General features: G+C 36.5%; 1 protein-coding gene across 1 annotated transcript; it reads left to right on the forward strand.

The window, feature by feature from the left end:
• Positions 1–1,489: 1,489 nt before the first annotated feature.
• Positions 1,490–68,430, forward strand: efna5a (ephrin-A5a). Its single transcript, XM_083565287.1, has 5 exons — positions 1,490–2,484; positions 52,652–52,944; positions 63,530–63,595; positions 63,735–63,809; positions 63,910–68,430. The coding sequence occupies exons 1-5, from the start codon at positions 2,360–2,362 to the stop codon at positions 64,032–64,034; spliced, it is 684 nt and encodes a 227-aa protein (XP_083421413.1). The 5' UTR covers positions 1,490–2,359; the 3' UTR covers positions 64,035–68,430.
• Positions 68,431–144,179: the final 75,749 nt, after the last annotated feature.

Genomic DNA, 144,179 nt, shown 5'->3' on the forward strand with positions numbered 1-144,179 from the left:
TTTTCCCACATTATGACATTTTTTGCTACCCTCAACTGAAGCTGAAGATTTAGATTTTGTATTATGCTGCTCCCGCATTATTGTCTGATTAGTTAACTGTATAATTGTGCAGTGGACCGGTAATACAGGTTTATCTAACAAAGCAGACAATGAGAGACTATTCCTCAGTTGCCTGGGTGGAGGTTAAATTTATTAACTTGAACATGATTCAACAGCGGTTTACTCTGTTTGATTTTCTGTACTTTATAAGGCTTTTTTGAGGGTTTATTGGATCGTTACTGGGTGTTACATAGGGAAAGATTTAGTAGGGCTTCTCAAAAAAGTAGGGCTTTTCAAACTTATTATAGTCACCTCTCCTACTGTATATATAAATAAGTGACCATAAGATTAATAGGTGGCTTTGGAACATCCCTTTCCATATTTTAACAATTTACTCTTATAATAACCACCACTCTCTGGAAGGATGCTAGACTAAATTTTGGAGTGTGCGTGTGTAGATTTGAGCTCATTCAGCCACAAGCGCATTAGTAATGTCAGGCACTGATGTAGGGTGATGAGACCTGGGATGCATTCAGTGTTCCAATTCATCCCAGAAGTTGAGGTCAGAGCTCTTTAGCAGGTCAGTCAAGATCTTCCCCTTCAAAACTTGTAAACTATGTCTTCATGGATCTGGCTTTGTGCAAAGAAGCATTGTCATGCTGTAACAGGTTTGAGTTTTCCAGGTCAGGTGAAGGGAAAGTTTCATGCACCCACCTCCGAAGACACCCTATACATATGATTTCATGCCAATGTATTAAAAGTTAGTATTTCTGGACTTTAAAACAAATTAACCAATGCTTTTTGGGATCCATCAGAGGAATATTATCATGACAGAAATTCACAAGTTGTTTCATATGAATATTCTCTTTCTGTTCATCTTTACGTGTGTCATCCTACTGTCTTTTATTTTTTATTTTTTTAAATGGTTAATTTAGTTCATTATGTATGTAATTGCTTGCATGATTTAAGTAACTAAACTTTTTGTAACTGAGATCTACTTCTTGGGTACCGATTAATGTGAAGGGCTACCAGTTTGATACACACAGTTTTCAGTTTGATCTGAAATAACACATTTGTTTAATCTACCTTTACCTTTTAATAATAATTAATTATATTCATCTATGTGAAGACACTGATCATGTTAATAATTTCTCATAATAATTATCAACAATGATTTAACAAAGTAGGAAACAGCTATTTTTAGAAAAGGCCTGCAGGATACTCATGTGGTCCTTGCGGGCTACCTGGTGCCCACGGGCACTACGTTGGTGACCCCTGATTTAGGGTCTGTGCAGCTCAGTGGACACAGTCCTTCCTTCTTTAGTGGCTTTTGGAAAGCAAGAACATTCCGCCATACAGACCAATAAGGCCTAAAGGGCGCCCCCTCCCTTCTGCTCTCTGCTCTCTGCTCTCTGCGCTCTCTCTCTCTCTCTCTCTCTCTCTCTCTCTCTCTCTCTCTCTCTCTCTCTCTCTCTCTCTCTCTCTCTCTCTCTCTCTCTCTCTCTCTGTGTGTGTCTCTCTCTGTCTCTACACGCGCTCGGTGCTTCACTCCGACCAGCTACAGTGCTGTGCGCCATGCACTTTCTCTGTACCGCCGCTCCGACTGACTTACTTTACGCGTTTCAGGATCCGTAAATCCAGTCTGCTGAGAGCGACTCGGAGGTGCTTTTCAAGCCGCAGATCAGCGTTTTTTTGCCTGTTGTCCGTTTCCTCTCGTTCTCTTTCATTTTGGAGGCGACACGGAGAGCACCGGGAGCAGCTCACGCTCATTCTGCCCTGGTGATTTCTCAGGCATGTGTGTGTTGCTCGTGCGTGCTTACATGCGACATGTTTTAATGGACAAGTTTGCTTCTCTCCCGGTGTGACCAGGTACAGAATAAATCAGTTTGGAACGAGGAAGTAGAAGGGATTGTAAAAAAAAAAAAGTGACTGGGAACAGCTTAAATCGATTGGGGTTGGGTTGGATTTTTGTGTTTCTTGTCTCTCTTGTTGACTGCACCTGGAAGGGATGCGCTTCCACTCTGATCGGACTACACACTGAAAGCCGGCAGGGACACGCAGTCACTGCAGCGGTGCTTTAATCACGCAGTCACATTCACGCAATTCTGCTTTGGGACTGGAGCAGTTCTTGGATCTCATCGGACTGGGAACAGTTTATACGCAGACCTGTGGAAGTGTTCATTGAGGGGGGAAAGGTTGATCACATGTGAGTTGGCTCACCGGTGTGAGGTTTTACTTTCTGCTTCTGGCGCTCGTGCCCTGGACAGACCCCGGTGCGTGTCCGTGTCAGGACTGAGTTGCGCGCTCCTGGTTGTTGGAGATGGCTCCGGTGGGGATGCTGCTGATCGCGGCTGTGCTAATGTGGGTGTCGGTGCTGGCTGAAGAACCCGCCGCTAAAGTCGTAGCCGACCGATACGCCGTCTACTGGAACCGCACGAATCCCCGGTAAGTGCGCGCGGACACGACACACACACACACACACACACACACACACACACACACACACACACACACACACACACACACACACACACACAAACGGGTTAACCCCGATCTCCTGCAACTAGTCCTGTACACATGAAAATCAAATTCACTATGCTCTCAGAAACTAAGCTTCCAAAAAGAACTGGAACATCTGGGACCATGCATGGGTTTTTACCTTGTAAGTGGTCCTTATGCAATTACATACTACATTAAAATAGTTCTAAATAGTGTATACACACAGGATGGCAGCACCACGGCGAAAGGCAGAAGTACAGTTTGGTGGTTTTCTTTGAAAATCTTTAGCAGTTTCATTTTCTTTTGTACACATTCATGATTATGGACTTGTGCAACAAGATTCACAAAAAAAAAAAAAAAAAAAACCAAAAAATAATAAAACTTTCAGAATAATTTTTCTCGATCCCTTGTAATGTCTTTGCTTTATTTTGTCTATCAAACCCTCAGCGAAGGGGTGTAAAGAACACCTAAAACACAATATTCACTGCAGTATTTTGAAGCTTCCAGGCTTTGCGAAAACTATTCATTCAACAACAGGATTTTTTTCTGTTCAGATGCTATTCACCTTGTTTTTGCTGTGTATAGCTTACACATGTTCTTACCTGGGTTTCAAGGTACAAACCCAAATATGCATCTTCTGTAACTTTATTAAGAGGAACATAATTACAGAGTAATGTTGTTGAGGTTGTACAGATGTCTCTTACCATTGAAGGAACATTGTCTGTACTTGGTTGAACCGAATGCTGACAGTGTAGGAACCTCAATGCAAGGTCCCTTTAGGCATTGAAAACTGTATATACACATGATTAAAATTCACAAGTTTCTTATGACAGAGTTGCGCTTTAAGAGAACTCAGCAAAACGCTTTGCGAAGATGTTCCCATAGGGTAGAAATTTCCTCAATGTATCTGATTCTTACAGTCCATGACGTGCTACAACATTGATGCTTGATAACAGAATGCAGTAGAGCTTTCTAACCAGTTGTCTGCAATAAATACATAAATGCTTAATTACCTAAGAAAAGAAGACTTTGAAGTCACTCTGTATAAAAATATATATATTTTAGTTATCTTACTGTTTCTGTAATTAATGCTGGAGTCAATTTTATATGTATCAAAATAATAATGCAATATTGCCCAAACATAGCAGCAGAATATGAAACATTTTCAATTAAATTGCATAGGATTGATTTTATTTTTTGCCGGCACAAATGCACACGCACGCACACACACACACACACACACACACACACACACACACACACACACACACACACACACACACACACATGCACACATCTAAATTCCTCATTAACAGTTTTGTTGTTCTAATGATGGTCAGTTAATCAGGTATACAATTTAAATGTTGCTCTCAAAGATGCACATCAGAATGAACATCAGAATGTTAAGGACTATAAGTCTAACAGTGTTACATAGAATAAACATAGAATGCACTCTTGAGCTCAAAAGCACTGTTTAAAAATGATCTACCTTACCAGTGCAGCACTTGAAAAACTTAATGGTACTTATTATTAATGTAATAATAATAAAAATAAAATTGCAATTTTATTGCAATTGTTGTAATAAAACAAGATTTTGATTATGTATTGATCTTTAAAATGATAGGTCATTGTGACGATTTGAAACTCCAGTACATATTTCGATGACTTTTATTCACTCTAGATTTTTTTATTTTATTTATTTTTATTCATAAAAAGCATTGCTGTTTTTGCAGATTGACCAATTAGGGTCAATCAGGTACAATTAGGGTTTGTTTATAGATAATTTTTAACTGGAAAGCCTTCCTGGTGTTTTGTTGTATTAGTGTGCCTGGGTAACTGAATGTAGACATTTATAACAAGGATCTCTTTCTGTGATATACTCCTTAATGGTAAACTCTGTATATTATTAAATTGAATTTTGACATATTTATGGATCAGATGATGTCATGTGTGATGTCAGATAACAATGTTTTTCCATATGCAAAATCAAGTAGCTCAGTCAGGATTATTTCCATTTTAGGCTCGTTAGCTGGAAAGAAAAATAATGACAAACAGGGCGTCTACGCAGCAACAGCTTTTTTACCGATTCGGCACTAATGAAAGGGAAAAAGATATTATTCAGTATTGAGTCAGTACTGAATCTAGCATCAGCTATAACTCTTAAGTTTTTTGTGCTTTTGTAACTGTCATTTAAAATGCTGCTGTTATTGATTTAAAGTAGATATGTAATGATGATGAGTTGTATAATATATCGCGATATTTGAAGTAACTAATATTGTTATTGTACTCAGTTAAACATCAGGAAGAGACTGCAGAGACAAGCTTGATTTAAGACGGTGTCTGTGCTGCTAGGATATAGAGTCCAGGTAGCATCAAAACTTTAAAATTGTTATATACAAGTACTTTCTTGGGACAAATATCAAGCATCATTGCTCATGTATTAGAGCAGGCATTTACACGTTCAAAAGCAAATAAAACATAAACAGAACGAGTATGCTTACTAAACTGCAGAATCTAGATGTATTGATTGATTTATTTTCATTGTATACATTTAAACAGATGAGTATAATGAAATTAAAATGCGTAAAATAAAATGTTTAACGAAGAGACCAGCTAAGAATTAAATTATTGTTTCAAAATTAACAGTTTATTTTTAGGGATGGAATAAGGGACACACAACATAATTTTCTAATATTAAATATATTTAGAACAACTTTTCTTGTTTTTTTTTAACGTATAAAAATGTAGAGTTTGGTGACATTTTCTTAAAAATTAACAGTTTATTTTTAGGGATGGAATAAGGGACACACAACATAATTTTCTAATATTAAATATATTTAGAACAACTTTTCTTGTTTTTTTTTAACGTATAAAAATGTAGAGTTTGGTGACATTTTCTTCAAATGGAGGTTTATTTGGTATTTATGAAAGGAGTTTCCATTTACAGCATTTGGCAGACACCCTTATCCAGAGTGACTTACAATTATCTCATTCATACAATTGAGCAGATGAGGGTTAAGGGCATCGTTTAAAGGCCCAGCAGTAGCAGTTCGGTGGTGGTGGGATTAGAACTCATAACCTTCTGATCAGAAGGCCAACATCTTAACCACTGCGCTACCACATCTAGTAACAGCGGTAAAGCTGTAACTGAAAGCTTTCCAATAAAGGAAATCTTTGTTTTAGAATAGTTAACACTTTGTGGGTTCTCTATCGTTTGTCTAACATGACACATGGAATTTTTTTGATTGTTTTGTTTTGTTAACTTAAGAGATAAAAGTATATTCCTTCCTCCTTAACTCCTCCATCAATGATGTTTTATTTTTAAAAAGATGTTAAAAAAACTAAAAAGTAAGGACGAAATCTCCTAAAACTAAGTGAAACTTATCTGAAACTTAAAAAAAAAAAATTCAAATAAATAACCTTTTAGTGAAAAAAATATATTAAAATTAAATGTACATATACAATGTGACTGAGTTTCCTTTGACTGTGTATAGAACCATTACACTTGCCTTGTAGTTTGTTGTAGTAATGTCGTTTTTCATACTAATCAATGTCAATTTAATATAATGCCTTATTTATTTATGACAATGTTCTCAATCTTAATAAAATGTTTTAAAATGATATGTAAAAAACCCCCAGCACATTACTAGTTCAACAATGTGACACTGCATAAATGCATACTTTTAAGTCTATATAAGGCATCAAAATATTGTCTTGAGGCAAAGCAGAGCCACAGGGTATGTTTTTTTTTTTTTTTTCAGTTGTAGCGATGAAAATCACAACCAATTAGTCATTGATTTTTTCAAAATATTTATTAGTCTGTTTGACTGGTCTGTTGAACTTAATGAATTTAATCCACACCTCAATAACTGAAAAACAAGGTGCCAATAAATAAAGTTGGATTGGTAGAATGTTCATGAAAAACTGCATGGCTCTTGTAAATAAAGGAAATATTTGTTATTGTACCCATTCGAATTATAAGGCTGATCCTTGAAAGTTTGTAAAAATCTGTGAAGTTTGTTTTGCAGTTAACGGGTCCCTGACTGCAAAAGGTTTGCAAACCCTTGCTTGTAGGAGGATTATATAACTCTTAAGTATCCCATCCTTTTAGAAAAGTTTGGCCCTGAGAACACATTTAAACTGGCAGCCGTAGTGTTCACAGCTCTTTGCAGGAGTCCATAGTTTGTTTCTGAAACGAGCTCTTCCCCATTCCCAGGTTTCTTGCTCAGTTGCCATGGGGCTTCCTCAGCTCCCTGTTCCCTGTGCCCCATGCTGAGCAAACACAAAGGCTGAGGCCCGGAGTGGCCCTGAGCAGTGGTGCGGCCCAGCCGGGGGTTTGCTCATGAGAGGGGCGCATGCCGAGCTCGCGCATTTAGCACTAACAGCACCAGGGTCTGTGTTAACCATCAACTAAGCAGCCCTGGGCTCTGGGTAGGGTGCAACCTCAGGGCAAACCTTGTCTTAGAGGCTGTGCACGCACAGGGGTGCTGGCTCTGTGAGTGTGTGTTAGTGGCACCCTGCCTGCATTTTATCTTGGCACAATGAGGCCCCTCTGGTAAATAAATGAGCTACTCTAAATGAGTGTCTCTCATTCGCATTCATGCGCTCACCCAGTGGCCTAATCCAAATCTGACTGAGCTGAATAATGTAGCAGTGCTGTCTGTCATGACCTTGGGGCCCCGAATCTGGCCATCCGTCAGTCATAACCCCACCCGAAATGAGTCACGATCGCTCCTCATTAACAGACACTGACATGAAAGCTACATGCTATCAGCAGACCATTAAACTTAAAAAAATAAATAAAAAATTACAATTTGTGGATGCCGTGATGTTTTAATCTCTAATTATTTAGTATTTTGGATTCAAAGTCATGTTTCGTGACTTTTTCTGCCTTCCATCCAACCCCTTCAGCAGATCTGTAGCAGCTACATCTTAAAGCATAGCTCATCAATGTGCACAAATTACAGGCATTAGAAAGACTGTTACAAAAGATCAAATCCAAGATTTAGCCCGGCATGCTGAGAAATATTAATGTATCTGTTTGGTGGCTGAATTTGATGATGTACATTAAAATAGTTTTTAATTAGATTTTTAATATGTTTAATGATGTTTTAAAGAAACACATGCACTAAATTGTACAGTCATTGTGAGAAATAGTAGTGTGGTTAAATTTGATTTCATACAAATGGTCTTTTTTTTAACTAGCATTTATGGAAGGAATCTGGTCCCCTGGTGGTCTAGTGGTTAAGATGCAGCGCTCTCACCGCTGCGACCCGGGTTCGATCCCCGGTTAGGGAACCATCCCCAGCCACTCTTAGTGCCGGTCCCAAACCCGGAAAAATTGGGGAGGGTTGCGTTAGGAAGGGCATCCAGCGTAAAACGTGCCAAATCAAACGTGCGGAGGATCCGCTGTGGCGACCCTTAACGGGAGAAGCCGAAAGAAAGTTTTTTATTTATGGAAGGAATCTCCTGTGCTTGGTAACAGAGAGAAGTGAAGCTGTCTTTTTTTCTGACATGAAAATTTTTTCAAGACTGAGGAATTGAAGCTATTTAGTATTACAGTATTATGCTTGTGAGAGAACTACTGGTTATAGCTGCTATAATGTAAGTGAAAACAGGAATTATCTTGTTTGTAGATGTTAATTTATTATAATACAAGTATGATTTGTTGTTTTTTAGTAAACAAAATTAGGAATCCTTTATATATTGCAGTGTTACAAGATAAAAAAAAAAACCCCAAAAAAAAAAACACTCGGGCATATACTGATATTGGAAAGTTATCTACACCAGGGTTGGTAACAGTAACTATTCTCCATTATGCCATTCCATCATTGATATCCTAAACCAACAAGACAGAGTATTTTTTCTTAACTTGATACTGTAAAACTTGTCTTTAGATTTTTTTCTAAACCTCGTCAAGCCTACTCTACCCCCCAACCCTACCGATATGCAGTACCACCATATTGTAATATTGTGTATTGTTTTATATATATATATATATATATATATATATATATATATATATATATATATATATATATATATATATATATATAGTTATTCATAATATTTTATAATAGTATGTCTTTTTCTAGCATGTGACCAAGTGTGTGTTTGTTTGAACTCATAAAATACTTAAAAAAAAAAAGATTGATCTACCTCTCATTTTAATCACACTGTGATTTGCATTTTATGTTTGACATTAAAAAGGAGCCTTGTTCTATTGCCTAGTGTTGAAATTCTTCAGGGGCTTTAGAAAAGAGCTGCTGCTTTAGTTTTAATGCTAAAGTGTGTGGAAGCTTTAAGCAGCCATTCACATGCGAGTCCCCCCTTCCTCCGTCTTTACATTATGCTCTCACAGGGTTTCGGTGCCGTTCGAAAAGCGGTCAGGGCCACTTGCAATTACAAAAATTGGGCCAATTCAAGTTTGCATGTTTTTTTAACTAAAAACTTCTTGAGAAAGCTTATTATTTTTTTCTGATTCAGTTCTTCCACCATGCTTTGCAAAAAATGTCTGGATACTTTGTTAGTTAGATGTGTCCTTAAAGAAAGATTTCTGTTTGATTTATTATGTTAGGCAAATTGCTATAAGGATTTTTTCTTTTTGTGAGGAAATCACCCAGTATTGACAATGTGTGTTGTTTATTTATTGCTTCAGAGACGGATCAGTGGAGAATCAGTATTAAATTCCAGTCTTAATCTTCAGGGTGTTTGTGTATGTGGTGCCATGGAAGCCGATACCTTCAGCCATCAAAGAGATCTATCAGATAGATCTAAGCACTCAACAGCTGGAGAGAAGAATCTCGGAGAAGAGCGGAACCGCTCCACAGTGCTGTTTTAATCCTGGATAATTCCTTCCGAAAGCACTGAGTGACAGATGTGAAACACTTTTTCTTATAAAGCTTGCAAGATTTCTGGCCTGTAAGTGAGCCACACCTTGTTTCAATGCACGTGTAGTGGGCTATTAGTACAGTGTGAAATCTTGAGTCCTCTCAAAAGTCCTCAAATGTTTCTCTTTATGTCTCATCTTAATTTTAATCCCCAATTAAAACACAAAGCCTTTCTCCATTTCTGCGGTCTGTGAAAAGCTCATGTTGTGATAGCTGCTCTGTGGTGTTGGTTGGTGCTATGTGGGCATTGTTTACTACGTTTACCTGCCATACCCCCCAATCCACCAACACCCCCACCAACCACACACACACACACACACACACACATATATATATATATATATATATATATATATATATATATATATATATATATATATATATATACACAAACAGTCTTTTCCATTCTTCACTTTACTGTCGATTCGTGGATTTCTTAGATTTTTGAAAATGCGTTTAAATACCAAATATTGACTGGGTTTTAGGAGCTTGGCTGTGTCCCAGCTAGTGCCCAACCTGTGTGAAAGGCTGCCATTGTTCGTGGCTTAGTGGAGCTTTGCCAGGGTCTGAAGTATGTACGCTTGTACACATGGGAAGGGCACAGCAGGGCTTGTAGGCATACGGAGGGGCATAAAAAAGAATCTGGAAGTGGCTCAGCCCCTATAGACCAGAGGAAAAGGGAAGTGAGGGGCCCGGGTAGTATTGCCAGTGCTGGAACTTTCTCAAGGGACACAGGGTCAGTGTTGCCAGATTAGCTGGGATTCCTTTCGATTATTTTCTGTGATTACCTTGAATTAAAGAAAATGACCGTGCTACACAGGATGATACAACATAACAATATTCATATTGTGTTCATTTGGATCCCAGTGCACTTTTTTTGTGATTATTAGTATAGGTAGTTTTATTGGTACCTGTACATTATATTAGAAATAACACTCAGAAGCTCTGCAACTCTCAAGTATCTGCTACTCAGTGCAGACACCAGTGATGTTGAAGTAAAATTATCTGCTTCTTCTTCTTCTAGTTTTACTACATTTCTGATGTTTAAATAACGATAGAACTTGCTTTTAAATAATTTTCTGTAGTTGTTCTATGCGGAACTGTTTTTGATACTGTGATCTCAGAATTGTAATACTACAGCTCTTGAATCTGATTAGTCAAAAGGTGTTGATTAAGTTTCTCTAACAGCAGATCTGACAGCAGTGCTGACAGTAAGGAAAAACAGCTAGGTGCTAAAAGCGTTATTGTTTCTATAGCAACAACGTACATGGGGATAGTCCATGTAGATGGATATTTTATAAGGAAGAAACACTTGTAGCTGATGTTACGATGATTTATTTTTGTACTAAAAAGTGTATTTTTGGTGGGAGTCTTCGTATCTGTCAACTGTGCTTTATCAGAAACAAGGCAAGCTAATGAGGGAACGACGGTTTATAGCTTTTATACTGGAAATGGTTACAAGGACACATATTTTTGGACGCTCTACAGTATTAGGTGTATTAGGTGAACCCATAATAATACCTAATTGCCTTGTTATAAGAGGAATCAAATCTTTTGTTGGTAATCTTTGGTGTAATAAAAGTAAATCCGTTTGCTAAATATTATTTATACATTGCCCACTTCAGCACTCTTTCTGCTTCATCAAGGCTTATTTATTTGTTTTTAAAATAATGAGACCATTTCTAAAAGGGAAGCCTTTCAAACATTTTTTATGAAGAATATATAGGATTGATTTGCCAAATTTTACATGTGAGCATTAGTTTAGAAAAAAAACTAAAATGGCTATAATTTGGACCGGAAAACAGTGGATTTCAACCCTGCATCTCTGCACGGTGTGTCAAAAAGAGGCAGGTCCTCCTGCAGGGGAACCAGCACATCCTGCTGTTCAGTGACCCCCTCACATGGAGAGACTGCCCGACCTCTTACCTCGGTTTTATTTTATCATGGCTGAATAGGATTGTAAAATGCAGACATGTTCCAGTTCACAGTTATATGATATACAACAAAGTTTTCCCCCAATATTGCTATTGTGGATGCTTCAAAATCTCATCTCCACCACTGAGTTTGATTAAATAGAATAAAACACAGCTGTCTATTAGAGGTTTGCATGAGCACTGCATGTGTGCTTTGCTGTGATGGAAATCCTATAATTCAGTTCACCAGATGGGAATTTAATAGATGTTTTAAAAATGTGGCAAGCAGCTCTGTTGCCCCTGATTGAAAAATAATTGTTATTAGAAATGTGTCAGTTGTAAAATGAGCTGATCTGAAAAAAATAAAAATAAAAAATCAGATTCTTATTTTCATGATATTGGTACACACTTAGTAAGAATAATTTGTCCCAAGACTATTTGTTGCAATGCAGTTATTCCCTTAAAGAGAAAAAAACAAAACAAGATTTGTTTTGTTGCCTTAGTGATCCATCTCTCTCCTGGGACTCTTCTGTTTTTCATCCCTTCATGTTTACTCATAGTAAACTGCTCATACTTTCTGTTCCTTTTTTTTTTAAATGTGAGTGTTGAAATGGCTTCTTTGCTTCCTTTGAAGGTCTGGAAGGTATTAACAGAAAGACTCTAAAAGGCTTAAGAGGTCATCGGCCCATTGTGCAGAGACACAAAACACTTCCTCTGAACCCCTTCACCCTTCTGTCTCTCCTCCACTGAGCCACAACCTCACTGGCCATTCATATTCATCAACCCTGGGCCCTAAAAAAATCCGATAAAGTTCTTGAAAGGATCCTAAAGTTGGATAAACCTGCTTAATGTGCATTGTAGGGAAACATGGCGTGCGCTGCTCGGCACATTTAGCTAAGGGGAATGCTCAGAGAGAGAGTTCTTTGTTGCTTTTCATTACGGCATATTTAATCGCAATAGGAAATAATGATGGAGGCATTTGTCCAACAGACAAAGCTAATAAAAATTAAGCTATTTGGCAAAAGGAACGAACAAAAGGAACAATGTCTCTGATCACTGCTTGTTTGTGTTTGTCATAGGAAACAGGAAATGGTCAAGACTGAATGTTTTGTAAATACTGAAAATACTAAACACTTCTAAAAGGTTCATTTGGGTGAGAAGATCTTTTTTTTTGTCTTTGAACCAAGCAATGCAGAAATTATAATAATAATCTGGTATTTAGATCGTTTTAGTTTTTGCATATATATATATATATATATATATATATATATATATATATATATATATATATATATATATATATATATATATATATATATATATTGTGACCTTGCAAAACATATATATGGTGAAATATTTTACCTTTATATATTCTATTTTTACAATAATCACAAATATACACTTCACTGGTTCTTTAATCACATTCTTGGTGTAATATCTGCAAAAAATATATAATTACAGGTCTAAATCAGTATGTAACAGTGTCAAAAAACATGATATTCAGATAAGTGTTGTGTTTATGCTTTTAAGTTGCTTCTGTTACTTAACAACAATTAAAATACTTTGGCATGTTTTAAATAGTAGCGTGTAAATAAATTATAACGTGTTAATTAAAACACTTGGCTTTGAAAACCCATTAATTTATTTTTATTTGGGTATTAGCGTGAATCTTCAAATTACTAGTGTGTGATGGCATGTCACAAACAAACATTGTTTAAACGTGGAAGTTAATATAATAACAATATTATGACATGTATGCTCGAGCACTGAAAGATCATGAACTAGTGACAACCCAGCTAGTTCACATTAGTGATCACTTAACATTAAATTATTCTTTTTTTAAACAAAAGAGTGAAATGTACGATTAGTGTTAGAGATTTAACCAGCTAATGTGTGGATGGAGCTAAAGCTAACACTTCATGCTCATTTATAAGTGAAGGACTTTATTTATTGATTAAGGTGTCATGCTGATCTATGATATCTTGTGTTTAACTTCTAATTTATGGAGTAGGAATTACTAGTTGATGGGGTGTTTTCTATGTTTTCGTCCTTTTCAGAAACATTTTAGATTGAGCTTAGGTTGAATGTAGAATTAGGTCAAGAGTTAATTCTCTATACATCTATCAAGCATTCTGCATCACTGCAGACCTGGAAAACCTATCTGTCTGTCTGTCTGTCTGTCTGTCTGTCTGTCTGTCTGTCTGTCTGTCTGTCTGTCTGTCTGTCTGTCTGTCTGTCTGTCCATCCTTAAGCTTTCTTTTTTTGTCGCTGTTTCCATAGACATAACCTTCTGAGTGTGAGTTGATGAATCCCCATGGTTTTAAGGGCAGAACAAGATAAACCAACCTTCTAATATGTAACTCTAGCAACAGCTATCTAATCGTGTACTGCTTATATATAAATGAAATGAAAGTTAGCTAAATAAAATGATGCATGTCCATCAGCAGCGTTAAAGCAAAACATATAGAAAGCCTCCGTCTAAGCATAGTATACTGTATTCATGATAACACCTTTTAAACAGTTGTTTCATTTATTTTTCAAAATCTGGACACATGGATTAATGTTCCATGTAACAATGTCTGAAGAGATATTAGGAGATATGTAAAAAGAATTGGTCCTTGTTCTGACAGCCCCATCATATTTCTGCTGACTCAGCAAAAATCGGTCTCTGACAACTAACATCATGGTGACATTGTTTCTAAAAAGTTTTTTAACAACTGAGACTTTTATTATGATTAAAACATCTCAGGGGAGCCTTGGTGTCATTTTTAGCCAGCCGTTCATTAAAATGTAATTAAAAAACGAATTGCTGCCCTCGACTGCCGTGCTGGTATTGTCTTGTATTCAGAGCTTAAAGAGAAGTACTGCACTCTACACTCTTGTTGTCTCTGCTGGTTTTTATTGTAATTTTCCAGGAGTTGCTAAATGAACAAAGTAGCTGTACCTAAAAGAAAATAACAATTAAAAATTAGCAGAATTTAGGAATTGTTTTGTGAATTATTATCCTTTAAGGAAAAACTTGTCATATTTGAGTGCAGCTTTGGGATGGATAAAGTATTAAAATCTGTTTGCGATCGCAAAATTAAGTTGTGGCAACAAGCCTATCAAAAAAAAACCATGTCAGGACATTTATGACTGGAGATTCGTGGTGGACATTTTGTCTCTGTGCTGTGTTACGCTTGGCATGGGTTTCTGTCCACGTTTTGCTCCATTACGGGGCTTGTTTTACATCAAATGACTAACATGTGTGGGGTTAATACTAGCCGATATTAGATACAGTATTTATTATATTCTGAGTCAAATGGTTGTGTTTTATGAGAACAGAGAGCGGAGATGAGGCTATGAACGCGAGCAGCCATTTCCTAAGTCGTCTCCATTTTGTGTCCTGTGCGGAGCTTTTTTTTTTTTTTAAGGCCCATCAGGAAACCCGAGTTTGACATTTTTGCTGGCAAGACTCAAACAATATCATCCAAAATTTTAAATATTTCTCATGTCGCACTTTGGACGCTGGAGTGAAATTTTTCCAAATAAAATAACATAAGAATTGCGAAACTTTTGCACTGACATGTGCCATGGAAGTGCCAGAGTGCTGCTCAGTTCTGGCATCCTGGCACTAGTATTGCTGGTAGATGGAGCATGCATGCTTATCCTCCTCCTCCTCCTTTATGCCTGTGTGCCGACCTGGCCTCAGTTATTCTTGTGCATAATTGATGGAAAAGTTAGAATAGCAGAAGTAATGCGATGAGAGGGTGCAGCGAAGCAGCAAGGCGGCCGAGCACAGAGCTGAGAGGAGATCGCGTGCGTCGGGCAGCAAACACTCACAGCCATGGAGAGGGCATTTGGAGTAACAGGTCCTGACACTGAGCCGGAGGAACGTGTCAGCATGCAGTCATTTGAACTTGCCGTTTTTCATAGAGCAATACAGCATGTCACATGCTTCACTCCAGCCTGGCTGAAAATAAGCTGGAGTGTCGCTGTCACACTGAGAGGGAAATAGTACCTGTTTTGTGATGGTAAACATGGAGTGGGTTTTGTAAAAGGGGCTTTGTACAGGTGAGTCAGCAGTGTCACATTACAAAGAGGAGCTAATAAGCGAACACCTCGGCTTTGTCTCATTAACAATGGGGGCGAGAAAGACGCTAGTCAGGATTGGCCTGATTCAAAGCAGCCTGGAGAACACTGTGACTTTCGCAAAAACTTCTGATTCAGTCAGGCCAGAAACTGAAACTTGTGAGCAGTTATGCCAACTCATTGTGTAGAATGAAATGGTACTACTTTGAAGTACTTGCTAATTAGGGTTTGGTGTATACATGCTCGTAATATCATTGTCAATCGATTTTAGTCAGACATTAAATATTCTTCTGATACAAAGAATTTACCAGTTGGACCAATTTTAAAAGGTGGAAAATTGCTCACATGTAAGGCTTTTTTTTCTCCTTTTTTTTAATGATCTTTTTTAGAAATGTTCATATCGATCAATGTTAATATCAATTAGTTATAGTACTTATAGTATATATGAAATACTTCATTTGTATTTATATTTATATTTTTTATTATTGTATTAATTTATGTAAAAGATGTACTTTAAGATAGCTATATTAATAATAATAATAATAATAATAATAATAATAATAATAATATGCAAATAACATATATACTCAAATCTATTATTATGAATGTAAAAATAATGAACAAAATAGTAAAGTTTTTGTATAATATTTTTTTTCAAAGTTTTTTTAGAAACCGTTCTGCAGCTTCATGGCATGAAAGGCATTTAGTTGGCCTTTTTCTGTTAGCACAAAATAAGCAAGAACTATTTTTTAACAAATTTGTCTGGATAGATAGTTATGGTGAGAAATAGGTATCTACACCGTAAAAAGTTATTCTTTAGCATTACACAATGCCCTTGGGATACTTTTAAAGCTTATTTGTAGAATGCAGAAACAAAAGATAGAACTTTTTAGGAAAGCTAGAAACCTTTAGGAACCCTGCTTTGCTAACAGTGTAGAGCAGTCATTTATGCTAAACACAATGCTAATTAGTTGAACAGTTTCAAGTTAAGTCAAGTTTATTTCTATAGCGCTTTTCACAACAGACATTGTCTCAAAGCAGCTTTACAGAATTTAAGAGTTAAGTTGAACAATGTGTATTTATCCAAAATGAGCAAGCCATGGCGACTGTGGCAAGGAAAAACTTCCTTAGATGTATGAGGAAGAAACCTTGAGAGGTTCACTTTATATAGATAGTTAAATATAGCAGTTGAATATATAATATACAATATGTGAAGTGAAATTGATACACAGTAAAGTAGCCTGTAAGTTTAAGTGCAAATTTGCAGAGAGATCAAAAAAATTATTGTGGTATAAAGTAAAGGAAGCCATCTGTCCTGTGCATAAATATTGCAGAGACTTTGTAAAGGGAACATAAGCAGCAAATCTGCTCAGGAAGCAAATAAAGTAATTTTATGCTATGCTGCAAACACAAATAATTTCTCTTTCTTTCTTTCTTTCTTTCTTTCTTTCTTTCTTTCTTTCTTTCTTTCTTTCTTTCTTTCTTTCTTTCTTTCTTTCTTTCTTTCTTTCTTTCTTTCTTTCTTTCTCTCTCTCTCTCTCTCTCTCTCTCTCTCTCTCTCTCTCTCTTTCTCTCTCTCTATCTCTCTCTCTCTCTCTAAAATATCTAAAAATAAACCTTTTTTTGTCAGGACCAGGTGATTTCTGTGACATTTGATATTATCCTCTTATATAGATAGATAGATAGATAGATAGATAGATAGATAGATAGATAGATAGATAGATAGATAGATAGATAGATAGATAGATAGATAGATAGATAGATAGATAGATAGATAGATAGATAGATAGATAGATAGATAGATAGATAGATAGAGATACAACTTTATTGTCATTGCATTGTATAGATACAACTTTATTGTCATTGCATTGTACAGGTACACAGCAACGAAATGCAGTTTGGCATCTACCAGAAGTGCAGAATGTAGCTATCGTGCAAATAGTGCGGATAAATATGTGGCATATTTACAGCAAGTGATAAAGTGATAAATATGTAAACATATGTATAGTGAATAATATATATATATATATATATATATATATATATATATATATATATATATATATATATATATATATATATATATATATGCACACACACAAACACACACATTTAGAAAAAAAGGTCACTTTTGCTTTTGTGCTTTTGTTTCAGGGCATATGGTTTTTGTAATATATAAAGGATTAGCAAAATATTTAATATAATAATAAAACAATATTGTCTATGTGCTTGGAATTTTTTTGCGGGTTTTGAAGTGCTTGATTTAATCGGAAAAACAACACAGTAAAGAGAACCTTTTAACCTTTTATTTATATTGTAAATACAATTGCTTGCGATGCAAATGTGTGCAAAAACCATATATTATAATAACATAAATTTTTTTTAAATTTAATAAATGTGTAAAACAATACAAATTCTAACCAGTAATATAATTTATACTGACCTCAAAAGCTGTAATATCCTTGTAATACCAGAGGACATAATTATAAAAAAAAAACCTGTATCTGGCACAAACACATGTTTGAGCAAGTTAGTTTCTATTCTCAGTATTTCACAAAGTGAATTTGGGTTTTTAAAGTTTAATGCACGGTTCCTTCCAATGTTACACGTACATTTACATGTATTATTGTTTTCATTTATAAGAAGTTAAATAGTGCATAGTTACAGTTACTGTAGTTAACTTTTGAGAAATTGAATAATACATGTTTTAAAAATAAACAAAAAATAAAAGGAAAATCAGCACATGATATCAGCTACATTTCTATCCTGTCTCTGATTGAGTGAGTTCTAAAAAACAGAAAAGAATTTATAGATTGCAAAGTTTATGGGTAGATGATAGATGTATTTGAGCCATACGTTTGTTTATATTAACCTTATTTTGGACATGTTTTTTTTTCATCAGAAATAGCTTTTTAAGGAAGCCCTAAATGAAACAATTAAAACTGCAGGTTTCTAAGTAAAAAATAAGGTTAATTCGACATTAGAATATACGCGTTGGCACTGAGGGGTTTAATGCAACCTTTTCGTGACTGCCGTTTGCTCACTTGTCCTCTGTTCTGCCCTTTTGAGCATTAGTAATGATTCAAGGCCCAAAGAGAGAAGGGGAATAGTGCTCTGTATGCGTGTGCATCGCTTCAGTCATATGGCTGTGAGAGCTTGTGTGGTGAGGTGTAGACACGCAATGCACATGGGGGCATGCAATACGCATTGACTGTACAGCCTGCATTCACTGACCTCCACAAAAAAGGAAAAAGCTTACAGCATTGTTCCTCTTTGCCTGAGTGACACTGATGGAAAATGAACAGCGGTATTTATTAAAGTATTATATCATTTTCTCAAGCACTCACTCTATATTTATTTTTCATTTATATCATCCTTCAGAAATTCTCCCAAACACTAAAATAGCAGCTTCGTTACAATCTTATAACAAGTGCACGCCTTTCTTGAACTAGGTCACACAAATGGAGAAATCAGTGGGAGTGGTTTAAAATGTCGACCAGTAGGCACACAGATATAGTCTCTGCAGATGCTGGGTGACCAATCAGATTCAGAGGAAATAAATATAGAGCATGTGATTGCTTTGCTCTGCGTTTTTATATAAAAGTTCACAAACTGGCAGCTGCTACTGATTTCACATTTAATCGTCGAGATGGGCCGAAAGTAAGATGGAGTGCGCGTTCTCGCAACACACACTCGCTACTCAAGACCTTTTGCTCTCTGTGTCTCTTTTGCCATAACTTTTCTACCAACACAAGAGCATGCGTGGGTTTAAGGTACTGATAAACCTCTTAAAAAAAAAAAAACCTACATTTCCAGTCATGTAAGAGTTGTAGGTTTATGTAATAAGGTGTGGGAGTTTGTAAATCACACCATATAGATAATAATCACACACAAGATTGGACTTACATGTTAATATTTCATTATTTGTATGAAGTAACTTAAAGAAAATATTGTTAAAATGATCAGAAACGTTGTTACAGTAATATTTTGCTCTTACTGTTGATACACAGCCACAATGTAGATGCAGTGTTTTGCTTTTCCCAAAAATTATTTATAAAAACCCTTTTGTGCTTTTTAATCCCAGCAATGTAAATAACTTGCTTGACTCATTGTCTTGGCAAAGAAATTTTGCCACCTCCAAGCCACTAACCTCAGCAGATTTCGTCCATGGTTACTGGAACTAAAACTATTCTTTAAGGTACTTTCCATCCCGTTAGTTCATTTGCTGAGGTAAAATCAGAGTAAAATTATTATTTATTTGCTATTTGTTTTTTGTTTTTTTATTACACTGCACATAAAATGCACAAAATATTGAATAGGACATGTGTATGTGTGAAAAACTTGCTCATATAATGATAAGAATAATTATTATTATTTTATATTTTACCAAATGCACATAGAAATCCAAAATAATTTAAGGCAGTAAAGTAATCACTAATTTAGTATTGATCACAAGTTCTCTTCAAAACACATGCTAATTTCAGTGTTTCAGCTCTGTTCATTGTCTCAGTATCTCATTTTCGGTTCATATTTAGAGAAAAATATCACAGAGGGAATGTACACACCAGGACTCCATTCTCAAAACATTGCATCTGTGAAAATATCCTCAGATTAGTAGCAAGTAGTGCTACTAATTTTCAATTTGTGGAAATTAGCTATCAGTCTCCTTTTAGAACGCTCTATTTCAATGCTGCTTATTTAATGATGGCCACTGAGTGTTTTATAAGCTATTGAATATCTGAAGGATAAAATAGCTCATATTTCAACTGAATCCAGCGTTCTCCTTTTCTTTTACCTGCTCAGATGTTACTTTCAGTTTAGCGTTGTTCTTGGACCTACCTTTTCTATCTTGTTGAAGGTAGTTATTCTAAGATAGATAAGATGTTGAATTGTGGAATAGTTTTTTTGTTATTCTGTACTTTCATCTGTTATTTAGCATTAATAATGTGTGTGTGTGTGTGTGTGTGTGTGTGTGTGTGTGTGTGTGTGTGTGTGTGTGTGTGTGTGTGTGTGTGTGATTTTTTTTACAATCATGCTTCAAATGCTTCAAAATATTTATAAGCCTACATTGTTTAAGTATAAATGTCTTTCTAGTATTTATTTTTATTTGTAAAAAATTTGTATAAGAAAAATTTAATTCCAATTCATAAAAAAATACATTACATTTTCTGGTCCTGCTCTCTTACACAGGTTTAAAAAGAGGAAAATTTAAATGTAGAATAAATACTTTTACATAAACAGTACTGTCTGATATTTGGCAATTGTTTAAAATATATATTATGACATAAATTGTTGGCTTCGTCCCGCACTCTTACTGAGGCATGCCACACTTACCGAGGCTTACAATAAAATAAAGTGCTTTTTGGTCTGAATCTGGTTTCGATCAACAGCGTGTGATGTATGTAGACAGTGCGGCTTTACCAGCAGGGCAGAGGACTAACATTGAGCACAAACATTATTAAGTACAAGATATGAACTACAATAGACATGGCAATAAATACAGCGTGGCAGTGAGCAACATGATCTACAGTCGACTCCACTGCGTACGGATATAAAGTGGCAGTGCGATTTATTTAAGATGAAATCAGATATCGAATTTCCGTCCTCGGGTGACCCTGCTGAACTGATAATAATCTATCGTCTATGCTTGTGCTATTTTTCCCAGCAACCTATGCATGCACACCATCATCCTCCCTGTTCCCTGTACAGAACATGACTCATATTTTTTAATTATGCCCTTTTCCAAGTCCTGTTCTTCTCATTACTGCTGTCTAGTTTTTTTGACATCACTTCCTGTGTGAGGCTGATACGGCATAGAGATCATCAGTTACTCCAGATGCTCTTCAGATGATTGCGAAGGCACTGCATGATTTTAATTTGGGTCCCCAATCTCATACGTTCGACACTCACTTATTTTTAATTTGCGGTAGAAATCTAGGAGCAGACTGGGTGGAGATGCTACAGCTAACATCACTAACGGTGCACGTTGCTCTGCTTTTACACTTATCAGATGTGGCATGTCCTGCCCTGTTTGTTAGCTTTTAACCCTTTCGGACCTACAGCCTTGTCTTTTGTATGATTACAGATCTACAGATTCAATGTATGTTATTGTGTATATTATTCCTGAAATATCAAAAATGGCACAAGCCTCATTTCTTTTTTTCATATTTCTTTTGTTTTTTTTTGTCCAAATAAAGGCTACTTTTGGTCAGAAAATTAATTAATGAAAAAAGTTTACAAAGACCTTAGGTGCAGCAAGTTTCTCAAGACAATTTCTTTTCTCATTGCAATTCTACCATTCATTTTGTATTTATGCGATATCTTGGCCCTGTGTGATAAATTGGCATTTTAATTCACATGTATTTCCACCTCGCTCGCTGTATTCTTAGGATAGACTTCAGATCTTCTGTAACCCTGACCAGGATAAAGCAGTTATTGAAGCTGCATAAATGAATACTTAAATATTGGATTCATCTTATCGGTATTGCACAGTTTTCTGGTAGATTTACACATAGTTTGCTTGCTAAAGTCCATACCTGGATATGTGTTCTATTTATTTTTCTTCTTCTCTAAAACAAAAATCTGAGAAATAGATCGGCAATATGCCGCTAAATCCGATGAATATATCTAGCTAGAATGTAAAAAATCAGACAAATACATTCAGATTGTCTATGAACTACATTTAGGCAAATCATATGAATAGACATTGAAGTGGATATTAGATGTATATTGCTAGTATATTGCTATTTAAATTTATTATTGCTACTATGCTAAAATTATTGCTATTTAAACAATATTTACAAAAATCTGAGATGCAGCTTGTGTAAAAGTGAACTATGTGGGAGTTACCATGACTGATATAACCTCTATTTTTAATTATTATTAAAGTAACGGTTGAAGAAGTATGGTTACTTGTAATTGTAGTTGAAGAATTGTCACTTGTCTTTAAGGACTGCTTCTGGGTCACAAGTATTTACTACTTTCATTATAAACAGGTCCATTGTGGCGACTTCAACCCTGAAAGGGCCGAGTGGCGAAAGCAGCTTCAGACCTCATTAAACAGCCTACATGCAAATTAATGTGTGTGTGTGTGTGTGTGTGTGTGTGTGTGTGTGTGTGTGTGTGTGTGTGTGTGTGTGTGTGTGTGTGTGTGTGTGTATGTGTGTGATGGGAAAAAGCAAGAAACAGAGAAAAAGATAATGCAATGTTATTTACCACCTACGTAAACAGACTAAGACAAACAAAAGCATTATTTCGTTTGCATTCATTTCACAGAAAGTAGAAAATTCTAATGAATAGTTCAGGTTTTCCTTTTTATTTGGTCTCAGGACAGTGTTGGAAGGACCAGAACACAACTTCAAGAAATGAAAATATACTTCACATAAAAAATATTACTCATTAGATTACCAGTATACATAAGGTAATCTTAGAAGGGGAAATGAGGTGCATGGCATTTTGTTATAGGTAAAAAATATATATATATTATAATTTGTATTATTATTGAATTAGTAATTAGTCAAGTTTAACTTTAGAATTTATTAATAAACTGCACATTGTTTTATTTTTGCTTACATATAGTATGACACATTTGTAAAAGAGCATCTCTCTTCTCATAAGAAATGCTCCATATTATATAAAATTCTCATATGTCAACATGCTAGAAATTAGATGTATCTCCTGTTTTTTTTTTTTTTTTACCTCTTTATTAGTCTTGGATTATATGGAGCCACTGCTATACAATTGTTACTATAGAAATGTTAAACATATCCGAAGAAGCACATCAATATATACCTGTGATTGAACCAGATTAAACCAACCAGATTAAACACCTTACTGAGTACAGAAATAAAACACTACCTTAGTTTCTTGTAACTGAACTTTATTATTTCTGGCTTTTCCTGCAACAAGATGATAAAACATCTGGTTTGGGAGACAGACGAAAGAAGCAGAAGCTGACCCCATGACAGTGGTGCAATGTTAGATCCAGAGTTTTATGGTCCTGGGTCACACTCACATTGCTTTTTGTTCCTGCCCCATACCGTGCAACAGTGCATTAACCCCCACGGGCAAAGAGGCTCCAGCCTAAGCTAATCGCCGCTTCACTCTGAGATGTTTATGAAGCATTTAGAATGTTTTATGCCTCTTGTAGCATGTGCACAAAATCTGATTATCTGTCTGATTATCCTAAAGTAATAATTCATGCTGATTTGTTCTGCTTTGAGTTCGGGTTTAGCAAGGGCACACTGAACCTGTAAAGTCAATCTGTTTTTCTTTGCTTTACTTCCTTATGTGAAAATAAAAAAGTACAATGCCTATCATATTTCTGGGAATTCTGTGTTGTTTTTACACAGTTTATTCACTAATATAAAACTAGAGATATTTGCAAACATCAAGTTAAGGTGAATAGTTTATTTCAGTCGAATTGGCAGATTAAGCAGACAGGCTGTTGCACTGCTCAGTGTGCTTCTCACAAAGATCAGTTGTCATCCACCATCTTTGTTGGTGGACAGAGCAGTTATTTATAGTGTGCTCACATCATGCTGAGGTTACAGTAATTACGCGATGACAGATCAGCTTCTATTTTAATCCATTCGTCTCCTTATTCTTAGCAATGTAGTCACTATAACTGTAATGATGTCAAGGAATTAATAAAATCCTATTTTGTTGTCTTTCACTTTTTAAGGTTGGTTGATTTGTTTCAACTAAAAAAAATCTGATTTCTCAGATCCTTGCACATTCTTGATAAGAAGCTGCAGGTTCTTTTTTTGGTTTTCACACATTTTTTTTCATGGCATTAACTGTTTCATTACATTATGAAGTGTTTTGTATGTGTTATATTGCTATTTTAAACTGCTCTGAATTAAGAGTTAGTTCTTCATAAACTGATAAAACTAAGCCTTTTGTCAATGTCCTTTTTTGAGGTTTATGATCGCAATCCTTCATAGTGAAGCACTTAGAACTGTAGCACACAAAAAACATACTGCAGGTCTGAAGGGGTTAAATGCAATTTAGATTTATCTGGGCAAAGAATCCCTTATTTACTGCCCAGTGTTGGCTTTTAGTCTGAGGTCATTTTTGGATGTATTTTTGGAGTCTAAGTAAGTTGTGTGTTTGTGTGTGTGTGGTAACCCGGGTCACTCTTTAGAGCACTGTTAGCTGCTGGCGCTCCTCGAATAACCATGCATAGCGGAGAGATTTGCAGTGTCAGGAAGAAGTCAATTCAGTCTTAAGCAGTCAATGAGCTCTGAACAAATCTTCCCCCACTGGCCTTCAGGCTGTGGCCAATTTACATCCTTAATAATACTGCTCTTCTTTCTGCTTTTATAATGAGAGGCTGGTTTTTACTCATTACATCCCTCATTGTCTGTAACTGTAAGCGGCCACCGAACTCCATTCAAGTTAGCGGATTAATGGTGGTTGCGGCATGTTAATGAAAGTGCAGACACCTGATAGCTGAAGCAACTCGAGTGCTGTTTGTTAACACTCGCTTTCCTCTCGGTGATTAATGAGAGGCAGGCACATCCAGCCGAGTCGTAATCTGCACCTTCTTCAATTCCAAACCCGCTGCACGCAATCACCCGCCAAGGAAGCCTAGAAACAAACATAGTGAGAATATCGGACAGCGATCAGCCTGGTGCTGATGAAGGCCACACTTGACTCTCAGCTCATCCCAAGACCTTCCAATTAGAGAGTGCAAAAACATGACACAATTACCCCTGAGGAATCTACTATCTTTCAGGTGCTAATTGAATTGCTGTGTTTGGTAAAAAAGCTCCGGTCTGTGCAAGAGACCGAGACAAAGAAAAAAATTAATGAGAGGAGCGTGCTTATATCCATGATGTGTAAAAGACACAGGCCTTTTTACAAGTCATGCTTGTGGTGTTTTGAGTGAAAAAGTGCTAACTGTGATATCCGATATCCTGATAGTGAATCATGTGCTTTGCTCTCCTGAGGCTCTTCAAATTAAATGTGTGTGTCTTGTTAAACTGTTTGTGTGGAAACACCACTTAGCCACTTACCTCAAATGAGTTTTGATGAAAAGCTACCTTTGACCTGTCGTCCATGATAGATTGCAGATTGGTATTTACTGTCAAGTTCTCGGTTCATAGTCTTGGTTTCGTTTTGTAGGTAAAGGTAAAAATACATGCAGGGCTATTTTGGAATGTTGCTTGGTTGTTAAAGTAGATCTGTGCAATGTGATGAGGGGAAACAAGATGCTCTAGGGGTGCACTGATCCAATTTTTCATTTTAATGAATTAATTTAATTGATGATTCAAATATGTTCAACTCGGCATGGCAGCTATTACCCGCAATATCAACACAGATACACATGCAGCGAAGCCCCAAAATCTTCCATTGTAGTCTTTTTTAACATGAAAGCAAAAGACGCATTGCAGCGAATATAATTAGGCAAAATTGTGTGGATTAGGTGTGAGAGCAAATATAAAATTCAATATCATTATTTTAAGTAATGTTGAAAGTTTTTTTTTAATCAATGGGGAGATAAATATAATATCAAATGTTTTGAATTTTTAACTAGCTTCTAAGTGAAATAGAATTTTTAAATGGAAATTTGAGTGCGTCTCTGACAAAGTTGAATAAAAATTTGGGTTCATGACTTGAATCTTTTGCACTTCATTATATTCTTCTTATGAGATACTGAATATTCTTATTGTGACATATTGGAAGAGCAGAATAATGCTTTTTGAAACGTATTTACTTTTTTTCATGCAAAAATAGATTTTTAAATCTCAGATATACAATCAAATAGTGCAGTAAAATACAAAACAATTAGCTGGCCACTCAAAACAGGTTAGGAACACCTTCAAAGCAAAACAATCTATAATTATTTAGACAAGAGCAAGCATGCTAATAATACCTGACAAGTCTCTCTGGCCCATGCAGAAGCTTTCAACACATCTGCTCAAACTTAATGCAGATGGAGAAAGCTCGGCTCATTTCTCACCATGTAGCTCGACAGTTGACTTTTATTTTCTATCGGAACAATTTGCACACTGGTAAAGACCAAATACTTTTTAGTCTGTATCTTCACGTTGGATCGAGTAACTCGGGTCTCTGGTATGTTAGGGGCTATTAGCTGCTTAAATAAACGGCGTTTGCATTGTGCGAGCAAATAAATAAACAAACTCTTCTAGTGATTACAGATCTGGGGCTGTCTCTGCTCTCCACCCTCTGTATATGTATGTGTTTGTGTGTGACCAAATCTTTCAACAAACATGAGCGTTTTGAGCTTGTGAGGACATTATCAGGGCACACAAAATGAAATCACTTTATTATAAAAAAAAAAAAAAAGAATAAAAAACCTAATGATTTTTTTATTAAAAGGTTTCTTTTTCATTATATCAATGAAGGGTTCACACAAACAAAATTAGGCAAATGTGTGTATGTGTTTCCTCCTCACTTAACTGTATGGAAACTATACGTCAAGAGTGTGACTATAAACACAATCACTGCTTTTCTCACCCGTGTGTTCTCTTTTTCACCCCAGCTGCTGAGGCCACCTAAAGCCACACTAGAGCTTATCTGATAGGCTAGACGCACCGTCTCTTCTCATATTAGCCGCCGCTGTATTCTCATGTGTTCTGCCAGCTAGATTAGCGGCTAATCCCATTTTGCTTTGGCTCACATGGATTTTTCACTTGAAAACCTTGAGAAGTCCTTAAGCATGCATCGGTGCATGCATCCATGAGTGTGTGTGTGTGTGTGTGTGTGTGTGTGTGTGTGTGTGTGTGTGTGTGTGTGTGTGTGTGTGTGTATGTGTGTGCGCCCATGCCCCTTGAGTGTCCAACTAATTGTGTGTGCCTAAAAAGGCCTTTGTTGGCAATTTCCTGTGCAGAAAATCAGTAGGCAGGGTCGCTTGGTCGGTTGGCCCTGCATGACCGGTACAAGCACTGCTTTTGTTGCTCCCCATGACCTCTATGACACCTCCATCACCATATCAAAGTAGACCACATTGACCCTAGTGTAGAAGGTCCAGATAGCAGATCCAACACCAACATCAGAACTCTTCTCTTACATAAGTCCCAAACTAACATTCAGCACATTCAAAATATTTCCAGTATTTTTTTCCAGTCTGTTGTGTGGCAGCCAGACAGAAGCATGCCACGTGGTGCACTTTTGTAGGTCTCAGATCGAGTTTTTAAAGTATATACAAGTTTTAAGGTGTATGATTAGTTACCTCATTGTTGACTTTTCCCAAATATTAAATAAAAAGCATTTATTTTACTTTTTTTTACCTGATCAAGTTCCTTACTTTAGTGCTTGTCATTCCTTTTGTGTCTAACTGTGGACCCCCCCAATAATATTAATATTCATACCCCCTCCCTCAGGACTTGCCCTAAATCACACTACAGCACCTCAATTTTTCTGCACGGGGATGCAAATGCACTGAAAACCTTTCGGCTTTGTAATCTGCCTCTGATATCATGCTCTGAACTTTATCATATACAGCAACTATCAAACATCAACCAACCAAGGACTAAACAAACACTGTCCTATTTTTGTCTAAACAGTGCTGCACACTTCCTCACATACAATCTCTTTTTTATTTTATTACAGTGACATAAAAACAATAAAAAAAACAAACTTTTTAGATTATTTTTTAGATTTTAGAAAAAAGTAATTCTCAGAAATATCTTTCTAATAAAGAGGAACATTTTGGGGATTAGATCCCTAAATCTCTTTTTTTGTTTCTTTTTGCTTTAGATAACATATACAACGATGCACAGAAAGATTTTGGTACATAGAATAATATTTAGTTTAAATACCACTGCGTTGTGTGTTTTTAAATGGTTGATAATACTATGATACGCTGATATTTTCAGACTTGGGTATCATACTGTAAATATTTCAAACGCTGCTAGCCTCAGACCATTCTAATAGCTAGAGAAATGTGCAAATAATCTTGTGATTAACTCGGCCTGTCATGGTGCTGTCATGTGGCGTGGTCTGAGAGCTGCTTTTATGAGCCTGAATACAGTCTGGTGAATCTGGCTATAAAAGACCCAGAACAGGCATTAAGCCAGTACAGCTGTATACCAACTAAAATATATAAACACATGAATTTACACTGCCAGTCACCATCTGTGTGCTTCAAATAAACACTTTTAGACGTATCTTTTCGTAAGTTTTAACAATAAATTATCTAAAGTGTTCATTGTTAATATTGTGAAGGTTTTAAAAGTCGACATTTATTAAAAAATTTATGAAAGGAATCTTCAGTGTCAAAACTTTGTAACAGTCCGAGGTAAAGTTGTTAATTTAAGTTTTCTTACACAAGTAAATATTTTGGGATCAAGATTTAAAAACTGCCAAAATTAAAGTTAATACTGGAACTAAATCGAAAAGACTATAAATGGATGAAATATATAATTTTTTTTATAACTGAAAACTTGCAAACATTGCCAAATTATTGTGGTATAGAGGAATAAAACCCATTTGCGCTTCCTACTTAAAGCAGCACAAAAGATATTAATAATGAACATGAAGCAGCTGAATGCCAAGGCTCGATATCACAGTGATGGATTATGAAATGATTATTAATTTGAAACTCGCTACTGACAGGTTAATTATATTTGCTAATTGAAGACTTGTTTACTCGAGTGCTTCAATAAATAAAGGCTACATTTCTGGGTTTTACTTGCCGGTTACTCGTTTGTTGAGTTTTGGTGAGACTGTGTTTGGACAGGTTTGTTTCTTAACATGCTGTTCCTTTGCCAAGTTGATGCCAACTGTTAACTTTCACGATTCATTGTCCTCTGAAACCAAACTCACCTATATAAGCTGGATCACAAAAACTTGTCCATGGAAAAAAATTTTAACACACAACATCTAAATAAAGTATGGCTGAAACGACTTCTCTAGTAACCTGAGTAATTCAAATACAAAAAATCATCAAGGCAAAGTATTTTTTAACTATACACGGATCATTGTGTTTTCCCACAGATCATTATTACCATTATTACTGATTATTATTATCATTATACTGAATATTATTGACACTCCACTCGCTGAACTCTGGAGCGCTCTGGACAGGTAAATACAGAAGATGCTGCAAAATGAAAAATAGAGGAACAGGGAGAAAAAGAGGGGTGGAGGAGAAGATTCAGGCCAAAGAAAACGAGTTTCAGATCATTTCAAACTAAAACATAAAGAAAGCACTGTACAGTGCGTTTAACATTTTTGTAGTAATTTGAAATAGATTTTTATGTATATTTATGCATTTTGATGTAATATGGCAATTAAATGCACTAAATTAGCTTACTTTTTACAGATTGCATTTAAACAATACATTTTTTACCTTTTTTTTTAAAAGGACACTATATACTTCTTCATTTTACAAGACCTGTCTTATTTTCTCTTATATTTTTAGTGTTGTCCTTTAATAAAGAAAAAAATACTTCTTATTCGATCACTCCATTAATCGATGGATTAATTGGTAGATACTCAATCACTGAAATAATCGATAGCTTCATCCCTAAAATTAAGCATTCAATACCAGATTTCCTGTGGGAATTACCCTAACACCGATTTTTTTTTTAAAAAAGGGAGAATTCCTCCTGAGCTCTAAAAGACCTGATGTATATGTATTAATACATCTTGAATGAGCATTGTGAGCTAACCGCTTCTCCCGTTTTTTGATTTGTGCTGAATACAAATACGAATGTGCCTGTTCAGCCGCGAGGGCCCACAACATGAAAGACTTCATTGTGACACCGAAGAAACTCGGGTGACACCTAATCACAAAATAATGGGGCTGAAAATCCCAGGATCTCATGGCAATCTCTCCCGGTTATCGTGAGGCAGCGTGACCTTTGTGACATTGATAGGATTTTGCACACGAAAGAAGCACAAACACACAAACACATGGCTAAGAGCACATTCACACACTGACTAGTTTGCAGTGTGTTGGTGTGTGTGTGTGTGTGTGTGTGTGTGTGTGTGTGTGTAGTACTGGGTGGTGTGTGGTTTTCTTTGAAGCTGTTGGGATTTTTAAACAGACAGTTTCATGATGTTTGTTTCTGCTAAAGCACAGAACTGACCTTGAGGCTGTGGCTGAATAAACCATGTTAATAGTCTAAAACTTATTTCTAGAATATTTTATGCAAAGCCAATTTACTGTTGCCATGGACAGCCACTGGGCTCTTCACCAAAAAATGCTGTGGCATGTTAAAAAACATTGCCTGCGTGTTAACATTAAAGTGTCTGTATCATGTCTGCGTTAACGGCTGGATTGCGGATCAGTGAAACCATCCCAGACGAATCCAGGCGTCTCCCAGCCTCTCAGTTTCCCTGACACTCTCCTCTCATGTGAGGCCAAACATGTGCTTTCTTTTAATGCGGGTCTTATGATAACCCATATTGTCTTTGTCTCGGACGCTGTATATAAAATAAACATCTCGGTTTCATTTGCAGCCAGATGGATGAGGTGTTCCTGTCTCTTGTTTTAAATCTTACCGGGATCTGCGTGGGCTGGCTTGAGTAACGATGTTCCCATCACCAGCACTAGACTCCAGACTTCAGCTTGTCAATGGCAGCGTTTTCTGCCAATCCCAATGAATTTGTTTTGACTGTAGATCCTAAATGAACTGAAAATCTGTTTATCTGCGCATTGCATGTAATATGATCCAAAATTATGCCGTTACATACAGCAATGTTTAATGTCAATATTACCAATACAGCGAGAAACCTGTGCGTCCTATCATGGAATACATGTTTGTTATCATGCTGCTTGATTGGAGATTTTGGTTTCATCAGAATGGCATACACATTTGATAATATATTAATATATACTTGATATACTGCATAACCTGTTCATTTTTACCCATAGCTTTTCTTCATGTGTAATTAGATCAAATTTATCAGATTATTAAATGGACATTCAGTCACCATGTTTGAGCAGATGGGAACGTTTTTAAGATTTTAAACAGACCTTGTTCCAATTGAGCTGCTTATCCAAAATATTCTCTGATTCATTGATGTCAGTCAGATTATTGACAATTTTTAGTCTGCCTGTAGAAATTGACAATGAACTGTAATTTTCATGTGAGGGTCATTTGAGCAAGATTTATTGCCACAACAATGCATGTAACACTCAATGAACCTTCTTTAAAGACCCTGATTAAAAGTTTTACATAACTTGCACTATATAGAACACACGTATTGAGGCTTTACAATTAAAGTCTGAAATCATGGCCCTTAAAAGGCAGTCATGTTCACATTACGCACAGATATATACATCATGTAAATGTTCATGAATTTCTTTTTAGTGTCTCAAAGAATTCTAGACTTTGCAGAAGAATCTGGCAAAGATTTCGTTTTCATGTCTTTCAAAACGTCTTTGTGCTATAGGGGAGCTGCCTTTCAAAAGGGTCTTTTTTTATTTTTTATCTTAGCTGTTAAAATGTGTTGGTATGTTGAAGCATTCATGATAATAATGATGAACAGATGACTGTCCCATTCAGTACACACCTGTCCTTTGAGCATAGGCACCCTATATGTGGGTTCTCTGAAGCTCGAGCATCTCTCTGAAAGAGTCCTATATTTAGGACTTGTTTAAAAGATTTACAACAAATGCTACGCTTCGGTAAGGATGAGACCTGTTGCATTAGCGCTGATTAGCTACACAAATAGAAAGGGTTTGGTGCTTTAGAGTGCAGTGCATGCAATTGTGGGCTCATTCTGGTGCTAGCAGACAGTATTGCTTTTCACATCTGCTGTTTAAAGAGTAAGTAATTTCCAAAATCTGATGTATATGTGGGAAAATATTAAATTTGTAGTCAAAGGCATTTTATGTTCAGTTGGCAGACATCTCATTGATCTTAAAGTTTCTGCAGCTTATGAACTTTTGAAAACAATTTTGTTTGTTGTTTAATTATTATCTCTCATTTTATTTTAATTATGACTTTCATTTGACTTTACCATGTAACTTAAATATAAATATATTTTGCATGTCTTTTCCATGGGATGTCCAATTTTTCTATTGACTGGATAATAGTTTCACAAGTATTTCAACAAGAAAGATTTGCAGAAGTTACATGTTCAACACATACAGTGCAAGTAAACATTATTCAGTAAATTTATATTTATATAGGGATTATTTTTTTGTGAATTGCTAGAAATATTTTTGTGGTTAACTATTAGACTACCGATATCTTATGCTGAGATTTTGCTAGCTACTGCATACCTTTGTTTACTAGATAATCATTTACTTATTTGGCAAGAACAGTTGACTTGTTTTTGCCATCATTAATTTGGAATTTATTATCAGGTAATCAATTATATGATGACAGTGATTTTTTTTTGCCTAAAACCCTACACAATAAGACCTTCAAAGCATATTGTTTGGGCAAATTAGTGTCATAATTTTTTCTGGACAAGTATAGATTTTATACTCAGTGGAATTGATACAGAATGCCTTTCTGTCATGTCACCTGATCCACTCGCTGTCCACCTGATCCACTAACTGTCACTCTGGATCCCTAGCACTGGTTAGAGCCTAATGCAATGCTACCCCTCACGCATCACTCGCAAATGAGTGGCTCAGGCCTAATCAGCAGAGGGATTTGTAGGTTTATAGTAGCGTCCCGAGAGACTGTGCCAACTACCACACTGACCTTTCCTCTGCTGGAGTCTGCCAGGTCTCAAATGCCACTCATTGCAGCGCAACAGCCGCGAGTCCCATCTTGCACCACATAGTGTGAATGTCAGTCCACCTCCCCCTGTCAAACCCCTCCCCCTCTTTCACATACAAAAGCAATTATGTTGGTACTTCCTGCATGTTTCCTCTAGGACTGGCAAAGTGAGCTCTTGGAGGAAAGGGAATCCATGCTACACAGCACATAGCACTGGCCCTTCCCGCTCATTCTCTTCTAGAGCTGCTCTGAAAAGCCAATTGTTCTCCTGCCAGCTTCTGACTGAGATAATTACCATGTACAACACAATGTCGTCCCCGTACGAGCGGCCTGTTTTTTTTTTTTTTTTTATGTGCAACCGCTATTGTTAATAGTGTGAGAACTAGGGTCATACGGTGGTATCGCAGTATCTGTTTGTTTTTGTTTCCCTTGATCTTACCCCAGCAAAGCTCTACCCTCTCCGATCTGATGTCACTGATATCACATACCTTGAGTCAGTGACAGCACTATGGTAGGTGTAAGTCCAGAAAAACAGCAGACGGGTATTCTGAGTCATGTACCACCAGTTACAGACAGGGTATACTGAGTCAGTAACCACCAGTTGTTATTAGTAAACAATTACTAATATAATGTGTGTTGCGCTTTTTCTTGGGCAATATTTACATGGAGGCGTTCACACATACATATTAACGTGTCTGAATCCACACAATAACAGACTAAAAGAGTTCAGGCAAACACGTTGCACCTTTGCAGGCCAAGATAAATCCTGAGACAGCACCTCGGGCGATTGAAAGCTAACGCACTACGTCCATTATATCTGCAGAGAAAAAGGCAGGCTGTGAGAAAGAAAGACGAATTAGGTCAGTAATGTACCATGTGCTTTTGATGAAACGCAGCATGCACATTTTTATCTGTACATTAAGGGCACAGAGGTATGAGCTCATCAGGGCATGACTTTACCCCCTCTGGTATTCTCTGTCAGCCTTGCAAGAACCTGAGAGCAGCTCGATTGACTCCTTGTTATTCGAGATCTGTGAACCACTGGCAAAAAGATCAATATTTCATAAGGATATGCTTTTAATCTCGATCGCCTGCCAGCACAATGGTGAGGGGCCAGCATGTCTTTTCCAGGGATCACTTGTATCTACTCCTGTCAGCTGTCCTTCTGACGGTGACAGGCAGTGGCATGATAATAATGACAGAGTATGGAAACAAACTCAGTAGAAATAAAAGCAGCTTCAGACAGTGAGTTGTTAGCACTTCTGTAGTGAAAAGCTAGACTTTAAGGCAACCCGCTGTGCACAAAGACCTCTTTGCCAGACGTTTATGGGACGTCTAGATTTTGGTCACAGTAAAAGATTTTAATACATCTCCCGAGGATGTAGAAAAGACGACGACTGTGGTTGTGAACAAGATGTCAAACTAAATATAGAGCCAAAAAGGCTGTATATTAAGGGAGACCAGTAATTGCTTACATAGTTTAATATTAAAAGGTTTTCTCATGGGCCTGTTTAAATGGAATAATTTAGCCAGCAATTTCTGCCTTTAGCAAAAAAAAAATAGTGCCATACTGGTCTACTAATGGACATCTTTGCTCAGAGGATTCTCACTGGGATTAAATTTTAATTCTCTATTTTGGAAAAGTGGAAGGCTAAACTAACCGATCCTGCTTTGGCAAAAGCGATTAAGAATGTGGTATAACGTGAAGTGTAAATACATTTCCTCTCACTCGAGCATCGCTACATGAATCCAGACCAAGCACAGCCATAGACGATGACCTTTTCCAATATTACTTACTCTGTCTTCTTGAGTCATATTCATCTGTCCTTCTTTATACTGCATATTCGAGTGGAAAAAATTAATGGATAATATTGGAAAACCCTAGTGGGCTGCATGAATCACTGACCACTCTGGAACTGAGCTACACATTTGGTTACCACAAGGTTGCGGCGGTGCTTTGTGGCAATATCAAAAGCAGCCTGGCACACATTAATCCCTGACTCGTAGAAGATGGAGCAGGCGGGAGACGAGCCCAGTGTCTGTCACTCCCTATTAGAGATTCTGTTTTTGCTTTTCATTTCTAATGCAAATGTATTATCCTTTGCCCCGTTAGGTTAGTGCCTGCAAAATGGCAGGAAACAAAGCCAAGTGGACAGAGGTCCTGATCAATTCTGCTGAAGCACTCTCCATTTGGCTAATCTTTATTTCACCCTTCCTGTCAATAATAGCTGTCGATAGACAAAAATCACAAGGAATCAGAATAAAACTTCTGAAGAACCTTAACATAGATATGTGTTATTCTGACTGATTTTTTATTGAAATATAAGTGAGTGCTACATGTATTAGGATAATACTTTTGTTCTTTAATTCAATTGATCATCTAACAACACCTTTACCACAGGGCTATTTCATTCTGGATTCCGAAAGGCCAGAGAGAATCAAGTGTTGTTTAATTTTCTATAAAAGACCTATCTTAAAAAAAGATGGCGACAATCTCTTTTTTGTAAATTGACTTAAGGATGTTCAACGACTATGTAATGTACAATGTACAAAGAAAGAAAATTCCTCTCATCATCCATCATTTATACATTTAAATAAGTATTTCAGATAGCAAATTGTGGTGGCACTGACCAGGAATGCAACTTTATCTCAACCAAAATATTTTATGATTGTCTGCCCACACACAAATAATTGCCTTACAAGTAAGATTTAATGAAAAATACTTTAGATATAATAAAATTCCATGAGTTTTAGATTACATTCCTTTTTAGCTGCAGTTCAGCAGTAAATATTTTTTTTCACTGAACATTTATTTTAATTTTCATCCATTTGAAAGAAAATTGCTCATATGCAAAAACCTTTTAAAGAGGGGGGGGGGGGGGTACTGAAATGGCCTTGTCCTTATTCTGCCAATTCAGTAAAATAACAGCTGTTTAAATGTTCGGCCACCCAAACCGCTCTGGTTTAATAATGGGATGGAAATGTAATGAAATACAAGAACCACATTGAAGCCTATGCAGTCTCTCTTCTTTCTTCTTTCACTCTCTTTTTCTTTCTTTCTATCTTTTCATTGTCTACCCTCTTTCTATCTTTCTCTTAATCATGTAGGAATGCCTTGGGCTCAGGTAGGAGATTGAGCCACTGCTAATCTACTCTGTTTATATAATTGGTTGGGAATGTTGCGGGACCATAACAGACCGTCTTCTGGAGCCTAAGGAAGAATTTGTGTCTGATGTCTGAGCTATCGAGTTCTGAAATCTATCATGTGCCAGCACTGCATGTACTCGCACGTTTCATGCAACCTGGATTCACCAAAAAAACACGAGTGCTCATGGCGACCATCTGCGGCACGTTACATCCATTCACGAGAAACATGTGGGAGTGATGTAATAAATAAGCGGTTCATCGGTGCACGCTAACAAGGCCCGTTGAATTAGCAGTGCCACTTTTACTGTATGTGAATGTGTGGGTGTGTGCGCTGAAGGAGACCAGCAGCAGAGCATGGATGCTTAAGCAGATGTGGGCCTGCCGGAGGCTCATCCGTTCCCCTCCTCTATAACTGCCAGATGGAGGGATATTGATGGCCAGCCACCGTGCGCCGGCAAGCGGCACACTCATTAGCGGAGCACCGGGGGTAGAGACAGAGAGATAGAACACGAGACACAAAACAAATCTCTCATGGCTCATTCATCAAACAGATCCACTGCTTGCCCTCCCTGAACTGAGTTTGAAAAAGTGGAAGGGAGTGAGAGTGAGAATTAAGTGAGGTGTACAGCATGAGATACAGTTTACAGTGCAGAGCTGATGAACCACTCGACTCTCCCTCACCTCTGGACTTTATTTAAACATGCAATTGAGGACCAGACGGTGCACGGACAGTGTATGTCAGTAATTCCTGATCTGTGTTTTGTTAGTGGATTAGAGAGGTTTGGGAGGTTGAAAGAAGCACCTGCATTACACTGTAGTCTTTGTCCTTGGACAGCTTTGCCCCATCTGTTAGAATCAGTCTCTTTTTGAGTCCTTTTAAATAAGGTGTTTCCTTTCACCCTCGAAATCTGTATTTGATTGTAAATTGATTGTTCTGTGTAGTTTACAGAAGTCTGAGCTTTAGCTGATACACCACACTGATGCAATACTGACATAAGTTTGTTTGCATGGACACAACAAGCTCTGTTAAATAATCCAGCATGTTTACACAAGTCACTAAAGTGATGAAAGGTAATATTTCGAACTACACAAACCATGTGATAATTGTTTTTATTCCAAAATACATGATGTATGTGTCTCTACAGCTACATTACAATTTCATAATAAATCCACTCTCGAAGAAATGCATAATGTTAAATTAAAACAAGCCAAGTTCTTCAAACAACACAATTGGTCATGTTATTTATGGCAGATATTATTTTAAAATAAGATTAGGAAAGGTAGTGTTTCTTTGTCACTACTTAGAAGGCGTGGTGTTAGATCTGGTCTTATTTGTGCATATAAACAGTTTAAACAATATTAGACTCAGATCAAATCAGATAAAGGCTATCATTTTATATAATACATTGTAACAAGCTTTTTATATTCTATTTGGATTAAATTATTTTTCTAGAGTAGATATCTGATAAATAATGTTGCTAGTGGGTGTCTGTAGTGATTATGTTTGATATTACAGAGATTTTAATCATGATGTTAACATGTCAATCACATGGCATGGCTGTGTACTCGATCCCTTGTAAGTTATTTGACCATAACATGAGATCCCATACTGAAATTCAAGATATGTTGGTGGTAAATACCTTATCTCATCTACCCATGTAAGACTTATCTTAACTGAAAAGGGGTTAAGCCAATTGAAATGAATGAAACCAGAAACCAAGAAAATCAGTGAATGGGTATTAACCAGGCATACATGATGACATGCCTGTAAATTCTTGTCATGTCACTTTGCAGTGCCTTTATCTATTGTTCTCAAACTATGTTTAACTGTTCCGTTTTGTTTGTAATGTAGAGCTGTGAGGTAAGATGTAGACTGAGTGAGCCCAAAAGCATGGTTTGGACTGTTTTCCTTCCTGAGACCTGATCAGGACCGAGAGAGCAGTGCTTAGGGTTCATTTGGGGGTGGGGAGACAAGCGCACAGAGATGAGGCTTTGAGCCCAATGCTAATCGGGCTCTGGAATTCCTGACCAGCCCAAGGTGTCTGTCTGAAGAGGCCGACTGTCAACGCGGAGGGTCTTCTCCCAGGCTTAAAGTGTTCCGCAGATTAGATTCCCACATTCCAAAGATAGAGCGGGAGCCGTTCATCTTCTACTGTTCAGTAGCACCAGAGCTGGAGGAGTGCAGGAAAAGGAGGAGGTATGCTCTATGAGACCCAGATAAGGGTATCTCAACCTCATGTGCCATGGACAGTATCCATTTGTGTAACATCTGAGGTATGGCTCTGAGTCTGACAACTTGACGGCATCTCCATGTGGAGTGGGTGTCTGGTTCCACCTTGCAGGAAAAGCAACTACACCTTACTGGGTGGAGATCGTGAAGTAAGCATGTTGGTGAAACTGGCAGCATTGTGATACACAATAAAGAAATGAATGCCTTTCTGTTTAGGCATATTTTCACTTTCTCGTTTATGACAAGCCGAGCGTTTGCAACACCCACTAATGTGTTGTTTCGGTGCATTACGGGGAATTCCGAAGGACTATTTCAAATGTGTGCTCTGAAACCTCACCCCAGCAACAAAATCTACATTTTTTTAACATTGGCCTGTCACCACACAGCAACCTCACTCTGTTATTCAGCCTGCAGCAAAACACGCTAAAGCTGGGGTTGGTTTAAAAGATATTCCGAAATATTTACACCTGGATTGGTTACAGTACGCTATTGTTCTGTTAATGCATTAAAAGAGTTTCCTTCTTTCTTGCTCTTTCTCTTTTGCTCTCTTTTTCTCTTTTTCTCTCTTTATCTTGTATTCTGTCTCGGTCTTATCCCTTAGAGGATATAGCCCAACCCATTGATAAAACAAACATGCTTTGTGATTTTCCTGTTAACTATTTCCACATCCTCTTAACGCACACTGTCCTTATTGCACCCATCCCTGAGGGATGATTTACCACTGTGACTATAATAAACCTCATGTAAGAACAGGTTTATACTTACAGATATCTGGACCTAAGAGTTTTCTCTGTGATAGGTAAGCTTATGACTCATTAGATGTAAAACAGTGCCTGAGTTTGAATTTGGAAACTTGTCCGGCTCTTATTGGGGGGAGAGAGCTCAGCGCATCTCATATTTCAAATCCTCTTAGATGAGGAAGATGATATTGCTGTGAAATGGAGATGATCATGTTTACTCCAAACAGCAGCACACATAAACGGCCTCAGGGTGGCAGGGAATTCCTTGAGGAGGATAAAGCTTGACGAGATGATGAAAGCCAGCAATGGACTTTTAATTGGCTTAGACCAAGATTTTCTGATGTAATGTACACGGTATTGTTTAACAGCTCTTCTTGTTGAACAAAGGCACTTCTTTAACTCCAGTCATTGATACTTTTTCACCGACTTTAGAAAAAAGACAAACTTATATAGGAGTGCATGAACTTAACTAGAAGTTTATTTCTAAATAGCCTAAAATGAAAACAATAACCATCCAAAGGAAAATACTTCTGTGGTCACTCTACACATGCAATGTTAGATTGAATTATTAGATGTTTTACTCTGGGGGTTAAATGGTTTGCCAATATATTCACGGTCATTTTTTTTCAAGATTGTAAGAAACTTGAGAACAGAGGAAGCTCAGGTGGACAAAAGGGAAGAAACTCCAAACAGACAATAACCCAAGACCATAATTAAAATTGTGAGGCGGCAATGCTCCTTGTTGTTCCACCTTGCTGTCCAAGACTTATTTGTGTTGTTGCAAGTGGCAGTAAATAAAGCTTGAGTGAATTTAGCAGTTAAATATGCCCCCCCCAACCCATCAGTTTGGCTACTAGCTTTTTGTGGCTGAAATAGTATTACCAAATAAGAACTGGCTGATGGAACCCCCCCAATACCTGGGGATGGGAAATACCACTGTAGTGACAGCTGTATGGATGGATGTGACACAAGGTTCTGCATGGAATGGGACATTTTTTTGTAGAATGGAAGAAGCAACGTTTTGTCTTTCATGCTGCCATCCTCTCATTCTTCAGTAAACATGTGCAGCTGCTTTCATCCCCTTTTGTAAAGCAATCTGGAATCCACTAAGCCCCTCTCCCTTTCTGCCCTATTTGCACTTGGATTTGTAGAGAGAATAACCAAATCTTCCAGTGCTTTATGCAGTGTTTGTGTGCAAGGAGCTCACTCTAAAAAACATGTTAAATGCCTCAGCATGACCTGTCGATGGAAGAAAGACTTGGCAACCTTCACAGTTTCCAATGCAGCAGTGTGAAAGACCTGCTGTTAATGCTGCAGCTCTGTGAAAGACTCATTAGGGACTACTGTTCTCTTCTGCTGAGGCAACAGCTTTCTTGCTGAAAGATCCAGAGCAAAGCGATGAGGGATTGAAGGAGACAATGATGTTGCATTGAAACGCAAGTTGCAGCCACCTGCGTGTGTATTGGATCTTGAACACGGAATTTACTGTACCATAGAAAAAAAATATTTTTCTCTGAATCCTTTAAGAGAAACCTGGTGCACATCTGTTTAGCGTTTATAAGCCACAATCAATCTTTGCTCAAAAAAAAACAAAAATTTATAAAAAAAATAGTGACTTCACTGTTTCACAGCATACACACTTTTCTCTTATCGTCCGTCTCCATTTTGTGGCAGGGTTTGACAGTCCCCAGCTTTAGCAGGAAGTCTTGAATAAATAGAGGCAGAAGGAGGCTAGCAGCCTACATCCAGATGGTGCTAAATACTGATTAAACCTTGGATTTTTCAAACCCCATAGTTTTTTTCCAATTAGCCGTTGTGTAGACAACAAGCTGAAGTGCCTGGGGATTGGAGAGGCCCCCCCACGAGGCTTTGTCACCTGACACTTCCCCCACGCTAACAACCCCGTAAGAGGCTCTTCAGATGACTCGAAAACATTTGAGTGGCTGAATTTCAGAGTGACAAGTGTGAAAGGACAAGAGCCAGCAGGCACAGATGAATGCTATGCATGGCAGCACTGAATGCTGGCCCAGCTTTTTTTCTGTGTATGTTATTTATTGTTGCATTTGTGTATGTAGGTTTGAGTTCCATGCTTTTTTGTGCTGATACTGATCCCTTAGAGCCTTTAGCTATAGTTATGCGGTCAGTTCGAGTTTCCCACCATTCAAAAGACCCACCAAATGGTTTCCTGAGCAGTTTTGTTTGCATTATTTTTTTGTGTTTTATCGCTCCCAGTATGCTCTCTTGTACAGCTCACAACAAGAATTTTACGTCTTGCCTTTTGGGTGTGTGTGGGACCATTTTTTTTTTTTGCTGAATCAATGCTCACCTGCTTTTCTTTACCACTGAAAGAGAATTTGAAAAAGTGCAAAATCATCAGCGGACCTTAGACTGCATTGCAGAACTCCTAAACCTCGACCTTGTATGAATTCTCAGTTATTTCCCACAGCATTCTGCTTGTCAAAGGTTACTAGAAAAAGCACATCTGTCAAAGCACTTTTATTATGAAATAATTAAAGCACATTACTGTTGGAGTAAACCAACAAAAAAAAGTAAAGAAATGACCGAAATTCACTTTAAAAAATTTAATTGCCCTTCAGAGGCAGCTGTTAACATGTTTATTTGCTGGATATCTAAGGCATCAAAAGATATCAAACTACTAAGCATGCCTGTTTGTTTATATATATATATATATATATATATATATATATATATATATATATATATATATACATATACACAATTCACAGTTTGGTACGTTCCTCAGTTTTTAAGTCATGGTTCATTTCACTTTTGGTACAGTTGGGGAAAGAAATGCAAAACATAAAATGGCTTGTTGTTTTGTTTTTTTATCAACGCAGTTTATTATATCAAAATTTTTTAACATCATCAGTTTAAATTTTTAAAACAATGTTAAATAAAATGCATGGGTAAATAGTATATAAAAAAATGTTTATAATATTTTATAAAAATAAAATAGAATAAATTAGGGCTGCTGCTATCGATTATTTTAGTAATCAAGTATTCTAATGATTATTCCATCAATTAATAAAGTAATCGGATAAGAAGTACTTTTTCTTTATTAAAGAGCATTACCAAATAAGAGAGGAAATAAGACAGGTCTCATAAAATGAACAAGTCATTTGTTTTTCATTTTACAAAAAAATAAAAATTTTATTGCTGAAATTGAATAAAAATGATCTGTGAAAACTAAAACCATATAGTGCATTTAATTGCCATAATTACATAAAAATAAAAATACAGTGCGTTCAAAGTCTCTCTGCAGTGGCCATGTAGAGTAGGTTATTTTTCACTCATGTATTTATTTATTAAATCTCGCACAGTATTGTGATGTGGTATTCTTGTGTCCTGCAAGCTGCTTAAAATTTTCCATTCACTTAATCTGCGTATTTATCACCAGCTTTACAAACGTGCTTCACTACCTGCTCTACATGGCACTGGCCAGGGACGTTTTGAATGCACTGTATATAAATAATTCTTTTTAAATACATTTCAAATTACCTCAAATTTCAAATTTTGTAAACTTTCCGCCATTTTCTTTAGCTTCTTTCCAGCATCTTCTCCTCGCCCCTCGCTGTTTTTTCTCTTTTCCTCCATTTTTTATCCTGCAGCGTCGGCTATGTCTACCTGTCCAGAACACGCCAGAGTTTAGCGGGTTAATTATTTGAGTTGAGTTTGAATCGAATTATTCGAGTTACTCAAGGAATTGTTTCAACCCTGGAATAAATCAAATTAATGCAATACATTTTATTATACTAAGTTGATTAAATACAATGAAATAAATGTAAAAATTGAGTTTACATTTGTTAGACCCCCTTTGGGTAATACAGATGTATATGTGTGTGTGTGTGTGTGTGTGTGTGTATGTGTGAGTGTGTGTGTGTGTGTGTGTGTGTGTGTGTGTGTGTGTGTGTGTGTGTGTGTGTGTGTGTGTTTATATTTAAAATAACATTTTCTAAATATGTTCTACATAACTGTTTTACTTATTTCAGCACACTGTAACAAATGTCTTCATTTCTTAATAATAATAATAATAAAATGCATCCAAAGTGCAAGGCAGTGACTAAACAAACTTGCAGTCTAAAACTTAATACGTTCCTTAGAAAACTCAGATTTTAACTATGTTCCGCATGTAAAAAGGAATGCATTCAGTACACATGTATACCGAAAGCCCTGCACCGAAAAATGTAGGTACGAATAAGTCTAGCGTTAAAACCTAATCCAACAAACCAGGCATAACATTATGTCTACCTGCCTACTATTCTGTTAGTCTTAATATATATATTATTTTTGTTGCCAGAACAGTACTGATCCTTCGTGCATTAACAGCATTAACTTCCTCAGCAAATTGAGTTACAGAAGCTTGTTTGTTGGATCAGACCTCACCGGCCAGCCTTCGCTCCCCACAGGCATCAAGGAGCCTTGGCTGCCCATGACCCTGTTGCCAGTTCACCACTGTTTCTACCTTGAACCACTTATGATAGATACTGACCACTGCAGACTGGGAAAAGCTCACAAGAGCTGCAGTTTTGGAGATGTTCTGACCCAATTGTCTAGCCATCACAATTTGGCAATTGTCAAACTCGCTCAAATCCTTACGCTTGCCCATGTTTCCTGCTTCTAACACGTCAACTATTTTATATATTGTTTACAAAGTATAGAAATGAAAATACTATTTTTTTATTCAGATTTGAACAGAAAATAACCGAAAAGCTATTTTAAGACAAGGATGGATATTTGCCTAAAATATCCAAGATCCAACATATGGAGTATTAATCATAATATACCAAATTTATAAAGTTGTTTCAAAAGAGTCCTATGACTTTTGACTTACCATCAGCATATAAATCACCTCTAAGGCATACTCACATATTGGCAAATAAAACTTAAAATTGAGAGAGTAAGGAACAAAATTCTGCAACATGCTGCATGAATAAGCGCCTTTGCATGTTTGATTATTTCAAAAAGGAAACTTAACTTGAACATATGCGGGTACCCACTCTGCCTCTAAACTCAGGCCAGAACTGAGGGTGGATGAGCATCTCTCTCTCTCTCTCTCTCTCTCTCTCTCTCTCTCTCTCTCTCTCTCTCTCTCTCTCTCTCTCTCTCTCTCTCTCTCTCTCTCTCTCTCTCTCTCTCTCTCTCTCTCTCTCTCTCTCTCTCCTCTCTCTCTCTCTCTCTCTCTCCAGGCCTGGAAACTGTTCTGCTGAGAAATGAATAAGCACAGATTCTTTGTGTTAGGTCAAGGTTTGTCAGTCAGGCGTAGGCTGGGACTTTTCAACAGCACAAACCTCAAGATATGCTGGATTGCTTCATTTTCCCACTTAACAGTTTATTGATTTTATGATTTGGTTATAAGCTCTCTCCAAGCACTTATGAGCTGCTGAAGTATTCAATTCAGTAAAGCGATATAATTTATACTTTATTAGGGTTTTATTCGAGGCTTCCAAAAAGCACTTCATTTTGCCTTGGGACCAAAACAGAGCTACAATTATGTCAATAAGAGCCAGATGCATTGGGCAGCAGTGACAGCTGAGCTGCTTCGGGTTCCTATAATGTTCAACTTGGCTAATGAAGCTTTGGTAAGACAGACAGACTGGATACGTTTTCGTTTTGCATTAGTTATTTGTCAAAGGATTTTACCTTCGAATGGTGATCCTAATTAATATTTCTTTCCTTTTCCATTCCTTTCCTTTCCTTTTTCTATTTATTTCTTTTCTTTTTTTTACTCTACCATTTCTATTTCCCCTTTTTCTTTCTTTCACATCACTTCCTCATACTGTACGTGATCCAGCTAAAAGGTTTTTTGTAATTTTTCCCAGACGCATAAATAAACTGGTCGCTGCCAGACATCTACAGAGTAGACATGTGCCTGTTTGTGATTAGACAGGCCGGGAACAACATTAATGTTACAGTGGAAAGAGTTAGGGATGCACTATAAGTGCTATAATAAGTATGGAGGGCTGATGCTCAGAAACTGTAAAACAACTGTCATATCTCCATTTCTCACTGTGCGTGGGCTGGATGAGGCCCTGCCATGCCTGTCACTCGACTGGACGGTGTATTAATACATAGTTTCATGTGTGTTAGCCTTGCAATCTCATCATTCTGCTCTGTTGCTCTTCTGCCTGCAGGGCAAGGCCACTCTGTAAGTCCCTTAAAGTGAGAACAGCCAAAGAATTTTTAGGCTAACAATAGAGTGGCAACTATTGCATAGCACTAACACTTTTCTGAGGCAACGGGTAAATGTGGTGGCATGCAGTTTACTGAGTAACACTAATCGCTTTATTCTGGATGCTAAACAAATAACTGTGCACATCTGATTCATTGCAGCCCCATATTAATGTGCAGCTGAACTCATGTCTAACAAGCTAATCAAGCACAGCCATGACGATTATTTGTTTGCTAAACGTCCTTCATCCTCATCAAACAAAAATAGTCTAAATGTCGATTTAATATGTTTCTATTACAGGCTGCAATTTAAAACTTCAAAACGAATACCATAGCAATTGCAGTGTTTTGAGCTGGGATATTATCTTACCATGTCAATCACGCAACCGCTGCCCATACAAAATATTTTCTCAAAAGAGCTTGTTGAACTTGGAGCCCTCAGGTCAGGATGTAGATATGAGAGAAGGGTTTTGTGGGATTGCACTAGAAATGACCACCTCCTTTAGAGAACACACTGTGCTCAGATCCGGAATGCACTTTGAATCAGAATGAGATTACAAAAACAACAGTAAAAAAACAGATTGAACTGAACAGGTACTACTGTGAAATATACGTTTAAACAGATTTAAAAAATACATTTTAAAAGTTTAATAAAAACAAATGTTTAAATTTTATTTATTAAAATGTTTATATAAAATATTCTACACCTTTACACAGAGTTGTCTCTTAGAATACTTTCTTAGCCAGCTAAATAATTGTCCATAAAATGATTAGCTGCCTGTTGTAATACCATGATAGCCTAATAAAATAATCAAATAAAAAATACACAGGTATCAAGTTTGGTATTTTTAAATCATCATTCAATAAAAAAAATTACTTAAACAACCTAAAACACAATATAGTGTTCAGATGAAGTGAAATTATTATCACCCCAAGTTTTTTCAATAATAGCACTCCAAGAAGTGCTTTTTGTCTTTCCTTTACCACAGCAGTTTGCCACCAATTAAATTTTGTAAATGGTTCAACAAAATAAACATAAAACAAAAAAACCCCACAAAAGTACAGCTTGTCATTTAACTAAGAAACTTAAACGTATATAATCTTTCTTATAGACTTTGCCATGTGTGAAAACATGAAGTTATCGCTTTATCTCTGACTTTTACAAGGTGCTTACGGACAGACAACTGGAGTCTCTGTCCATAAATGTTAAGTAAATGTCAATCAAAAAACTGCACCATACTAACAATTTAATATTTTTTATCTGTTTATGTATGAGTGACTGCCATCCATGAGAGTGAGATGATACTATAGAATCTGGGATTTGCAGCTGCACATAGTATTAATAATAAAAAATAATAAAAGAAATAATAATAATAATAATATATTTGCAATAATAATAATAATAATAATAATAATAATAATAATAATAATAATAATAATAATAATTAACACCTAATCAGAGAATTCACCAGCACTTTTATAACATTAATTACTATGACTAATTAATAATGTTATTTAATTAACATTAAATCACAATTGTTTTAAGGGATTTGGCAGCACTAAAAACCAGTACTGTAACTGGTTACCAGTCTTATAATCAGTCCACTAATAACCATTTACAGTTCATCTCTGTCCATTAGGCAGTGCTTTGTTTGGTAGAAAGTGGGGCAGAACAAGAGGAAGTTGATTTATGGGCAGGTGCTCTGTTCTGCTTTATCACCTATCATCAGATGGAGATGGTAAATCCTGGTGTTTATGAGAGGAGTATGAGGGACCTGGCCAAGCTAGAGAAGAAGTGGACTTGGCTCAGAGATGAAATGTCAGCTTGCAGACTGCAATTTGGCTGTGTTGTCCACCCTGATCTGTCTGAAGAAAGTCAGTTGGAGGGACATGTTGTTCCTCAATAAACAGTGAAAGTTGTTCATTTCAGGCAACATCTGTCTGAAACCATGTTTTTCAGGTTACTGAAATGTTTGCAAATGCAGGAAAATTACAGATCAGTTTTTAGTCAGTGCCTGGCGTACTTAGGTTACAGGAATTGTCATCATCTGTGATGTAAAAATCTGGATTTTACTTATATATATATATATATATATATATATATATATATATATATATATATATATATATATATATATATATATATATATATATACTAGAATCTTCCAAAACTATTATGCAGAATTGCTGAATGTAATATGCAAGTACATGAATACCTTCCATCAAACCCAATATATGCAGTTCAAATAAAGAATAATTGCCAACTAGCCAATGAACTTTGTCTGAATTTCTCTTTATTTGGGTTAAAGTTCATGCACCCTAATGCACCATTATTTAGTCTGTGTCAGAGCAACCTACAGTGAAAGTAAGACTAAATACACTAGATGTCAAAGAAATATTCTCATTAAAATATGCCTGATAGGACAGTACTCCAATCTGTCTGATATCTTACATTACTTTCAATAAAAGCCTTAGAGCACTAAAATAGGGTGTGCATGATTGCAAGCATGTGTGTGTGTGTGTGTGTGTGTGTGTGTGTGTGTGTGTGTGTGTGTGTGTGTGTGTGTGTGTGTGTGTGTGCTGGCAGAGTGCTCTGTAGGCCAGCCGGCTGGCTGACGGAGATGGTTTTGACAGTCTCTGAGGGGAAAGCCTGGGTAGGCCAGCGGAGATTGAGGGCACCAGGTGTCTGAGGCCTGGGCATGTTTGGCACTCTGAGTGTGCTCTAAGTTTAGCTGTTACATTACGTTACATGCAATGTTTTTCTGTAGCTGCTGCATTTGTTGAAGATAGAATGGTCTGCCAGCCAGCATGTAGACCACCCGCTCACTCTCTTGCTCATTTTGGCTGTGTCAAAATAGACAGCATCTATCCACCTCAGCGGGTAGACTGTACTTTTTATCACCTCTGCATGGCAGTTTTGATACATAGTATGTTGCACTGTGGTTAATTTTTCAAACCCATTAAAAGCGGTCTGGACACCAAAGGAAATTAGTATGGTTTGTTGATGTGAAGCCAGAGCTTGTGGCTTGCTAACTGCTTCTTTTTCTTTAATTGATTTGCCATTGACCCGACAGTGTGAGCTTTCCCGAGGCTGAGACGAAGCCTTTGGTGTAAGGAACCTTTGCCATTAAGATAGATTTGGACTCCTATTTTAGCCCAGTTATTTGTTTTGCTGAAAGGATAGTCTGTTCATGTTTGCCAGGCCAGAAGATTTAGCTTTTCACTGAGTTAATCACATTTCCTGTATCTTAGTGAAATGCATAACGTTTTTAGACACCCCAAAGATGAATGACCTAAGGGTTTAACTGTTTAGCCTCCACAGAATAATAGGGCCTCCATTAAAATAATAAGCATTCTATGACCTCCTGACCTTTGTTTCTGACCTCACAGGAGACTTTGTTCATCAGTGTCAGTGGAGTGTATTTTGTGACAGGCACTCTTTCTCATCAATCTAGTTATGGGAGATTGATAGAGCACTGAGATGCTTCTTACTCAGATTGTGCCACTCTAAGTAATAAGTATTTTTTTTGTGCAGTGCATCATTTGAAAAGGGTATGTCGCTATGGAAAAATTATGTTATGCTGACTGTGGAGGAGATTTTATGAGCTTAACATTGTAAGATGGCACCATGGAAACTGTGCCTGAAGGTCAGCCAGTAGTGGCGTGGGTTGGCGTGTGTTGGTTGTCAGTCCATAGGTTTAACCAGACAGAGTCCTGCTGGGTGGGAAGGCGATAAGTGACACTCACCATGCTGTGGCACACACTTATCGCTAATCAGGGTGACACGAGAATGGTCAGCTTTAGCCACACCATATATCATGTGGTATCCATATATCATGCGTGTAAAACATACAGAAATCTCACACAGACTGATAAAGCCATTCACACTCACTCACAATATGTGTCTCTTCATCGAGATAAGAGATTGGGGGATACCTCAAGGTTCTCTGCTTGTAAACAGAAAGCTGTGAGGTTAAAGGTGATTCTGGGCAGCTAATGATCTATTTGCTCTTGAGATTGTGAATCTAAATCACAGAACTCCCACAGAGTCATTGGCCCCTTGAGGTCATGAGTTTAAACCCAAGGGCTGCCACTGTTCTTGGGGTTGTTAGTTTTAATCTCAGAATTGCCAGACAAGATTGTGCTGGACCCTTAACCGTTCATGCTATATGTTTGCAGTCTGTCTAAGCACAACGTCACTCTCAATAAAAGCATATGAATGAATGTTAATGTCATACTTCTTTCTTCTTCCTATCTCTGTCAGACAGCCACAAAAGATTTATCCAATCTCTGATGTAGTCCTTTTTTCCATAATTCAAATAGAGACACATCAATGTGTTTTTCATGTAAAGAGCAATATTTCTTGTCTCTGCACATAAAATTCCAAGAATGAGTCTTTGTTCCATGGGAAATACACAGAACAAGGGAGCTGTCTTATTTATTCATTTTTTTCCCCCTCCACCTTCATCTGCCTTTTGAGGCTTTTGCCAAGTACGCCCAGCACGGAGCTCTGGCAGTCTATTGTGTGGGTGTAACGTTAATGCTTCTGGACAGACATTTGTTTGGAAGTAGAGGATGAGTGATATGTGAAGCGCTGGAAGATGTGCCGTTGTGTCCGCTGGGTGAATGATGGGCCAACTGTGCAGGATCGCTCTAGGCCTGCTCAGGGAGCTGTAATATGAGATGGAGGCCCTCCATCTGTGGCTCTGAAAGGGCTACCAGGCCAAAAGCTTAGCTGACCTGTGCCCAAGGGAGCCCTGTCAGTAATCATCTAAAGAGCTCCCTCTAGAGGCCTAGGAGATTAAGCAGTTATTGAGTGAGAGCAGGTGGGCTGAAGGTCTGAACATTCAGCTCTCATCGCAGCTGTATCACAGATTGCTGAGTGATGATCAGCCTTTCTGAGGCTTGCTTATTAAGGCTGGGTCTGAAATGTCATAGTGTGCACATTACTCGTAGTACTTTTGTTCTATTATTAAGCATTTCCTTTCTTTTTTTTTCAGTTTTTTTCCCTACTTTCTTTACCTGTCTTTTTCAGTCAATTATTGAATTTTTTTTTGGCTTTAAATTAACAAACAACTTGAGTAAAGCTAATGTCATTTTGAATGTTTTTAGATAGCATTATAATATATTTTATCTGTTTTTTAGATACATTAGTTCTCTGGAACAGTCTCAAATACAACTGCCATTCTTCAATCCACTGTTGAATGTCAGGAATCTGACCTTGTGGTGACCTACTCACAATCATGAAAATGCCAGGGGAGATTTCACAACCAGTCCTCTGCCTTTCTTTATATAGTAGCTTGCCCCAGTCATCTCTAGGTCACAGAGTGAAATGTGTAAGAATAAAGGGGATTAGCATCATCAAAATTCTTTGCAACATTTCTGTATTTGTGTTAAATAGCTGTTATAGATGGCCACTTTTTTTCTATCTTAGTGACAAATTGCGATTGCATTGTGTCTTATTGACCAGCTGGCATCATCACTCTTTAGTAAATGAATAGAGAAATGAATTAGTGTCACGTTGATGAGTTGTTTGTTTTCTTCCTGTAGTTTAATGGGGTTGGTTCTCTTCAGAAATCACCAGAGCACATCTTATGGTCACTGAAGGCAAATAACACAAGTGATGTATGCTTCAGTGTGATGATGAAAATGTTGCAGTGTGACAACCTTAATCCTCTGGTTTATTGATTTTTCTGATATATGACAGGTCTATCTTCTTTTCTTTGGGCTGCATGGCCAAAAGAACAAAATAATCCTTTACGTTTTGTTTTCTGAGATTTTTTGACACAAACCCTTGCCTCAGTAACCCAGGAAAGACAACCACTCAATATCCTCAAGCAAAAAAGGCCTTTTTGGCCTTGCTTGCTATAATCCTGTGTGACAGCCTCAAAGAAGCGCTGATGGACAAGTGGATGGCTGGGTGCTTTGGCTGGGATCATGTGCTGCTCTAATTTGAACCGATTGAGGTATTGAATGGTTAAAGCTGAGTTTCCCAGGATGCAAATCGCTGCATAGGCGTAACATACACCGGTTCAGTCAGCAGAGCTGTCTGAGGGCTCTGAGACATATGTTGATGATGTCTCGTCAGCGCCTGCCTTGAGCAAAATCACCCTTGCAGGAAATGTAAGACGTTAATGATTTGGCCGAGGAAATGGCTGACTTTTCACCATCATTGACCCATGATGGATGGAATGACAATGAAGAACCTAAAAATCTATACATACCTGCTGGCCTGTTTTAGTAAATTTAGTGCATCTGCATGGTGTGGAAAGAAATCAGAAGTATGGCCAATAAAAAGCACTGAAGTTGAAAGAGATAATATTTTTTCTTAGCCTAGTTTTTGCTTTTAGTTAGAATGAAGTAGCACCCTGGTGAATAATGGTTCTTGAATATCTCTCCACAAGTTTTATGCATAATGAGTTTGAGAAACACAGTCATACACACACACACTCACAAGCAGCATACACAATCAGTATTCCACTGGTGAAATCCACGTAATGATAATCCAAGTGCTCTCAAGCTCCATCTGGGCTCAGTGGTCCTTTATAGTATCTATTGTGTGGAAATCTATGTGTTGATGCACCAGCAGAGCCGCTGTCCACAGCTGGATTTCAGTGTTAACCTCACATTAGTTGTTAGCTTCAGGGTCCCTGCTGGGGGTCTGCTTACTCGTAGTTCTTTTACCAGGTTTAAAGTTAACCAATGCTCTGATGCATCCCTCCAAGCTACAAAACACATCCATTCCACAATGTGTTCTCATTCATGTCTAGGCACTAACAGATGATTTCAATGCTGCAAGGGAGCAGAGCTTAGCTGTGAGCCCTGACCCAGTTCAACTCCGCCGCAACCTTATATGGTGCCTTGGGGAGTACAAGTTTTTAAAATGCTTCCTTGTTCTTCATTCACATGTCTCACATCACCGCTCCACCCCCACCCCTTAAAAGTCTTGCATGGTTCTTTTATTTCCACCATAAACAAGATGTAAATCTTAGATTAGCAGGCTGCTTCGGCATATGGAATGCACATCATTCCCGACTCTGAAATTCCTCTGAGTGTCATTATTCAATTTGTCATATTTTGCCCTTAAAAGCCTCATAATTTTTAGACTTGTTAAAGCTCCAATGTCAAGGATAAGATTATTCATTTCACCACTCATCATCACCACACATGTTTTAGATTTCTTCATGATATATAGAAATCTTTATATAGGATTTATCTTTTTATGTCTTCCTTCTAGTAAAGGGATTAAAATTTATGTCCCCATACACTTTTTTTGTAGATTTTACAGAGGAGACTACCACCTTGATGTGTGCATCAATGACTACCTGGACGTCTACTGCCCCCACTACATGGACTCAGTGCCGGAGGAGAGGACGGAGCGCTACATGCTGTACATGGTCAACTACGATGGCTACAGCTCCTGTGACCACACATCGACAGGTTTCAAACGCTGGGAGTGCAATCGGCCCTACTCTCCCAACGGTCCTCTTAAGTTCTCAGAGAAGTTTCAGCTCTTCACACCGTTCTCTCTGGGCTTCGAGTTCAGACCAGGCAGAGAATACTACTATATATGTGAGTATAGTCAAAAACTAAACCAACATATAACACATAATATAGATACATACCAGGAGCAATTTTTAATGTTGAAAAGGAAAATAATAAGAAACATTTTGGTAACTAAAAACATGGTAGCTCTGCTGTTTCACAGCTCTAGGATCTCAGGTTCATTCCTGAGCTTAGGTTACAGTTTGGATGGAGTTTTACAAGTTATCCCCATGTCCATGTGAGTGTGTGTGTGAATGAGTGCCTGCACCACGCCCTGGTGTGACTGGTGAAAAATCCAAGGTTGTAATCCAACTTCGGATCTGTGATAGAAAAAGTTGACTGAAAAACTGGAAAAAAAACTATGCAAAGGTTACCATCAAGCGTTCAACTAAAAAGTGCAACTAAGTTTAAAGTAGCCTATAAAAATTAACATTAAGTGTAACTATAACATACATTCATGTATCCCAAATGTATTTCTAAAAATTGTTTATTATCAGATTACAATAAACAAAATGTTTATTGATTTAAGATTCTTAAACCTATTTCACAACATAAATAATTCTAAGCTTGAAATTGTTGTCACATTATATTTTAGAAATAAATGCTCAAAAATAGCATGTGCCATTGAAAGTATGTGCCAAAGAAAACAAATATATTTTAAGATAGACTTAACTAAAATGTCTAGAAATAATAAATAAATTGATATTTGGTTGAGTTGTTTGGTTTTGTAATCTCATAATAGGAATTTATAGATTAATCAGACTATCTTAAGGATATCTTTGCTAAGACGAAAAAAAAGAAATTCCAATGAGGAATATTGACATATTTTTGGTGACAAAATGTTTTTTATATTTTAACTTTTCATTAAAAAAGATTAGGTTTATTTATTTATTTTTGATGATTCATTTGTGACTTCATATTACGTAGGTAAATTTGCCGATAAGCAGTTGATTCCAGGCAGGGAGAAGGAAAGCTGTTGCTCAGAAAAGGGTTTTGCTTCAGTGATCCTGACAAAACAGACTGAAACGAAAACATGTACCCTGATGGAAAACCGTCTTTCCTGTAAAGGCTCTTTGTTACGGCCTCATAGTTTCAGCTTTCGCTTACTCGCAAGAGGCCTTTTAAAAACAAGCATCTAAACCCTTGTTTTTACAACTGGAGTCAGATCCCTGTAGAGCGAGAGGCGGAAGACAAAATAAGATGCAGGAATGGTCTGACTGCCTGGACAGCGCTGGCTCTAGAGATAGCTTCATTTATGCAGGCACACGCACGAGATTTGGAATTAGCATGATTTATCTTGATGAACTGACAGATCATGTGGGTATGTCAAAACAACGCGGTTGCTTTTGTGACACATAAAGAGAGAACACAAAGGAGAGAAATACACGGTAAACAGTGATTAGGCGTGAGATCATAGCAGAATAGAGTGGTTTTTTTTTAACATGGCCACATACAAAAGGAATTGCAACAATTTAAAACGGAGCTCATTATCCTATGACTTTGAGTCAGAACAGTAAAACGTGTAACCAGATAAAATGTTGGAGCTGTCAGGTAATCGGAAGGTTTTACAGGAATAGGCATTGAGAGAATATGAGCCTGTGCACAGCCTGCAGCTCCTTCCTGTGTGACTCAGGTTTATGATTCAACAGTTGTGGACTCGCTTTAACAAATAGCCAGTTACTCTGACCTACGGATGCAACCAAAAGGGAGGATGAAATAACAAACAATCTGTCAGCAGGCTCACATTTTTTGGCTCATATTGGAATGTACAGTGGAGTGTTAAGGTAATCATACACCCACATAGCAGAGAATTTAATTTTAAGCAGAAAACAACTGCTTAGATTGCAGTCAAGCAGATCATATCAAAGTCAAACACTTCATAATTGTTAGTATAACCAAACTATGTTGGTAAATCAAACATTTTTCATAATAAATCATTGGTATCAGAAATAAGGGGTGATGCTGATATCTAATAATCGTCACATATATATTAATCTTCTGAAGCCAGTACACAGCTGAGCCCCTTTAGCATTACATGTGTATATTTGTATAACATTTAGTATTAAAGTGTTGTAATTTTGATTATTGAGACTTTTCTTTAACCTCAGCCTTGGATAAAATGCAATTCAATTAATTTTTATTTGTATAGTGCTTTTAACAATGTACATTGTTTTAAAGCAGCTTTACACAGATAATGTGTCAAGAAAGAATGAATAAGATTATTCTGTATAAGTTTAAGTTTGTCCCTAATGAGCTAGCCGGTGGTGACTGTGGCATGGAAAAACTCCCTGAAATGGAATAAAAAAGAAACCTTGAGAGGAACCAGACTGAAGAGGGAACCCACCCTCATCTGCATGGCACCAAATGTCCATTTATTACAGCTAAACGATATTGAGGTGTGCAGTGGTGTTGATCAAATGCAAACCGTAGTCATGAGTCAGTGTAGCAGACTGTTGACATTAAGTACAGTCTAAATCCATCTTCAAAGCTCCTGTCTTACTCTGTAATTTCATGGATCCCCAATTGCACAGACTGGCCTCTAGTCGAAAAGAACACCATCCACAGGCAGGTCCAAGGAGAGGAGAGGAGAGGAAAGAAAAGGGGCAGGAACACTGGTCACTGGTACCTCAGAAGCATAATTAATTTGAGAAAAGATATGGATTATTAAATATCCTTATTGTTGTAAAAAACTTATGGACACTGTGCAGTTGGGGATTTTGTCAAAACTCGCTATGGCAGCGTAACTAGAAGGAAGAGCCAGAAGGTATCACAGACTTGAGGAATCTCAGAGACAGCCTGACACACGACCATCAACAAACTCAAGTAAACGCGTGAGAGTGAGGGGACGACAGCATACAAATATGGGTACTAATAAATATCCCTACTGATGAAAGTAAAAACATTTTAGCCCTGATTTAAACACAGACTGTGTTTGAGTCACAAACACTAATTGAAAGGTTTCTCTATAACTGTGGGGCTTTATAGGAGAAAGATCTACTCCTTGCTGTAGTCTTCATTATTTGAGGTACCAACAAATAACCTGCACCTTTTGATCTATGTAGGCGCCAGGGATCATAAAGGTACACTCAAATACTGTGGCACGAGACTGTTAAGTAGTAGTATTTTATATTCAATGCGAGATTTGATGGGGAGCCAGTGTAGACTGATTAAAACAGGGGTTGATGTGGTCATATTTTCTAGCTCTAGTAGTAGTTGTTGGTGCATTCTGGACTAACTAAAGCTTATGATTATGTTTACCTGCATGTTGTCCTAGTAAAATTACATCTAATGCGAGAACGTTATCAAGCATTTACTATCTAATGTCCTTTACACACTCCTCAAAATTGTTAAGCTGATTTTTCTCATCTGGTTTTGCTAAAATATACAAGTGTGTATCATCAGCATTGCAATGGAAGCTAATACCATGTTTACGTATAATTTCACCCAGAGGCAGCATATATAAAGAAAAAACCAGTGGGCCTAAGACAGATCCTTTCAAAACAAGAAAATGTACCTTCGACGGTGTGGAGAACTCACCATTTATATCGACAATTAAATAATTGCTTTTATTAACATGACATGGATATTATTGTGTATTTGTAATTGTATCACAAATGGTTGAACTAAAAGAGGTTCAGGTAGTTAAAGTAGATTTTTACAATATATATAGCCCAACCTCTCAGCTGAAACCTCTTAAAACTGTTGTAAAAGAGTGCATCTACCCAATTCATATGCCCCCCAATTAAAAAGACAATTAAAAAAAATAAATAAACAAACAACAACAAATGAAAACATAGTTTGATTAATATTTGTAACTATTAAACATTAATTAAAAGATTGTTTGTTAGTTTATTGTTAGTTAGCTACATTTTTCTATCTTAATGTCATTTGGCCAGCTACGTTTTTTGTTTATAGCAGTTTAGCTAGCCTTATTCATTTTGTTTAATATAGTTTGGCTAGGTATTCAGCATTCATTTAATGTAGTTTATCTAGCAAAATATCTCTTGTTTAATGTAACAAAGCTAACAAACTTTCTCTGATTAATTGTAGTCTATTTATGTCTTTAATGGTTTAATTTAACATAGATGAGTGAAGGCGAATTAGTGCTAAATCAGACCAGCTACTATATTTTTTGTCCTGCTTGATGTCCTATTTGTTTGTGTCCTTCTTTGGTTAGTTGAATTTACATGTCTTTGTTACTGCATGAGCTACATAGTGTGCCTTTGTTACAGCTTGTGACGGTTAATCACTGCAAGTGAGAGGTCGCTCTCGCAGAGCTTCAGGGCGACACACACGGCCTCATAGCTGTCACTCACAGGCCAAGCCTGCTCAGGAAGCGATCAGTAGGGATCAGAAGGCCGGCCCCTGCGGGGTCAAAAGTGACCATGTTTCGATGGTTGCGGTCGAACTCTTGATTCCTGAATGGCTTAGGGCGGTATGTTTTTCCGATATGGTATGGGTGGAAGTCTGATCTTAATCTAGGAGGATAGAAATCCAATTTCAAGGGAGTTTTTGTCTCTCTTCACCCTCCTATTTTATGTGAGAAATGGAGTGAGGGAGTTTGAAGGAGCTGATGGTGGCGCTTTCTGTCTGATATGAAAATATGACTTGCTTTAAAAGAATGTGTGCACTATTATGTTACAATCTACTCATATTTCTAGGCAGTTTTAGATATGGTGTTGTTTAATGAGTGACAATGTTTAACTTTATTTTGCGTTCTTAGAGCATAAGAATGTGGCGCAACAGAAGACAGCAGGGTGTCTTATCTTACTGATTGGCATCAATCCATCTTCCTATCATTTATCAGACCTCTTGGTTTTATCTCATTTGATCTCATAGCTGAAATAGTAGCGTCTACAAGGTTTACCCTTGTGATCTTTAGTGTGAATGCATGGCTATGCTGCAGATGTAATGTCTGCTATGTGTGTCTGGAATCATGAAGAAGCCACTCAGGCTTTGGCAGCATGCAGTGGCCTTGAGTCCTCTGAGCTGGGGTTAGTCTTGTCTTGAGTTTTGTCTGAACCTGCACAGTGAGGTAAGTTACATGATCTAGGCTGACAAAGGCATAATTTCAGTGATCGACTGGACTCAACTGCCTTTTATGCACCACCCGCATAATTATCTTAATGCAGTACGGACTGGAAAGTTGATAGCTGTTCTTTTTTACTATTGCAAATTCTGAAAGGCAAATGAAGGCGCCGGGAATATGTCATTCCTCTGTAAGCATGACAGGTACCACTTAAAACAGGAATGAAAAAATGTAAGGAAGTAATTTGTCTAAATAACTAGTGACATTCTGTAACTGAAGAGTAGCATTCAACATGTAACATTCTATGTACTGTAAAAGTAGTAAAAAAACGGTAATTCATAGAAGCCACTGCTGTATTTTGCAATAGCTGTGCCAGATTTCTTATGGGATGTTTCCATTTAGCACTGGGCTTTGGCTCGGAATGGGGCTGGACTTGACACATGAGTCAAAAGGCAAAAAAAGTAAATATGCTTGTGGGGACTCCATTAAGGGTTTACAAACCCTGAGCGTGTCTCTGTAGACAGAACATAAGTGCTTTGATTTAACCCATCCTCTTTTCATAGCATAGAAAGAAGGATGAAAGGAGAGACAACAGGCAGATTAAAAGCAGCTGGAGACCCCACGTAGAAGAGAATCATGGGGGTCAGGGCTGGAAGCAATGGACTGCATTCTGGGAATATACACAGGCTTCAGGGATTAACAAAATGTCCAGTTCACATGCACATGGTCTTTTGCTCATACAGCTAGCTCATCAATTATTCCTATTTTTTTTACAGGTTTTGAATTTTTTTCTTTTTAGAAAAATTTATCCATATGTGTTCAGTCAGACTTGAAGTAACTAAAGTTAGATTTCTTTTTAAGTAAAAGGTGTGTGTTTCTTAATGTACATACTAACCTCAAAACATCTCTAGCTGATTTATAGTTAATTCAGTAAAAGGTTAACTGTGAACTATGAACATACTGTCTGGGTGTATTACCATGAATTAAGTTAAATCTTAGCTAATCTTAATTCTAACAGCCATGCTTTGAGGTCCATCAACCTGAAAGAAAGTAATAATCAATCAAAAGAGCATGATCACAAAGACATTACACTACCAAAATCTTGGGTTTGTAGACAAAACAACCTGCAGAAACATGCCTTTCTGCAAAAACTATTGTCTAGGCATGAGAGTTTTATCACAGGAGGAGATGTATAAAAGAGTTCATACAGACATCAAGACAAACATGATTATGATCCTATTTTAATCCTTAAATTTCTGGATGCTCACTCTTTCTGCAGTAGTAGTATTCTAAAGATGTGCAATTTAAGCGTCTGTACACAAAGAAATAAATAACCTTGAATTAAATCAGTTAAAGTATTTCTCATTCAAGCAAAAAACACAGCATTGATTGAATGTAGGTCGTTTGTATCATCAGTGCAGATCTTTGTCCAACAGGTGTGGAGTTTATCGCTTGTCATCGGCAGCTGTCGATGTTATTAGCACCCAATATGACTTTAAGTAGCAGGCGTTGATGTATGTAGTAGCCAATCAAGATTTAAAGGCAGGTGGAAAGATCATGTTCAGCCAATAGAGGTCAAAAAGGCCAGAGGCATGTAAATGTCCCACACATTTGTTTGTATTGTTTTGGCCAAGACACGGTATTGGACCTCTAGCCAGTCAACTAAAATCACCAACATATACAGTGAGGAAAATAAGTATTTGAACACCCTGCTATTTTGCAAGTTCTCCCACTTAGAAATCATGGAAGGGTCTGACATTGTCATCGTAGGTGCATGTCCACTGTGAGAGACATAATCTAAAAACACGTCGCTGAGAAACACAGAGTTTGAGCTCCCTCCAAAGATTCTCTATTAGGTTTAGGTCTGGAGACTGGCTAGGCCACGCCAGAACCTTGATATGCTTCTTACAGAGCCACTCCTTGGTTATCCTGGCTGTGTGCTTCCGGTCATTGTCATGTTGGAAGACCCAGCCTCGACCCATCTTCAATGCTCTAACTGAGGGAAGGAGGTTGTTCCCCAAAATCTCGCAATACATGGCCCCGGTCATCCTCTCCTTAATACAGTGCAGTCGCCCTGTCCCATGTGCAGAAAAACACCCCCAAAGCATGATGCTACCACCCCCATGCTTCACAGTAGGGATGATGTTCTTGGGATGGTACTCATCATTCTTCTTCCTCCAAACACGTTTAGTGGAATTATGACCCAAAAGTTCTATTTTGGTCTCATCTGACCACATGACTTTCTCCCATGACTCCTCTGGATCATCCAAATGGTCATTGGCAAACTTAAGACGTGCCTGGACATGTGCTGGTTTAAGCGAGGGAACCTGCCGTGCCATGCATGATTTCAAACCATGACGTCTAAGTGTATTACCAACAGTAACCTTCGAAACGGTGGTCCCAGCTATTTTCAGGTCATTGACCAGCTCCTCCCGTGTAGTTCTGGGCTGATTTCTCACCTTCCTTAGGATCATTAAGACCCCACGAGGTGAAATCTTGCATGGAGCACCAGTCCAAGGGAGATTGACAGTCATGTTTAGCTTCTTCCATTTGCTAATGATTGCTCCAACAGTGGACCTTTTTTCACCAAGCTGCTTGGCAATTTCCCCGTAGCCCTTTTCAGCCTTGTGGAGGTGTAAAATTTTGTCTCTAGTGTCTTTGGACAGCTCTTTGGTCTTGGCCATGTTAGTAGTTAGATTCTTACTGATTGTATGGGGTGGACAGGTGTCTTTATGCAGCTAACGACCTCAAACAGGTGCATCTAATTTAGGATAATAAATGTAGTGGAGGTGGACATTTTAAAGGCAGACTAACAGGTCTTTGAGGGTCAGAATTCTAGCTGATAGACAGATGTTCAAATACTTATTTGCAGCTGTATCATACAAATAAATAGTTTAAAAATCATATATTGTGATTTCTGGATTTTTTTTTTAGATTATGTCTCTCACAGTGGACATGCACCTACGATGACAATTTCAGACCCCTCCATGATTTCTAAGTGGGAGAACTTGCAAACTAGCAGGGTGTTCAAATACTTATTTTCCTCACTGTATATAAAATCTATTTTTAACTAATTGAATCAGTAGAGATCTATTGTTTTTAAGTAATTCAGTGTGATGTGTCATTGAATTGAAGCTTGTATTTAAAGGGTTTTTTTTATTTCTCATTACACAGTCACCTTTACGTCTTGTGTGATCTGTGAGAGAAATAGCATATCTCTCTCTTCTTTCCCACATTCCTTGACCCTCATTTGCATTAACTCCTGACAGTAGGAGATTACATTACCTGCTGCACAAAGACAGGGTGGCCAGTGAAGGAGCCTGTCTCCCTGCTCCTTTCTAAGCACTAATGGGCTTTCTTTTATGGAAAGGACAAATTGAGAAACATGGCCCATGGCTGACAGGGCAGTGGATACAGCATAGCCGATGTAGTACTGTCCATATATACAGCTTGGAAATGAGGTGAATGCTAATTGCGGTTCTCTCTAAGGCCTGTGTGCCCGCACAGGCATCTTAACGAGACCTGAAACATGTACAGAGCTTGTGACATCAGCAGCACTGCTTCGGCAGGTAATGACTCAGCGGAGACATAGAGTTCTCGAGTATCAAAGTGCATTTCCAAGTGGTTTGTTTTCTATTACTTTGCCATTTATGATACATCACATCACATTACAAAGGCAGGATAAAGGTTTCAAGCTAAAGACAGCGTAGTTATGGTAATGCTTTTTTTTTTTTACTCTTTAAAAGTTGCTGATGACACATTCAAGACACTAATTTAAACTTCGCAATTATTTGCAATATTAGCATCATGTTTAGAAATTAATGACAAAACTGTGGCATTGCTGCTCATCCAGGTGTTGTTTTAATTCTTTCTATTTTCTGTTTAATTTCTTTCTTTTATTTATCTTTAATAAGCACGTTATCCCTTATCATGCAACAGCAACCAATCTGGAAGGGTGAAAGATAACACGTGCTTTCTCAAGGACACATGTACCCAAACAACTATGTCTATTTAAATTGCATGCTGCATACACAGGGCAGTGTAACACACTAAAAAGAAAGTGCTATCTGTCCTCTTTCCTATACAAGAACACAGGTGCCCATGTTTGACAGGTGAGATTATTCCATTACTCCCACCCAGACAGTTTGGATATTTATGCTGTCTTGGACTCTTGGGCTGTATATAGTTTTGAAATCATTTGGATTTAGATTTGCAATCTCCAGATGATATAGCTAACATATTTTAGTTACACCATGCAAGAGGCTTTCAGACATATTTTTAACATAAGGTCTTTCTTGTCATCAGTCTACCAAATTTACCAAAGTGCCTGTAATCAAATAAGACAAAATCTACCGAACAAGAAATACAATTATGACATGTTGGACTGTAGTGGCCAGCTGTATGTATGCATTCAAACATATGTCATTAGTAATTGTTTTTCTCATGGAATAATTTATCTCTTTATAAATTCAAAATATTTACATGTACACTTTAAATACAACCTGAGTTTTTATACCCAAAAAAACCCTTGCTTGGGGTGGGGGTTATAAGAAGTTGTTAGTACATCACTTTTCAGACATGCTCATTTAAGCTCAGTTTTGGTTTTGTTGTTCTGTGTTTTAAATACTCTGGTTGGTTTTGTTTTTCGGGGGGAAACAATCAAAACCAGCATGTGTGTTTTTATTAAAGAAAAACCTTGATGCTAAACCTCTTTTCGCATAGGGTGTAGTAAATCTTAATAAATTTGTCAATTTAGACTGGATATATATTGCCTGAGTTATCTTTACTGCTCATATTATATAAGGTAAAACATGCCATGATCTTTCCAGATGTACAGTCTATGAAAATGTCCATTACTACCATAATGTAATTTTCATAATTGTGATGTAATTTTCATAATGACATTAATGGCATGATGGATGGTACAAAAATCCCAGAGATACTCCTGTAATAATTACATTGCCCTGCCTCTCCATGTAACACTAATTCAGTCATAACTAACTAGCTAATTGAGAAAAAACAAAGCAATAAAATAACAATAATATATTTTCGCTTCACAGTGAGAGAACTTAGGTTTTAGAGGCTGGAAAATAGTTCACGCAGCTGTAGGGGGGTTCAGTACTGTAATTACCTACATGGCATGACGTTAGCATGCCTTATTGCAAGTATCACACTTTAAAAAGACATTTTTATTTTCATAAGGATTTAATTGTAATATAAAACCTTCATACATGCAATTTTCTATACAAAATTTCACTAGGCAATTGTTTATATACACCACAGTCTCCCAGGCACTTTATTAATTCATAAACAATTTAATTGTCCATTTTACTTATCCAAATAGTTTCATCCTGTGTGTTCTTATAGTTTTGATGGCAAACATAATCTTCACATCTGTTTTTCTTTTTCTTTCACTAACTATTTTCATCACTTCATGATCACCGAGTTTGAAAGCCCCAGGTGGCCACTTTTAGGCCTGGGTTTGATAGGGTTAAAAATTTTACAGTAAACAGAAGTGCCCCGACTTCACATGTGGCATGGATTCCGCAAGTCTAATAGTAAACAACTTAATTGTTTCCACAGCCTCTACAGTCGCTGAGAACGGGAGAAAGACCTGCCTGAGGCTGAAAGTTTTCGTCAGACCAGCAAGTGAGTTTTACGAGCTCCTGGTGGGGGTTCATGTAGATCTGTTTCATCTGGGCATAATTTATCAAGCCCAGGATTAGAATGATGAAATTATGACCTCATAATGCCTGTCCTAAAAGCCCGTTTTATGTTCCTCTAACAGACAACTGCGTAAAAACTGTCAGTGTTCATGACCGGGTCTTCGACGTGAACGACAGTAACTCAATAGAGCCGAGAGGTTTGTATGTGCAGTTGCTTTTGTTTGTTTGATTTCACAATACTAAATTCTCCCAAATCCAAATTATTTAAATAAAAAATATATTCCTATCTCCTTTTAGATGACACAAGCCATGAATCAGCCGAGCCATCCCGAGGGGATGTCAATTCAGCTGGACGTGTACGTATGGCTGGCCTCCCGCTAGCCTCAGCCCTGATCATCCTCATCTCTTGCATATCATTATAGCGGCCTGTGTGTGTGTGTGAGTGCAGTAACAGGTCCTGATCCTAAACTTAACACAGAGGAGGACTCTTAAAAGAGCACTTTTTTTTTTTTTAAGGTAGACATCAGAGGTCCTCATTATCTCCACTGAGATTCAGAATGCATACTTCTAATTAGAAGATGCCAGAATTCAGCCAATGAGAGCAGGAACTTCTTATCTGGGATGCATTACAGGATGGGTATTGGTGGATATTTTGGTACACTACCCAGATACATGTATATGCATACACATCTTTCATCAAGCAATGACTTACCTTAAAACAGAATGTGGAAAAGACATGTACCCTTTTTTGGACATCAATTGTGTAAAAGGAATGGTGGACTCTCATCAGCAAGAGCAAGGACACAACTGTGTACAGGACTGGTTTCAAAGTGTACCTTCTATATAAAAAAAAAAAAAAAAAAGCAAATGAGATCATTTTTAATGGGGCAAGACTTTACTGTTGTTTTTAAAGAGTTTTCTTATATAAAAAAGAAATAAGCACTCGTCTGTTTTGTACATTGTGTACAGTTAAAAAAGCAAAATACAACATGGAGACTGTATTCCTGAAGTGGATAAGTGCTCAAGTGTAGTAGCGACAGTGATATTTTGTTATAGAGTTTGGAGCCTCATTGATCAATTGTTTAAGTGAATATACTTATTTTTCCCTATTTATTACTCATGATATCACACACTGCCAATGCGGCAAAAAGTAAGGATTCACCCTGTGTTCACACTGGCAATCGACAAATCCTTGGTGTCAGTGTAGGGTTGGCCTGTCTAGCATTTTTTAATAAACAAAAACACTTGGGGATGTAATAGAATAATATTCAATGATAGGGTGGAGTAAGGTGACCAGACACAAAGGAAGTACTATTAACCGAAAATTGAAAAAAAGTACCCCACATTTTTTTTCTCTTATGACAGATTTACTCTCCTTATATCACAATAATTTGCCAAATACGCTACATTAAAGAAAAACAGTTTGTTCATTGTACACCTTTATAGATACATTTATTTATGTAAAATATCTGTGCCCTCGTTGACTTCTGATTTTTACTCTCTCACCTTGAAGACTTTTTGACCTTAAAAAAACATAACAAATGTTAAAGTTAAGCTTTGCAATTGACTGTTACACAGCACTAACAGCTCCATTCCATAAAGGTTAAATTTACATCTCCTTATTAAATGCTTCACCATATTAGCTATCACACATTTTTATACCTGATCATATGGAGTATCCACTATGCAAGTCTCTGTAAATGAGCTGTTACAGTAGAAATGATCACATACTATAACAAGCACATTAATATACACGTGTGACTTGCAGCTGCACTATTGTCTGAGCTGCTGTATATAATAGTAAACAATACCTTTGACCAAACAGAATCAAGAATTTAACAGCATTGTGGTATACACTCTGATAAGAAATGTTTACAGGTTACTGAATATTTTATACACTTAACTTCTGTATAAAATTGTAGTTGCCAAACACTGTTTAATAGGAAGGAAAGAAAGTTGGTATAGAGTGGGTATAGAGATAGATGAAGCATATGTGAACCCTGCTGAATGAATGGTCCAAGAAATTAACAGAAAGCATTTATTTGCCTTATAAATTAACTTACACCATTTTAACCATGCTACAGTATGTTTGTTTATTATTATTTAGTCATGTCATGCCTCAAAGCATAGCTGAGTATACTCAGCACACATGAAAGTTTTGACTGTCGTAATGATATGCACATAGGGATTGATATCCAAACACAGGATTGAATTTGCTTACAATTACATATTTTATATATATATATATATATATATATATATATATATATATATATATATATATATATATATATATATATATACTTTTTTTTTTCTCCAGTCGCTGGAATACTAGCTTTGAGTCATAATTTTAGGAAATAAAAGTAATGAAAATTACTAGATTGCTTGTGACTTTTTTGCTTGCCAGTGTGAACACAAGGTACATATAAAAATAGGTTAAGACATTAACCATTTTTTTTCCCCTAGCAGTCCATTTTTGAGGCAAGCGCCACATTTATATCTGATTGTTTTATAATTCATTGCCAACTAACTAAGTGTCCCCCGAAAGTCTATGATGAAATATTATAAACATTTCAATGCTAATGCAATGTCATTATCACTTATCGCAAAGGAAACAATAAATCGTAACAAAATGCATATCTGTGCACAGTTTAATGCATCAGGGAATTTTTTAATGGCTCATGTAATGTATAAATTGTGTTACACACTATATAGGAAAAAATTTATTTAACACCTCCAGTTTTCGCTTTCAGCTTCTTCAGACGTAAACATGATATGTGCATGGTGAGTTGATGCTGACAGAGCAGTGCACTGTAGCTGTCCCTGGGGGCAGCTGGAGGCCTGACGTGATTTACTAGACTATTTGAAGTCATCCAGGGTGACAGGAATGTGGTCCACATACTGTGGCCTCGTGTGGGTCATTTCTGGAATTAAAAATCGACTGGCGTGACAGACCAAACCGGTGTCCAGTTCAGCAGTAGGCTAGCGTTACTGACATGAACTCGAACAAGTGGGAAAGAGAGAGAGAGAAAGGCCTGAGTCTATATTATAGTAATGGGCTTTACAGGTTGAATAAAATTTTAAATATTTGCCTCAGCCTCTGCACAGTCTTAAGCTGAAAAGATTAAATACAGCATTTGTTGAAGTACATAGAATACTGCGAAGAAAAATTGAATGTATGCAGTTAATTTTATGTGCCCACAATACATTCATGACACAAATTTAAAGTTGAAAGTGAACTTAAAATAGTCTGAACTAGAAGCCTGGAATCTTGGTGCAAATTCTTTTTTGAGTAATTACTAGCCATTAATTCATTATTCTAATAAATTAGTTGTTAATTAATAAGAAAATAAAGTAAATTCAAAATCATTTACAGAACAACTGCGTAAAACAGAAGCTGAAAACTTTAATTAAGTAAAAACTGTGTACGTCTCATTTATGGTTTATCGTCCTTTAACAGTTGTTAATTGGAGGGTTTTTTGCAGTGTGCTACTGTCACAAATCTCTCTTCTTTTTTCTTTTTTTAACGTAAGGTAAAATGAATCCTAATTTTATGGATACTGTGTATCTGTAGGTTGTCTGTGATATATGATATACAGTGATAATACAAGTGGGATATTTAACAAAAAAGGTGATTCATTTCAGTGTTCATGCTCATTTCTTTTATATGTGACACTAATGATTTTCCTGTGCATGAATCTAGTGGTGTTCTGGAACTAGTATCACAAGTGGGCAGTTTTTTTCTTTTACTTACATGCAGTCAGATATGAAGCTTGCAGTACAAAGGACACAGAAAGGCCATGGTCATTAAGGCATATTAAGTGCTTATGCTCCAATGAATGACAACTTTACCACCTTCATTCGTTGACTTTCAATAACTGCTTTATCCTGGTAATTGTGGTTTATATTTTAATATCTAATTTGTTAATATTTGGGTAAATATTGTTACATTCATTAGAAAATATTGGACAAACCAAAGTAGTAATTATGTAGTCAATACATTTTGACATTAAAACATTAATCCTGGAACCCTTCAAACCCTTTCTCTGTAGAATCCCCTGTCATGCACATTTTAGCGTTTCACCTGCTCTAACACACTAACTACAACTCAGGGGCTCAGGAAGAGGGTGTGTTAGAGGACAGGAGGGTGTCCAGAATCATGTTGTGTTACGCTAATAGGAACTATTAATTCATGCAGTTAGGTGAGTGAGGAATGGAAATCTAGACCACTTGACATGTCATTAATGAGTTAACCATGAAATATACCTATCTGTAAAGATGCTTATGCGACCAAATCAGAATTCCTTTCTGCAAGGGGTCTGGAAGAAGCAATGCAACTCCAAAACATCTAGAAAGTCCTTGTATCTGCAGCATTGCAAAATCTCATTGTAATATTGCACAACTGGTGCAAAAATGTGTTCAGTTTTGACTGTAACCGGAAGCCTCGTCACTTCATTTCTATATATTTGTTAAAGGGATAAAGAAATTACAGTGGAATAGTGGTGATAATGGTCTTGTTTGATCAGACTTTAGCCAAGCATGCGTCATTGTACCATTATTGTTTCAGATTGTTACATTTTCCCTTAGCACTGTGACATGCTCACATATGTAGTTTCACATTCACCTCTTTTAGACATGGACCATCTGGCGCAGTCTCTCCACACACCCCTGCGTTGGTCACCTTCACCTGATACTTGAGACGTTCTGCTTTATGTTACACACATTTTTATATCCTGAAATGCCATTGTTTGTAAATACACTTGTCAGAGCAGCTAAAACTAATTAAGAAAAGATTAAATAAATCTGTCATTGTTGTAACTGTGTCTTTGTTGTTTTACAAACCACACACTCATTAAAAAAAGACATCGAATGCTTTTTTGCGTCACCTTTTTGCAATTCAGAACCATACAACAGAAGAACCATAACAAAAAAAAAGTTTTTTTTTCAAGTGTTTGGGAAGCAGATATTGTATTGTTTAATGAAGCAGAGGTTATCACCCCAAGTTGATTGTTTTTTAACAATAGTACGAACTTTGTTTTTTTTATTCCACAGCAATTATTCAATCTTTTTCCAATTGTTTATTTATTAAAGAAATTCACTTCCTGCATTTTTCCATTTATATTGCATGTTTAATAGGACAAACCAAGCTATTAATTTTACTGAGAATCTATAAAGTATAAACTTTTATGTTCTGTGTTGGACAACATTTGTTAAACCTTTAATACAGTAGAATGCTGCAATTTTAATCTTTAAAAATGGGAACTATGTAGCTGCAAATCTATTTGTGAGCTTCTTTAAAATCGAAAATTAAATAACCAGCTTTAAAAAAATGAAAGTTTGAGAAAAGGTAAATGTCAGAGCATCATTGTAAGATTAGTATCATTTACTGTATATAAAACCTAAATTTGACTCGTGACCTTTTAATGAAAGCATGTGACAAGGTTAACTGCTATGTTTATTCAGGGAGCTAATTTTAAAGCCTGAAAACTTTAGACAGGTGTCTAAAATGAGGAATTACGGTAATTTTTGAATTCAACTATGAATTGAATTAAATTAATTTAAGATTTAGAATACATTTTTTTATTTTAGAAAATTGTAACTTACTGTAAAATTTACTCACTTTATGTGATATAACTAGGCAATGTTAGTTAAACAAAATAAGTGTTTCTGCATTGCTATGTTTTTGGTATCTGTTACACTAGTGAGTTTAATTGTTGTTTACAATTCGAACACTGCTTACAAATGCCACTGCCTCACAGACTGGCCACAGCTTCACACCTTTTTTTTTTTTTTTTTTTGAAGGTCACTACAGTATTATAAAACGAAGAAAGCAAATGGCGAACGGAGCGACTGCACATGGGCCATTAATCCACAGCTCATCCCTCACATCACAGTAGGAGAGGTTTTATGAAGGCTCAGGTCATGGATTACCCGGGTCAAACCGGATGCCGTGTCACACGTCCAGATTAGATCTAAGCACAGGTTTTCATCTGCATCTAAATGGGAGGGCCAAAATGGATGCGGATGTGACAGTTCTCTCTTTATTGCGGTGTGCATCAGCTGAGCCTCAGCTGTCAAGATCCTCACATAAACATTCACATCAAACATTGACGTGAAGGTTGTGTGGGTGTGGGTGGGTGGGTGCTTGTGTGTAAGCCCTTGTAGTTTCTTTGCAATTACTGCTGTGTTATGATGAAAGGTGTCATGAGTGTATAGCATGAGAGGCACAGATTTGCAGGTTTGAGTGACATCAGCCGCGTGGACAGCGCACACATACAGTTTCCCTTCACTTGTTTAATGAGGTTAGTAATCGTGCCATTAAGTCATAATTCAAATCCTCAAATTAGTAGGATTTTTTTTAAGTAAGCAAGAGAGGAAGCTGATTAACCTGGCACTGACACATTATTGGGTTATTACAGTGCTATGTGGTACACTCAGTGGTCAATGATAATGTCAGTAGGGGTAATAAAGTGTATAGACTCATTTAAAAAAGAGATCTATCTTTAGCACTTTTATAGATCTATATGCCTGGAGAATTTAAAATTCTTGGAACTGCTGTCCCTAACAAACCTGTGTCATGCAGTACGAAGTCCTCACCATTTTTTTTCCACAATGAGTACAAGTACATTTTTTTTTAGTTACACATTAATACCGATACAGAAGTTAGTAACATAAAAAATCATAGGTGTCAGGGAACATTTTACTGTATCAGTTGTAAACAGTAAGTATTTTTTGCTGTATTTAAGTAATTTTTCAGTGTCTGTACTTCATCAATCATTATTTTAGTAAACCTTTAGGTTACTACATTTTAATATGTGAGATCTGCCTTAAATCATGTTAAATGATGAACTGTAATGAGACCACCTGCATAACCCCATGTTTCTATCAAGGGTTTGCATGAAGTAAAGGTACACTCACTGTGTGCCTGTAACAATAGAACACTCTCTTTAAAACTGTATGATGTGCAGGAGAAAGGAGAACATTAAACTTCATAAGAAATTAAGAAATTAACAAACTGTTCACACAGAATAATGTGTTTACTTTTTATACTCGAGTATATTTCAAATCCAGGAACCTTTATGCTTTGCAAGTTTTTTTTTTTTTTTTCCTGGAGTAAAACTTGTCAGATCACTTTGACTTACAGAAATGGTATTGATTACAACTGCACCATATTTAGCTCTAAATATGTAGGTTGCTGCTGTGTACACTGAACCCTGTATTGTTTTATATTTACGATTTTATGACTTTTTTACCTTAATGGTATTGTGTTGACTCCAGGCAACTTCGGCAAGGTTCGGTGCACATGTGTACCGGATGCAATCCTTTTTACGTGCTAAACATGGTTAAAATCTTATTTCCCACTGGAATGTATTTAGTGGTGGACTGCAAGTCCGCTTTTGACTTCAGCGCAGTGTCACTGTTTTTTTTTATTATTGTTATTAAACTTGAAAACATACACAACAAGGCCAGGGGTATAAAAAAGGAACTATAGTTAGTTGTTACTGTGGCTACTCACTCCATAACAAAAATACGATTCGTAGTATGCAAAAATACAATTTGTTTTGCGCATGCTCAAAATCATGGCCAATTCCGTTTTTATGATAGTCTGATAATATGGATTCATAAGCATTTGCTTTAAATATTTCTCTTAAAAGAAAAAAAAAATCTTGACTGCATATGGAGGAAGTAAATGAATGAAGGATGGAAGGAATGAAGACACTTGTTAAAGCTTGCATACTGTATACATCTGTATTACCCAAATAGAGGTAAAAACCATTTAATATAATTTTCCAATTATTTAGTTTGTGTTTTGCATTAATTTGATTTATTCTATTTAATTTTTAAGAATATTATTTTTATAAAAAACAATTTATGTATTATTTAACCAAGCATTTTAGTTAAAATTGTTTTCAAAGTGTAGACTGTTAATGTTTACAAATGTTAATAATATAAAAAAACAACAAGCAATTTCATGTTTTGCATTTCTTCTTTCTAACTTTACCAAAATAGAACAGAACTGTGAGAACCGTGAAAACGAGGTACATACCAAACCATGATTGTTGTGTACTGTTACAACCATAATTTTATATATATAAACTTCACTGTGTAAAATCATAAAAAAATAATGCCCATATACTGTATATGTAGTGCAAAGAAACCGAGACCACTGCAAGTTAACGTTCAAGGTTGCACAATAACCACTTCAGGATCACTATTATAATATAATTAATATAATTTAGAATAAACATACAATGAGGTAGATACTGAATGTTGTTGGCTTTTTCATTGATGTAGCTCAATTCTCATTGTAAGTAAATTATATTAAGAAATTATAAAAAGAAAATAAATTGTATTTACTGTTTGTGTGGATCTGAGAAGTTTCTATCTTCACAATGAACAGTCATCCAAGTGGTAATTCCATGTGGTTATTTAAACCAACATAGTACAACACAAAAACTAAAAATAGAGGCATGTAACAGCATGTACACCTTAAATTCATTCGTTAAATTTTTTGTAAGAGCATTCAGATACATAAAATATATAGTCTTGGGAGCACATGTTGTAGGACAGGAATGCACTACACCAGTTTTCAATTAAATTAAATATAAAGCAAACAAACCAAACAATCAATGGTTGACCCTGATGCTGAGGTCATGTAATCACTTACAAATCAGAAGTCAGATGCTTGGAGTTTTACTAATAATAAACAATTAGACAATTAGAAGACAGGAAGTTGAAAGATGTAGGTGACTTTTATCACTATATGAATAATCTGAAAATGAATGAACAAAATGGCCAGAGCATTTTCTAGGCAGTTGTAGCTGCTTACAAAAGCAGCAAGATGAACTTGAAAGTCCAAATTAGAGGTCGATGATTATGTCTGATAATAGGCCTGATGATAATAAGCAGGTTTGGTGAAGTGGATTCTGCTTGGGCAGTGGGTTAGAGTTGTTAGTACAGTCCTGTCTGTGCTAGGATCATCTAAACAGGGCATAAAAAGGAAGTTTGCTGTCAGAAGTCTATCACAATATGCCTTGTCTTGTTGATATTAGGCTGCATATGGTTTTCCAGGCATCACAAGACAAGGCCCTGCAGCAAGCCACCTGCATCCGTCCTTTTCTGTCACTGCACCAATAGAGGCTGACATGATCCTGTTTATACCAGAAGGCAGACATATCGACTGTAAAACAATTTTTTACACTCATCTTTCCAGGTTAGACAGAGATGGTGGGAACATCTCAAGATGTGTTGCCTTGAGCATTCCAACACTTGCAGAGTCAGTTGTGGAGAAATAAAACAAGCTAATTGTAAACAGTGGTATCGGCTTTGTCTAAATATGTGTCAGCTGTGCAAAACATATGGATCAGAGCTTCATCTACACCTGTGTGTGCCTGGTAGGTAAACTATGGGGGGTCCAGATGGTCTGTCATCATGGGTGGAGACTAACATCTCAAAGGTCTTTATGAGGTGTGAAGTAAAAAACTATTCAAAAAGTTAAGCAACCTACTGTGTAAACATATGCTGTAAAAAAACAATCCCCTGTGGCAGAGATTCTTGTGTAATTCAAGTCAGGTGAAACATTTTAAACCAGTTTTTACAGCACAAAAACTATTGTATACCAAACAAATGCTTACAGGTTTAGAAGTTATCAAATGGTTTAACATTACACATTCTATTGTTGCTCATTTTAATCAAAATCATACCACAGAACTGCTGAAGTCTGGTTTTTGATTAGTCAAAATATGTTAACTATAAAAGTGGGTGTAAAACACAGCTTATATATCAGTTTACTTTTAATAGATTTTGTTTGTATAGTAACAGCTAACTGGCAGTGATTTATATAGTGGATACAAAAACGGTAGAATGTCAATTTATGTCATTTAGAATATACGTTCATGTGACTGGTTTATTTAACATAACTGGAAGGATTCTCCAGCAGTCTGTGGTAGAGCTGTATGTTTAAGTTTTCCAATGCTGGTTTACACATTGTGGGTCCTTTAGAAGAGTACAGTAGTACTGCATGACTGATAACAAGACCTTACTTGTTTCATGGAAATTCCACAACATTATGGAATTGTAAAGGATATAAAGTATTAAAATGCACAATGTATTTTCATTTAGCAAATTGCTGTGGTATAATATATATATATATATATATATATATATATATATATATATATATATATATATATATATATATATATATATATATATATATATATATATATATATATACACACATATATATATATAAAATAATCAAATTGGGTGTGGAAACAACGGAAAATAAGAATTGTGTTTTTTCCCAAAAGCCACCAATAATTCAAAATGTCTTTTTTATACTACCCCTTTAGTGTTGCTAATTTGTTTAACAAAAAGTGAATTCAAGTAAAAAAAATGAACACTAAAATGTTGGTGTATTTAAAGAATGAAGAACTAAATTAAACCAATGTTCATTGCTTATCAATATAATAATAATAATAATAATAATAATAATAATAATAATAATAATAATAATAATAATTATAATTTTAATAATAATAATAATAATAATAATAATAATAATAATAATAATAATAATAATAATAACAGGCAATTAAACAATCTTCCCTGAATATATTCAAAGTAACATAGAGAGGTTTTAGTTACTGATCACAAAATTGTAAACCCTTTTTTAAGCCTTACCATCATCGGGTTTATTACAGCCAAAATGGAGCAGTTATTTGAATATCTGATCAGTGTGAACACCTACTATGTACACTTTACCGATGGCTTTTTTGTACTGTACTGTAGAGTACTTTGTTCTTATTTCTTATTTTAATAAATGTTTATAATTAGCTTCTTATATCAATATATAGCTGCTTCGGTGAATTAACCACCAATTGCAAAAGAGAACAGTATTGTATTGTTTTGTTAATACATGCTAATTTCTTAGCAATTTATTCAATTGTATGTTTTTTTGTTATAGAAAAATAAAATATTCACAAGTGTGTTGTTAATGGAGGTTATTTGTTGCTCACATCTACATAACAACCTGGTATTTTGTTATCCTTTCTATTTAGTTACCGTTCTTACTTTAAACGTTGAGTGGCTGAATATTCATAATATACCAACCCTTGCTCCTCTGATTAAACGCATGTTAACTCATATAGACATTTCAGACACTGAGATTGAGAAATAGTATGAGGTATTAGCTGGTAGATTTCCAGATGGAAGGTATGGTTTAGCTAATGGGAATTAATGTCGACGTGATTTGCAGCTGTTGTTTTCCTTCGATTGTTTGTGTTAGAGGTCATCATGAGGGATCATTGATCCGTATATTTGATTTAAGACAGATTTTACGCCAGATGACCTTCTTTAAGCAAACCTCCTATTTTCTGGCTGCTTGGGAATAATACTGAGAGTACTGAATTGTGCAATTTGCTATTAGTTCTATAGGATAAATGCAATACTATACTGCATACGTCTCAATAACTATAGACCATTTACAAACATTCCTGCTTGGTCTATGCATAGTTTCCTATGAGCTGTTGAAAAGATTTGTAAATTGTAACCATCTTCATCAGTCACTGTTTATCATGATTTATTGTTTTTGCAATATAGTGTGAAAAGTAATTCCAAATGTGTCATTCCAAAAAAATTTTTTTATGAGTCCAGTTATAACTTTGAACTTGCAAATTTTAATGTCATTATACTAAACTTTTATAGCTTTTAGAGCACAATCTTTAAGGCAACCTGAGCTGTTCAAAATGGATGAAGAAAGAGGGAATTAAAAGCAGTCGATTTATTCAGCAGATGATATCTTTTAGATTTTTTATTTTTTTCACCTCTAGTCCTTCGACCTGGTGAAAAAAACATGACCATATTGTAAGCATGGGGAGTATGATGTTTCTCAGCTGCTGCTAAAAAGCCTGCCAAATGCCTCAAAAGGCCAAATTCAGGACTTGTTTCAGAAATGGAACACTATTCAGTTTTTATGCAGCCCATCTGCAACTCTATTCAGCGATCTAAAAATACTCCGGCGCTACAGCAGAGAGGAATCATTTGTCTTTTCATCCAGGGAAAGCCTGAGGCTGGCTGATATTTCCACGGCCAGAGAACAAATTGTATGCATCATGACTGTGTTCACCTTAAATGAGCAAATGAAACATTGACCCACATGCAAAACATTAGCAAATGTAACATAAATATATTTACTAGTTTGCATTAGGTTTATATTTTATTATAAAACATTTGCTTTATTTTTATAACGCCTCAAAACAGTTGCTAAACAATCAACAGTAGATTAAAATAATGTGACTCGGACACCTTAATGAGTTTTGTGATTAGAGGTCATAAGCAATATAATTGTGAGAGGAGTTATTAATAATGTTGTTTATATAGCATTTGGCAACATTTTTTGTTGTAATTACATAAAAAAAAAAAAGAAAGAAAGAAAGGACCCATTAAGCTACAAGTGAATCAAAACCTTAATTCATCCTTCTTCAGTAGCCACCTAATTTACGTAGGTGGATCTAGAGTCAATCCTGGGACACTGGGAACAAGCCAAGAGATTTCACCTTGTAAGGAATGCCATTTTAGGGTACCACCATGGATGCACACATTCACAATAAGAGACAATTTAGTGTCGTCAAACAAAGATGGAACGAAACCAGAAAATCGATAGGAATCAGAGGACCTAGAGCTACCACAATGCACAATGCACATGTGCCACATTAAACTTGTACATGTCTTACCGGGATTTATTCATGTGTTAAGGAAAATTGAGACCACAAATGCAATGTACACTGTTTCTATAATATACAGTAAATGATAACAGTAACTATCTTATTTCAAAGATGTTCCACATCATTACATATGATGTGGAAAAAATAAATTGAAAAACAAAAAAAACAAATAGGTAAAAAAACAAAAAGAAAACCTAAATGGATGACGTACTTTAATAAAAATAAAAATTGGAATTGGTCATAGAAATGCCTTGGGACATGCTGTTACAAGAAAAAACAATTAATTTCATCATGCACCATGCTGATGATTTTTTATACATCAATTTCACAGTATTTCTTTTCCCTTAGTAGTTACCATTATCATATGCAGAGTAAATATTGTTACTATAGGAAATCTTAATGTAAAGTATTACTCGTCTTAATTTTTTTAAATATTTTTATTTAATATTTGAGTTATTATTAAGTATGTAATTAATACAGCTATCTTAACCTAATTTGTACAACTTAAATAGGGGAAAAAAAAAAGCTATTATGAAAATATAACATTCATTTGAGTTTTGCTCAGACAATTCTTTTTAAGAAAATATTATTGCTTTTTTCCTCCAGAGACCTGCTGTATCTTCACCATTCATTTAATGTGTATGATTTTCTCTAAAAAACATAAACATTGTATTAACCGTAAAAACATTTATTCTAACAATGACAAGACAATCTGGGGATTGGGGGCAAGAGGAAATGCTCTGAGTCTGTTTGGCATGTGGCCCAGTCAGACGCAATCTCTCAGGAGCACCTGGCTGATCACACTCACACCCCGGTAGGCCGCAGTTCACAGACAGGACAGCTCAATTACAGCGTTAAGCACAGATTACACCTTGCAATAACCATAAAGACAAAACAGTGCATTATTCACGGTAGGAAGGACAGCATCTGTGTGGCAGAAATCAACTTGTGTTTTTTAATATTGAAAGGTACTCACTCACTCACTTACTCACTCACTTACTCACTCACTCCCTATACAAACACACACACACACACACACACACACACACACACACACACACACACACACACACAATAAGACTTGCCGCATCAGTATAAGAAATGTTTCGTTATTAAAAATTATTTTTATTAATAATTTATTTTAATTTTTTCATATCTGAGTAAAAAAAGACATTGTGAATAAATGTGTGTTGTGTTGGCAGTTTTAATTTAGCATCTTTTAAATGTATTTATTTAGTTACTTATATTTGTAATAAAAATTATTACAAACAGAAATGTGCACTGCATTAATCGCGTGTATTAAAATCATTGCCGTTAAAATTAATTTGCGTTAACGCGTTATTACCAGCCCTAATATTTACACATACGCACAGTACCAGTCAAAAGTTTGGATACACCTTTTCCTTCAATGTTTTTTATTATTTTCATTGCATTAGATTAGCAATGAAGAATCCAAAATATGAAAGATCATGTATGGAACTATTCAGTAAACAAAAAAGTGTTAAACAACAAAGTATATGTTTTATATTTCATGATGACAGTTGGCAAATTCATGACATTCTCTGATCAGATTCATTTAAATTTACAGGTGTGACAGGTGAGTATGAAGTATGGAGTCAATAACAATATTAGTGCAACTACTGTACAAATACATATTTGGCAGGAAACTCTCAGTTAAATGTAGAGAAAAGACAGTCCATCATTATTTTACAAAATTGGTCAATCCAAAAAAAAAATATCATTAACTTTGTGTATCCCCAAGTGCAGTCTCTAAAACCATCAAACACTATGATAAAACAGGCCCTTATTAGGACCACCCCAGGAAAGGAAAACCAAGAGCTACCTCTACTGCAAAGGATACGTTTAACAGAATTATCAGATTTAGAAACCGTTGATTTACTTAAATGGTTCTCGGTGCTCAAGTGGCAGACATATTTCAACATTAACAGTGCAGAGACGACTGGGTAAATCTAGCCTTCATGGTCCAATTGCAGCAAAGAAACCATTACTTTGGAAGAACAATAAGCAGAAGATTTGCTTATAAGAATACTTGCTTCAGCAAAAGAAACACAAGGAATGGACATTTGATCAGTGGAAAGACTCTTTTGGTCTGATGTGGCTACATTTTTTATTTTGGGATTTAACCACTATAATTTTTTACACATACAGAGGGTAAACAAGCGGTTCTTGAATGTGCGGTTCCCAGTGTGGAGTTCTGACAAATTAAAAATATAAATAAAATTCTAGTTTTTGTAAAATAAATTTGTTTAATGCATAATTCCATGTTCTTTCTTTAATTATTTAAACACACACATTTATATATATTTTGTCTGCTTGAATGGACCATACAAATTTATATATCTTGTATTAGAGCAGTAAAAATTTGGTGCTTTGTGTACAATGCTTTGAAACTGACAACTGGATGTTCAACATGGCACCTCATGGCAAAGAACTCTCTAAAGAGTTAAGAATTAGAATTGTTGTTTCACACAAAGATGGTCTAGGCTATAAGAAGGCAGGGTCATATAGAAGTTTTTCAAGACAGGTTTACCTCGGAACAGGCCTTGCAAGGGTCGATTAAAGAAGTTGAGTCCTCGTGCTATGCGTCAAGTGCATAAGCTGCTTCAAAAAAACAGACACATGAGTGCGGCCAACATTGCAAGTTTGCAAAAGTGAAAGGTCTGCTTGTTAATGCTCAAAAAATACACCATACACTGCATTCTTTTGTTTTGCATGGCCATTGTACCAGAAGGAAGCCTCTTCTGAAGCTAGCTCACAAGAAAGCCCGCAAACAGTTTGCTGAAGACAACAGCAGGCTCTGGTCATGGAACAGGAATTAAACACTCTCCTGAGGAAGGAGGACATCGAGGTGGTCCCTCCATCAGAATGAGAGTCCGGGTTCTACATCCGGTACTTCATGGTTCTCAAAAAGGACGGAGGGTGCGTCCTATCTTAGATCTACGTCAGCTGAACCGCTCTCTCATGAGACTCAGTTTCAAGATGCTGACACTCAAGCAGGTCGTGCTTCAAATTAGATCCGAGGACAATCTACAGGATGCGTAACTTTCATTTATCCATCCTACCTGGTAGCTCTCCTTGAGACCCTATTTTAAACACATTTTATTCATGGCACCCAGTACGACCTAGAGTGCCTGGGTGGGACCTGGCCGTCTGGAGTTTGAGCCGAGGCACCTTTCATTCAAGATCGCGTTCTTGTTGGCCATCTGCTCGATCAAGAGAGTATGGGACTTGCAGGCCCTTTCTGTTGCCTCCTCCTTCCTGGAGTTTACTCCAGGTATTGCTAGAGTGCTTTCCTGTACCCCCCTTATGGGTTACATCCCCAAGGTGCCCTCGGACGTCCTACAACCCATGTGTGGCTGTCTCAAAATGTTGGTCCTCTGGAGTTCCCCTCCAAGACATTTGTAACGCTGCGGGTTGGTCCACCCCACTGACCTTTGTGCGGTTCTATAACCTCAGTGCCACTTCTAGCCCCTCAGTCCTTCTCTAGCTGTGTTTGTCAGACACACACTAGGCAGGGATTGGTCAGTCTGGCGTGATTGGACACTTGTTCCTGAAGCGTTTCGATGCAGCTCGAGCTCCTGAAAGGGAACGGCTCTAGGTTACGTATGTAACCCTAGTTCCCTGAGGGAACGAGACGCTGTGTCTCTATGCTACACCTCCAGCGTCGCTGCAGCACTTCCTTGTCCCTTAAAGAAGCTGGCACTGCCTCACTCCATATGTGTTTTATACTTCCTAGTCAGTCCTTCACCCTGCCGGTGAAGGCTAGCGTCCAATTTTTGACCAATTACACACATTATTTCAGAGTGTGAACACTCAGGCGCATTCCCTAAGCGTTTCAATGCAGCGTCTCGTTCCCTCAGGGAACTAGGGTTACATACATAACCTAGAGACTTTAGCCCAGAATGCAGCAGCAAGTGTCCTTACCAGATCTAGAAAATATGACCACATCACCCCTGTTTTAATCAGTCTACACTGACTCCACATAAAATCTTGTATTGGTTATAAAATACTACTACTCTCACGTCAAAGTATCTGAGTGAACTTCTGTACCATTGTGATCCCCCACACCTACTTAAATCAAAAGGTGCAGGTTAGTTGTTGGTACCTCAAATAATGAAGACTAAAGCAGGGAGCAGAACTTTCTCTTACAAAGCCCACAGTTATGGAACAACCTTTCAATTAGTGTCTGGGACTGAAACACAGATATAGAGTGTTCGGTGAACTGGGATATTTGGATGATGCCGTCCCCCCACTCTCACATTTTCACTCAGATTTGTTGATGCTTCTGACTCACCCTTTTAGTTATGCTGCCATAGCTAGTCTTGCTGGAGTCCCCAACTTTACAGTGTCTTTAACTTTTATACAACAATAGTTCTTAATAACCCAAATATTTCTTGCTCTCTCTCTCTCTCTCTCTCTCCCTCTCTCTCTCTCTCTCTCTTTCTCTCTCTCTCTCTCTATCTATCTATCTATCTATCTATCTATCTATCTATCTATCTATCTATCTATCTATCTATCTATCTATCTATCTATCTATCTGTCTATCTATCTATCTATCTATCTATCTATCTATCTATCTATCTATCTATCTATCTATCTATCTATTTCCATCGAGTTAAACATGCTCCTGAGGTACTAGTGACCACTGGTCCTGCTTCTTTCCTCCCCTCAGATCTGCCCACTTCATCCCGGCCTGCTTCTGAAAGGTGTTCTCTTCAACTGGAGGCCACTCTGTGCAGCTGGAGATGGTTTTACAGCAATGGTATGGGGATCCATGAAATTACAGAGTAACACAGGTGCTTTGAGGGTGGATTTGGACTGTAATGTCAACAGTCTGCTACAATGACAGGACTACAGCTTGCTTCTTCCTTATGCCATCTCAGGGAGTTTTTAATTGATTTAGGTACTCAGAGCCTTACACTTGACCATTTTTTTCTGCTTCCAACACATCAACTTTAAGAACTGACTGTTCAATTGTTACCTATGAAAGACTCAAATCTCTCTCTCTCTCTCTCTCTCTCTCTCTCTCTCTCTCTCTCTCTCTCTCTCTCTCTATCATTATTTATGTCAGAATTTTATATATATATATACAGTGAGGAAAATAAGTATTTGAACACCCTGCTATTTTGCAAATTCTCCCACTTAGAAATCATGGAGGGGTCTGAAATTGTCATCGTAGGTGCATGTCCACTGTGAGAGACATAATCTAAAAAAAAAAAATCCAGAAATCACAATGTATGATTTTGAAACTATTTATTTGTATGATACAGCTGCAAATAAGTATTTGAACACCTGTCTATCAGAATTCTGACCCTCAAAGACCTGTTAGTCTGCCTTTAAAATGTCCACCTCCACTACATTTATTATCCTAAATTAGATGCACCTGTTTGAGGTCGTTAGCTGCATAAAGACACCTGTCCACCCCATACAATCAGTAAGAATCCAACTACTAACATGGCCAAGACCAAAGAGCTGTCCAAAGACACTAGAGACAAAATTGTACACCTCCACAAGGCTGGAAAGGGCTACGGGGAAATTGCCAAGCAGCTTGGTGAAAAAAGGTCCACTGTTGGAGCAATCATTAGAAAATGGTTAAACATGAGCTGTCAATCTCCCTCGGACTGGGGCTCCATGCAAGATCTCACCTCGTGGGGTCTCAATGATCCTAAGGAAGGTGAAAAATCAGCCCAGAACTTCACAGGAGGAGCTGGTAAATGACCTGAAAAGAGCTGGGACCACCGTTTACAAGGTTACTTTTGGTAATACACTAAGACGTCATGGTTTGAAATCATGCATGGCACGGAAGGTTCCCCTGCTTAAACCAGCACATGTCCAGGCACGTCTTAAGTTTGCCAATGACCATTTGGATGATCCAGAGGAGTCATGGGAGAAAGTCATGTGGTCAGATGAGACCAAAATAGAACTTTTGGGTCATAATTCCTCTAAACGTGTTTGGAAGAAGAAGAATGATGAGTACCATCCCAAGAACACCATCCCTACTGTGAAGCATGGGGGTGGTAGCATCATGCTTTGGGGGTGTTTTTCTGCACATGGGACAGGGCGACTGCACTGTATTAAGGAGAGGATGACCGGGGCCATGTATTGCGAGATTTTGGGGAACAACCTCCTTCCCTCAGTTAGAGCATTGAAGATGGGTCGAGGCTGGGTCTTCCAACATGACAATGACCCGAAGCACACAGCCAGGATAACCAAGGAGTGGCTCTGTAAGAAGCATATCAAGGTTCTGTCGTGGCCTAGCCAGTCTCCAGACCTAAACCCAATAGAGAATCTTTGGAGGGAGCTCAAACTCCGTGTTTCTCAGCGACAGGCCAGAAACCTGACTGATCTAGAGAAGATCTGTGTGGAGGAGTGGGCCAAAATCCCTCCTGCAGTGTGTGCAAACCTGGTGAAAAACTACAGGAAACGTTTGACCTCTGTAATTGCAAACAAAGGCTACTGTACCAAATATTAACATTGACTTTCTCAGGTGTTCAAATACTTATTTGCAGCTGTATCATACAAATAAATTGTTAAAAAATCATACATTGTGATTTCTGGATAATTTTTTTAAGATTATGTCTCTCACAGTGGACATGCATACTTATTTTCCTCACTGTATATATATATATATATATATATATATATATATATATATATATATATATATATATATATATATATATATATATATATATATAAAAAATTCTGACATAAATAATGATCACATTAAACATATCACTTTATCAACTGAAAATGTCATTGCTGGATCTAATTAGTGTCATAACAGCTTTTTATGAAGCTCTTTAAAAAAAATCTTTGCTGACCAAGTATATCTGGCTGACTACATTGTGTGAGGCATAAGTGCTTTTTTATTAGACTATCACAATGAAGATTGGATTAGATTAGATTGATTGGACTTGGGTCTGAATCCAACACTTTTGCACTTAAAATGAAGATCAACCGCAATGTGTTTTTTTTTGGTCTGATGACAAGCCTAATGTAACTCTGATTTTAGTAAGAACTTTCGTAGCTTTATATTGTATATGTTTTAATACAGTTTTTACTACCCTGGTCAAATTATATTCTTGGCAAAGAATTGGAAAATGATGCTGAATACTGAATTAGGCTGAATGAATATCTAAACCTGTGATTGGCAGCTGTACTACATGAAGGTTTTTTTCATATGTCCAAATAATTTAACTAGATAATTGCTTGCTTCCTGTTTTTGTTTCCAAAATAGTTGTTAAACTAGTGCATGGAAAAAAAAACGAGAAAGTTAGTTATCATTTTATCAGAAAGTTAATTTCCCAGTACTTTAAAAAACAGCCATGGCAGAATTCATAGTTAGATAACCAGGAACTCAAATTATATCCTGCATTAAGTGTATGCTTTTTCTAAATATAATACAAATTACACAAATGTACTGGATTATTTGTTATTTTATACAATTTAAATTATATTTTTACATACTTACAATTAAAATGGTAAAATAAAAAAATGTTACATTATAATTTTTTTACATTATATTATGGTAAGATATATGTAAAAACAAAATTTTCAACATTATTAAGTTGAAAAACAACAAACTATACCATATTACTATTAATGTATCTCCTGTATCTGAACTTAATGATATAAATGTATACACCATGTTTTTTCAGTAACACATGGCTTAGTCAAACAAATGCCTCAAGTTGAATTCACTCCTAATTGTTATGCTCAGCCAAGCAGCTCCGATTATTCACTAAATTCTTTTATATTATGGCCAATCTATGAGTGATTAATGGCATTACAGAACATGGAATAACGGCTTTTATTTGTCTCTTGCAGAAAAAAATGGTTCTTCAGAAATGTAAGAATGATTATATAAAACAAAAAGTCTCAAGAGGCTCAAACAGTCAATTTGTCTGCATTTTTAGAAATTATACCCAGATTCAATCGTAAATCATTCCATTCTTAAATTGTCTCCTATTTCTCTGCAGCTCTTTGGTGAATGACCACCACTGTAACGCACATCAGCATGTCTTTGTGGCATCAAGGAAAAAAATGCATGTGGTTTGAAGCAAATATTTCTAGACTTCTCTGTCATTCACCAACAATTCTTCGATAAGTGAAAAAATATGTACATTTGATTTTTTCATTGAATCCTTCCTTTAAGGCCCAATTGTTGTTTAGTAGTGATTCAGAACAATTTGTACTCTGATTTATTCTGAGAACTGTCTAAAGCACTTTTGTGGGTTTATTTGTTTGTTAGTTAATTAGAAAGAGGCCTTGAGCCTCAGTAATTCATGTTCCATATTTTCCCATTTCAATTAGGGTCAGAGACTCTTTGAGAATTTTTATGTGTCCATCAATAACTGTGGAGCATCTAAAGTAGTTCCTTTGTGGTTAAAAAGAAATGCGGAAACATGTTTTGAAATGGAAAAATGCATAAAGAATGAGACGATTTTTTTCTTGAAAGACTAATGAATTTTATTTAGTTTGCAATGTCAAAGGTTCCTGCCTTGTGTTTTGTGTATTATAATCTTGAAAGTCAGTCTACAAGAACCTGACACTTTTAACCTCAAACAGAATTGGTGCCAAATTCAAGGATGATTTAAAGTATTTATCAAGTCTGCACTGGCAAGATAAATGCATGCATGTATAATTTTGCGTGGAAGGAAAAGCCGATGACTTGTGCCAGTGTGGCTTACGGTTTGGTGTTGACCAAGCAGCCAGATAAAGTAAGGATGTGGTTTCAGACATTCAAGGCTCAGTGTGAGGTTTCTCCCTCCAAGAAGATCAAAAAAAGCATCTCTGTTGTAAAGTTCAATCCTTATCTTTCCATTCTAGGTGCAATTTTAAGTTTGAAACCAATTAAGTTATTTGTTATTTGTAATGTAGCATGGTGGTGATAGCATTCTAAAGACTACAGTAAGGTGCATGTTGGTTTTAAAAAAGAAAAAGAACTTGGTCGATTTTAGAATCTTATGGAACATCTTTAATATTTAATTATACTATGTCCATTTCTAGGCTAGGTGTATAATTATCTTGCTCAAGTCCTATTTTTCACACTTTCCAAAGTAATTTCTGTGTTAGTCTAATTTTTACACACTTCAAGAATGATTCATTATTATTGAGAAAGCTTTGCTAGCTAAGATAAAAGAAAGTGTTCCTGTTATACAAAAACCAGGGTATATTAATATAGCTATAAACCTCATGTGAAGTCATCATCTAAACTGCAATGTTTTTCTCCTGCTCTTACTACACAGCAAAGCTTTAGGTTAAGTCCCTTTGAAAAAAATATTTTTAAATAAAAAATAAAAAAAACACACTAAATAAAGTGCAAATAATAATAGAATGCAATGATTTGCAAATCTCATAAGCCCAAATTTTATTCACAATAGAACAGCTGAGTAAATGTACCATATTAAGGAATAAATGGTTATTTTAAAGTAGATGCAACACTTCCCAAAAATGTTGGCATGGGTCAATAAAAAACTTTTATTTTATCAAACAGCTGGAGGAATATTTTGCACCTAATTAGGTTAATCGGCAACAGGTCAGTAACATGATTAATTATAAAAAGGACTATCTTAGAGAGGCAGATTCTCTCCGACGTATAACTGGGCAAAGGTTCACCAATCCACGAAATTGCATCTACAAATTGTGGGACAATTTCAGAATAATGCTACTCAGCATTAAATTACAAAGACTTTGAATATATTATCTGCAGTAAATAATATTATGAAAAGATTCCAGAAATCTGAGGAATCTCTGTAGGCAAGGGCAAAAATCAATACTGGATTTTCATGATCTTTGGGCCATTAAATGGCACTGTATTAAAATCAGGCATGATTCTGTAATAAAAATGACAGGTCAGAAACACCTCCATAAATCACTGTCTGTAAACACAGTTTGCTGAGTCGTCCAAAAATGCAGGTTAAAGCTCTATCATGCAAAGGAGAAGCCATATGTAAACCTGATTCAGAAACACCACCATCTTCTAAGAGACAAATAGAAATTTGAAATTCCTTTTGGAAACCATGGAAGGTGTGTCCTACAGATTAAAGAGGAGCGGGACTATCCAGCTTGTTATCAGTGCTCAGGTCAAAAGTCTACATCTCTGATGGTATAACGGAGCATTAGAGTGTATGAAATGGGCAGCTTTCATATTTAGGGGTTTAGCATTCCTGTTATATGTGAGATATATGTAAGAAGCGTTTTTGCCTGCTCAGCTAAATACACGTCTGTCTAAGTTAGTAAAAACCATGATGTAACTGTGCTCCTGTTGATTATGAAGACAGACAGATTTAGTAATGTTAAGGGGGTGAAAACTACTACCTCCAGGACTCCTTGTTTATCTCTACACTGAAGAAAATTCTTCTTAATGACATTGGCTATATGCTTAGAGTTGCAGACCTGCTGCAGAATAAATTTGGGGTCAGATGCCTCCATTATGTTATTGCATTATGGATAAGTATCTGTCTGTATTTTTCAAACTTGAGGACACTATTAATCCTGACCAAATCTCCAAATACATTTGCAGAATTTTTGCTCTAAACTTGCAAGGAACCTCCGCAATGCGTTACATTGCAATACATATGCAATACATTACCTCCGCAGGTAATGTAAATGCTGCTTTTTCCTTTTCACATGAAGTTAAATGTAATGTCACTCTCACTGAAGGCCTTCTCCATTTAATAACTAGTGTGTCTTTAGGAGGCTGTATGGCATGTTAGAATAGAATAGAATAGCCTTTATTTGTCACATATACATTACAGCACAGTGAAATGTTGTTCTTCGCATATCCCAGCTTGCTTGGAAGCTGGGGTCAGAGCGCAGGGTCGGCCATGATACGGCGCCCCTGGAGCACACAGAGGGTTAAGGGCCTTGCTCAACAGGTAGTGATGCTGCCTCACAGTTAAAGTCACTGGTTCAACTCTAAACTCAAAATACTACCTGACTTTTCTTCCCCACATACCTCTGATGTAGATGGATTTGCTTCTCTAAATTACCAAAAAAGTTAATTAGTGTGTACATCCAAGGCTTTTGTGATGGGCTGGTGTCGGTTCATGGGTGTATTTCCTTGTGACTTCTGCAGTGATTCTGGGATAACCTGTTGGCCTGATGTAAATCTGATCATATGATAAAGTACTTTTTTAGTAAAGTAGTTACTAAAAATGAGTGAGCGAGTGTGTACAGTAGGCCTCATTTGCTCACTTATAAAGACGTAAGCTTTTTGTCACTACAAGACAGGTGGAGTCGTTAAAATCCTAAAAGCAGACGTTAAAAAACAGTGGGAGTGTAAACAGTTCAGTCTGAGTTATGTTAGCCTTCTCTTCCAAAAGCTGCATTTAAACACAGCTTTCTCAAACTCAATTTTTCCATATGGTGTCTGGACAAGCTGATCTAAACTCATGCATAGAGATGCATATTTCTAAAATGCGTATTTCTCTTGGCTCTGGTCTTGTCAGCTTGTAATTAGGCATGCGCTCAAATAACAGTGTGTGTCAGAGTTGCATATTGTCTCAGGGATATACTGTCTGCCAGGAAGATAGGAGGTGTGAAAAGGAGGAATGACCCTGCTGTCTCTCATTTAAAAGATGCAGTTTGCAGGGAGTCGATCACTCTCAATTTCTGCAGATCTCTCTTACTCACACATGTACATACATACCCCAATAACGCTCTCTTTCTCCTCAAGCACACAGTGAAAATATTTAACTTTCATCAAGAACCTTCGAAGTTCTATATTATACAGACTGCTCATATGTCCATATTAAATCATATTAAAGTCTGAGAAACTGTAAACCGTATCCTGTAGAAATCTTCATTCACATTCAGTTAGTGTCTCGAGGACAGTGGACACAAACCTAAGATTTATTCCTCGGTGAAATATCAATTAGTCAACAGTTAATCCCGGTAATGGAGGCAGTGCTATTTGTTGCATACACATAGGAAATACAAGTGCATTATTAATCATGGCGCATATTCAATGAGCCAGCTTCGTATTGTTTGGCCATCAGCATTTGGCTTCCTCCCTGAAACATGTGCTCCAAATGAGGCATCTAATGTTTTTCCGTGCTATTCCAAGAGCGCTGTTCTGACGGAGCGTGACCTTCTGATGGGCAATGGTTCATGTACAAGAGTCAGGGGAGAGAGTGAATAAAAGCAGAATTTCACATTTAACAATAAGCTCAATTCATCAGTGACTACCTCAGCCCTTAAAGGTCTGGACAAATATGAAATGTATCTTTTCATCCCCATACATTAACTTTTGCATGGAATTTTTTTTTGTGTAAATATCCACCTTAAACCACATTCAGTTCAAGCTGTGGTGTTCCACTGGCTTGCTAATGTGCTTTTAGGATACCCTTGAACTTCCTCTAATTTGTAAATAATTATACTACTGTATAAACCACTGCTGGTTTCTTGAATCTGGTTGGTCATGAAGTGTTGATTTATTTCTGGCAGTAGTGCAGCAGTAAATCAGTTTAATATGAACAGTTTAAATCTGTTCTTGTATGCGGTCATTTCTATAGTAACGCTTGTTATGTTCCCACCTTGGTTAGGCTTAGGAGAGTGTGGGAACAATAACCATTTAGTTGTTGTGGTTTGCTTGGATAAAATAGTAGGACAAGAGTTTAGAGTAGTTATTGCTTTAATGGTCAAGTGTAGTGTTGTAACAAGCAGATTTGAAGGTGTTCAAAGGTGTCAAGAAGACTAGACTCACACAGGCAAAAGAACATGGACAGTGCCAAGGAAATAAACATAGGAAAAAGGCTGTATTTCGGAAGCTTAACCTGACTAACAAACAGCAACAGACTAGCTGACTAGGCTACGCTATCAGAAAAATACAAATACCTTCCCCCTAACCTAGGGTGATATCTAAACAATGGTGATACCTATGTGGTGAAATGTAGGTGTGCACACATTCTTACCTGTTCTCAACCAGGTGAGCTATTATAACAGAGCAACTAGCAAACAGGGCATCTAGCAAACAGTTCTCTCTCTCCCCTTTACCCACCCCCTCCTCTGGTCAGGCTCTTGCATAGATTCTTTTTTTTCCCAGTCCTCCACTACAATTAACAGGTGACTCCACCTATATATAGTAGAAAGCCAAAACAGAGCCAACACAAGAAGGTGGAATAACCAAGGCATGGTAATTAGGTGTGCAACGATACACATATTTGTACCAAACATTTTCGGTGCAGGGCTTTATTGCAATCCTTTTTACATGCAGAACATAGTTAAAATCCCAGTTCCCTCAGAATTTTAAGTATTCAGATTTTCAGAGTACAGTGGAACCCGGTTATGTCGCTGGCCTAGGGGACGCCAAAAAGCGTTGGTATAACCGATGATCGAGATAAACGAAAACCAATATGGCGGCAATATATTAACGTGCTTGAAATTTCTTTATGTACATGATGTGCGTTATTAAATGAGAATGTGCATGCACATGTTTTTGGAGGTTTTTTACACAACAGCGTTGCCGCGATTTGTTTGATTGGTCATGCGGATCGAGATAACCTGTAATGAGGATAAGGAGGCGGAAGCCGAAGTAAACGCAAACAAAGTTTATTGAGAATACTCAGGAGCTAATCCACCAATACTTGTAGCGAAGCAGTAATATCCAGTGGTGCTCTCCGGGAGCGCGGTTCACGAAGTTCTGTGAAGCAGAGACAGTGTAGAGAATCCACGGATCCGCGCTATGGAAAGCGCAGCACTGGGCAGTAACGGATAAACGTGGTGCAGACAGCGTGAACATGGAAAACAGCAGGATCGGGGTAATCCGGGGTGCCATTGAGAGAATGCGGAGTCCGAGAAGAAGGGTACGTAGCGGGAAACGGATACACGATCACACAGACCACCATGAACCAACACATATGATCGTGTACAAACAATAACGGACCGCGAGTGTGTGGAGGTGAGGGGCTTAAATAGTAGATGGAATGAGTGAGTGAATGAGAGTCAGGTGTGTGTGATAAGCATGACTGCGACGAGCTCGCCCGCACGGGAGAAGGAGCAGGGTGCTTCGGGGAATGCCGCCGCCTAAGGGGGCGTGGCAGTGGGATCCCTGACATAACCGCTGTTAAGTGGCAAATTTGCCCCCCCTTGTGCTCAAGATATTAGGGTTCGGCGACATAAAAAAATTGACATAACCGATAAAAAATGCTAAGACAAAGCGAGAAATTGGCGGTTCCACTTCAAAAACGTCAACTTAATAGGGTTGGCGAGTTAACCGAGGTCGAGATAAGTTTGTTTGTTTATTTGTTTGTTTGTTATTATTAAAACTGAAAACATACACAACAATCCCAGGGGTATAAAAAATTTAACTAGAGTCAGTGCAATGTCACTGTGGCTAGTCACTCTATAACGAAAATAAGATTTGTTTTGCGCATGCATAAAAATAAAAAAAAACCCATAGCGCTACATTTAGTGTTAGGGTTTTATGTTAGCTTAAAGAATTTCTCCTAAAAAGAGTAAATCCTGACAATTTCGCATATCAAGGGAATAAATAAGTGAAGGATGGAAGGAATAAAGACATTTGTTAAAGTATACTAAAATAAGTAGAACATTTAAGTAGAATAGACACTAGTCACCTATTTGTGCCTTTATTTGTCACATATACATTACAGCATAGTAAAATTCTTCCTTCACATAGCCAAGCTTGCGTGTCAGCCATGGTAAAGCACCCCTGGAGCACAGAGAGTTGAGGCCTTGCTCAAGGGCCCAAGAGTGACACCATGGCAATACCGGGGCTTGAACCCACAACCTTCCTATCAGTAACCCTGCATCTTAACCACTGAGCTACTGCTCCACCATAGATCATATCTTTACACACACACATACACATCTGTATTAACTAAATGCGGTCTAACTACTTAATTAATTTAATTTGTGCCAATTTTATTGATTACCCAATTTAATCTTTTTAAATAAAAAGTCTATTGCATTCATTTAATTTATTGTGTTTTATTTTTTTATAAAATATTATATATATATATATATATATATATATATATATATATATATATATATATATATATATATATATATATATATATATATATATATAGTACAGACCAAATGTTTGGACACACCATCTCATTCAAAGAGTTTTCTTTATTTTCAGGACTATGAAAATTGTAGAGTCACACTGAAGGCATCAAGGGCTATTTGACCAAGAAGGAGAGTGATGGGGTGCTGCGCCAGATGACCTGGCCTCCACAGTCACCGGACCTGAACCCAATCGAGATGGTTTAGGGGTGAGCTGGACCGCAGAGTAAGGGCAAAAGGGCCAACAAGTGCTAAGCATCTCTCGGGGAACTCCTTCAAGACTGTTGGAAGACCATTTCAGGTGACTACCTCTTGAAGCTCATCAAGAGAATGTCAAGAGTGTGCAAAGCAGTAATCAAAGCAAAAGGTGGCTACTTTGAAGAACCTAGAATATGACATTTTTCAGTTGTTTCACACTTTTTTGTTATGTATATAATTCCATATATAATTCCACATGTGTTAATTCCTAGTTTTGATGCCTTCAGTGTGAATCTACAATTTTCATAGTCATGAAAATAAAGAAAACTCTTTGAATGAGAAGGTGTGTCCAAACTTTTGGTCTGTACTATATATATATATATAATTTAACTAAGCATTTTATTTACAATTGTTCAAAAATGTAAACTGTTGGTGTTGACAAATGTTAATAATATTAATAAACTGTTAATAAAGATCCACAAGCAATTTAATGTTTATATGTATTTGTTCCCCCTAACTGTACTGAAATTTAACCAAACCGTGACTTAAAACCCAAGTTACGTACCAAACTGGGATTTTGTGTACCATTACACCCTTAATGATATATGTATTAAATAGTGTCTGGTTATTAAACTAAAACAAAATATGATCATTATTAATATGGTGCTGTGCTTCGGGAAAAAAAAAAAAAAAATTTACATTTAACATAAAAGGAGTCTCTAGTGACAGCTCTTTGTCATGAGAAGTTTTTCAAGAGTTGTTTATAGATGCTAAAACATAAGTGATAACAGTAAATAAAACAAATGTAATCATCTTTTGTGGTATAAGAGGAATACAATGAAAATACGTTTCCACTTTGGGTAAGTAACATATTTACTAAACACCACCCCCTGTAAGGGTAAAAACATTTTGTGTACTGTAGCTGAATATGTTACAAGGGCTTCCATCTTCCTTTTTTTTTTTTTTTATGGTATCATTCGGACCATAGACTTCAGCTCCAGAGGTTTCTCAGTTAACACTACTAATTTCTCTGAAAGTTCTGCTGCTATACAATGCTTTACACTGCGAAGACTGGCATGTATATTGCACCTCTCATTAAGTGTACATGGTTTTATTGCACTGGATATTTATTACTTTGGCCCAACAAAGTTACATCCTATTCTGCTATTTAAAAGTACAATGTACTTGTACAGATTCTCCTATCATCTATTTCTTTATCAATGTCCCTGTAACAATTCATCTACTTCTCCATCAATACCACACATTCATTCTACCCATCAACCAATCAACCTCCCTCTTTCGTTCTCTCTCTCTCTCTCTCTCTCTCTCTCTCTCTCTCTCTCTCTCTCTCTCTCTCTCTCTCTCTCTCTCCATATTTCTTTATGGATACAATACAGTATACCTGCACTACTCATTCTTTTTATCTTTCTCCTAATTAACACTCTCTCTGTCCAGCTATTATCTACTTGTCACTCTTTCACACCATCCTTCTTGTATCGCTTTACCTGTCATTTATCTTTTTATCAGTTTAACTGTCTGTCTTTCTGTCTGTCAGCCACCCTTTCTTTCTTTCAATTTTAAACCTATGAAGTTTTAAACTTTCAAACTATCTTTGACAAACCAACATCAATGTTGTTGAGACAACCTATACTATGTATTTTGATCTTATTTTTGTCTCATTAGCATTACTTCTATTTTCTGTATAAAAAAAGTTACAACTATACACCAAAGCATGTACCACCTATAAACTATATAATTTTACAGTATATAAGTTTAAATGCCTATTTTTATTTAAATTTTATTTAATTTGATCTTTGACTTTATTATTTTCTTCTTTTTGGTACAAGCATTACTTTTGTTTTGGCCTGCTACCAATCCACCTTTACAGTACACCATTAAGTCTTTTTTAGCTTTATTATATGTTTCAACCAATGAGGTCCCATAAAGAGAGAAAATCTTTTTCTCTTCAATGAAAAAATGAGCATTCCTTTTTTATTCTAGTTCATTTGACAGTTTTATAGTTTCTTGTATTATTTATTCATCTTTTTTGAAGCTGATTTAAGACCACTATTTAAATAAATTTGATTAGATGTAAAAGGAGCTTCCTTCACTTTTTGGTGCAAGTGCAGCAGATTTTAGACCCTAAACATAACTTGGCTCTCTTAATTTGGAGTAGGGTTTGCCAAACTATTCATTTAAATAAGCTTAAAACTCACATTTAGTTATGTTAAAGGATCTTGAGGAACAGGATGCAGATTTTGAAGATTTGTAATATGGGCTTTATATGCCAGTATAAATATTGTGTAATTACTTGGTCAGTTGATTTTATAATAGGTGTAAGATGAGGTAATGAATTATAGCCTACAGAATGTACAAGTGCTGAGATTATGCTAAGGTTTAGTAGAGAGGTTGTAAAACCTTAACACGCAGAAATGGAGAGATTTGGGTTGCATGCTCATGTTCTTGGCATTATTTAAGAAAATATAGTTTTTCCTTTTATCCAAGCCCACAGAAAGCAGCTGTGCAAAAGGGCAGGCCTTGTGCAGTATCACAGCCGCTGGAACTTGTTCAGGAAAAAGATGTAATGAGATCTAAGGCATTAAATTACAAAAAAAAAGTCCTGAGATTTACTCTCGCCAAACAACTATGACTGACCACAGTTCAACCCTTCAGTCTGATTTATGAGCTTCTTTATCTGATTTAATGAGCATTTCTACAATTAGCTTTGCCTGTATCGGAGAGCCCCAAACCCGCAAGTCCTCTATCAGTCATGACCTGTGAAAACGCAGCTGCTGTTTTTTAACGACTGCAAACCTGGGCTTGCTTTTTAATGGGCCAGCGGCATGACTTCGTCACAGGCATTGCTCATTAAGGCATCTTCGAACTGCGGTTACAGGTTCCCTCTTTTGTGGCATTTCTGCCACTGACTTTTAGATGAATAATATATCATCCCTTAAAATAGCCGATCCCACACTGTAGGTATGAGTGCAGTGAGTGGGGGAGGATTGAAAACTCAGTTAGGGCCAGGAGGCAGTGTGTTGTCACTGACACTGACACTGGCATTAGTGGCTTAATCAAGAGTGGTGTGAGGCTCCTGGAGCCTCAAAATGTAACTTCCTGCTGTACAGGCATATTGTTTTCATTTCATCAGTTAATACACTTTAACAGAGGTGATGTAGAAAACTAAACTATCAACCATTCTATAATGTTCTGGATTATTTCAAATATATTGTCTTCATATCATAAAGTAATGACTAATTATCACATATAGTACCTCATGTTCAGTCATATCATTTTTTTTGTCACTTATTTTATTTTGTCACTTATGGGCAAGTAGAGACTGATATGATACAGTTGTCAGAATGTCCGATGTTCAAAATCTTTCTTTAGCCTCAACACTAACTACATTTGTGTGACATAGATGTTAATTACTGCTTAGCTCTAGAAATTAAACACATTTGTTTTGCCAACATATTTCTTTAAAGGCAAAGCATATTACATATGAAACATATGAAAGGTTTTGAAAATTATTCAAAGCAGCGCTATTCCATATGCAGCAGCAATTTTCTCATTCCCACCCCCACTTAGCCAGACACAGTACTCTACAGCACCTAGCATCTCAGGAGCATTAAGAGGGAAGAAACAGCATACTGGCATGGTGACATGTTGCTAAGAAACAAATGACTGATTTTATTAATGTTGGACTACATGTTGCTCATGAAAGGGAGGATGTGCAGCTTTAGGAGGAAATGAATCAGACACAGACTGCCTAGCTTTTTGTTTTCTGTTGTGAGGTCTCTGGTAAAGTAGCAGTACAAACCACTACAGTAAATCGATTAGACTATGAAATGAGATTAAGGAAGGAAATTAATACAAATTTTCTTCCTGGGCTGGACTAATACATTCTACCTCAGACGCAATCCCACTTTTCGAAGAATGCAGGCGTTTATCAGCATTTTTAATCCAATCGGATTTTCATTTCACAGTCTGCTGTAAATCTGCAACTTTGTTAGACTTATCGTTTCCAGAAAGCACATGCAGTTAATTAAGGCAGGTTTGGTTTATACCCAAGACTCCGACATTTAAAGTCTGAGGCAGTCATGTTTCAGAGCTGTAACTGTAAGTTTGTCAACAGAGAAATGATCCAATGTAGGAACTAGTGCATTCACTTACCTGCAGCTAACTGGAAACATAACGGGCAGTAACGGTGCACCCTGTGGTTTGGTCAAACCTTGTACACATGCCAATCACAATTAAATTGGACATTTAAATCTGGTTAAACTGCCATACTTCTATACCGCCAGGGTCACATATGGTTTTTATGGTCAATCAAAGCCCATGGTCATAGTACAATATTAAAGAAACTATTCAACGGAAAATCATATTTACAGTTTCCATCATTTGCCAAATGCAGTCGAGCCAAGACACATTCTGTGTCCAACTTTTGAGTCACTGGTCAAAGTGACACAGTGAGCTGTCACTCAACATCTTAAAATCTATGTATTTCTATATGTACAGGTCATCCTGCTGTAAATGTGTTGCATTTCTTCCTCGTCTGTTTCTCCAAACATAGTCCTAACTTTATCATATATACTTAAAGGTTACCAAACACACAGAAGTACAAGACATTGCTGAGCAAACATACTAACAATATGATGTCACTGCTGAGCAAATGGACCTTGGGAACAAACACACTACAGTGGTGACTGGTTGTTACCATTAATTAAGCATGCCAAACTACCTTCACTCTTTTTATATCTCTATACCTTTATTTTTCTTATTCTATAGATATATTGATATATAGATATAGATTTTGTAGATATGGAACAGTATTTTTTAACAGTATCCACTAAACATGCCCCAACAAAAGGCAACAAATTACTTATAGTAGAGACCTACACTATAGTGGGATCGGCAGAGAGATGAGAAAAGTAGGCAGGAGTACAAGAAGATGCGGGGGCAGGTGGAGAGGGATGTAGCAAAAGTCAAGGAAAAGGTATATGAAGGAGCTGAATGTGAAGATGAACACTAGATAGGAGAAAAGGATTTGTACCGATTGGCCATGCAAAGGGATCAAGCTGCAAAGGATGTGCTACAAGTTAGAGCAATAAAGGAAGGAGATGAAAATGTGTTGACTAGCGAAGAGAGTTTGTTGAGAAGGTGGAGTTAGTATTTTGAGCAGCTGATGAATGAGGAAAATGAGAAAAAGAGAAGGTTTGGATTAGCTGGAGATGGTGAAGCAAGAAATGGATAGAATTAGTTAGTAGGAAGTGAGAGCAGCTATAAAGGGGATGCAGAGGAGATAGTCGGTTGGACCAGATGACATACCGGTAGAAGCATGGAGATGTTTAGAAGAGATAGCAGTGGAGCAGCTTGTTTAACAAGATTTTGGAAGGTGGACTTGGACTATGATGTTTGCGGATGATATTGTTATTTGTGGTTAAAGTAGGGAGCAGGTTGAGAAGAGCCTGGAGAGCTGGAGGTACATGCTGGAGAGAAGGGAAATAAAAGTCAGTAGGAGTAAGACAGAGTACATGTGTGTGGATGAGAGGGAGGGCAGTGGAGTGGTGCGGTTGCAGGGAGAAAAGGTGGTGAAGGTAAATACGTTCAAGTACCTGGGGTCAATAGTGCAACATAATGGAGAGTGTGTTATAGAAGTGAAGAAAAGAGTGCAGGCAGGGTGGAATGGGTAGAGAATAGTGGCAGGAGTGAGTTGTGATAGGAGGGAATCTGCAAGAGTGAAAGGGAAAGTTTATAGGACTGCTATGTTGTATGGTTTAGAGACTGTGGCATTGACTAAAAAACAGAATGTGAAGCTGGAGGTAGCAGAGCTGAAGATGTTGGGATTTTCATTGGGAGTGACGAGGATGGACAGAATTAGAAAACGAGTTTTTTAAAGGGACCGCGCATGTAGACGTTTTGGAGACAAGGTGAGGGAGGCTACATTGAGATGGTTTAGACATGTACAGAGGAGGGACATGGGGTATATCGGTAGAAGAATGCTGAGGATGAAGCCATCAGGAAGGAGGAAAAGAGGAAGACCAAGGAGGAGGTTTTTGGATGTGGTGAGGGAAGACATGCAGGTAGTAGAAGATAATCTACTGTGGCGACCCCTAATGGGAGCAGCCGAAAGAAGAAGAAGAAGAAGAAGAAGAAGAAGAAGAAGAAGAAGAAGAAGAAGAAGAAGAGACCTACACTATATTGTCAAAAGTACTGGGTCACCTGGTCATAAGTATGGTATGTGATATTTGAGCTTTGCATTCCACATTTAGACCCAATTTGCTCTTATAATTCCCTCCACTCTTCTGGGAAGATGGTCCACTAGATTTTTGAGTGTGCTTATAGGTATTTGTGTTCATCAGCCTGAGCCTGAGATCTTTTTTTCCAAAGCATGTAAACCATACCTTTAAGGAGCTCACTTTGTGCACAGGGGCATCGCCATGCTGGAACAGGTTTGGGTTTCCAAGTTCAAGTTCAAATTTTATTATAACTCATCTAAAGACATCCTACAAAATTTAGTGCCTCCAGCTTTGTGGTAACAGTTTGGGAAAGAAACACATATAGCAGGAAAGGTCAGGTGACCAAATACTTTTGGCAATATAGTGTATGTGGACCATAATAGTTTCAACTGAAACCAATACAATTCCCATCATAACCATTATAACCATTACACATTTTTTTTAGTGTTTTTGCTATCAGTGAATTATTTGCACCCAATCCAATACAACAGCCAATATAACAGCAGAAAGTATTTTACCTTATATTTTCAAACAACTTAATTATAAGCAAGCTGAGATATTAAACATGGCTTGCATGTTACTGCATCCTTTTTTTTTGGCTCAGAGTGTCACTATTCAGTGAAACAAGCTGAAATATTTACTGTCTGTTCCATCTTATAACAAGGATAAATGCTAAAACTGTACTCTGTACTAAAAACTGTACTAGAACTGTAGTCACACAAATAAACATAAAACTAAATACATTTAACAGAAATGTCAAAGAGACTTTTCTACATGTTTACATGTTACTATTGTAATACATGTTTTTATGTTTTTTATTTAATTTTTTATAGATAATTAACACAGTCATACTGTGAAACCAATTTATTGTTTAAAATAAAAAAAGATTGGTCTAAATTAATAATTTATAAAAAAGAATATCCATGACAACACTGAGATAAAGAGAAAATCCCCATATAATTAAAGTGACACTGATGTCAAGCACCACCTTGCTTAATCGTGGAAACATAAGCACTGGATAAATCCGGAGACTGTCACACAGTGGTAACTTTATGAGCCGTGTTTACTCAATTACCATGCTTAAGTAGGATTTTGTATTAAAATTGCAAGTGTTGCTTGATGATGTTGCTTGAAAATGTTTTAGACCAAGTTTCCATTTAATTCTGAAGTTAGTTACCGTCCATATTCTGACAATCTTTTTTCATGTAGAATTTGCTTTTCTTCTTTTTTATCATGTGATGTTTGAGGGAAAATTTTGTGGAAATTCTATAAAAATAATTTTAACAAACTTAACAGTATCATATAATTATATATATTGTTGAGTGTCAATGAGCCTATTTAATTAGAGTAATTGGTTGCAGTGAAATCTCGACATCCATAGCTCCAAACACATGTTTGCCAGCTTGACTTAAGTCTGTTGGTGTATCCAAGCACAGAACATTATTAAAAATTATCAAGATTTTAAAGCTTTCCAACATATGTTTCCATGGAAACACATCATACTAGTTACACGAGCTGTAAAGTAAAATTAAGACCATCGATATATGTCAGATATATATTTTTATCTGACATTTTCTAGCTTTATCTCAGATGAATGAGTTTTACAAAGCAAGGGGTTGATTGATTAATCCCAATCATCCAGGAAGTTCTGAAAGTGTTTGAGTTCCTCCTCCTGCCCGAGGACAGTAATGATTCCTGGGGAAAGCTTGGGGCTGATGGAGGGATAATAGGCCTGCTCTGGTTCCCATGTGGTGAAGTTTGTGGCCCTATCTAGTGACTCATACACTCCTTTATCTTGGGTTTGAGCAGAGGCGAACCTCAGCATGCAAACCACATTTTAAAAAAGCGACGCAGCCAAGATTTTATCCCCACAGTAGGCCAGGCACGTCGTTAATCATGTCCCAGTTTGTCAGCTCGGAATGCTGGGCGTTTTCTAAGTGAGCTCTTAGATGAACTGTAAAGACCCAGTCACATACTGACTAGCTGCTCTAATTAATGATGAACTGAAGTCCTCTATCATTGGAACAAAACAGTGTCATAATTTATTTTACCTGATAACATTTCCAATATTGAACAACAGTTAAGTTAAGAAAATATGTAAAATGATACTTAGAACCTACAGCCCCAATTTCAAAACACTGAGACACTGTGTAAAATGTAAATAAAAACAGAATGCAATGATTTGCAAATCTGCTTACTTCATAGTTTATTCATAATAGAAAGTGGAAAACATACAAAATGTTTAAACAGCGGAAATGTCACATTTTAAGGAAAAAATAAGGTAATTTTTAATTTGATGGCTTCAACACGTCTCAATAAAGTGGAGACAGGGCAACAAAGGTTTTTGTTACTAAAATAAACAGTGGGTGAAACATTTTGTAACTTATTAGGTTAAGTGACAAAAGGTCAGTAAGATGATTGGGTGTAAATAGTATCTTAGAGAGGCAGAGTCTCTTAGTAAGTAAGATTGGCAGAATTTCACCAATCTGTAAAAGACTGTCTACAAAATATGGAACATTTACAGAATAATTATCCTCAGTATAAAATTGCAAGACAGTTTAATATCTCATCATTTACAGTACATAATATCATCAAAAGTTTTAAAGAATCTGGAGAAATCTCCGTTCACAAGATCAAAAATCAATTTTGGATGCCTGTGATCTGCTTTCAGTTGGCATTGCATTTAAAACAGTAATTATTCTGTATTGGATATCAATGCATGGACTTATTAATACCTCCAGAAATTATTGTCTGTGAAAACAGTTTGCTATGTCATCCACAAATGCAGGTTAAAACTCATTCATGCAAAGAAGAAGACATGTTGTGTGTCTTACAAATTGTGTGTCTCCAAATAAGTGATAACAGTTTGGAGAAGAACCACATTTAGGTGTCCCAATACCTGACATTCAGTGGCGGGCGGTCAGGGCCAGCAAAGCCATCTTAATTTCGTAGCATTTCTCTTGGCTGCACTGCTTCCAGTACGTGTATGTGGATGTTAGATTTATTGTCCAATCACATTTCAGCCTCTATGTGCTGCCATTTTAATCTAATCTGCCCATGGCCTTCAAAGTCAGTTCTGCTGGCTTTTTACCATAGTCTCTTTAAGAAAAAGCTTTAACCAGTTAGATTTCAAATTAGCTAGCTGGCCCAGAATAGCATCAGCATTTGTATGTCCTCTGATTGGGTGGTCAGAGGGAAACTATTACAGCCAAGTTCGACTGGCAAAACACATCTGTTGAGTGCTGCACACATTAATACATCTGAGTTAGATTTTTTTATGCCTACGGAGGAAGAGAAATTGATTTGGTCTCAGACAAACTTGAAAAATAAATTTTTTCAAGAGAAGCTAGACATCGTAAGGAGTGGTCGGCCAACCCAGAAGCTAGCTATATTGTCTCAGCCCGGGAAAGTTCAGATCAGTGAATACGAGGGGTACCACTGACTTACAGCCTCTGAGGAGCGTATGCATCTCTGGTGAGTAGATTGTATTTTATTAAAATGTTTTATGTTTTTGTCATGTTATTAGACAAATACTGATTCTGAACTGCTCCAGATGGTGTAGGTGGCACAGTTGCGGTGGTATTATAGAGGTTTGTAGGTGTCTTAACTGGGTTTTTTGCTTTAGTAAAATGGTATTTACCCTCCATACGCGAAATGCCTCTCTCTCTGTAATAAAGTTGTTATATTGCATTTTTGTATAGTATTAATGGTTTCTATAGTTGCGACGTAATAGTGGTGGTATTAACAGCTGTATTCATTTATTATTATTTGTATTTATTATTATTATTATTATTATTATTATTATTATTATTATTATTATTATTATTATTTATTAAGTCCCCACTGAAGGCCCAGGTACCAAATGCACGGCCAGCCACTGCTGCCAATATGGTGCACGTATCATCCCAGGTTTGAAGATGCTAACTTTCTAAACCATTTGGCAACTTGTTCATGATTGTTCATGACTTTCTTGTAAACAGAGCTAGTCTCAAAACGTTTTGATACCACCTCATATATAAAACATGTGGATGTACAGTACTGGGCAATTATTAACAAAAACTGTAGTGTGATGCGGTTTAAACTAAAATGGCATTATTGTTGCCAACCCAAAGTGTTGGAAGACCATCTATAACAGACCTGGGCAAACTACGGCCAATCATAAATTACAGGGATGCACCGAGATTCAGCCACCGAAAATTTGTACAATTGTAATGACGCAATAAAAAACACGGTTATCTGGATAAGAGCAACATGTCTGCGGTGTGCGGATAGCGATTTGCAAAATATGCAATGCTGAAGTTTCAAGAGGGGGTGTATCTGCAAAGAGTTTCTCCAAGTCAGGTTTAATTTATTACCTGAAATCCAAACATCCCGATTGCCATTCTAAATATGAGAAGAACGCGGCGAATAAAAGTAAAGTCAATCCGAGCATGCGCATGGGTCTGTAGTGGACGTTTTTGAAAAGGCAGGAAAGTTTTCCAGTGATGGTGCCAAGGCAAAAGGCATAACACAAAAAATGATGCAATTCATTGCCTTAGATCAGTGGTTGATCTTTGAAACATTTCCTGTGGATCCCGAAAATAATAATTATTATAATATAATATTATTTATTACACGGTTTTTCTTAATGCTGACCGCTGCCTGTCTGTCAATACTATGAATGGTAACAAATAAATAACAATAATTTATAATAAATAAAACACTTTTGTAATTGATTTATTCTTTGAATTGCAATGCATTGATTTTAGTGAGGTTAGTACACACTCATAGCCATAAATGAAATGGTTGTAATAATTTTCTTTTGGTGTTTTGGTTTTTGGTTTTGGCCTTGGTTTCCTCGTTTTTGGTTTATGGTTTCGGCCAAGAATTTTAATTTCGGTGCAGCCCTAAAATATTATCATTGGTGTGGCCCTCCGACACAATTCAGGTTTCTCATGTGGCCCCTTGTAAAAATTAATTGCCCACCCCTGATCTATAATAATGATTTATGAAAAATGCTGTCATATTTTTACCCATCTACGGTTCTATTGCTTAAAAAGTTTTTTTAACCCGAAAAAAAAATTATGCTGCTTCTACAGAGCACGGCTACTAAAGATATTTCATACCATAACCATTAAATAAAAGTCTCCCTAGAAATCTTCACCATTTAATCAATTACATGATGGAATTGTTTAAAGCATAAGCCTTGTGAATGAGCTATGAATGACTACTGTTACTATAGAAAATTATTATGGATTAGCGTAACAGTATTAATAAAAAACCTGTGATTTGCATTTGCATTACTGTCAGAACTGTTATTTGTAGAAAATGAATTAACACCTTTTAGATAATCAGAGCTCAGAATCCAACAAAGGTGGCGTATAAGTGAATGTCAAGCTGAGAGGCAAAACTGATTGAAAAAAGACCAAAGATTTACTCTCAAACCTGGCTTTAAATGTCAGACAGAAAACCTAATAGTTTATCACCTCCTCCTGTTTCCTCTTCATGTCAGTATGGAAGCTGTCTCGTCTCCGGTCTCAGCTTTTGCCACCTGGGGAGTAAAGGGGCAAGGATCACCTTCAGGTCATTTAACCCCAAGGCTTAAAGCTGAATTATTGTTTCCTATTCGCTTACTCTCACTCTCTCAGAGTTACAGAAACACTAACTAAGTTTCCTTTTCCAAATCCAAAGTTATAACACTTTTTTTCTTTATTGCAATATGCATTGCCCATCATTGTATTCACATGTTGTAGTCTGCATCTGTGGTCAGTAGGTTTAGGAACAAATACGAGCATGTTGCTCTAATAGTCTCTCTGGTTCCCGTTGTTCTCATCAGGGGGTTAAATATCCTCACACTCTCACTCTGTTCTATAATGTCATGCTTGTTCTCATGCTGGGGGTATAAATAAATTGAGACAGATTGACAGTAATTGGCTCTTTTACAGGAGACAGAATAATGATTGTATGAACACTTTGCACTTATGTGGTCAGCATTCCTTGCCCACCAGGTCATACAGTTGTAATACATTTTTACCAAAGCAGGGAGGCTAGCAGGGTGATGGCAATTTCTTTCCCCCTACTACTCGCCTCTAGCTGCATATTAAGTACCTTAAAGTGGCGCTTTGCATTTTCCTCCTTTTCTGCTGCATTGTACTTTATCTCACTCATCTTCTACAAGTGTGATCTGAATACTTATGTCTTAAAGCTTAAAGTCTGAAGAAAGATGTATAAAATATGTGACAGCATACACTTATTAAGCAAAATAATATCACTAATGAATCACCGTACAATCCCTTAACACCCTTTTTTTTCTGTCTCTTTAAGCAGCTTCAACATTAGTTTACATTATTATTTCTATGCTATTCGTTATTTAGAATTTCCAGTCATAAGCCAATAGGGCTGTGTGCCTTTAACTTATCTATGATAAAAAAAATTATATAAAAAAGACACTAGAAATATCTGAAATAGAGCATTTTATTGACTGTAAACCTAGGTATTAAACCTAGGTAAGAATAATAATAAAAAAATAGACAATAAATTAAAAAAAGTTTTCGATATTTAGGTTTTATGCCTTGTTTAAACATGCCTTAACATACATTGCAGAAGTATAATGTAATCTATCTTCATGGATATTTTGCATTTTATTTGCTTTTTGAAATCTATCTATCTATCTATCTATCTATCTATCTATCTATCTATCTATCTATCTATCTATCTATCTATCTATCTATCTATCTATCTATCTATCTATCTATCTATCTATCTATCTATCTATCTATATTACACACTCACTTTAAGACATATTTTGTCTAAGTAAATCATTTATTAAATTTGTTCCAACAATTTTATAAAATAAGCAAAATAAGCTTGGGGTTCAACAGACAAAAATGCGTTATATTTTTAACTAAATCACTTTTTTTATACCACCATGCCATCAAAGCTTAGTTAATTTCCCCGATCGCAGTTAATGTAATGCTCATGTAGAGTGACATCAAACTAGATTTGTGTTGAGTGCTATTTGCTGAGGAGGATCCTTTGGGCTCGGTAGAATCCTTTTGTCTATTTTTATCAGTCACTTTATTGAACCAGCAGGTCTGTTTAAGACACTGAGTATCTTTAATTCAATGTAAGGGGAACATTGTGATGATGTAATTTTGTCTGGATTTTTGTGTTAGCTTCTTAAAATGCACATGATTAAATATGAATGTAAAAGGAAGCAAACCCTAAAATTTTGTTGTGATTTTCTGCCACTTGTTATCTTTGAAAATGGATGCTGCAGTGTTGCTAAAGTCGTAGATCCATATTGAAGCTGAATGAATGATTGACGAAGTTCAGCTTGGCAGAAGTGTAGTGATATGAGGACTTGCTTGTGACCCACGAGGTGGAAGGCTGACCTGATCTAACCCTTTCTCCGTGAAGGTTAGTGAGTCTCCCACACCCTCTACTTAACCCCTCACCTTACCCCCTCCACCCCCCATCCTGGCAAGGAAACCAACCAGACCTATTTGCACCTCTCTGAAGGAGATAATCAGTCACAGATGCCCTTTTAAATTGCCACAAAATCATTAATGAAATGTACTTTCTATTTGGACAATATTGCATCCCTTTTACGTGCAGAACATCTTTTTAATCTTTAATCTTAAGTTCTCCCGGAAATGTATTAAGTGGCAGAACGCAAGAATGTATTATGTGGCAGAAGGCAAGGGTATAAAAAAGAAACTTAGAACAGTGTCACTGTGGCTACTTAATACGTACTGGAAATACAGTTTGTAGTGAGCCGAAATATGAATTGTAGTGCATTGTTTTGCGCATGTGCTAAATCGCGGCAAATTCTGTTTTTAAGACAGTCTAGCGGTATGGATTATTTAGCATTTGCTTCAAGAATTTATATTATATTATTTAACCCAACAGGCATTATATTTTAAATTGTAGTAAAATTGTGAACTGTTGATGTAAACTGCATTAATAAAAAAAACATATGTTTTGAATTTCTTTCCCTTAATCATACCGAAATTGTAGTATCTCACAAAAGTGCACCCCTCAGGTTTCAGCAACACTTGTAGTATATCTTCTCAAGAGACAATACGAAATAAAACTTGGATAGATCTTAGAGCAGTCAATGTTTAGCTTGTATAGCAGTACAGTTTTACTGTCCTCTTAAAATAACTTAACATACAGGAATTATTGTCAAATAGTTGGCAACAAAAATGAGTACACTCTATGTGAATGTCAAAACTGTGTATAAAATGTCAATATTTTGTACGGCATATGGTCAGACCACTGACAGGCGGACCATCCACTTCTGCAACCTCTAAAGCAATTTTGGCAGCACTAACGCATCTGTTTTTTGAAACAGCTTCAGCACATGATGCACAACATGAGGACCAAACTTTTTTTGATCGACCATTGCGCAGCCTGTTTAGAGTGGAACCCGTTTTGGAAAACCTTACTATGACCCTGGCTACTGTTCTTTAACTTAGATTTAGATGTTTCTGATCTTCTTACAGCCTAGGTCATCTTTGTGAAGAGCAACGTTCAAATTTTTTAGAGTTCTTTGCCATGAGGTGCCATGTTGGACATCTAGTGGTAAGTTTGAGAGAATTGTACTCAAAGCAACAAATCTTAACTGCTCAATTACAAGATACACAAATTTGTGTGGTTCTGTCAAGCAGACAAAAACATGAGCATGATGAATAGAACATATGCATATGGACTTTGCATGATTACATGACATACAGCTGTCATCACTTAGGTTCTACTCACGTTTGTTGCCAATTATTTAGACAATAATGCCTGTATGTTGAGTTATTTTCAAAGGATATTAAATCTATACTGTGTATACTATATAGTATAAATAGTATACTATACTATTTCATTTATATAGTATTGTACTATGAGAAGATATACTAAAAGGGTTGCTTAAATGTGAGGGGTGTACTCACATTTCTGAGATAATTTTTTTATTATTATTTCCAATATTTTGCTGTGTAAATAATTAACAGCAAAGTCTGAGTTTTATTAAATATGTAATACAGCTTGATGGACAGAAATTACTTTTGTAATTTAGTTCAGAGATAATAGGGGTTAATCTTTTTTTTTTTTTTATGTAAACCAACAAATTTGTTAATGTCTGTGTCTAATAATAGCCATGAATGACATGATTCAGGACCATGAGATTGAAATTTGTTTTTTTTTTAACACAATTTAATGTGCTTCTGCACATCACTGCCGTCTTCTAGATCCAGTCTTGGCAGCGACACAGCAACAGCAACAGCAGTGACTCTAGTTAATGAAATGATTTGGTAACTTGTGCTGTACATCATGTTTGGAGAATTGATTCAAGGAAAACTGGAAGGAACTGACTACAGCCGAGTCATTTTTGACACAATATTTCAAGACATTTTTCTAATTCACAGCCACAAACAAACATTTTTGCCACTAAAATGCCAAATAAAAATAATAAGTCTTACTGCTAGGATCAAGGAGTTCTCTTGTAGAAATACTGCTAATCTTGCCTAAATCATGGTCTGATATTTTGTTGCTTCTACTATGATGAATTGTATCACAAATTTGACTTTCTTCATATGAATTGTGTGAAACTGATATCACTGTGTGTATACAGAGTGTTTTGGGTTCTGCTCAAAATAATGACAAATATGGATGAATTCAGTTACAAATATAAAAAATCTGAACTGTGCAAAGAAGCATCTCTTTTAAATGTAGCTTAAGCTTTCAGTTGCTAAGTTGGGTTTGTTTCTGAAAAAAAAAACCCTTATAGACAATAGCAGTATTGTCATAAAATTGTCATTAAGCTGTCAGCATAGATTGTCTAAAGTCATGGTTCTTAAAGTGGTGTCAGTAAAGTTTAACTAGGTTTACAGTAGTACACATACTACTAATACTATAATTTACAATTGTCAGTTATTTTATTAATAGATAAAGTAGAATTTATGGTCATTTTAATAAAATTGTTTCTATGTGGATCCTTTGCATGGATAACCTTATTGCAATGAGATTTTGAGATCTATTTCTGATGATGCCAAAGAGTTTGAGAACCTAAGATTTAGAGTTTGAATTATCAATTTGACTTCATATTCTAACGTTCATGTTAATTTTTTTTTTAACCTTTTTGTTAACTGGAAATACATCAAAAAGTTTTCCCCAGAGAAAAAAATCTAAATACATTTAGGGTGTTAAGGCAAATTATTGTTCTAAACAATCTTTTTTCTTTCTTTCTTTTTTTTTTTTTCTTTATAAATGCAGCTTTCAATCCTGAAAAATCTAACGTAAACAGTTACGCACTCAATCAGCAAAAAGATGTTTGGTGTAAGTTTGTTTTTATCATTTGTGTTAGGTAAACATGTAACATGTAATGGAAGTCAGTGGCACCTAAAATAGTTAAGTAATTAAATGATTCTGCAAAAAATATATAATGTATTATAATATGATTCTGTATTGAAACATTAGGAGGTGTGGACTGAGGTGTTAAAAAAAACATCAGTAAGTAGTGTTGTTATGCTGTTATGACATTCTATAAATGCTGCCCATTTTTAGGCTGAAGAAAACTAAAGAAGCAAATATCAGAAACCCAACATGTCTCAGCTGATTGACTTCAAGTGCGTTTTCCCCACTAGAATCTAAATCTCATTGGCAATGATGCCCATTTTGACACAATATCTTGGCGCAAAAACCAACGATTGCATGTTCCATCTGTCTGAAATTGCATACAGACTCTACAAAACATTGAATTAAGCGTTATTTGTGTCACTTGGAGCTGGATGCCTGTAAACAATGAATGCATTTTAATGAGTTGTAAATGTCATCTATCAGCACAGACAGTGGAGATAGAGGGAGCATTATTGAATGTTCGAGTGATGGATCTTGTGCCAGTGCCGCAGGGCTTTTGCGACCCTGCCATCCGATTTAACTCAGATGCTCGTGACTGCAACTGTCAGGGCCAAAAAATGAAAAGAGCGACAGACTAATTAGGCCTATCCTGCATAAAGGTTTATTTTCATATATAGTCCCAAGTGAGGCCAAAATCCTTGCTTCCTCTCTCTGGATTTGTCCATACAAACAAATCATAATTGCTGGCCAAATAGAGCACATTAACTCCACTAACGAATATAGTTCATTTGAGTTTTTAGTAATATGTTGGGTATTTCTGTAATGATAGAGTGTGGTGGGAAAATTATGACCTTGGTACAATTCCCAATTATACAAACACCCAGAATGAATCACTTTTTTTTTATAAATGTGAAGAATGCTATGATTTCTCTGTGTGCTGACTTATTGTTTTGTGCTTCAAGTCAAAAAGAAAAATGTACCCTGTCTAGCCAAGATGGCCAGATTTTAAAGAAACACACTATGTAATCAATAAAGTAACTACAAGACTGAAATTTTTCCCAAAGGAATAGGATAATTGCTTGAATTGTTTAATGCACTGGGAAAATACTGACCCAACATTTGCAACCTTTGTAATCATTATTACAAGCTATTACAGGTATCACAAAAGAACATGTTTCTCAGAAGGCAAAGCAGTTAGAACTGAAAAATAGCAGAATACACATATAGACCTAACCAAGGACATTTATTTATACATTTACTGTCAGAAGGAAAGATAAAATGTATATTCGCAATCTATTTCATTCTGTAAAGCTTTTATTGAATTTAATGAATGTACTGCTACATTTGTTGATTTTATTCCCTTAACACTATAAAATTCTTTAAAATCCACCATATTATTAAATATATTTAATTTGTTTAGATTTTAAATAATTGTGCTGTGCTTCGTGAATCTAGTGCTAATATGTTGTTCGTTGCATTTTTGGTTATCAGCTGCGGTGATGTCATATGGGGACGTTGCTAACACAGTATAATGGCATTTAAGAGGAGGAAAAAAGTGCATTTTCTTTCTTAATGCCGTTCAAATGTTAGTAAAAGTTGATTCAAGCACAAAAATAACTTTCATCTACCTCTACTAGATAAACCAGTTAAGCTCCAAGTTAGTATTGTTGTGAAAGCTTTAAGAAGACAAACCAATAGTTTGTTCCTGTAATAAACATATTTTTTTTCTCTTGACCTGCAAAATATTTTTCCGACACCACCCGAGGCCATAACACCATTTCCATGAACAAATACTTTGTAATATTTTCGTTACAGCATAAAATGTAAATGTCTGTCACAGGGAGCAGATGCAAGTGTGAATAGATTTAATTAAGAGTGCATACAGGTATATACAAAACACACAAAATGGTGGCTTAACACAAGAACAAAGAACAGAACCTGACTGAGAGTGAGACCAAACATAAAAAGAGTGCAGTAAAATGTACGGTTATATACGCAAGTGCTAATAGCACAGACATTGGGAAAACAGACATTTGCCATTGTCTCTTGATGTGCAGTAGCCAAGCTGGATGGCAAAACAAGCCCTGGCCAAGCAGGATGGCAAAGTGACATCAAAGGTGGAACCCAGGGCAGGGCAAGATGGAGGGAAGTCCAAGATGAAGCTGAGATCCATAGTGGTGCCCTCTGCATGATGTGAGGCATAGCAACATACTCAGCATGACAGGAAAGCTGAGTGATGTTTACCTCAGAGCACTGAGGCAGTGTAATATCCTCAGCAGGACAGGAAAGTTGAGTGATGTTCTCCTTTAAGCAGTGAGGCAAAGTGACTTCTAAAGTTAGGGAGAGCGTTTATGGGTTGTTATGCTAGCCAGGATCTGAGCCTTCTCAACATATACTTGAGGTGCTACTTATTGAAGGGCTCATTAGGATCTGATTTAAAGGTCCAATGGGAGCTGCTACACTTGATCATGTATGAACTCCCAAAATAATTTGTTATGCATCCATCAGTCTTTCATTCTGTCACAAAATGCACAGGTAGTAAATGCAAGCACGAAAATATTTAATTTAGATTGCACATACGTACATACAAAACACAAGGAACAATTCCTAAACACAAGAACAAAGAATAATACCTGACCGAGAGCAAGACCAAGTAACAGACAGACAAAGGTTGCTATGACATCCTATGTATGTCCTGTGTTCTTAGTTGTCCAAAACGATACCAAAGTAGAAGGGTTATTTAAATAATTCAATAAAAAAATTCATATAATGTTGGAAAGATACTACAACCAGCAAATGAACAAATCTGTGTGCGTCTTGTTTCAGGCTTGGCATGGACTTGGCCATATGTGGTGTTGGTCTATCTCAGATTTGCTTGTCTGTCAGAATTGGTCTTGGCTCTAATGCTATTGGCTATGGTTTCATTTCAGCTTAACATAAGGTGGCCCCGACCCCAACACTACTGGTTAGATAAACCACTCCAATATGTTCACAAGTTAGATAAAGCACTCTAGTTTATTTACCAGTTAGATAAACCACTCAAATTTGTGTTACAGTTAGATAAACCTTGTCAATTTACTAACCACTCAGATAAACCACTCTAGTTTATTTACTGGTGAGATAAACCACTCCACTTTAATAAATTACTCATGGATTTAGACTATTTAGATATTTAGATATATCGCTCAAATTTATCTTTAATAATAGATACAACTCTTGTATTAACTTTCTATTTAAAAAGCAACATAAATGTATCTTTAATAGATGAATAAGCAATTAACTTATATACAGTATATTTAACACCACTTTTGGGGTTAATGTTGCCCTCTGCTGGTTGAAAAAATTAATCCTCACTCTGTAGCTCATTAGTGATGAGTTTCACATCCCTGAATGAACTGACCAGGGTAATGGGAAAATGTGGTCAGGATATTAAACAGTAAAATCACGCCATTTTTGATTACCTTTCTCATAATGTAAGCTCCACTTATGTTTCCAAACAAAGTTTCTATAGGCCCTCAAGTTTTTTACATTTGCTGCTTCATCAAAAGTGCTAAAAACAAATGTTTCTTCAATTAAATGTACGCGCTAATCTGTAATGTAGATGTAATAAGTTGTGAGAAAGTGTGCACAGTGATTAGCTGGTTGTTAATAATATTACATGTTATGCTTGAATCATACATCGACCATTTCCTCTGTTGAAAGCCATGAGTGATCTCTCCCCAAGGATAATTGCAGAGTATGTCTGGCCTTTTCTTATGTGATTTCCTGTCCAATAAAACTACATTTCACTGTAGTCCATTTATCATTCCATCACCACTGTGCTGTTTGCTAAATATAATCCACGGTCAGCTAAAGCATAGATTCCCGTGCCAACCACAATATGACAATCCCAGACACAGTCTTGCTTGCCTGATTATAGCATTTCCAATGACCTTCGGTTTGTACAAAAACAGACTACATTAGTCCTCTCACTCCATCCTCATTTGTTCAGTTTATTTGCATTATCAGTCTTATAGGAGTTACATATTTAATATTGATAATTAAGTGTTAGATACATCCACAGTGTGTGTGCGCTAAGAAAGTAACACTTAAGAGCTAAAGGTCATGTCCAGACATGTCATGGTTTTATTCTTCTTGGACTTTGGGCCATATGATCACAAAGGCACTCTGACCTCGAAAACCGAGCTGAAAAAAACATTTGTTTCAACTTTGAAATATTAAGGAAGAGTTGTACATACAGTATAAATGGTGTATGTTTTTAGCTGCACTCAATATGATCTCAAATTCACACATTCTACCTGTGTAGCTTTTGGATTCTTTTCTGGACACACATCTGTTCCTGCATATTGCAAGTATATGCACTTCTGTATGCTGGTTTCTGGAAAAAATTAACATGTATGTTTTACTTAATGAGCTTTTGTAGCCTTATCCAATCGCCAAGCATAAGGTTCCTGTACCTAAGGCATAAAGTCACTTTCCTGTCATCTCTTTAAAGGCAACTTTTCAGAAACACATAAACATGTGGTTTGACTGATTGTCAGTGTCAACAAACCTGAATCACAGTTACACATCATATTAACCTATTTACTAATTTGTTACTATATCTTGCTATCTACAACCCAAATTCGTTTTTCACTGAATGAAGAACTTATCTATGCTGTAATAATGACACTGACCTAAATCCTAAACAAATTGGCAAAAAATAGGTTATTATTTGAAAATCTTTTTTTAAGTGAAAAAATGGTTGAATAGTGCAGTCACAAATCTGCATATTACAGGTTTTATGCATTTGTTCGAATACATTATTGTTGATAAGTTGATTCACTGGGACCTTTATGACAGATTTTGCACATAAACTGATTAAAAAATGTGTTACTAAAAAACTGAAAAAAAAAAAAAAACAACAACCCAAAAACAAAAGTGAGACTGAAAAAGTGAGACCGGTGAGGTTGCCTAATGACTGTTGCTACATATAGGTACTATAAACATAGGTTTATAAACAAGAATAAGAACTTTTTTCAGTCATTCCACCACATTAAATGTTATTACAAAAGAATACAAGGTTCATATAGTTCTTTAACAGATAAAAAATGTAAATGTTGTCAATTAATTGTTGTATAATTGCAGTTAAACACTTTGGGTGGTAATAGTATCCCTGCTTTGTTTATTTCCTCGTATGGTTCACATTGTCTGGATTGTGCTTATGACTAATATTTCCATAAGAAAAACTCTGTTCAAACGACTTATATTCTTCTCTGTTGGAAATCTCAGTATGAAAGATAACCTTAACCCATAATTTTGGTTCATCATTGTGGGAAATGTGAGTCATGGATGTCCTTTAATTTCATTTTATTTGATTCATGTGCTCACTTTCAACATGCCAGAGATTATTACCTGGCCCTCGAAAGACATCCAATGCTCTTATCATGTTCCTTTCCCAGCTTTCATAACCCTGCATCCTGGGGTGGATTAATTCAAACCATGCTTCGTGTGATGGTGTAAGGAGGGTCTGGATGTAGGATTTCATAAGGCCCTGTTTCACTTATATAGATAGTATTGTGTGTGTGTGTGTGTGTGTGTGTGTGTGTGTGTGTGTGTGTGTGTGTGTGTGTGTGTGTGTGTGTGTGTGTGTGTGTGTGTAGAGCTGATGTGTTTGCTGCTTGCTGTTTGCCAAATCCGATGTGAGAGATTCCAGGTACACATTGGAGAGGAATCAAAAAGAATAACACCATCTCAGCTGTGATCTGGCCTGGACAGACAGCTGCTGATTCACAAACATGTTTCGAGTTAAGGCTTAGACATAATAAGTCAGGATAAAAACGGTGAGAAATGGCCTGGTGGGAGCTGCATGAAGAGAAATGAAAGAAATTTGAAACGTCAGTGTCTGGTACGGTCTAGAGAGCTGATTCTTCAGGACAAGTCAAATGTTGGACAAGGGAAGAAATGTATCCTGCCTTAGAGGAGGCCTGCTTTAAAACTGTGAGTTGAAATGAAGCCGTAACTGCATTTTAAGCAAGGTTAAGAATCAAGGACAGAGGCATTTCAGTGGTAAGTGGGAAAAAGTTACTTTTATTTGAGTGCTACATGGAGGAATTAAGAAAATTGCACCCATGTGTATAAAGGTTTATGGGCTGTCCTTAAACCTTCCACAGAGGACATTCCTGACCTGTCACTCACAGTTTTAGGTTTCATTCCAGCTTGATGTTTTTTTCAGCAGCCTAATGTTTCCTTTTAACTCACTTATACTCACTTATTGGAGTATTGGAATTGGTGTTGTCACATTATAACTCCTAGATAAAAAATAGTTCCTCAGCAGCTTCTTTCCTAAAGGATTTAGTATAAAATATATTTACGTGTATATCCATCCATTAATCATTAGTCTATTTATTTTTCTACTGCTTATCTCAAACAAGCTCATATATGTCTATCTATCTATCTATCTATCTATCTATCTATCTATCTATCTATCTATCTATCTATCTATCTATCTATCTATATATATAACAAATAACTAGTAGTAAAGTAATTGGGGTAAAATAAACTCAGATAATGATTTCAAAGAATTTGTTGCTTGTGCGACTCTATGCAGCTAAAGCTTAGGACATCCCTTTACATAACAGTATGTTCCAAATATACACACTCTGATATTTGTAGCTACACTGCAGTGTTGGAATACTGGAAATTAAATTTAGAAAATCTTCTCATATTTCACTCACTAGTTTGCCATCGGCGCTCTGTCCTCTATGTTTGTTTTTCTTGCTTTACCCCACTGGCAATCTGATTAGTCTGGAGGTAAAATAAATGCTTGACATCTGTTGGTGCTTTCTGAAAAGTAGGATTTTTTTAAACTTCGAAAGCTATGACAAAGAATATAGGCAGGTGTGAACACACAAGATTGGACCAAAGAGTGTTGGTCTCAGCCTGGTTACAAACAAACCCTTGAGCAGTTTGAGCAAAGTAAGAACATGCTTTAACCCAGATTTAACCCAACTATAGGAACTGGACCAAATATGCTGTGTATTTTGGGTTACAAGCAGCATTTTTTTAATGGAAGCTCTTAAATTGACATGTGAGGCACGAGTTGAGCCAACTGGACAGAGATAGTGCTGCAGAAATATTATGTGTTTTGGATATCTGGACCAAAAGACAAAAACAAAAGAAAAGAAATGCTGGATGCAGCTCATAAACTTACTAATGTGTTAAGATAGATAGTTTCGTATAATTATTTAATCATTTATTTAGTATCGGCTTTGTGTGCACCATCCTCTGTTGACTTTCCCAGATTTTGTGGTGTACTTGCCAAATATTTGTTTACAAGAATGTGTTTCGACTTACTCATTGTCTTTGGTTTGTTTTGTGATATTTAGTGTGAATCAAAATGAAACAAATCCAGCAAACTAATCAAATGAATCCATTTTAGTTCAGATTCTGATTTAGCAAATGTTGACAAATAGTTAAAAATAACAAATAGTAAATAAATAAATAAATAAATGCTAAATAAAATAAGCTTGCTCTAGAACCATTAAGAACCGTTTTCCCTTCATGAAAACCCTTAAAAATTCTAAATAGAGTCCTACAAAAGTTTGAAACCCAAACAAACAATCCTCTGGAATATTCTATATTTGTGCCATGATAACAATTAGTTAAAATCTTTTTACAAATTAAATACGAAGACATTCACTGCATCTGAATAGGTATTAAATGACTTTTAATTTAAAAGACTAAGTTTGTCTTTGTGGTTCTACAGAACATGTGTGTTTTCTTTGTGATTTGAAAGAATAAACTTATAAGGGTAAACTTATAGGCACTAAACTCTTAGGCACTAACATATAAATTCATATTTTATAATCTATACTGTAAAAAGCGCTATACGACTTAAACTGAATGAATGTGTTTCCTTTGTGTTTCTACAGAATGTGTATTTTTAGTGTGGTTTTATAGAATAAGTGTACATTCGTGGTTGTATGTACAGTATGTATGTATGTTTTCATTAGCGTTCAATAGAATAAATGTTGCCTTCTTGGGTGGTTCGACAAAATGTGTCTGTGTAGTTTTACAAAATAAATGTGTGTTTTTTATGGTTCTACACTCTGCATTTCTGGTAAAAAAAAAAATGCATCTTTTATGCGGTTCTACAGAATAAGTGAATGTATGACTGCCATTATTTTATTGGTTCCTGACCCCATTTTTTGCAAGAAAGTCCACTGGTCTGCTCTTAAGAAAGCTACATTAGGAATATCTGATTCTCCACGAGTAGCTGGAATCTGTGGCCAGGAAAAGAGAAGTCTGAACTAAACTTCTCAGCCTGTTGTCACTTTAACCTTCATCTGGAAAAACAATTAATATGAATAAATGGATTAATTTATCAAAAACCAAAATCATTGTATCTAATATTATATTTGTTCTCCTGTTGGTCCACTGATGGGCTGCTCAAACCAAGTTCAAGTTCTCTCATCAACCTTTCCCTTAATCTGAGAATTTTTGAAATTCCACCATTGTGGAAGTTGACTCCTGAAAGAAGGTGGATAGCACCTGCCTAAGACCTCCCGGCCTGGTCTGCTCTTCTGTTCCATCTTCTGCATTTCTCTCGGCACCTAATTCATCAGGCAGCATCTCTAAGGGAAGGGGATCTCAGCGATCTGTGTCCTGGCCCATCTGTGGTTTGAGCTGTGCTTCCAAGCCCATGGCCCGTGAAGAAGTCAGCAGAGCTCTGAAATAAAGCCCTAGAGAATAAAGTCCTAGATGAGCTGCCAGGTTCTTTTCACTCATAGTGGGAAGTGAGAGTTCTTGTTTTTGGCTGCTGCTGTGTCACTAATCAAAGCCTTTTTGTGTTGCCAGTAGTATGACTAAAAGCTTAGATTTTATATATGACTTTTATGATCCTAAAAGTTAGTAAAATGACAGGGTATCTCACAATTTCCCACTGATATTTGGTCACTGAAAATCTAAACACCTAAATAGTAAAACATTTCACAAAACATTTGATTTTATGCTCTCACAGCAGACACTTACAGCAAATCTGCAGGTAAATTCATATGAAAGTAACGTTAAAGAATATTATTTTGACTGAAGGCTTTTTTAAATTAATTAAGCTATGACTCATACATTATGTAATTTAGTTTAATTAGAACCATTTTTGCTTGAGAAGTTCTTTATCGTAGGGTTCTGCAGACATTAATGAACCGAACTGTTAATCTAAACAGTCTTAGAATGTTCTTTGGTTCAGTAAACCTCTTGGTCATATGGCATTGCACAGAACCTTTAATGGTTTGCCCAGAGGAAATAACCAAAGAATATTGTTCCAGTTAGAATAAATACAGTCAGGGTTGTTAAGATTTGAGTCATTGTTTTTTTTTCTTCCTCCAAAATGTTTAGGGCTAAACAAGGTTAATATGGATTGAGTAACAAATTAATAGCTTCCCTGATAATTATAATAATAAATCTTCTTCTTCTTCTTCTTTCGGCTGCTCCCATTAGGGGTCGCCACAGCGGATCATCCCTCTCCATACAACCCTGTCCTCTACATCTGCCTCTTTTACACCAACTACCTGCATGTCTTCCCTCACCACATCCATGAACCTCCTCCTTGGCCTTCCTCTTTTCCTCCTACCTGGTGGCTCCATCCTTAGCATTCTTCTACCAATATAACTCATGTCCCTCCTCTGCACATGTCCAAACCATCTCAATCTCGCCTCCCTCACCTTGTCACCAAAACATCCTACATGCGCTGTCCCTCTAATAAACTCATTTCTAATCCTGTCCATCCTCGTCACTCCCAATGAAAACCTTAACATCTTTAGCTCTGCTACCTCCAGCTCCACCTCCTGTCTTTTACTCACTGTCTCTAATCCATACAACATCGCAGGTCTCACCACAGACCTATAAACTTTCCCTTTCATTCTTGCTGATACCCTACTATCACAAATCACTCCTGTCACTCTTCTCCACCCACTCCACCCTGCCTGCACTCTTTTCTTTACTTCTCTAACACACTCTCCATTACTTTGCACTGTTGACCCCAGGTACCTGAACTCCTCCACCTTCTCCAGCTCTTCTCCCTGCAACCGGATCACTCCACTGCCCTCCCTCTCATTCACACACATGTATTCTGTCTTACTCCTACTGACTTTCATTCCCCTTCTCCCCAGCGCATATCTCCACCTCTCCAGGCTCTTCTCAACCTGCTCCCTACTCTCACCACAAATCACAATATCATCCGCAAACATCATAGTCCAGGGAGACTCCTCTCTGACCTCGTCCGTCAACCTGTCCATCACCACTGCAAACAGGAAAGGGCTCAGGGCCGATCCTTGATGCAGTCCAACCTTCACCCCGAACCAGTCTGTCGTACCTACTGCACACTTCACTGCCGTCACACTGTCCTCATACATGTCCTGCACCACCCTCACATACATCTCTGACACACCTGACTTCCTCATACAGTACCACAGCTCCTTTCTTGGCACTCTGTCGTACGCTTTCTCTAAATCCACAAACACACAATGCAATTCCTTCTGACCTTCTCTATACTTCTCCATCAACATCCTCAAAGCAAATAAAGCATCTGTGGTGCTCTTCCTCGGCATGAAACCATACTGTTGCTCACAGATGGTCACCTCTTCTCTCAGCCTGGCTTCCACTAATCTTTCCCATAACTTCATGGTGTGACTGATCAACTTAATTCCCCTGTAGTTACTGCAGGTCTGCACATCTCCTTTATACTTAAAGATCGGTACCATCACACTCCTTCTCCATTCCTCAGGCATCCTCTCACCTTCCAGAATCCTGTTAAACAATTTGGTTAAAAACTCCACTGCCATCTCTCCTAAACATCTCCATGCTTCTACCGGTATGTCATCTGGTCCAACCGACTTTCCACTCTTTATCCTCTTAATCGCTGCTCTCACTTCCTCCTTACTAATCCTATCTACATCCTGCTTCACCAACTCCACATCATCCAACCTTCTCTCTCTCTGATTTTCCTCATTGATTGGCAGTACTCCTGCCTACTTTTCTCATCACTCTGTCTATCCCACTTCTGTTTTGCCAACCTCTTTCTCCTTATGCTCTCCTGCACTTCCTCATTCCACCACCACGTCTCCTTGTCTTTCTTTCTATTTCCAGATGTCACACCAAGTACTTTTCTAGCTGCCTCCCTCATCACTCCTGCAGTAGTTGCCCAATCATCCAACACCTCTTCAACACCACCGAGCCTCTGTCGGACCTCTTCCCTGAACCTCACACGACACTCTTCCTTCTTCAGTTTCCACCATCTTATTCTTCTTTCAGTCCTCACTCTCCTCCTCTTCTTTTTCTCCTCCAAAACCATCCTACAGACCACCATCCGATGCTGTCTAGCTTCACTGTCCCCTGCCAACACCTTACAGTCTCCAATCTCCTTCAGGTTGCATCTCCTGCATAGCAAATAGTCCACCTGTGTGCACCTTCCCCCACTCTTATACGTCACCCTATGATCCTCCTTCTTCTTAAAATACGTATTCACCACTGCCATTTCCATCCTTTTAGCAAAATCTACCACCATCTGCCCTTCCACATTCCTCTTCTTAAAACCATACCTACCCATCACCTCCTCATCCCCTCTGTTCCCTTCACCTACATGACTATTAAAGTCTGCCCTAATCACCAATCGTTCTTTCCTAGGTACACCATCTACCACTTCATCTAATTCACTCCAGAATCTTTCCTTCTCCTCCATCTCACAGCCAACTTGTGGAGCATAGGCACTAATGACATTTATCATCATCCCTTCAACTTCCACCTTCATGATCATCACCCTATCAGAAACTCTCTTCACCTCCACTACACTCTTACTGTACTCTTCCTTCAGAATCACCCCTACACAGAGGTGGGAAGTAACGGAGTACAAATACTTCGTTACTGTACTTATGTAGATGTTTTTGGTATCAGTATTTTACTCAACTATTTATTTTTTAGACAACTTTTTACTTTTACTCATTACATTTTTATACAAATATCTGTACTTTTTACTTAATACACATTTACTTAATACACATCTATTACTTAAGTAGAAGTACAGATACTCATGTTTTAAAATTCTCGGGTAAAAGTTGAAGTACTGATTATACCTTTTTACTTAAGTGAAAGAAAAGAAGTCTTGGCTCTGACATGTACTTAAGTAAAAAGTAGTTATTACTTCTACCTGTTTTAGCTGTTAACTGGACCTCACATCATATTAATATTTGATAGATAGATAGATAGATAGATAGATAGATAGATAGATAGATAGATAGATAGATAGATAGATAGATAGATAGATAGATAGATAGATAGATAGATAGATAGATAGATAGATAGATAGATAGATAGATAGAACATTGTCATTGCATAGTACAGGTACACAGCAACAAAATGCAGTTTGGCATCTACCAGAAGTGCAAAAAAGTAGCAATCGTGCAAATAGTGCAGATAAATATGTATCATATTTACAGCATGTGATATATATGTAAGCATATGTACAGTGAGTAAATATAAAGGCTATAACAGTGCAGAGACGTGTGGACATCATTAAGAGAGTTTGCTATGTTTCCACACGGACAGTTAATGAGGTGATACCAGAGAAAGTGCACCTCGTCAAGTCAAGAAGCTTTTATATATAATCATAGACATTTTACAGATTTGAGTGATGTATTGTTTTTTGTACGATCAATAAAGACAATCAGGGAAAAACCCACAAAACGCCACCCAAAGGGTTAATTGTGTAAAACATGGCGGATTTGGTGTTTGATTTGAGACTTGGCGCATAAATAAAACAAAGTTTACTGATTAAAAATATTTTCGGTGGAGTTTATTTATTTATTTATTATTTAAGTAAAGGAAGGACGTCGTGGATAAATGTATGTTTTGCTGAAGGTTTTAATTTCGCATTTTTTATATTTGGTTATTTATTTATGTATTTATATTTTTTTTTATAAAAATGGTAAAAACAGAAATGTGCGCTGAATTGATGGCGCGTTAATAACATCTAGTGCCGTTTAAAATAATTTGACACCCTAATATATATAAATATATATATATATATATATATATATATATATATATATATATATATATATATATATATATATATATATATATATATATATTCATTCATTCATTCATTCATTCATTTTCTCCCGCTTATCCGTAATTTGGGTCGCGGGGGCAGCAGTCTAAGCAGAACCCCGCCTTCGACTGCTGCCCAATCCTCACAGCACCGTCCCTTACGGTCCCTCCTGCAGGTGGTGAGCCCACGGAAAGATATATGTATATATATATATATATATATATATATATATATATATATATATATATATATATATATATATATATATATATATATATACAGAAAAAAGATGATGATGATCATGAATGTGTCTGTTCTCAGTCATATTTACATCACTGACTCCCTCTGTCTCATCCACATTAACCCCAAACTTCTAACTGCCTTCTGCCTGCTGATTCTGAGCTTCGTAAAGAGTGAGAGTCAGGACTTTATACACCAGCGGATTGAAAAAGACGCGCAGTAAAAGGAAATCGGTTGTTCGGCTGAAATCGGCGCGCAGTGAAAAGAATAATTTTATATTTCACCAAATCAATGGTTAAAAATTTAAGTAACGAGCCTGTTTTGAAAATGTAAGGAATAAAAAGTACAGATATTTGTGTAAAAATGTAATGAGTAAAAGTAAAAAGTTGTCTAAAAAATAAATAGTTGAGTAAAGTACTGAAACCAAAAACATCTACTTAAGTACAGTAACGAAGTATTTGTATTTCATTACTTCCCACCAATTATAAACTAAAATATCTATTTCTATTTCATCTTTACACCCAAATATGTGAAGCAGCACTCTTTTTTATTTTTAAACAGTTTACATTTATATTCTAGCTTTATAAAAAGTTGTGATATTTTATATATACAGTAATGTGCAAAAGTTGTTGGCAGGTGTGAAAAATTAGATGTAAGATATAAGAATGCTTCTTCCCGTGTGCTCACCACCTGCAGGAGGGACCGTAAGGGACCGGTGCTGAGAGGATTGGGCAGTAGTCGAAGACCCGAATTACGGATAAGCGGGAGAAGATGAAATGAAATGAAATATAAGAATGCTTTAAAAAATAGAAGTGTTCATTTTTTTTTTTTTTTTTTTTTTTTTTAGCAGTTAACAACTTTGGAAAGTAAATTAACAGAAAATAAATCCAAATGAAATCAATGTTTTTCGTGAACACCCTTTACCTGCAAAACAGCATAAATTATTCTTGGTTTACTTGCACACAGTTTTTGAAAGAACTCGGCAGGGAGTTGGTTCCAACAGCTCGTCTGTGAATGTAGGCTGCCTTAAATGCTTTCCTTCTCTTCATGTAATCCCAGACAGACTCGATGATGTTAAGATCAGGGCTCTTTGGGGGCCAAAACTATTACCTCCAGGACTCCTTGTTTGTCTCTATGGTGAAGATAATTCTTAATGACATTGTCTGTATGTTTAAGGTCTTTGTCCTGCTGCAGATGGATAAGTATCTGCTTATATTTCCCAGCATTGACCAAATCTCCAAATGCATTTTCACAAATGCAGCCCAGTTCAGAGAACCTGCTGCCATTTTTCTGCCCCCCAGTTCCTATGTTTTTGTGCATTGTTGAGTCTTGTTTCCATGTAGGGGGTATGGCTTTTTGGATGCAATCTTAAAATTTTCCATTCAGTGTTTACATGAATTGTATTTATTATTGTACAGCAATACATTTGCAGAAACACAAACCTTCTTAAATGTACTGTACTGTACTGTAATGTACTGGTTACTGCTATAGTATATGGTTAGTGCTGTGTTTAACAGTCAATGTTTTTTCTGTCTCTGTCACATGTGCACTTTATGTAGTGTCTTAGTGTTCGAAATCTAGTGCCTTGTTAGTTTTATGTAGTTCTGTATTCCTTTGTGTGTGTGTGTGTGTGTGTGTGTGTGTGTGTGTGTGTGTGTGTGTGTGTGTGTGTGTGTGTGTGTGTGTGTATGTGTGTGTATTTAAAATTACTTTTTAAAATATTAACCCATAAAAATTTCACACAGCTTTACATGTAGTTATCATCTGATTGGTTCAAATCTTTTTTCCAAGTCTGTGCATGATAGACTATATACACTGATTAAATAACTCTGACTAGCCTGAAACTTAAGTGCCCCAGAAATCTGCAGACTAGACCCAAACATTCTGGACTCAACTAGTCTGTGAATTGCAGCTTTAATTACAGGGTGGTGTAATTGAAACTGAGACTCAGCAGAGGTAGTAAAAGTATTGAAATTCTTTTACTCAAGTAAAAGTGCAATTACTCCTCTAAATAAATCATCAGGTCAGAGTACAATTTCAAATTCTTTACTTAATATAAAGTCGAAAATTATATACTCAGAAATACACTTGAAGTATAAACATAATGAAAATAATCTCACTCAATTAAATTGCATTTATTTAAAAGGCAACAGTTAAAATTAACTGAGAAAACAGTCATAAACTGATTATGGAAAATCACTGAAATAGTCTTTCTTTGTGTCACAATCCATCCATCCTTTCACCATCCACCCAAGCATCCATCATATAGAAGAAGTCAGAAAGACTCTTTCTGTGACAGCTGTTAAAGTATTCATTTGTTAAAACTAAACAATTACCTTACAAATGTATTATTTTATTTTTATTTTACAAAAATTGTGTAATTTATGAAAATATAACGAGGAGAAAGTAGATAATTTTGTTATTAATTTTAATGAATGAAAGTACTAATGCATAGCTAATTTAAAGAAACAGAGTGGAGTAGAATAAAATTTTATAATTTAACACAGTTATGTTCTGTGTAGTTAAGATGTTTTTTTTAACATTTGTATTTATATCAGTTTCCATCTTAACCAATCAAACTGATTATGCTAATTCTTTTGTAAAATTCATTTATAACAAGCATGTGCTACCAGATCTTGTGCAATTTATGGGAATTTAAACAAGTCTTAAGAAAATGCATTATGTTCATTATTATTTTTTAGCTTTTTGAAGCATTTTTGAGACTGTAAGCTTTGAGAATTATATATTTCATTTACCTACTACAAGGCTTTAATGAGTGTGTGTGTGTCTGTGCGTGTGCCAGCTCATATTTCACTCAATGAATTAGTCTCACCCTCTTGAACTTCTGTCTTTCACCGAGCCAAAAATAATTTGTTGTTTCTCTTTTTCATTACCTGTGCTTTAATGAGCTTTCTTCTAAACATGACTGCCTAGTGCAGTAACTTTGGGAAAGGTTCAGCCGCCATCTGTTCTCAAAGCAAACACCTTTCAACCTCATGACCTCAGTGCAGAGGATTTATTTACTGGATACCATATGGTTTATATAGTGGAACTGGTGTTATTTTTGGAACAAACTGTGTCTGTGTGAACTTCACATTCTTCTGTCATTATGCTTTTTTAAGCCTGCTGTACGTGCTAGTAACGTGAGCATTCAGAGACTCCTTCCTTCATGTCCAGTCAGTCGTAGAGAGTTGAGCTGAGACCAAGGTTCCTGTGGTTGATGTGGGGGTTATAGCAGCTGTGACTTCATCTTTCAGCTCACTAAAACCCGATGAATAATAGATGTTATATTTGCTTTTCAATTTTCACCACTGTCAATAGCTGACTTGGACTGACCTTGAGCGACATGGCTGCATATTAACTAACTCCAGGATTAAGAGCTCCTCCATGTAAGTGCAAGTTCTCTTGATGCCAGACACTCTTTTTTCACTGGATTAGTGAGGGATAATGAAAATAGCAAAACAATTATGTGGCTTAAAATGGATTTAAAAATACTACAGATATATCTTTTTTTTTTTTTTTTTTTTAAGTCTCTAATTTCTTGAAACTAAACAACCCTTTAGAGACAGAATTGGTCAATTGGTGGACTGCGGTCAAGATGCAAGCCCAGCAAAGTATTTTCACAGACTGTACTTGAAAAAAAAAAACAACACCATAGCAGACCCAATAAATGTATGAAATAACCATGGCTATAGTTAAGTGACCCTAAAAAAGAACCAGCACAGCTTCTGTAACAGATCCTCTATACCAGAGACTAGCTATGGTAAAAGAAAGCACAGATTAAATGATTTTACCTCATATTAAAATAACAATGTGGCTAATTTAAAATTAATAAAAGCAGACAGTTTAAAGGCAATTGTACAGAAGTCTAGGTTTTATCCTCACTGAATAATATGGGAAAAAACCCTCATCTGTCCAGAGTTCATGGCAATAAAAAAAAAAGAAGAATAATTTTTGAAGCCAGCTGTTGGGCTTTGGACACCTTAAAATGAAGCCCTCAACTTAGCTGCCAATAAAAGTATATCAAGCACAGCTTCCCTTAGATAGAAAAATCAGGGTAGACTAAGACCCCCTCAGTTTTCTTGGGAATGTTCTGGCCCCTTTGAGAGTTACTGAAATCTATAGGGCAGGGTATTTTGTGAAAGTGATCTCACCAAATAGAGATCAATTTGATCAAATTGAAGATGTTTATAGGCATATTCAACAAAGAAATCATTAGTAATGCTGATGAAGTTTGGTATAACTGGCTGAGATGCTGAATGGCTTAATCTTTTATAATTAATTCATAAATATGCTTGCTTGAAAAGAAAAAAAAAACATAAAATAAATAATAATCTATTTTATAATGCATATGCATACTTAATATGCATATGCATTAATAAATGCATACTTTATTAACATTTTTCCATATTAACAAGCTATTTCATTCCTTCACTAATTAGTAAAATGTTATGTAAATTAGTAAAATTTTTCCATCTTCCTTTTTGATGAGCTGATTTTAGATCAATGATTTACATAAATGCATATGATTGGGTGCAACAGAGAATCTGCTCCATATCTGCACTGGTTTATGTTTATATAACTAGTCACAAAAAAACCTAACTACAGGCAGTTTATTCCTACATTGATCTGTTCTGCTACAGTTATTTTTGTGCTCTGTTCAGTGTGCTGAAGTCTGCCATTTGATAGCCAACACCCTTCAGATTTATTTGCAACAGTTTTTATTTAGATTCTCAGCATCTCAACAGTGCAGTATGTCCTGACCTTCAAATCCTTCCAGTGATAAGCTGCACTTTATACTAACTGGCCTCTTTATTACACACGCCATTCCTGTCAATTTTGTCCATCTTGAAAGTCATCTTAGGATGAGAACCTAAATCTCATCTTTGACCATGTACAGTGTCTTCAGTATGTATAATTTTTAACTCAACAGGGGTCCGTTAACCACAAAAAAAAAAGCTATTGGTACTGGCATATTTCAATACTCAAAAAATAAATGACTCTGTGGTGATTTCTATTGATGGATAGGGTACATTTATGGCATTTTGCAGACATCCATATCCAAAGCGACTTATAGTTATCTCTATTATACAGATGAGCAATATGGTGGTTAAGGGTCTTGCTCAGGGGCCCAGCAGTGGCAGCTTGTCAGTCATGGGATATGAACCTATTACCTTCTGTTCAGAAATCCAACATCTTATTCATTGAGCTACCATGTTCCAGAGGAGGAAAACAATCTCCAGAGTGACAGATGGGACACAGCCAGCACAACAACATCTCCAAATTGACCTGACATAATCTAATCAAAGAATTTCCATATTGTTTATTTTCATTGCTATAGCAAGCCACACTGTCAATACTTATTCAATAATAGCAATCACTGAGTAAGTAAAAAAATCACAGGCATGGAAACGACATAAGACAAGTTGTTCACAGGCAAGATCTGTATTATGCTCATCCCATTAATCATATTTGTGTATAAATAATACATCAGATCACAGAGGCTTATAAGTAAAGCACACACGATCATCAAAGACTCCTTCCATACCTGTCACAAACTGTTCAACCTCCTCCCATCCAGGAGAGAATACAGAAACCTTTCAAAGGGCCAGTTTCTTCCCCACAACCATTACTCTGCTAAACTGTACTCTACAAAAGTCTACACTGATGTTTTAAGTGCATGATGATATCTTTTTATATATATTTGCATTAAAATTGTACATTTATAGCTTTATCTTTGCTTGCCTGTACAATATACACACACACACACACACACACACACACACACACACACACACACACACACACACACACACACACACACATATATATATATATATATATATATATATATATATATATATATATATATATATATATATATATATTTTCACAGTGAAAACACTATAACTTCAATTTCAACTAGATGCTAAATGTATTTTGTTTATGCTTGTAATATGGAAGGGCTATTAAGTTATGTCTGTCCACGGGGTGATATCAAAAAGTTCCAAATCTAGCTCTGTTTACAAGAAAGTACTTTATCCTAACCAGAATCAGGTTTATTAGCACACAAGGAATTTGGTGCCAGGTGTTGGTGACATTCAGACGTACAGAAATAAATAACAACAATATATATTTAGCTTATAGACAAGACTATACAACACATACATACTATACAAGACTATATAGAAAATACAAATTAAATAATATAACACACCACACTATACAGAGTATATAAAAGATCAGTAATGTATATAAGTGGGAGAGTGCATGGAAGTGAAAATAGCAGTAGTGTGCATCACATAAGATAAAGAAGTTACTTTAGGAGTTTTGTACAATATACAGCAGCAATAGAATGTGTAACACATTGGGATGAAGTCATGAATGGCTATTCCTACAGTGCAGTTCTTGATATGTAGCATGGCATATAATTAAGGTCAGTTTTCAGTTGTTAATAAGGGCGATTGCCTAAGGAAAGAATTTTTGTAGCACCTGCCAGAAGGAAGAATTTGGAAGAGGTTAGGTCCAGGGTGTGAGGGGTCAGAAGTGATTTTTCTGCCTGTTTCCTGGTTCTTGCATCAATTATATTTTTTATTAATTTATCTGATGCACTACCACCTTCAAAATAGTACCCTCACAAAACACCATTTACAACTCATTGCAGCATTGCTGTATTGCCAAACGTATATCATGTCAAACTTCTTTGTGGCATATTTGTCCAGTTTCATGCTGTCTGTCTATCTATCTATTTGAGGGTTATGACAAAGTCAATGTAAAGAGATAAATTTAGCCTCTGAAAGGTAATTCAAAGCTGTGTCACTTTGGATGTATTATGGTTGTTCAATGCATGTATTACATTACAAAAATCTGTTTATACAAAAATGAAGACAAAATTCTACCAGTCACTTCATTGTAATAATAATGACGTTTATCAGAATTATGCCTTGGTGTTTGCAGTGTTTCTAAAAGTTCCATAAAATAACTTGATATTATATCGGCAAAGTCCCTCAGCTGCCTAGAATATTTAAATAAGACTCTGACCTATGAATAAAACATGCACCCTATTTACAAATTTTTTTCTAGCCTCACTTTGCATGTAATTCACTTGTTTAAATTCTTTTGCAAATAAACAGTACCACAGCCACTTTTTACACAATTGAGTACCCTTTTTCACCCATTAGTAAGTCAGGGCCTACAAGTATAAGACATGAAAACAAATTCTACATTATATGAAATTTAAAATACATGCAGCAGACTTAGATTTGGCAGTGTGAAACCAGTGACAGTCTTGATAACCCTCCTTTTGCACTTTTTTGTTTGTTTGTTTGTTTGTTTTTTTCTGTCTAGACTGTCTAAAACATTTCTAGAATATACCGATAAAATGGGTCACATTCATGTATATAACAGATGTTTCCTTTATATATATATATACACACATTTCATTTGATCTGGAACTACAACTGAATAATTTAGCAATTGTTTATATGACCAGCAACATCGATAACGATACCAATGTTGATAATATGAAATGAGAATGAGACAATGAGAATGTTGACCGTGAGCTTGTTTCTTTTTACATCTACTCTCCTGCTTTAGAAATTTTTTTTTCAGAAGGTACAGATGACTAAGTAAGCTCAAAATATTTGAATGAGTAACAAAACCGTTTAACCGTTTGCTTTATATTATTACATAAGCACATATGTTAGGTTTATGTCAAGTTATACATACTACTTGAAAATTTTTCATTGAGTGCAACTGTGAATAAGCACACTTCAAGTCTTTACATACAGACATACATGTTTCCAGTGAGAGAGGTTTTATTTAAGCTCCTGAACACTTTATTTCATGGATAAAAATTGTGTTTGGTTATTTATTGTTACAACAATATAGTACACACCTGGTTGTATTTTATGAATAATTGCACAGACATTACATATATAAGCTGTAGTATATTTGTATTACTTAAAAAAAAAAGGTCCTCTTGTATGTAAACATTATACTTGAAACTTGATGGTGTGAATAAATGTTGCACTATCACCCAGTTTGCAGAAATGACATGCCTATAAGAGATTATAGTTTGCAATTATCTGTCTCAGATTAAAAGACATACATTTTATTATGAAGAATGTTAAACCTATAAATGTATACATTTTTATATGTTTATTTTAATATACCTTATAGTGACGTGATGTAAAAACATAACTTTTTCTGTATAAACAAAGTTGTTTAAAGACCCATAGCTGAAAGACGTTTATGAACATCAGGTATTCTGTCTCATCCTATTAGTTCTTTATTACAGGTGAATTAAAATTTGCTCTTTGAATTTACAGGTCTCATGATCTGCCTTACATGCCTCACACTTGGGATTTGTAACAAATACACTGCACCTGCATGACACAATAATTCATATGAACAATTAAGTACATATATTCATAAACATTCAATCTGCAGTATCAAGTACCCACTGTTTTGCACTTTTCAGTATGTGCTTTATGCTGGCCAGTGTTGTAACAATCCAGAGATCCAATTCTGACAACACTGGGTGTGAGATGAATATGCCTGAATAGGTCAATCACATAGTATCAAGAATACAAACATTTACACACTCATTCTACTGGCATTATACTTGGAGATGGTAAAAAAGCAGGGAAAGCCATGTTTAAAACATCATGCACTTAATATAAAGTATATTTTAAAATATAATCACAATTCTTTTTATATTGTTAAATTTATACACACTGCATTTTATGCATACTGCAATTAACAAATTTTCCTTAGTTTGTTTTTCAACAATTTTCAACAATGTGAATGTAATAAACTTTTTGCTTTGTACAATGTCTGTCAATTCCCGAATCCAATTCTTTGTACATGGATGCAAATGTGTTAATTTCTGCTGTGACACTCTGTATTTTTCTGCACCATTTGAATAGACAGTGCAGTTAAAACAGAAAAAAAACCTGGACATGGCCCAGATTTGGTGCAGTTCTAGTTTATAGAGTTCTAGTTGACAAGAGTTGTTCTGGATTGCACTTATTTGAGGTTCTGCCTGTACTGGCACTCAAACCTGACACAAATCTGATTTCCCATAAACTCTAAATAGCAAACAGTTCCATATAAACAGAATTCTCAACTGGCAGTTATTTCAGTAATTGGAAAGATACTTATCAGATTCTTGCACAACTCATAAATCTGGAAGGAAAGGTGGTCTGATGTGAGCACATAACCCTGCTGGCCAGGCCTGAAATGTTTAATAATATAACAGATATGAGATATTTGTTCTTTCCTTCTCATGCGCCTTCTTGACATTATCTACCACCAAGTTTGGTTTCAATACTGAAGGGTTTAAAAGTGCTGTAAGTGTTACTATGTATAACACATACCTATGTGTTAGAATACACCATTTATTGGCTTAAATTTGAAAATGAATCGAAAGATGTAAATAAAACATGATGAGACAAAAGCGACATGTTTATTCACAGAACAAATGTTAAACGAAGAGCAATAACTACAAACATAAAGAAACTAATATAATTTCTAAGCAAGGAAACAATAAACATAATCTGGGGTGAGAATAACAGCAGCCATGATTGAAAAAAAAAAAAAAAAAAAAAAAATGCTGTGGTGATGAGTATAGCGTATGACTTAGAATATGGAATTGCAGTGACTAATAAGTAATAAAACCTTTGATGTGGTGGTGATACAAAGAAATAATCAGCAGTGACTTGAGGAGGCAGTAATAAATTTTTTACATCATTTCCCAAAATGTTTTATTCCTGGAATGCCACAATAATTTTCTGTTTTTATTTTTATTTTATTTGAATAATATTGTCACGAATAGACTAGGCGTCAGAAACTGGGAGTAAACCAGAATGTTTTTATTTATACTAAAGATGCAAACACAGACTTATCTTGAGTGCTTTATTTAAAGCATAGCCAGGAGCATGGACGCACAGATACCGTGAGTGGTAGGCCGTCCAGGTGATCTATAGTAGTAACTAATAGATCCGACGATGAGTGAGGGTGGATGGGGACCTTATAAACGGGATAGGTAAATGGGGAACAGGTGTAAGTGGTTAGTAGGAGTGGGACAGGTGTAGGTGATTAGTAGCAGGGAGAGGCTAAGTGAGAGTGTGAGCTTCGGAGGGAGGCGTGGCTGGTGGTTCTCTGACAAATATCATGCTTTTTATCCACTTAATGTTGTGAAACATAAAAAAAAGATTTCTAAATATTGCACATTGTCATGTTATTGAAGTCAAATTGTAATCGTCAACTTTTTAATCCAACTGTGTTTTATTCAACTACTGATTATTGTAGAAACTGTAGACTGTATAATAGTATTATTTATTAACACTGTATAAAAATGTACACTAACTTGTCTGAAAGACAGATGACATATACATCTATCTCTCGATGTTTGCACATTAGCAATAATGCAGTCTTTTTTCCATGTTTGTTGTTCTTGCAAATCCAAATAGATAAGTACAGTGGAAAAGTAAGTGTTTATTAGTGTATGCATTGGCAGGCGGTCAGGGCCAGCAAAGTCTTTTATGCTGGCCTAAACACTATCAGAATCATTGACCTAAATCTACAACCTAAATTCTAATATTTGTTCTATAAAATTTTATTAATTTATTCCTGAAAGTTTATTCTCTTCAGTTCATATCGTTTTTCTTGGCTGCACTGCTTCCAGTACGTGTATGTGGATGTTAGATTTTTTTTGTCCAATCAGAGTTCAGCCTCTATGTGCTGCCAAGTCAATCTAATCTGCCCAGGGCCTGCAAAGTCAGTCCTGCTGGCCCTTGTACCAAAGAGAATATTATGAATGGGTTTCTTTAACCAATCAGATTTCATATTTGCCTCACAGGGCTAACTGGCCCAGAATAGCGTCATTATTTTTACGTCCTCTGATTGGTTGGTCAGAGGGAAACTGTTACAGCCAAGTTCGACTGGCAAAACGTCTGTAGCACGCTGCACACATTAATACATCTGAGTTAGACTTTATGCTTACGGAGGAAGAACTGGTCTCGAACATACCTAATAATACATTTTCAAGAAAGGCTAGTCATCATGAGGAGAGGTCGGCCAACCCCGAAGCTAGCTAGCTTGTCTCAGTGAATACGAGCGGTACCACTGACTTACAGCCTCTGAGGAGCAGTGCAAATTATGAGTATGCAACTCTGGTGAGTAGGTTATATTTTATAAACATTTTTATGTTTTTGTCATGTTATTAGACAAATACTGATTCTGAACTGCTCCAGATGATGTAGGTGGCACAGTTGTGGTGTAGAGGTTTGGAGTCTTAACTGGGTTTCTTGCTTTAGTAAAATGGTACTCACCCTAAATGCCCCTCTCTCTGTAGTGCCACGTGGTGTTATATTGCATTTTTGTATAGTATTGATGGTTTCCATAATTGTGACATGATAGTGGTGGTATTAAGAGGTGGATTAAGTCGGGTAAGTCCTCACTGAAGGCCCAGGTACCAAATGCACCATTAAAATAAACAAAAACAAAAAAACACTTGCAACAGCAGCAAAATCAAGATGACAGCTGGTCTGAGGAGAAAGATACAACATCTTAAAAAAATCAGTTCTGTGTAATTGCATGTGATCTGCTCCTTTCATTTTATGAAAACAAACAAAATAAAAGGAAGCAAAATTAGCACACCCAGTAGATCAGTCAATAAACCTGAAATAAAATATGAAACATGTCAGCAAACAAAAAGAGTAATAATTCTGTTCAGTTGAGAATGACTTGGCTTCAAGGCATACTTGTGCAGCGATGCGTTTTTAAGTTTTGGCAATGTGCTTCAGGTCCTGAGTTTAGCGTAGGTACTGTTACAGACATGACTGACTGACGTATAACAGAATTCAGAGCTTTTCAAATATATAGAGACATTTTGGTGGTGATAAACAGGCCTCGTCGCATGTGGTCCTGCCATTTAAAGCACAGTTCAGGCCTCATTGAAAACCATGCGCTTTTCTGCTCTGACCTGTAGAATGTGCTTTCTGCCTTCTCACTTTTGTTGCTTTGGCAGAGACACATGCTTTCGGTTTTTTGGGTTTGGGAACCTGCCAAACACGCTGTCAGCGTACCCAAAAGCCCACGTCTCTTCTGGTTTAACCATTTTAATGTATTTACTTCCCACTGAACTGCCTTCGTTCCGTAGTTATATTTAGGCCATAAAGACAGGCTTCAATTTTTTGGACACAGCATCATACAACATCAAGAGAAATCTAAAAGCTTAAACATTAAGGTCTAAGCTTAAAATACTTTATATATTACATAGAAAATACAATATTAAATATTAAATATTAAAAGAAATGTATAGGCTAACATTTTGAATAAAATAAGTTTTCTCATACTCAGTGACTTATTTGGAGATACCATATCATTGAATTCTGAATTCTCTTTTGTCAAAAAAGTTTCTAATTGTCTAAAAAAGCACCTCTGACAATAGTGCAGCTGTGAATCAAAAGTTTATTTTAATGCTATAGTTCTAATACATAATCATTTTTATAGCAACAATATGCACAAGGATTTGTCTGGCTAACAATCCAAATAAATATTTTAATATAACAGGTCTAATTGTTCATATGATGGGCTTCCCCTTCAGGAACTCGAGCTGCGTTAACAACGCTTTGGGAATGGTTCTTCTTGTCTCTGAATCACGTGTGTAATCTGTCCAACGGAACGGTGCGACGCCACCATGACCAGGAAGCAAAAAAAAAAAAAGAAGATGCGGTGGAGATGGCACTAGCTTCTGTTTGTTCAGGAAGTGCTCTGTGTGTGTCTGTTCTTCAGGTAAGTATCGGTAAGTGGTAAATATTAATTTCATTTCATTTCATCTTCTCCCGCTTATCTGTAATTCGGGTCGCGGGGGCAGCAGTCTAAGCAGATTGCCCAGACACTTCTCCGTGTCCAGGGATCGGGCTGTCAAGGCCCCCGCCTTCGACTGCTGCCCAATTGTCTCAGCACCGGTCCCTTACGGCCCCTTCTGCAGGTGGTGAGCCCACGGGAAGAGAAAAAAAGAAAAAAAAGCAGAGAGCTTTTCGAGAAGGGTGAAGCGGCGACTGATGACACAGGGCTCGCAGTTGGATCTGCCAGACTCCACTGGTGGTGGTGGGGGGGGTAAGTAAGTACTGTTTACTTATTAAAGTAAACAGTAATCACATAAGGTGGTTGATGTGATTGTCCTTAAAGTGACCGTGTGCGGTGTGGTGTGGTATAAAGTGCACTGTGCTGTGCAAGTCCACAGTTTAAGTGACAGTCCAGAGATTAAAGTGTCGTAGTGCGAAAAAGAAAAGATTTTGCAGAAAAGTGTGATGATGGAGAGAGTGGACCAGCTTTTAGATCCTGGGTGTTTCCTGGTTCAAACTCCGAATGGCCTGCGGGAAGAAGCTCCTCCTCACTCTCTCTGTGTTCGCTTTCAGGGAGCGGAAGCGATTCCCTGAACGCAACAAAGAAAAGAGTCCATTGTTGGGATGGCTAAGGTCCTTCACAATCTTCCTTGCTCTGGTCCGGCACCGCGTGCTGTAGATGTAATGCAGGTTAGGGAGCTCGGTGTGGATGGTATGTTCAGCTTAACGCACCACCCTTTGGAGGGCTCGCCTGTCCTGCATGGTGCTGTTCCTGAACCAAGAAGTGATGCTACCCGTCAGAACGCTCTCAATGGTACAAGTGTAAAAAGTCTTTGGCACCTAAGAGGGTAGATTAAAGTCCCTTAAGTTTTCAGATGGTACAGACGCTGCCAGGCTTCTTCACCAGGGTGTTGGTGTGACAGGACCAACTGTGTGATGTGAACACCTAGGTACCGGAAACTGTCCACTCTCTCCACTGGGGTTCCATTGATGTTTAGTGGTTGGTATGACCACTCCTGCTTCGTGCTGAAGTCCACTATCAAATCCTTAGTCTTGCTGAAGTTCAGGAGAAGGTTGTTCTCCTGGCACCATGGTATTAACCTCCTGTAGGTAGGCCGTCTCGTTGTTGTTGGAGATCAGGCCCACCACAACAGTGTCGTCAGCAAACTTGATGATGGTGGTGGAGTTGGATGTGGCCACACAGTCGTATGTGTACATTGAGTACAGCAGGGGGCTCAGAACACAACCCTACGGAGCTCCAGTGCTGAGGGTGAGGGTGGATGAGGTGTGTTTTCCAACCCATACGAATATCCATTTGCACAGTAGCAGGTCCCAGGACCTCCAACTTAGAGTTGAGTGTGGAGGGAATTATTGTGTTAAATGCTGAATTGTAGTCCATAAACAGCAACTTTGTATAATTCCCTTTCCTGTAGTCCAGATGGCTGTAGTCATCGTAGTTTGGAGGAGATGAACAAAGGATTCCTTAGTAGAACGGTTCTGGCGGTACGCGAACTGTAGAGGATCCAGTGTGTCTGGTAGTGATGCAGTGATGAAGTCTCTGACCAGTCTCTCAAAGCACTTCATCACTACTGAGGTCAGGGCTACAGGGCGGTAGTCGTTAAGGCAGGCGGGCTGGGGTTTCTTTGGGACAGGAACAATGGTGGACTATTTGAAGCACGTAACCTAGAGATGCTTTCTGTGAGCATTTATGAAAAAAGTCTATAGTGACAGTGCAGCACTTCTTCTAACAGATATTGGAATCAATATTTTTTTCCAAAGAACGAAAAAGTGAGGGTGGTGAAGAAGCGACTGTTTATAGCAACTATAATGTACATAATAAACAAAACTTTGTGGAGATTCTACAACATTTAATGTAATTATAAATGAATAAAAGGTGATTTGTTTCTGTAGCTGTTACCAAATTGCTGAGGCATGATACATATATAATAAAAAATACAACCAGTGAAAAAATACAAAAGTACAGTGGCATGCATAACTATTTACCCCCCATGGGATTATATTTACGCAAAATTTGCAACGATTTTCATGTGGAAAGAAAGAATCATTATAGTTTGCAAAATTATGTACAAATAAAACTCATAAAAGTTGTGATTGCGTAAGTATTCACCCCAATGGTGTGCAACCTCTAAATTAGTTCTGATGCAACCAGTTGCCAACAGAACTTCAGTCGTTTTAAATTCTTGTAACTCCCTTAACGACACATTCATTGCAGTCATTTCTTAATCATCATGAAATATTTGATCCTGATGAGGGTTTCTGTAGTTGCAATATTACGGTAATGTCTTAAAAGTTTAGGGTAAATTACCAAATACAGTAGGTTAATTAGAAAATATCAGGAGCAAGTAGAAAAAAATGCAGGAACATGTGTCTCACGCATCTAATAAAGAATTTGAGTGTATGTGGGCTTGTGTCTCCTTGTGTGCACATATACATTATGTTTACATATATGTGGTTGTTGTTGCATTGGTACATAATGTTGGACCTCCTGCAGCCGTATAAATTCAAGACATTCCATTTTGCACAAGAAGACCTGTATTTCAGTGATGCCGTGACAGACTATCAGCACACCATTAATCAGAGGATAAAATATGCAACATGTTCAGATTTGTTTTGCATTCATTCATCAGCGGTGACATTTTCACTGCCTACAGCAGCACATTAACATACAAAACACTGGCAATCTACAGTCACTACAGTTTATGATCAAAATTATCGAATGTGGTTTGAAAAGCTTGAAAAGCAAATTTGTTCGAAGCTTGTGAAGTTTTTAGCATCATGCAAACTGCTTGTGTAAATCTTCACACGGTGTGTAATGTGAGTTTGGTAGTGGTATAATTTTCCAAGCAATACATCTAACACTGCATGACACAGTTAGATACTGTAAAAATACCCATACATTTTTTGTGGAGGTTGTAGCTCAGTGGTTGAGATGTTGTTCTTTTGATCAGATGGTTGTGAGTTCAAATCTCACACCACCAAGCTGCCACAGCTGTGCCACTGTTCAAGGTACTTAACCCTCACCTGCTGAGTGTATAAATGAGTTTATTAAGTTGCTTCGAAAAAGCTTTCTGCCGAATGATCTAAATGTACTAAATATGAACAATAGGGTCCGTGATAAAAATAAATGTCATATATATATATATATATATATATATATATATATATATATATATATATATATATATATATATATATATATATATATATATATATATATTAGAGTTAGCGAGTAAACATCTGACTTGTTTAGGGGTGTGGCCTAAAATTAAGGGAGAAAAGTGTTACTGCAAATGAATGCATCACATTTCTGACTTCCGATTTTCCTAAACTCATGATGAACCTTTTTTGTCATGATGTGTGTGGTCTATTCCAGGTTGGCTCCATTTTCATCCACAAAGCATTCGGATTTATTGAATGAAAGAAGAATAAAGAAAGACAGCTTCACCCTATAAAGCTTCATCTATATGACACAGATTTTTTTATATTCTGTGAAGATCTAAAATGCCTATTTTTACTGAGACAATTAATAATTTTGACATGCAGTTTGCAAAATGGTAAATTGTAATATACAATTTACTTGTATACCATATTAACTGTGTAGGTCCTATGCCAAACAGATTGACAGTTTAACAGAATTTGGGTATAAGCAGAGAAATCTGTGCATGTATTTACTGGTTACAACACATTCTTTAGTTAACTCTGCTTTTTAAATTGTTTTAGTAAGACTATCTTTTATTTAATGTGTTTTTGATCACTTCTGTTAGGCTATTTGGACCTTAAATGTTTGGGTGAGTCAGACTAGCACTCATCAGATCGGTTTCACACGTTTGCGGCGAGTTCACAGCCATCATGTCCTAAACAGCTCTAATGAAGCTTGGTGCCACTGTGGGCCGTTTCTCTCCCTCATTAGTCAGAATAACCGTTGTTGTGTCAGATGTGCTGGTGGAAAATAGGGAACTCATCAAGATGAGTATATCAAAGTATGTTTACATACACACACACCCTGTCAGTTTGGCTTCATTTACACACAGACCTTATTCTCTTACGCTGCCAATAACAATACTTTTCTTACATGCTACAGAGATTTGCCTATTTTTCTCAATCGGGATTAGATATTGCTTATGCACTTGACATGAGACTTAATTTATTACAATAGTTGTAAGTTATGACAAACACTTAAAGGTGAAAATCTGTTACAAAATTGTATTATCATCCATAAAGTACATTTGAAGTAAAAGTTTATTAAGTACATTCAGGCCATACCTCTGTCCAGAGTGTGGTGCTGGCTTTGGATGATGCCAGTTCCCTTAGGTACACCCTGGTTGCAAGAAAGCCCTACCTGGCTATAATATAACTTAAAATATATACATTTAGGAACTACATTAAAACATTTTGATTATGATTATGAATATGTTGTAACCAGAAGATTTTTATGGCTTGGTGTCCTGTCAGTGGTTAAATGATAATGATGGTCTACCTGCCCACAACAAGCTGTTGCCATATTATCATATTATCAGACTGTACTACATAGAAATAAAAAAAAAATACATGTTTCTTGGTGCTTACAATTGTATTATGGACACATTGAACACTCAATATTTCAATATTTCAAAATCTAAAACATCATGGCTCTGAAACCTGATACGCTGCTTAGTCAGATAACATGAACTCATCTGCAAGCTGAAAAATATTAGACACCAACAAAGATCTGTTATTGGGAAGTCCTATGTGACATAGCTACCATACCTTAGCTAGCTAGTTTAGTGATGTAAATAATGCTATAAAACAATATATAAATATTAAGCGTTCTAGCAAGTCTGTAATTTTTTTTGTTATTAAACTTATTAATCTTTACCTGCAACCCTTTATATAGGTACTGTATCTGTTAAAAACTAATGTGTCTATAAACACATTTTTAGTTCTATGCAGCATTTTTGGAATAAAACAAAACTTCTTTTATAAAATTGTCTTACTAAAGGGTCTATATGTAAATAATAATGCTGTTTTTGACTTGCAGTCAATTCTTTTGACTTCCCTCTTTTTTCTTCTCTCCTGACATCAATAATAAAAATGCAGCTTTTAATGTTATTAAGAAAACTTAAAAAAAAAAAAATCTGCCATGAAACATTTCTAGTGTCAGAAAACTTTCAAAAAACTAAATTATGGCTTTACCTCCACAGGATTACACACATTTTCCTTTTATGTGGCACCTCATTTCATCATACAAATCTATATGAATGATCTCTTACTATACAAATAATAATGTTAGAAAAAGTGCATTGATTTGAAGATGTGTTTTGCAGATGCAGTACTGTCAGAGCTGATTTGACATGAGTGTAATTGCTGGAATAAGAAATATTCCTACAGCTAGATAAAGATGAGCTCTAGTTTTTGAGAGGTGAAACATAGTGTAGTACACACTGCAAAAGTCAGTTTGCATGGCTGTCATCCCAGGAGGAAGATTAAGGGGAAACATGGATTAAAACATGTACTGTGACATTCTGAAGCAGAACAGGATGCCCTCCGTTCACAAACTGGGCCGTATGGCAGTTTTCGAACATAATAAAGATCCCAAGCGCAACCCCTAAGATGACAACTGCCTTGCTGAGAAAGCTGAAGGTGATGAAGTGGCCAAGTATGTCTCCAAACCTGAACCCTATTGAGCACCTGTGGGGCATCCTCAAGCAGCTCTGTGATGTCATTATGAAGGGGGGTGTGTATATATATATATATACTTACCCAACTTAATCCACCTCTTAATACCCCCACTATCACTTCACAATTATAAAAAAAAAAAAACAAACATCAATACAATACAAAAACGCAATATAACAACGCGTGGTATTACAGAGAGATATGTCACATGGAGGGTGAATACCATTTGATTAAAGCAAGCTCCAAACCTCTACACTACAACTGCAACTGTGCCTCCTACATCATCTGGAGCAGTTCAGAACCAATATTTTTCTAATAAAATGACAAAAACATTGAAAATTTCAATAAAATACAACCTAATCACCAGAGATGCATACTCATAATTTGCACTGCTCCTCAGAGGCTGTAAGCCAGTGGTATCGCTCGTTTTCACTGATCTGTAAGTGGCAAACAAACCCTTTCCTGGGCTGAGACAAGCTAGCTAGCTTGGGGGTTGGCCGACCTCTCCTCACGATGTCTAGCTTTACTTAAAAATTTGTTTTTTTTATGTCTGAGACCAAATCAATTTCTTTTTCTCTGTAGGCATAAAAAAGTCTAACTCAGATGTATTCATGTGTGCAGAGCTACAGATGTCTTTTTTCCAGTCGTATTTGGCTGTAAAGGTTTCCCTCTGACTAACCAATTAGAGGACGGAAATATATGAAATGAACATGATGAATAGGACATGTGGCTCTGCATGGTTACACAACATACAGCTGTTATCACTTGGGGTGTACTCACATTTGTTACCAGCTATTTTGACAGTAATTGCTGTATATATATATATATATATATATATATATATATATATATATATATATATATATATATATATATATATACGTTTATGAATTTGTTCTTTCTGAGGTACTATTAATTTTCTTTATCATCATGTGTGGTCTTATGTTAAGTGTTAAATCACCCAGTGCCGCTCTGATCTATTGGGTTCTGTATAGGGTGTATTCCAAGACTGAAGAGTTCAAAACAACCATCAGTGTGTAATGCCAAACCAAATGTCTTTACTTTACAAGACCTCATTAATCAGTATTGCATTTTTTTTGGCTCCTGTGCCTTACTGTAATGTCACAAACTGATTCATGTTCACAGTACTTACATTATTTTCCTGGTTCAAGGAGTCATTTGTAAACTGTATAATTCTTGTTACTATTGGTCACCTCCCAAATAACATGCAAACATATATACACACACACACACACACACACACACACACACACACACACACACACACACACACACACACACATGTATATATATATATATATATATATATATATATATATATATATATATATATATATATATATATATATATATATATATATATATATATATATATATATATGTGTGTGTGTGTGTGTGTGTGTGTGTGTGTGTGTGTGTGTGTGTGTGTGTTTGTTTGTGTGTATGTATATATATATATATATATATATACATATATATATATATATATATATATATATATATATATATATATATATATATATATATATACATATATATATATATATATATATATATATATATATATATATATATATATATATATATATATATACATATATATATATATATATAATCAATTAATTTTTTTATTTTTTTTATTAAATATAACGTGTGTTATATAGGTTGTTGCTGAAATCCTCTTTGTAAAATCACAGAGCTGCTGGATGTGGCACATGCAGATTTTCCACCTTCCGCTTGAGGATCCCCCCCTAGAGTTCAGGTCTAAAGACATACTTGGCCACTCTATCACCTTCAGCTTCCTCAGCAAGGCAGATGTCATTTTTGCAGTGCGTTTGGGATTGTTATTATGTCGAAAAACTGCAGTTCAGCAAAGTTTCTGAATGAGGGCATCATGCTCTGCTCCAGAATGTCTAGGACATGTTAGGATCTGTGCACTTGCCCCAAAGGACGGATAGTTTTGTATAGTTATTTAGTATAGTTCTCTTCTTACCCATTGTGCCCCTGTGTTCGGCCCTTTCCTCAAATGCAGGTGTTGGTCCCTTTCATTTGGGCACTATGGGGATTTGTCACACCCCTCACGGAAGCATACGTCACCACAGAGGCGAGGCTTCGGGAATTAAAACACTGTCGTGTTTAGATGCACTAGGGTTTGATGTGAGTGCCACCCACTGTATTTTTTGGACAGGTTAGGGTGTACATAGGCAGAGAAGTTGCTTTGTTTTTGTTCTTTGTTTTGGCACTGTCGCTGAGTCCACCTCTGTGTTTCCTCTCTGCACTGTTTAAAGCTCATTGATCCTGGATGTCTGTTTCTCTTTTTTGTTGTATATAGTCCTGTCTCTGATGTTTATGTATATTATATGAAAGTAAAGTGAAACAAAACTAGAACTGGGTCTTGTTTAATTTTTTTTTCCAACTACTATCTCAAAAACACCATAAGTTAATTTCCCTACCCTTCTTCTTCTTCTCCTGGGTCCTTCTCTTTTCCTCCTTCCTGGTGGCTCCATCCTCAGCATGCTGCTACCGATATACCCCATGTCCCTCCTCTGCACATGTCCAAACCATCTCAATCAGGCCTCTTTCACTTTGTCCCCAAAACGTCCTACATGTGCTCTTCCTCTAATAAACTTATTTCTAATCCTGTCCATCCTCCCAATGAAAATCCCAACATTTTCAGCTCTGCTACCTTTAGCTCCACCCAAGACTTAAAAAGAGGAATGTAACAACACCCATCATATACAGGCTCTTAGCAGTAACAAAGTAGCAGGAACTGTGACTCATGGAGCCTTGTATTTGTATATTGTATTTTTTGTTTTGATGTTTCTTTTTATGGACTGCCAAAAATTCCAACAGGGTTAGACATCATCCAGACATTTACAATACTGATACAATGTCTAAACAAATATTTGTCAATATATTGTCTTTAGATAGTTTTAAGCAAAACTGAGTATGACATGCTGTAAGTGGTTATGTCTTCTAATCACACATCAAATTGCACACTGATAAAGAAGCACTGATGTTAGTAAAATGAATACAGAATGCAATTTAATGCATAGAGCATTTTCGTTCACATTTTGGGTAGAGCTGAATGCTGAGCGGCATTCAGATATAGCTGACACAGCAGAAATCATCTCATTTATTATAATTTGATTATAAACATATACATAAAGCATGTGCCTTGTTACAAAGCTGGCACTTGACTAATTGACAAATATGTTAGTCCTATTAGATATTTACTAAAATATTTTTATAATCATAAATATGAATGGAGAACTGGTGGTGGATACCTTACATGTAAGTAAAATAAGAAACTAAGAAAAATCGTTTCCTGGAGAAAATACAATGTGACTTGCGTATAGCCTAAGCAACTCCAGGTGGTTGCAAAGGTGTTGCAGTGACATCCGATGTGGTTAATTTGGTGTTGCTAGGTGATTGCTATGGTATCCCAGGTGGTTGCTCTGGTGTTGCTAGTATATTTGTATCCAAATAATATGAAAGGTGCACAAACTTTTGCCCACAGAAATATACCATTTATTTCTATGGGACAATATTTAAATCATTTGCTGTGTGAAAACTCTACATACATCCACTACCCTAAAAAAATCAAAGTCAAAGTCTTAAAAACTGTGGAATGTGTTGGAAAAAATGGAAATAAATAAGAAGAAGAATGCACTGTCAAAAAACAATATCATTCTGCACCGTGAAATTGTGTACTATCATTACAAGAACTTGTATTGTAGAATATGTAGAATATGTAGTCATGTAAGTAAAATCAAAATAAGAAACAAAAACAAAGGCTACGACTGGAGGACATTTACGATAAAGTCTGTAGGTTTTGTGAGACTCAAAACACCCAGGAACATACTATACACACGCATGTGTCAGGGCATAATTTTGGTTTATAGGAAATAAATAAAAATGAAACTAAAAATGCTAAAACCTAAAAGAAGTGCCTTTGTGTTAACTGTACATGCTGTGTGGATGCCATTCCGTATTTGTCCACTAAGTGAAGCATACTCTGGACAAAGGGATTAAACGGACGGACACACACACACACACACACACACACACACACACACACACACACACACACACACACACACACATAACTACTATGAAAACTATCAAACAGAATTAA

The sequence above is a fragment of the Silurus aristotelis genome (genome assembly GCF_946808225.1).
Source record: "Silurus aristotelis genome assembly, chromosome: 16".
In the NCBI taxonomy this organism is placed as follows: Eukaryota; Metazoa; Chordata; class Actinopteri; order Siluriformes; family Siluridae; genus Silurus; species Silurus aristotelis.

Excerpts from the sequence above, each read along its gene's own strand:
- efna5a (XM_083565287.1), top strand. The coding sequence starts at position 2,360 with ATGGCTCCGGTGGGGATGCTGCTGATCGCGGCTGTGCTAATGTGGGTG. Across the intron at positions 52,945-63,529 it reads CAGAGAATACTACTATATAT|CCTCTACAGTCGCTGAGAAC; the intron begins GTGAGTATAGTC and ends TTGTTTCCACAG. Across the intron at positions 63,810-63,909 it reads TAACTCAATAGAGCCGAGAG|ATGACACAAGCCATGAATCA; the intron begins GTTTGTATGTGC and ends ATCTCCTTTTAG.